At 50.6% G+C, this 138,838-nt stretch overlaps 7 protein-coding genes across 18 annotated transcripts; 4 read left to right on the forward strand and 3 right to left on the reverse strand.

The window, feature by feature from the left end:
• Window positions 1–9,111: 9,111 nt before the first annotated feature.
• DCAKD (dephospho-CoA kinase domain containing) lies at window positions 9,112–27,507 on the reverse strand. The gene is made up of 5 exons (XM_070392971.1): window positions 27,438–27,507; window positions 18,406–18,631; window positions 17,823–18,026; window positions 13,800–13,887; window positions 9,112–10,544 (listed from the first exon to the last, which is right to left on the reverse strand). The coding sequence occupies exons 2-5, from the start codon at window positions 18,515–18,517 to the stop codon at window positions 10,253–10,255; spliced, it is 696 nt and encodes a 231-aa protein (XP_070249072.1). The 5' UTR covers window positions 18,518–18,631; window positions 27,438–27,507; the 3' UTR covers window positions 9,112–10,252.
• An 8,296-nt stretch (window positions 27,508–35,803) lies between these two features.
• On the reverse strand, window positions 35,804–38,929 carry LOC138993716 (large ribosomal subunit protein uL16). Its single transcript, XM_070393039.1, has 2 exons — window positions 38,832–38,929; window positions 35,804–36,751 (listed from the first exon to the last, which is right to left on the reverse strand). The coding sequence occupies exon 2, from the start codon at window positions 36,722–36,724 to the stop codon at window positions 36,080–36,082; it is 645 nt and encodes a 214-aa protein (XP_070249140.1). The 5' UTR covers window positions 36,725–36,751; window positions 38,832–38,929; the 3' UTR covers window positions 35,804–36,079.
• Window positions 38,930–39,204: 275 nt separating this feature from the next.
• On the forward strand, window positions 39,205–74,830 carry NMT1 (N-myristoyltransferase 1). The gene is made up of 12 exons (XM_070393038.1): window positions 39,205–39,367; window positions 52,665–52,773; window positions 56,574–56,718; window positions 62,546–62,664; window positions 63,466–63,557; window positions 64,440–64,556; window positions 65,324–65,494; window positions 66,673–66,781; window positions 68,953–69,123; window positions 69,740–69,907; window positions 70,984–71,121; window positions 71,706–74,830. The coding sequence occupies exons 1-12, from the start codon at window positions 39,237–39,239 to the stop codon at window positions 71,724–71,726; spliced, it is 1,491 nt and encodes a 496-aa protein (XP_070249139.1). The 5' UTR covers window positions 39,205–39,236; the 3' UTR covers window positions 71,727–74,830.
• Window positions 74,831–76,089: 1,259 nt separating this feature from the next.
• PLCD3 (phospholipase C delta 3) lies at window positions 76,090–94,720 on the reverse strand. 4 transcript variants are annotated; one of them, XM_070393035.1, is made up of 15 exons: window positions 94,446–94,720; window positions 85,821–85,982; window positions 85,488–85,716; window positions 85,006–85,135; window positions 83,627–83,855; window positions 83,103–83,304; window positions 82,806–82,950; window positions 81,971–82,123; window positions 80,039–80,182; window positions 79,575–79,725; window positions 78,661–78,777; window positions 77,396–77,562; window positions 77,099–77,234; window positions 76,845–76,994; window positions 76,090–76,673 (listed from the first exon to the last, which is right to left on the reverse strand). In XM_070393035.1, exons 1-15 carry the CDS (start codon window positions 94,588–94,590, stop codon window positions 76,573–76,575), a joined length of 2,361 nt encoding a protein of 786 aa, XP_070249136.1. In that variant the 5' UTR covers window positions 94,591–94,720; the 3' UTR covers window positions 76,090–76,572. The 4 variants fall into 4 exon arrangements, with proteins under 4 accessions (XP_070249136.1, XP_070249137.1, XP_070249135.1 ...); XM_070393036.1 differs by lacking the exon at window positions 94,446–94,720 and adding an exon at window positions 90,614–90,656 and having other exon boundaries at window positions 80,039–80,179; XM_070393034.1 differs by lacking the exon at window positions 94,446–94,720 and adding an exon at window positions 90,614–90,656.
• A 2,437-nt stretch (window positions 94,721–97,157) lies between these two features.
• Window positions 97,158–105,267, forward strand: ACBD4 (acyl-CoA binding domain containing 4). 5 transcript variants are annotated; one of them, XM_070394798.1, is made up of 11 exons: window positions 97,158–97,243; window positions 97,613–97,745; window positions 97,995–98,115; window positions 98,186–98,270; window positions 98,545–98,665; window positions 98,905–98,991; window positions 99,286–99,356; window positions 99,445–99,523; window positions 100,195–100,334; window positions 103,319–103,437; window positions 105,022–105,267. In XM_070394798.1, exons 2-11 carry the CDS (start codon window positions 97,655–97,657, stop codon window positions 105,035–105,037), a joined length of 930 nt encoding a protein of 309 aa, XP_070250899.1. In that variant the 5' UTR covers window positions 97,158–97,243; window positions 97,613–97,654; the 3' UTR covers window positions 105,038–105,267. The 5 variants fall into 5 exon arrangements, with proteins under 5 accessions (XP_070250899.1, XP_070250897.1, XP_070250898.1 ...); XM_070394796.1 differs by having other exon boundaries at window positions 103,316–103,437; window positions 105,022–105,266; XM_070394797.1 differs by having other exon boundaries at window positions 99,448–99,523; window positions 103,316–103,437; window positions 105,022–105,266.
• A 2,646-nt stretch (window positions 105,268–107,913) lies between these two features.
• HEXIM1 (HEXIM P-TEFb complex subunit 1) lies at window positions 107,914–109,991 on the forward strand. The gene has a single exon (XM_070394795.1). It carries the CDS (start codon window positions 108,541–108,543, stop codon window positions 109,618–109,620), a length of 1,080 nt encoding a protein of 359 aa, XP_070250896.1. The 5' UTR covers window positions 107,914–108,540; the 3' UTR covers window positions 109,621–109,991.
• An 8,583-nt stretch (window positions 109,992–118,574) lies between these two features.
• HEXIM2 (HEXIM P-TEFb complex subunit 2) lies at window positions 118,575–125,394 on the forward strand. Of its 5 annotated transcripts, none has more exons than XM_070393897.1 (3): window positions 118,575–118,749; window positions 120,267–120,376; window positions 124,194–125,394. In XM_070393897.1, the coding sequence occupies exons 2-3, from the start codon at window positions 120,362–120,364 to the stop codon at window positions 124,992–124,994; spliced, it is 816 nt and encodes a 271-aa protein (XP_070249998.1). In that variant the 5' UTR covers window positions 118,575–118,749; window positions 120,267–120,361; the 3' UTR covers window positions 124,995–125,394. The 5 variants fall into 5 exon arrangements, with proteins under 5 accessions (XP_070249998.1, XP_070249997.1, XP_070249996.1 ...); XM_070393896.1 differs by lacking the exon at window positions 118,575–118,749 and adding an exon at window positions 119,173–119,231; XM_070393895.1 differs by lacking the exon at window positions 118,575–118,749 and adding an exon at window positions 119,422–119,548 and having other exon boundaries at window positions 120,264–120,376.
• Window positions 125,395–138,838: the final 13,444 nt, after the last annotated feature.

Here is a 138,838-nt window from a genome sequence, read left to right on the forward strand (position 1 = left end):
CACCCCCACCCCCACCCCACAGACCCTGCCCTCCAAGGGCTTACAGCTTCCACAGGGTGACAAGCTCAGTGCAGTCTCGGATGGCCCAGAGTCTAAGGCTGTGAGAGATAAGGGTCCAGGGCCTAAACGTGCAAAGGACTATGGGAGATGGATTCAAGGAGGACAGGCACTCCGACGAGGCTGTGAAAGGCCTCACAGAAGGGGTGGCATGTGAGCCAGGCCTTGCGGATGGTGGGACTGAGGAAGTAGAAGTGGACAGGAGGGGAAGGGTGCTGCGGAGAAAACTACCCGGGCAAAGGCAGGGGGGTGGACTGCACCCAGCATGGTTGGTCCCGCAGGCTGGGCTGTTCCTGTTTGTGTGTCAGGAAGAGAGGGCTCTATGGCGCATCTTTGAGTACTGAGCCGGGAGTCTGAAAGAATCTGGTAGTCACAGGGAGTCACCGCACGTCTCTAACTGGGAAGAACGGGCTTAGAGCAGTTTAGAGAGAGATGTCTGTAAAGGCAGTGTTGTTGTTGTTTTTTTTAATATATTTTATTCATTTTTTACAGAGAGGAAGGGAAAGGGATAGAGAGTCAGAAACATCGATGAGAGAAAAACATCGATCAGCTGCCTCCTGCACACCTCCCACTGGGGATGTGCCCGCAACCGAGGTACATGCCCTTGACCGGAATCGAACCTGGGACCCTTGAGTCTGCAGGCCGACGCTCTATCCACTGAGCCAAACCGGTCAGGGCATGTAAGGGCAGTTTTGTGTAGGATGGAACCGAGATGAAAGAAACCTGAAATAGGAAAATAGGACAAGAGAGAGAAAGAGAGACAGACTATACGTGTATTTATGTGAGTATGTGTATATGTACTAGTGTGTGAGTGTATGAGTGTGTATATGTGTGCATATTTGTGAGTGTGTTTGTGTCTGGAGCAGTGGTTCTTACCCTTTAAGAAGTCACAGATGCTTTTAAGTTTTGACAAAAGCTCAGACCCTTAGCTTAGAAAAACGCACATACTCAAGGGGGATGATGCCTTCAACCACAGAGGACAGGAGGTGTGTTAACAGAGCTCCTGAGGCCCATTTGCTGGACCTCCTAGGGCTTAGATCTCCTAAAATCCCAGCTCTCCCCCTTAGCGGAACATGCCCCGCAGTAGCCACCAAGAAAGGGGTGGCGTTGGAAGAGGCTTCCCTCCCTCCCTCCCTCCCACCTTCTTTCTCTTGTTCACACATGCTCACAGCCTCCGAAGCGTACACCATCTGTGTGAGAAGCCCTTCCCCTGTGGGCTTCTCAGTCTAGATCTCTGCTGGTCCAATATGATAGCCACTTACCGCGCACGGCAACTGAGCACTTAGAATGTGACTAGTGCCACATGTTAAATAACATTTGTAACATACTGATTGAATGAAAAATATAATTTAATTTCCCTTGGGTTTTTTTTCTTGTACTTTTACTTTTTTGATATGTGTTTATTAAATTGATTGGGGTGACATTCGTCAACATGAACAAATGGGTGGGTTTCCCTGTTACAAGATCTGCATATTGCACCGTGTATTAGGTGGCTACCAGAACACTTAAAAACACATATGTGGCTTGCATTGTATTTCTACTGGACAGTGCAGCTCTCGATAGCAACAGCCCCTCACCCCAGTACAGTGTTTTGTATAATTTTAGGAAAAAACCTGTGAGATGATTTGAATGTCAAGTACAATTGAAAAATAAATAAAAGTTTTTAACTCTGTGAGCTGAGAGGACTGGGGGTTACAAGCCTTCATGTTACAGGTAAGGAAGGTGGGACTCTAGGAGGTCAAATGACTGGTCAAGGTCATACAGCTAGGAAGGGTGGAGGCCAAGTTTTCCTGATTTTGGAACTGAGACCACTTTCTTTCTTTTTTAAATGTATTTTTTATTGATTTTAGAGAGGAAGGGAGAGGGAGAGAGAGATAGAAACATCAATGATGAGGGAGAATCATTGATCGGCTGCCTCCTGCATGCCCCCTACTGGGATAGAGCCGGCAACCCCGGGCACATGGAATTGAATTGTGACCTCCTGGTTCATAGGTCGACCCTCAACCACTGAGCCACGCCAGCCGGGCCTGAGACCACTTTCCAAGACAATTCAGAAATGCCCCTTTCCCCACATTGGCACTGAGCCACTTACTTCCCCCAGTCCCTGCTGAAGCCCTTTCCCCCTTCCCAAACTCTGGGAACCTCCTGCTAAAACCATCCCCCTGCCAACCCCATTAAGACATGCCCATTGGCCCTCCACTAAAGCCAGAGTCTAATCAAAGCTGGTGCCATTGCCCTGTCTTTAAAAGCATGCTCCTTTGTGTCGGCCTGGGAACTGGAGGGTCCCGGGTTCGATTCAGGTAACGGGTACATGCCTGGGGTGACGGGCTTGATCCCCAGCAGGGGGCGTACAGGAGGCAGCCGATCAATGATTCTCTCCCTCTCCCTTCCTCTCTGAAATCAATAACAATATATTTATAAAAATAAAATCATGCTCCTTTGTACCTGCTGTCATCCTCATAAGTGCCCCAGGGCAAAGGAAGCAGTGGCCACAACTCCCTGGGACATACCCTCTTTCCCTGCACTCCGGTCCTCGGCTGGCCCCCTCCACCTGGTTCCCCCCCTTCTGCCTCCTGCTTAGAGGGGGGCATATTCAATGAGGCTAAGGAACTGTTTCTTTAACTCCCCCCACCCCCCTGTCCATAGTCCCTGGAACATGATAAAAATACCCAGCATTGATCTTTTTTCCTTCCCCTTCTGCCGGGGTAATGTTTACCCAGGTGTCAATCAGGAGAAGAATTTGGCTTCCTAATTTCTCTTCTCCTCCCTGGGGGCTGCGTGTCTCCCCGCCTCACACGGACACTGCGCTGGAATCAAGGTTACTAATAATCCCCCAGCACACACAGACACTGAGAGCACATATATTAAAGTCACATATTGATTTATATTTTCGGGTCCCTCTGCCTCTCTGCCCAGCCCCAGCCTTTCTCTCTGCCAAGGAGAAAAAAGAATTACACAGCTCTATTTATCACCAGGATGTTTAGTGTAAAGAGCATTGTGTCCGAGGTGATTCCCACCCCCGCTGCCCTCTTTGGGGATATTTGTTAAAAATAGTGTGGCATCGCCTATTCATAAGCATTTATCTTTTGTTGTCCATTCTTTACATTTCCCCTGAAGGAAGGGGTGAGAGATTTAAGGTAGACCATTGGAAGGATTTCCTGATTTGACACACGGTGCCTGCCATCCCCAAGGAGGCTGGTGGGGTTCTTGCTAACAGATATAATTCTGTAGTTGTTGGGGGTAAGGGTGGGTAGGAGCCTGTGAGGAAGGTGGGGCAATGGACTCAGTCACTTCTAGGGGTCACCCACCACTCCAGATAGCATCTCATAATTACTGGCTCACCACCCATGGCCCCATTCCACAGCTGGGGAAATCACAAGGCTGAGAAGTGTGTTTACTCCCTATGGGGGCTCTGAGTTTCATGTCAGCCTTGGCCTCCCATCTAGACTCTAAGCTGGACGGGCCTGGGTGGCTCCTGCTCTGAGGAGTGGAGCTGGGGCATAGGTGTCCGGCTGGAGAGAGGTGGTGGAGGAAGCCAGGAGGAGCACAATGCGGAGATCCTTATTCTTTAAGGTGCGATGGGGGAAGGAAGGGCTCCTGGAGCTCTAACCGCAGACGCCCATCACTCTGTCCGGTGGAGCAGCCATTTACAAACGCCAAACTATTTGACTTTTAGCTCCTTCAAGAGGCGCTTGGAATGGAAGCGAGGTTGAGCATGGGACTCACACGCCGACTCTCACCATCTTCTTAATGCCTGGAGGTGTTTCCTTCTTGTTATATACATCACCTCCTTTGGGAGCGCGTGTCAGTCCCATTTTACACATGGGAAAACTGAGGCTCACTCACTTGCCCAGCACCCTACAGCTGGGACAAGGTAAGCTTCAACTACCACCTGGTTTCCTAATTCTCTGCAGGGCTCCCCCCTCAGGTGTAGCCTATGGTGGCCTTCAGATCCCTCCAGCCTCCTTCCCTGGCCCAGACTTGGGTCGTGGCTCTCAGCCCAGCTCCAGGCCCAGTTAACTCCCCACCCTTGGTCCCGAAGTTCCTCTTCTGATTGTGCCCAGATACACCTGGGCTGGGGGGTCAAAACTTGCTCTGGTGGATCCTGACCCCATCCCACTGTCTGCCCAGCCTCTGCCAGGGACTGGGGGGGGGGGGGGGCGGGGGCGGGGGGAGAGGAGAGTAAGGGGGGGCTGACTGCCCCCCTGCTTTCCCTTTGGCATTGTCCAGCAGCTTGATTGAGTTGCTTCCAACCAGTGCCCCTCACTTCATTCTGGGACCTATGTGTGCCCGCCCCTGCAGGGCCCTGTTCCCGAGTGGATGACCCACAACAACCCCGCAAGGTGAAGGCAGAGCCCCGTGTTACAGATGAGGAAACCGAGGCGGGGACACAAGCATCTTCCCGGTCACCGGGGCGGTAAGAGGTGTTGCTGGGATTGGGTCAAGTCCGTGTGATGCTAAGTCCCGGCTTTGGAGTTCACTCTCCAGCTCACTCCTGCCGGTGGGCGAGCCCAGCAGACGGTGCTGGTGGCGGCGGCGGGGCCAGACAGCGCGGGGCGCGGCAGGAATCCGCAACGAGGACCCTCCAGGATCACTTTTCCATTGAAAGTCTGTTCCCCTCGCGGCCACGGGTGATGTATGGCTGAAGCTGATGAGAAACGTGGGGAGGAATGGAGGCCGGCAGCGCGGGCGGCATGGCATTGAGATTCCGCGGGGCGCGGGGCGCGGGGGGCGGGCGGAGGCGCGGGCCGATGCGGGGCCGGGTAATTGATCTGGAGGTGCCAATTTGCAGCAACTAAATATTTGGTTTCTGCCTCTGCCCGCTCCTCACTCTGCTCAAACAAACTTCAATTAAAAGTGAAAAGCGAGAGGCAGGGTGGGGGCGTCGCGCCCGGGTCCCGGAGGCCCAATCAATGGTGCGAAGCCTGCAGGCGGGAGGAATCGTGGACCAGGCTGGGGCGGGGGCTTGCGGGGCGGGCACCCTGTTCTGGATGCTGGCCCCAGCGAGGCAGCGCTTGGAGCTTGGAGCAGCGGCTTAACCTCAACCGGCAGAGCAGAGGGTGCCCACTGTGTATGGAGCCTGACAGCCCCAACCCCCATGTGCAGGCCTGTGTACTTGGACAGGAAGCCGGGAAGAAGCCGCAGGGCGCTGAACCCTCCCAGTGCACCCACCACAGGAACTTTGATGATGGCCTTGTGCTGAGGTCCATCCCCTCTGGCTTGTCTGCCCATCTGTCTACACCCGGGTTGGGAGAAGTGATGAGGGTGAATCCAACCCAGGCTCCACCCCTAGTGGGGTCTGACAGGGCATGCCATGGGGAAGGCAGCAGTGAGATGCTGGGAACTGGGAAGAGGGCCTGGGGAGGTAGCCACAGCCAGGAGCAGGGGAAGGGATCACTGGGTCACAGTTGCCTCTTTTTGGGGTACAGGACAAACATAGCGACAATAGTCATTCACTGGGTAGCGTTAATCCATAGGGAAGTTTCTGTCCCTCGAGGATCTTCCAGGACTTTGTGGGAGTGGCCCCAGGACTGGGAGGGGGAGCTAGTCATTGGTGCTGGGAAGGGGGGGCACCCCAGGGTCTGCTGGATGGTCTACCTGGGGGGTAGTTAAGACAGTTCTGGGGAAGATCTGATGAAGGGTGGGGGTGCAGTTGGCAAAGAGGTACCCAGGTCCAGAGGCGTGGGCAGATGTAGACAGACGGAAGGTGGAGGGGATTTGGGTCCTTTCATGTGAGTGAGCGTTTCTTGAGGGCCCAAGTTGTGAAATAGGGCTGAGGTGCTGGGAAAATAAATGAGGAGGCCACTGTCCCCTCCCACATTTCTGCGCCCACCTTCTGGAGCGAAGGGATTGCTTCCACACTTACCCCTTCACCGAGTGACACTGCTGCTGTCCAATCAGCTGCAGACGGAAGCCCCTTTCCTTCCCTCTCCTCCCCCCTCACCCCCCAAGGATAGTCTTGGTCCATGGGTGGGTGTGGAAGCACAGGTCCTGCCCATGTGGGCCCCAGCTTCTAGGTAATCAGATGGCCCTGTAGGACTCTGGACCAGGGAGGCCTGAGTGCCATCCCCATTCCCAAACACAGGGCTCTGGAGGAGATTGGTCTCACAATCCCCCCTCAGTCCCCCTTCTACTCCAAGCAGTTGCCTTACCCCCTCCCCCAACCCTGCTCATCAGCCCTCAGCCGCCAGTTCTCACAGGGGAGCTGAGTCCATAAGCCTCCCCATACACCACTACTTTCCCTCCCAGCTCCTGCCAGGGGCTGCCGCATTCCCTGCCTCAAGCCCCTTCCCAGCCTGTGAGCTGGGTGCCTACTCCCTCACATCCTCTCCCTCCACCCGCCTTCTCCCTGGGTGCTGAGCTGTGGAGCAGAATGATTTCCTGTAATTGGCCAGCAATCCGGCTGCCCGACTTGTTCTATCGACATGCTGGTTAGCTGGAAATTGTATTGGAATCTGAGCGACAGAGAGGGGAGGGGAGGGGAGAGAGGAGAGGGGAGGGTGGGGAGCGAAGAGAGGAGGCTCTTTGGGCGCCAGCTCAGTGCAGCCTCAGCTCTGTGGGTGGGATAGAGGAGCCACCAGCCACATCTCCCCTTTATGGGAGGGAGCAGGAATGCAACCCACAGGGCTTCACCACCTCCTTCATTTTGCTCCTTCTCTCTGGGTGTCTCTGGGGGTCTCCCCTGCCCACCCCTATGTGCCCCTATGGCCTCAGTTCATCATTGCCACCCCATTCCCTCTCCTGCTCCTAGCACAGTTCCTCCTGGCCTAAAGGTCTTAGCAAGAACTAGGGGTGCCCAGCAGACGTAGTATCCCTCTCATCCAATTTCTAGCCATGGAGGCTCATCATGGAGTGTCCGAACCTTCCCCCCCTCTCCCCAAGCAGAGTGAGGCTAAACTTCAGAAGAATTGACAATAACTCCCAGATAAGGAGCCAAGGTATAGTTAATGGGGGCAGTGCAGGTAGTGAGAGGAGCACTGTTTTGGGAGCCCAGAAACTTGGCCTTTATGCCTGCTGGTTTTTGTACTGCATGGCTCAGCCTCTGAGCCTCTGGGAAATTCTAGCCTGGGCTCTTTCACAGAATCGGGAGTTTTCAGGAGATAACCAGGTGAGCGTGCTTTGTAAACTGTAAAGGTTTGCGAACTAACCGAGGGCCAGCCCGGCTGGTGGGACGGGCCTGTCTGTCCCCTTCGTTCCCCAAGAGGCAGGTGCGTTTGCTGCCCTCGCTGGTGTCTTCATCGCTCCGTGTCAGGGTGGTAAGGCCCCGAGCGGGGAACGGAGTGCAGTGCCCAAGCCCAGCGGAAGGGTGGGAGCCCGGGGGCTCTTGCCCTCGGAAGGGTGGGTAGGGCAAGATGGGGACACAACACAGCTTCTTTTTATTTTTAATATCTATTTTTATTGATTTCAGAGAGGAAAGGACAGGGAGAGTTAGAAACATCAATGGTGAGAAAGAATCATTGATGGGCTGCCTCCTGCAGGCCCCACACGGGGGATCGAACCTGCAACCTGGCCGGGTATTGAACCCTGATCTTCTGGTTCATAGGTCGACGCTCAACCACTGAACCACCCCAGCCGGGCCCAACACAGCTTCTTAATTAGCGTCCAGGACCCAGCGGCTGTGCCTCTGCCCCTTCCCCGACTTGTCTCCTCCCTACAGCCCCTGCAGCAGCTTGGTGCTTGGTGGAGGCAGCCCTGCAGGGAGGGAAGGCAAGAATGCCACTGGGAGAAAGTAACTTCCTCACCAGTGCCCACTGCAGAGGTTGGACCCCAACCCGGGCAGGTGCTGCCACCTGCTGGCCAGAGGGGATGCTGCCCACTGGGGTGTAGGGCTGGGGCTCCAGGTGGCCTGGCTCTGGCTGTTCCCAGGCTGTTCCCAATCTGTCCCAGGGCCTTTGGAGCCCCATACGTGGCCTAACCATGTCGTCACGCCCCTAGGAAAGCAGGCCTTTTTCTAAGGCTACCTTGGGCGTGAGGAGGTGGTGAGGAGGGAGCTGTGAGGACAGGAAGTGGGGGTTGTGGCGGGACCCGGGCACTGGGGAGGACCCTCCAGGTTAGCCATCCTCTGACATTCTTGCATCAAACTCAACAGACCGGGTCACAGAAGAAAGTAATTCTTTGGAATTTTCCAGTCTGCAAAGGGTTTTCATGGTCATTCATTAGGTCCTTTGACCTAAGCATCATGCCTACCTGATAGAAGACACAAGGGCCAGGAGGCCACATAAATAGGAGACAAGACCAGATCTGCTCCTCCTGGAGGAGGCTCAGGGGTACAGTGGGCAGAATCCTGAAGCTTGGCCGCAACCCAAATCAGATCCCTCCACTTCTCTGGGCCTGGAATCGGAATAATCAATGTTATGTCACCTCTAGAGTGTGGCACGTCTAGCAAAGTCCAACACATTCCAGGCATTCATGAAGAGTCATTTTCCCAATGGCTGGGGTAATAGGACACTTTGTTACCTCAATGAGGGGTCCATACCTTTACCCCTCCTGCCAGGTCCCACTAAACCCAGGAAGCAGCTGCTTTCTGCCTTTCTCATCCTGCCCCGGCCCCATCCCAAAGCTCAGCATCTCCTGGCCCAGGCTTTGCCCCTGAGGGTTTGTGGTGAGTTAATAAGCTGGTCTCCGAGGTATGAGCAGCTCTGGGAAATGGGGCGCTAAATATGGCCACCAGAGCATTCACATTTGTCACACTCATTTCTGGCCTTAATAGGCTGCTGGCCAGGGAAAGCTGATGTCTACACTGGTCTAATTGGCTTGGGGGAGGAAGATGGAGTAAGGGGGTGTGATTCTGCCCCAGCACCCCCACCTACTCTCCCAGGGGCATACACGGTCCTCGCTGGAATCCTCCTGGGGCCCCAGGAGAAGTCAGGGCGCTACTGTACCTTCTGGGGCCCAGGCTTCCGTGTGGGAGGAGGCCAAGTGGTATCAGCCAAGCCTGGGCACCTTCATTGGTCCATGATGCTAGGGCAGCCATGGGCAAACTACGGCCCGCGGGCCGGATCCGGCCCGTTTGAAATGAATAAAACTAAAAAAAAAAAAAAAAAGACCGTACCCTTTTATGTAATGATGTTTACTTTGAATTTATATTAGTTCACACAAACATTCCATCCATGCTTTTGTTCCGGCCCTCCGGTCCAGTTTAAGAACCCATTGTGGCCCTCGAGTCAAAAAGTTTGCCCACCCCTGTGCTAGGGGAACAATGGCAGTGCAGGGTATTTCAGATCAACACACTTTATTAAGCACCAACAGCAAGGCAGGCTCTGCACCAGGAAGAGATGAACAAGACAGTCCCTGCCCTCAAAGGGCTTACAATCTAGTAGAGAGGCCAACCAGCTTTGGGCCGATTACTATATTATGGATCCAGATAAAATATGATGGTGGTATCACAGAGCACCTAACCCAGCCTGGGGCTCAGACAGCCTGAGCTGGGAGCCAGTTATGGGGGAAAAACCACACACACAAAAACAATTCCAGGTGGGGGAATAGCACAGCGAAGGCACAGAGGTCAGAAACAGCCTGGTGCACATGGACTCCCAAGAGTTCAGGGCTAGGAGGACAGGGAATGGAAGGTACAGAGTGCGGGGAGGTGGTGAGCAGGGTAAGGGGAGTGCTGGACAAATGCCCAAGGGGGAGAATGGGTCATCCCAGAAGGGGCCTGGCCTCTGCCAACTACCGCGTTGCCCACAGGGAATCCTCACAGCATCCTGTCCAAGGCATCAACCTAAGGGAGGGTCCTGCTTGAAGGTGGTAGCCCTTGGTCCAAAATGATCTGCATGGTCCATGACGGAGGTTTGGGCCACAGTGGAGCATGTGCATGTCCCACCCCAGGGAACCTCCCAGCTTCAAACACTGCGGGGCCACAGGGATAGTGTTCCTCACCCCCACCCACAAGAAACTGATAATAGTCTCCCACGGCTGCTTTCATGTCCCATTGTGGATCCTGTAAGTGGTTCTAGAGGGAGGAGCCCCAGGGAAGGTGGGAAGGAATATCTACGGACAGGGATGTTTCTCTGCCTCAGACAGAATGTACCCCAAAGAAGGGGCAGGGCTCCAGCATATATATATATATATATAGAGAGAGAGAGAGAGAGAGAGAGCGAGCTAGCTGAAGAGGCCGAGAGGAAACAGGATACATTCGTTACCTAGCTTCCGGGGAGATCCAGGAGGCCTGGGGCTTCCTGCCTGGAGTGCCCAGCTAGGGGGAAGGCAGGAGGTAGCGGGTGAGCAAGTAGAGGAGGCTAACAATGCCGGCCAGGCCCGTGAGGACCCCGAGCCTCAGGGGCAGGTACTCTAGGGAGCGCTCCAGCTCGGCGTGCAGAAGGATGACCTGGCGTTTGGTGATGCTCCACTCGCCCGAGTTGTCTAGAACGTGGCGGGCCATGCGGGCTTTGTCCTTCAGGGGCAGCTGAGCACTGATCCGAGCCTCTGCGTCCTCCAGGTTCAGGTTGTTCCGTCGCATCAGGCGTACCAGCTGCGTTTCCCGTTCGCTAAGGACCGGGCAAAAGGGCTGATCAGGCTTTGTAGGCCCCAGCCTCTCTCCCCGCCAGCAAGTGAAAGGGGTGGGCAGCCCCTTCTCGCAAATCAATTTAGGGTCCCATAGACAGGGAAGAGGGCCTGGAAGCTCACAGGCTCCCCCCACCTCACCCTATGCTGTGAGGACTCCGGTAGCATGATGGGCTTAACATACACAGGGGGAAAGGCTGCAAAAGCTGCTTCCTGCCACCTGGGGCCAATCCGCTTTACCACCAGACCTGAGATTTCCTAGTTATAAGATGGGAGGGTCTGATCACCTACATCGGTGACCTTTACTGGAAGTCCTGTGCCTGCAAGCTCAACGCTTTCTGCACTTCCCCAGGGGCGGGGCCTGCCGCATCAAAAATAGCTTCCTGGGCCACCAGAGGCCCCTCTCCCTGCCGCCCACTCCCACTCCCACTCCCCATATTTAGAGCAAAAGGACCCTGCGGGAATGGTGGCTGCTGTGCTTGATGCCACCTGGGAAGAGGGACGGGCAAGCCCAAGAGGCTTCTAGTGGAGCAAGGACTTGCAAACTGGACGCCCCAGTCCTTGGGACAGGACGCAGCACCGCACATTAAGCTGAACAACCCCAGTCTCCCCACTCCAAAGGTAATTCAAAGATACTTCTTAGGCCCACTACGGTGTTACCCGGGTCCCTCCTCAGGAAACTCCCTGTCCTGCCTATGACTGCACGGGAACTGCCCGCTGTACTCTAACACCCCTCTAGCTCCGTGACCACCCAAGCCCCTCAACGGGTACAAAGGAAAAGGGCCGCAGCAGCTGCTTTCTGCCATTGGGGCCTTTGCTTTGCCACCAGGCCTGAGATTTCCCAGTTATACGATGGGATGATAGATCCCTATAACTTGGTCCTCTCTTAGGTCTGGCCTACACCAGAGGGCCTCCTGGGATGTAAAGACAGACCTCAGGACAGATACGACCTGAACACTAGCCAGTTCCGTTCCGATTCTTCTCAAAATGCAGAACAAAATGCTGCAGAAAGTCATTTCTGGCTGGCTGATCAGGGAGACCTTTCAGAAGAGACGGCATTAGTAATGGCCTTGAAAAGTAAGTAGGACTCTGATTGCCTTTGTTATGGGGACAGCGTGCTGTCAAGGTCATGGGGCCAATCCCTGCCTGGCTGAGAACAAGAACTATATCCAACCTTAGAACTATACCGAACAAGAATCTCTCCGGTCTAGGGCTGGGAAAATGGAGATGGCTTAGGGACCCCTGAGTGCACATCCTTTGGAAGGTGTGGCCTAGACCAGAGGGCTTCTTAGAATGTGACCCAGAAATAATCCCATGTGGATAGTTTAAGGATTAATGTTATTTGTAGTAATGAGATTTTTACCAAACACTTACTGGTATTCCACATCATGCTTTGGCAAATGCCCCATACTATTTCAAACGCACCAGGATTAGTGTGACAGGTAAAGGAATCTATGAGGGGAACCTCATTTGTAAATTTACATTGTAAAGTGTAGATCCCTTTTATGAAAAGCAAATAATTACACTCATTTACTTATATCTCTGGCATCTCTTCTGGGCCAGACACCCACATGTGCCAACACTGGGGCATGAATAGCACCCAGGACTTTGGCGAAGGTTCCTTGGCTGGTAAGTGGGGCTGGGGGGTCTCCAGGAGAATGGGAAGAATCTGCCAAGCCCCATTTATCTGCCAGGAGCCATAGCTACCTCTGCCCTTAGCAAACAGACCAACCTCGAAGGAAAGTACAGGAAGACGCCCTAACCGGTTTGGCTCAGTGGATAGAGCATCAGCCTGCTGACTGAAGGGTCCCAGGTTCGATTCCGGTCAAGGGCATGTACCTTGGTTTCGGGCACATCCCCAGTAGGGAGTGTGCAGGAGGCAGTTGATCGATGTTTCTCTCTCATCGATGTTTCTGGCTCTCTATCCCTCTCCCTTCCTCTCTGTAAGAAATCAATAAAATATATTTTTTTAAAAAAAGAAAGTGCAGGAAGAGGAAGGCGGCAAGGGTAGGTGATTGCAGATGCCATCTCTTTTCTCACCTGCACGCAAGATCCTTTTTACTTGGATCCCTTGGTACAAAGTTCCAATTGTATTAAGACGCCAAGGCAAGAGAATTCCAAGTCTTCCTGGAGTTTGCTTGGCCTCAGTTGATAGTCTTTCAGAAACGGGACAAAGAACCCAGAGAGGTTGCAGGTTTACAGGGGGAGACATGGGCCCAAGTGGGAGCTATAAGGAAGCCTGTGTCTCCGCACCAGGCTCAGCGGACTCAGCCGAGGTTTTAAATGACAGTCTGTGGTGGGGAGCTGGGGGGTGGTAGGGAGCTGGGGGGCAGGGTGGTGCTCAGGGCACTGAGCACTCGAGGCCCCATCTCTAGTTTTCCAGAAACCTCCCAAGCATTGGTCTCGTGAGAGCCACTCAGTGCCCAAGCGCCCACAGAGCCAAGTGCCCACCCTGTGTCTGCTTTCCTTGTGGGCGGCATCCGGGAAGTTTCTGGGAGACAGACACTCATCTCTGCTCTCACCCCCCTGGGACTATGACTCATTTTTTTCCGACAGTTTGATCCTCCTCTGATTGTCAAACCTGGATCCGGGTTTGCTTCATATCCTGGGGGATTCTGAGAACAAAGCTCCTTTCTTAGCTGGGCTCTGACAGTTCCCTCTCTGCAACTTTCCATCCAGAGGTGTTGCCAGTGGGGGACCTTGGACAAATTCTGTTACCTCTCCCCATGTACACCACCCTTCCCTCCCCCGCACCCCCCGCCACACACACACACACACACACACACACACACAGTTTTCTCTTCTATAGCGCAGAAGTATCAACCTGAATACTTCACGTTGAAAAGTAAATTGGGTGAAGTAGTAAGGGTGGGAGCCGTTTGGAAAATTGAGAAGTGCTGGAGGAGGGAGAAGGGATCCAGTGAATAACAACATGGTAGCCCAAGGCAAGGCTTGGAATCTGGGCTGAAGTGCCTCCAACAGCCAGCAGGGGGAGCCCTTCCCAAGCACTAGAGAAGCCTGGGGGCCCATCCCTTCCTACACCTTCCCCGGGGCATATCTGGGTCAGACACAGAGGTTGGTTTCCGTAGGCTCTGGGCGCTGCCGCCCCTACCCCCTGTGCTTCCTGGCCGCCCTGTGGGGAAAGGGCACAGTGATGAGGGCCATTTCTCAGGGACATGCCTTACTCCAGGGATCCCCCATCCTGGCCTCAGTTAGGCCAGGCAATGCCACACACTCACCAGTACACCACCACTGTGTGCTTCATGTACTTGAGCAGTTTCTTGGTCTCAAACAACAGAGGGATATCCAGAATCACGTAGCGGTATCCTGGAGAAAAGGTGGGAAAGCCACAAGGTCAGGTCTGCAAGCACACACTGAGGACTTACTATGTGTTAGGTGTGGGAACTGAGTTCGCCACTGGCTCCTACCATTGAAAGCTCCCCAGAGAGGGGGAGGCCTTCCAAGGATAGGCATAACCTGACAGCCAGCCGGTTCCATTCAGAGCAGAATGCTGCACAAAGTTGTTTTTGACTGGATGAGCAGGAAAGACCTTGTAGAAGGAATGGCATTTGTACTGGCCTTGCAAGGCATGTAGGACTTCCGATACCTGAAAATGAATGGGTGAAAGTCAGGGTTCCAGGAATGGGGAACCGCAGATCACACGGAAAGCAAGGTCCTATTGCTCCGGCTGAAGGGGAGGCCTGGAGCAGTGGGAGGCAAAACTGACGAGGTGATCAGGCGGGCACAAAGCACTGAGTTCACCTTGAACTTAAATCCAGAGTTATTTCTGAGGAGGGAAATGACACAGCCAAAACTGTAGGAGACTGGGGAGAGTTTCCAGGAGTGACTGGGCCCTTTCTGCCCTGCTTCACCCACCTTTGTTTAAAAAAAAAAAAAAAAAAAGTTCTTCCCCAACAGCCAGGTCCAAGCCGGGCTCCCTGCTGCAGAGTCCCGTATGGCTCTCTACCAGTTCTCCACGAGAGACTCACATGGGGGTGGCAGCAGCAGCCCCGACAGGAAAGACGCTGCTTCTTAGGGTCAGAGGCAGACCTCCAGCCTGGGAATGCAGGGGTGGGTCTGGAGGTGCGACGGTGGTTATGGCTAAGACTAACCTAACTCCAGGGGGACAAAAGCACTGGCTGGCCCTCCTGCTACAAGCCAGGGCCAGTCAATCGTGGCACCCTCACCCCTGTGAGTGGGCACATCCCTGGCTGCCCACCCAGCAATACTGTGGGCTCCACACTCTTAGTTCTCTTTATGCCAGTGAGCCCGGTGTAGGTGTCATAAAGCTGGCGGGGGTCCAGGAGCCGTAAGAGGAAGGAACAGGCACTGCTCTGCCTAGAGACCCCGGCCTGGCTTGGATGGTGTCCCACTGCAAACACTTCCGCCTACAGAACCAGACACACATCACACACCGGTTCCAAGGTTGCCAGGGGTGATGCAGGGAACAGTGACAACACAAGCTACTGGGTTTCCTGCTCCCTGGGATCTATTGCTCAGGAAACCTCCTACTCAACGAGGGTTAAAAGAATGGGCCCTGATAACACGCCTGGGTTTGAAGCGCCCCACTTTCTTACCATGTCACTTTGGGCCCCTTAATAAACCTCATCTGTGTAAATGAGTGAAAAGACTACCTACTTCAAAGAAGATGGGAAGGATTAAATGAAGGAAGTCATGTAGACCACACCGCACCCCCTCACCCAGACCCTCATTAAGTGCTCCATAAATGATGGTTATTATGACTACTGTTCTCTGAAAGGGGAGGCCTGCAGTACTGGCTCCCCCGCTGCCCCTCCGCCCCCAAACTCGGAACAGGAGCCAGGGCCAGATCCTCTCTGGGCCTCTTATCTCTCTTTCCTGCTCTGCTCCCATCCCTTCCTCTCCCCTCACTGCCCTTTCTCCTCTGCCCCTCTCGGGAGCTCGCGGCCAGTTCTTTGGTTCACCGGCAAAAGGGCTTTTCAGCTGTCACATCCCTCCTGCTTGATAAGCTCTGCAAACTATCCTGACTCTATTAAGACATCCGCCTGCCTACACAGAGACCTCCCCAACAGCTGGTGATCTTATCTGACGTTTGATTATACCAACTCTGACAGTTGTATTTGTTACAGTCATCGGGGAAAAGCTGGGACTGTGGAAGCCACAGCTGTCGTCCCCATTTTTCACCTTATCGAGCTGAAAAGAGCTTTCCGGCTTTTATTTAAGTGGTGGTGGCTGGCGAGAGGGGAGGCTGGGTGGATGACACCGCGGGAGGACTTTGGAGCAGGTGACATTATCCGGCTTAATTTCATAAGGGGAAAGCCACTGTTCGCTCAAAGCCCTGCAGATGTCCTTGCAACTGGCCTGGGAGTGAACGCGAAAGGGCACAAATGAAAGGCAGAAGGTTTCGCGCCTGGTGGGGGCAAGAGGGGATCCTGGCACAGACGCAAGAGGCAGAACAAAAAAGGAATCTAGAGACTCTCCTTGAGGAAGGAGGAAGGGAGGAAGGGAAGGGAGGAAGGGCAGGGAGGGAGGGAGGAAGGGAAGGGAAGGGAGGAAGGAAGGAAGGGAGGGAGGGAGGGAGGAAGGGAGGAAGGAAGGAAGGGAGGGAGGGAGGAAGGGAGGAAGGAAGGAAGGGAGGAAGGGAGGAAGGGAGGAAGGAAGGAAGGAAGGGAGGGAGGAAGGGAGGAAGGAAGGAAGGGAGGGAGGGAGGAAGGGAGGAAGGAAGGAAGGGAGGGAGGGAGGGAGGGAGGAAGGGAGGAAGGAAGGAAGGGAGGAAGGGAAGGGAAGGGAGGAAGGAAGGAAGGGAGGGAGGGAGGGAGGGAGGAAGGGAGGAAGGGAGGGAGGGAGGGAGGGAGGAAGGGAGGAAGGAAGGAAGGGAGGAAGGGAGGAAGGGAGGAAGGAAGGAAGGGAGGGAGGGAGGAAGGGAGGAAGGAAGGGAGGGAGGGAGGGAGGAAGGGAGGGAGGGAGGGAGGGAGGAAGGGAGGAAGGGAGGAAGGAAGGAAGGGAGGAAGGGAGGAAGGAAGGAAGGGAGGGAGGGAGGAAGGGAGGGAGGGAGGGAAGCAGGCCTGTGGCAAGGTACTGAGATGCAGAGCAAAAGCTGGTCCAGCAGGGAGGATGCACCATGGATGTCTGTGAAGTCATCCCTTTCCTCTGGAGAAAGGTTCTGGCCAGACGGGGGTGGGGTTCCCCGCTCTGTACATGAGAACTTGATGCCTGAGGAAGTAAGGGATTTGGCCATGATCACAGAGCAAAAGCTAGAAGGAAACCTAGAAGCCTCGCTCATACCCCCCAGGAAGGAAAGTCTCAGCATCATGACTGACAGTGGGGGGACAAGCAGCCAGGCCTTCAACACTGAGACGCCGACCGGAGGCCACAAACGCCAGAGGCTGCAGGGGCCCTAGGCTAGCCTCTCGCCTGATCCCAAGCCACTGCTCTCTGCTCACCCACTTCTCCTGGTCACCGACTCCATCGTGGACAGTAAGTATTAGGTCCCCCTGCCCAACACCGTCCTGAAGAACAGGACCCGAACTGTGGCCTCTGGTTGGGGAGAGGTTAGCAACAGCTGTGGAAGGTTCCTGCCAACCGACCACAGACCCTGCTTTTCAAACCTCTCCTCTTCTTTCAGTCCAGCAGGCACCTGGCTGCGTGTGCACATGCCAGGCAAACTCCACTGAGCCCTGCCCCTGACCCTCAGAACCCTCCACCACCCGCCCTGGCCATCCTGGGTCCTCTCCAATCTCCTCTCTGCTAACTCACTTTCCCAGGAGGCTTGACCGGCACCAAATCCGACTCTGACTGTGGTTTCTATTTGTGGGGTGATGGACAGTCACTGACGTGGGCTCTTAGTCACCCTAACAGCTCTGCAAGGTTGGCATTATTAGTCTCACAATGCAGATGAGGAAACAGGCAGAGGGGTTGGCTCGTGGACAAAGCCAAACAGCTAGAAACGCTGAGGGCCAGGCCTTAAACTCAGGTCTTACGACCCCATTATTCATCAGCTGTTATTACTCCCATCCCTGCTAGAAAAATCAACTCCCTTCCTGGGGATCATGCCTCAAAAGGGTCTCTTCTCATTAAACTGTCAACCTCCTTAAGAGTTGAGGGGCATGTGCTCCTTTCCTCTGGGACTGGTACGGGGCTCTGCATAGGGGGGGGAGGGGGGGGGCGGGGTGCCAATACTGTGAACTCTACAGCCTTTCTGCAGAGGAGAAGGGCCCTGGCCCTGGCCCTGGCCCTGGCCAGAGAGGGCTTTGCCCACACCTGTCCCAGGCCCTGGGTCTTACCCCGAAGGAAGTACTTGAAGGTCTCCTTCATCATTTCCTTGCGGATCTCAGGGTGAGTGATGGTGTTGAGCAGATGCCGCCGGTCGGGCTGGTTAAATATCAGGTCCCCCAGGACCTTGCGATTGATGTCTCCATTCTCCAACAAGACCTCAGTGCCAAAAGCCTCCACGATGCGCCGGTGGGCGGGGCATCCTGGCTGCACAACTGTGGCAAGAGAGGAAGGCTGGATCACTCTTCGGAGCCTCTGGGCCAGCCAGAGGACCCTAAACAACTAGAGGCAAAATGATGGGGGAGAACAGGGTGCTCCTTTCAATAGAAGCAACAAGAAATGAGGGGAAGGAAGAGAGCAAAGTGCACAGAGTCCCTCAAGTTGGTCATGGGGTGAAGTGAAGGCGGGGAGACATCTAACGAGGAGATAGAGGAATAAAGAGGAAAGCGAGAGGACAAGCATGAGGCAGGGAGCAGGACATCAGACAGGGTCAAAGGAAAGTCTTCCCAGACTCTGAGGCCTTGGAAGGCCTTATAAAAAGGAAGCACAAGGGAGCTGCCATGTGTAACCCCACAACGTGACCCCTCCACTCACCATGTCGGGCGATGACGTCGACATCAATCACTGCGCAGCCCAGCTGCTGGAACACCTGGAGCACTGAGCTCTTGCCTGAGGCAATGCCCCCTGTCAGGCCCACCAGGAACATCTTCCCAGGGACAGGCGGTCAGTGAGCCCAGAGTCCCAGAAGTTGGACAATCGCTGGAGTAGGCAAGCTCAGCCAATCAGGATGAGCCACCACAGGAATGCCAGAAGGACCTGCCTGTGGGACAAGAGCAGGCCTGATCAGTGCTGGGAGAGGAAGGCCAAGGCAGGGGAGGGAGACACAGCCTGGCTGGGCAGTCAAGCCCAGAGCTTGGGGAGCTCCGGGTCCATCCTGAAACCGAAAACCCTTTCAGGAAAGGCCTCCAGTATTATTTAAAAACGCTCATACAGACGGCAAACGAACACAGTCTACATTTAGCAAAGAGCTGAGGAGGCAGAACAAGGTCAGGTGCTGTTAAGCAGTGTGCTTTCTGGAGGTGGCAGTCACTGGGGCAGGCGCACTTCCAGTAGGAAGGGGACACCTGTGACCCAAGGCACTCTCCCAGGCCCACAGAGCAACCCTCCCTCCCCAGCCTCCGCTTTGTTTTAAACTGATTTGAGGGAGAAGAAGAGGGAGAGAGAGGGGGAGAAGGAGGGAGGGAGAGAGAGAGAGAGGGAGGGAGGTAGGCAGAGAGAGAGAGAGAGAGAGAGAGAGAGAGAGATGAAGGAGAAACACTGATCGGCTGCTACCTGCACGTACCCTGAGGGGGGATTGAGCCCACAACCTGGGCATGTGCCCTGACCGGGAATGGAACCAGTAACCTCTTGGTGCACAGGAAAGACACTCAATCAACTGAGCCACCCCAGCCAGGGCCCCAGCCTCCACTTTCTATTCTGGCACACTTAGGCTCTCAGAAAGAAATGGCCGGCCTGCGCCACCCTAACACCAGCAGTAGGACTATCTGGGTGGCTAATCTAGACCGAGATGAGTAATCCCTCCTCCTCAGCCAAGAAGTGGACCAGATGAAAACCTCAATGGCAAGCAGTGGTTCAGTGGCCACTACGTCTGAGGTTTAGAGAAGTATGGGTCTTGCCAAAGAGGAGTGTGAGGAAGGGATGACAGGCTTGGGGTGGGGATAACTTTGAGCTTGGTGTGACTTGCAGCTCTCAGACTGAGCAGCAGCCTACAGCACAAAGGTTAGGAGCACGGACCTCTTCAAATCCAGTTCCTGGCTTACATGCTGTGCAACCCCAGGCCAGTCACTTGCCTCTCTGAATCTCAGTTTTCTCACCCATAAAACGGGGATGATAGAATCTGTCTCAGAGGCTGTTGTGCAGACTGAATGAGAAAATGTTTATGAAACTCTTGGTACACTGCCTGATACCGTAAAGGAAGTGAGGATGGTGATGTGGGGTGGGAAGTGGGGGTGAGTCAGATTGCAAGGGGAAAAAAAACTTCCATAAAATTATGTCCACATCCCTGCAACCTCAAGACTATCTAACAATAGATTAGACATCGTCCTGATACCCCTAAGTTGCAGGTTCGATCTCTAGTCAAGGCACATACAAGAATCAACCAATGAATACATGAATAAGGTAAACACAAGTTGACGTTTCTCTCTCTCTCTCTCAAAAAAAAAAAAAAAGTCATGTTGCATTATCTGAAGTCACAGGGTTACCATGTCTTGAACTTTGTTCCCAGCCTGAAATAAATTAAGTTGAAGGTCAGGTCTTCCCACCCTTCCTTCAGCGTCAAATCACATCTCCAGAACCTTGAAATCTGTCGTGACTTTCTGTTGTTGTTGTTAAACAGCAGATTTACTGTCCTAATTACATTTTGCTTGAGCTTATACTGAAAGGAGTTTGCTCCCCTGAGGACACACCAAATGAGGGGGAGGCAGCTGCTCAGATGAGGGCTGAGTGGGTGGGTGGCTTGGAGCAGCACAGGGACCAACCTAAAAGCTTAAATCTACCCGAGCTCCTTCTCCCGCAGGGAAGCCAGGGCGGAGAGAGGGAATATCCACAGCTTCATCATCCAGACGGAGAGCTCTAAGTTATTAAGCCATTTACAAGGCATTTCTTCTCCATCTGAGACTGGAGTCATCTGCAGGCGTCTCCCTCCAGCCCACAAAAAGGAGTGAAGGATAGGTTCCGTTGTCAAAAAAAAAAATGTGTTCATCTACTCGGCTGAAGTTGGACAGCCTTTTTAATCCCAACTTTGTCCTGTTGTCTCTGAATCAGCCTGCCACTCTTCTGGCTGAAGACCCATCTGGAACAACGGGAATGGGACTTGAGAATAGGTCGTGGCGGAGTGAAAAGGCAAAGGCTAGTTCTCCACAGTCCTGACATCTCAGAAAACATGGAAAGCAAGCCTCGGTCTCAGGGCTTTGCCAGAGTGGGTTGAAAGGGCCTGGAAGGCCATGCGGCTGAGACTACCTCCTGCTGGTCCACAGAACCAGGACCCTGTCGAAACCGATGGAGTCCCAATGCTGGGGACGACGGTGCCCCGGCAGTTCCGCTGTGTAACAGGCTTGGGATAGACTCTAACTCTGCACTTACAGCAGCAGAGATGGAGGACCAGAGAGGGGAAGGGACTGGCCCAGAGCCACAGCTGTTCGTGGAGGCTGGATAGAATTCAAGGCCCCTAACACTGAGTCTAGAACCCTGCTTTTCTGTACTCAGGGAACGAAAATTAATTAACCTTTAGTCTAGGACAGTGGTTCTCAACCTTTTGGCCCTTTAAATACAGTTCCTCATGTTGTGACCCAACCATAAAATTATTTTTTAAAAATATATTTTATTGATTTTTTACAGAGAGAAAGGGAGTGGGAGAGTTAGAAACATCGATGAGAGAGAAACATCGATCAACTGCCTCCTGCATACCCACCACTGGGGATGTGCCCGCAACCAAGATACATGCCCTTGACCAGAATCGAACCGGGGACCCTTGAGTCTGCAGGCTGACGCTCTATCCACTGAGCCAAATCGGTCAGAGCCATAAAATTATTTTCATTGCTACTTCATAACTGTAATGTTGCTACTGTTATGAATCGTAATGTAAATATCTGATATGCAGGATGGTCTTAGGCAACCCCTGTGAAAGGGTCGTTTGACCGCCAAAGGGGTCACGTCCCACAGGTTGAGAACCACTGGTTTAGGACATACTAAGGATGGTGAATCTGCAGGCAAATCAATGCAGAGCCAAAGAAAAATGATTTCTCGATCATATTGGCGTTTTCCCTCGGCAGAATAAGGGTGGGGTCTTATGGACAGCAAACAGGGCACAGATGTACATTCCAGGCTCAGCTCAGCCCAGGCTCCTGGGGTAACTAATGAATATCTGCCCTTCTCCGTGCCTTGGACCATCTGCGGAAACAGACCAACAGCTGCTTGGCCTCCGTCAGGAAGGCCAAGGGGACGTGGAGCACAGGCCCTGGCCCCCTGGCTTAAAGGGGCTAGAGGTAGACACATAACAGCTGTTCCTGTCCAGCAAACCCCTCCGTACCCATCCTTCACTAACCACTGGCTGAGCTCCTCAGGGGGCTTTGCATCGTGATGCCAGGGACCCCTCAGGCAACCAAAGGAAAACACAGGTCTCGCCCCTCAGGAAACCTGGAGAGACAGACAGTAACAAAGGCCACCTGCTGACGGGCAAGGGAGAGCAGTCATGTGGTACTCACCCTGCGCCTGGATGTGTGTGTGTGTGTGTGTGTGTACCCACTCACAGGTTTGCTCACAAGTCTGCCCAGGAGGGAGCTGCAGCCAAGAGCCCACTGTCCCTCAAGGCTTACTAAGAAGGAAATGAAAGCTTAGGTTCCAAGCTGCCTCTAAGTCCCACCCAAACCTGTCCCCGAGGCTCCTCGAGGCACCATGGAGAAGTGATCGCCTCTGGTAACCTTTGATGATCCTCTTCCTGCTCCGGCTCAAGTCCATGCTCCAGAACCTGCTCATTTCTCCTTATTCCATGGCCATCTACACAGAGGAACTCCTAAAGCTGGCTCTGATCCGAATCCCCTCGGAAACGTTAGAAAAGGTACAGAAACCCAGGCTCCACCCCAGCCCCCTGAATCTGAGTCTAGGGTGGGACTTAGCATCCCAGCCAGCCAGGCACCAAGCCGCTGCTAAAATGCCAAGTCGTGGGCTGGAAGTGGAGAGGCCTGGGTCCCAGTCTCTGAACTCTGCCATGAAACTACCTGTACGACTGCAGGTAGTTTGGGGTAAGCTGAGCCCCAAACATCTGCCCTTCTCTGAACCCTGGTTTCCACACCTGTAAATGAGAGAAACGGGACTTCCATTGCTTATACCAGCACCAGCTCCTGGGGGAGGCTGTGAGTCACACTCTCTGAAAGCGCTCTCCCGACCAACCAAAGGCTGGCACGACCTTGGGGCCTGGGAATCAACACCCAGAGCTGTTCACAGAAGTACTTTGTACTTTTATTTGTGTCACTGTTTCCAGCACATCAGATAAAATAAGCTCCGTGAGGCCACAGGCTATGTCCATTTGGCACCCTTTTTCTCCAGCATCTAGCATAGTGTCTAATGCAGTGGTTCTCAACCTTCCTAATGCCACGACCCTTTAATACAGTTCCTCATGTTGTGGTGACCAATTTCATTGTTACAAATTGAACATAATTAAAGCATAGTGATTAATCACAAAAACAATATGTAATTATATATGTGTTTTCCGATGGTCTTAGGCGACTCCTGTGAAAGGGTCGTTCGACCCCCAAAGGGGTCGCGACCCACAGGTTGAGAACCGCTGGTCTAATGCCTGTCTGTCACTTACCAGGTGAGTGACATTGGTCAGGTTACTTAACCTTTCTTCGATTCATCTGCAAAATGGAGCTAATGGCACCTACTTTCAGTTGCTGTGAAGAAGAAATGAGTTAACACACGTAAAGGGTCTAGAATAGCACCTGGCAACACATTAAGCACGCAACCAATGTTCTTGATTAGTTATGAGAGAGTGTTTGATAACTATTTATAGAATGAATGACTGAATGACCAGGAAAGGGGAGGGGAAATGCTTGGGGTCACATTCTCCTGTCAGTGCCAAAGGGGAGGCTGAACCCAAACTCCCAGCTACTCCATTTCCCATCACAATGTGCTGCTTGCTGCTAGTCAATCCCTTCTGGAAAAAAAAAAAATGGAAACAAACAAAACACCCAATGGGTTAAACAGCATAAGGAATTGATACCTGAATGAATACTCTTCCTTTCCTCCCTTGGGAGAACTGAGGGCTTCCGTTGGAAGTGAGTTCTATGCTTTGCATCTCCCAATCTACAACCCAAACCTGCTTGTGCTGGGGCAGGACCTGGCTCCCTCATTAGCTGGCAACTTCGTTTCTTCCTCCCTTTGTGGCCCCTCAGGATCTCATACTGGGCATGACTGACCAGCCATGAATTGCTCTTCAAAGGGTATGTATCCATTTTGCTCCAATGATCAATATAATCATTCATGAATATGAGTCACTACCTGTCTAGGGACCCAATTATTTTCTCGTGGAAGCAGTGGTTGCAAAGATATGTTGTTTTCCAGCTAACTAGTAAGTGCTATTTTTATCTGTGGTTTCCCCATTGCTAATCTTGTCTGATTGGTGAGATGTTGCTGTTTAAACCTGAGTCCAAGTTCCCTCTCCTGCTTGGTCTGTTTCGTTACCACCTTCTCCAGGCTGCCAATTATTTGAAGGGGCCCCAAGTCAAGGGGTTGGCAGTCAGTATTCCTCTTCCTTCTTCCCTTGCCAACACCCAGGGAAGGGCGGGAACAGGTCTCTCCTCTTGAGCACTCTCTAAGCACAAACCATCACTCCAGAGAGCTTTTATGGGCGAGCGGGGAGGCTGTTCGGACTGGACTACAATGCTGGCATTTATGCAGAAAAAGGATCAAAGGGACTGTCACCTCTTAGGAACTTCAAAGTCACAGGGACCTTCGCTGACATCTCAACTCGGTCCCCTAAACCAGCCCTGTGGCCTTGGGCAATACGCCAGCATTGTGGAATTCTGCTAACTTGCGTATAAAACAGGATTAATAATGACTACTCACAGGGGTTTTGTCAGGATTCGATGAGGGAACATATATCATGGTCACCTCATCTTCCGCAACTCATGTCACTGAAGTCTACTCTATGTCCCTAAAGGGCACCTTCATCCTTTCAATTGCTTTGGCCAAAAACCCGAGTGTCCTCCTGGCTCCTGGCTCACAATCTCTATCCAGCCCATCAGTGCCCCCTGCCAACTCTGCCGCCCACCTCCACAACCAGGCCAGACACCCCCTTTCCATCTACCACCATCATCTTGCTCCCAGGTTACTGCAGTGGCCTTTGAGTGATTTCCTTGCTACCACCTTTGTTCCCCAACAGTCTCTTCATAATATATCAGCTAAGCCAGTGTGTCCCTTTAAAAATGCAAGTCTCTCGCCCTAACCGGTTTGGCTCAGTGGGTAGAGTGTCGGCCTGCGGTCTGAAAGGTCCTAGGTTCAATTCTGGCCAAGGGCATGTGCCTTGGTTGCGGGCACATCCCCAGTAGGAGGTGTGCAGGAGGCAGCTGATCGATGTTTCTCGATGATCAATGTTTCTAACTCTCTATCCCTCTCCCTTCCTCTCTGTAAAAAATCAATAAAATATATAAAAATGCAAATCTGATGACGTGACTGCTATGCTCAAAATCCTCCAATGGCTCTCATCTCACTTAGAGTGCAAGTCAAACCCTGATTCAGGTAGATGCTCAACACTGAGCCACACAGGCCGGATATGAACCAACTTCTTTCTTTCTTTTTTTAATATATTTTTATTGATTTCAGAGGGGAAGGGAAAGGGAGAGACAGAGAAACATCAATGATGAGAATCATTGATCAGTTGCCTCCTGCACGCCCCCTACTGGGAATTGAGCCCACAACCCAGGCATGTGCCTTTGACCAGAATCAAACCCAGGACCCTTCAGTCCTCAGGCCGACACTCTATCCACTGAGCCAAACCAGTGAGGACTGAAACAACTTTTTCAATGCATACAGACACGGAATAAAAAAGCTGTGCTCATTTATAGAATGAAAGCATGAACTAAAACAAGTACTTCCACTCAGCTTGTGAAAAGAAGCATTTCAAAGAAAACTTTTTATGTTTAACAATTATCAAAACTAGTAATATATTTTTGATCAATGGTGTATTTTAAATTGTAAAAATTCAATCTCAAGGAAAATGTTTAATATTATGACAACACAATTTTCAAAAATGTTTTAATTTTTGTTGCAGAGAAGTAGGATGACAAACCAAAGGCTTCCAAGCATAAAATCTATTATACTAGAAAAAAAAATTATGTGGAGGAAATAAAACAAATAGTTCAAGAATGAAAAAGGAACGATGCAAAATTTCAACTGTTAAATAAAAACTGGTTCGTGTATTTTTTCCCCCCCAAAGGATGAGGGAAATCAAATCACTATGGTATTTAGATTCCACTGAAGATTTAAGTTCCTGGTGTTTTATTTTTTTAATGTCAATGCTTACAATTAACTATAAATTATATCCTTTGCAACTACTAAAACTTTCAGAGAAAAATTCCAGCTACCTAAAAATGTGCAAGTGGGTAGTTTTCAGAACCAACCTACGCTTGCTGTTTGCCTGCCTTCAGCTATCAGCCCTCATCTTTTCTCCTTAAAGCACAGGGAAGGAAGACCCTCTAAGTTTTATCCAGGGCAGTTCTGACTGCTCAAGATAGAAGCGGATTTGGTGGGAATTTAGGGCCCTGCGAGGAAAAAACCACCCAACCGACTGGTCCGCTTTCTATTCATCAGCCAGCTCTCTCTCTAGCATTTCACTGTTTTCCAGGCCTTTGTTTGTACCCCGCTGAATCAATCTGATTTATTCAGGTAAAAATCACCAGCCCATATTCAAAAGCTTCCATTTCCTCAACTTTAGGACTTAGTCAAAGTTAATTTGGGTGAAAATTTCCCCAGAAGTAGGGGAGAGAGAAAACTCTTTGAAAACTTCGTAAGCAAACTCAATGTCAAAGGTGCCAACGCCTCTATTCGGGAAGCTGGGAAAGGAAGATAAGGCAGGCGGTCCAGCCGCCCTCTATGCGCCAAGGGGGTTTTCACTAAAACTTTACAACATGTCTAGCCTCCTGGGGAAGAGAGAAGCGAGGGGTGCCCGTCTGAAAAGCGAAGATGATCACTCAGAAAAACGTCCATCCACCCTGACATAGGTATCATTCTCATTTTTTCAGATGAGCAAACTGAGAGTCGGAATAGTACCCAAAGCCACAAAATTGGACACGGCAGAGGCTGGATTCAAAAATGAACTTTAGGTCTGACCACAAAGCTCTAGAGCAGTGGTTCTCAACCTTCCTAATGCCGAGACCCTTTAATACAGTTCCTCATGTTGTGGTGACCCCCAACCATAAAATTATTTTCGTTGCTACTTCATAACTGTAATGTTGCTACTGTTATGAGTCGTAATGTAAATATCTGATATGCAGGATGTTATTTTCATTGTTACAAATCGAACATAATTAAAGCACAGTGATTAATCACAAAAACAATATGTACTTATATATGTGTTTTCCGATGGTCTTAGGCGACCCCTGTGAAAGGGTCGTTCGACCCCAAAGGGGTCGCGACCCACAGGTTGAGAACCGCTGCTCTAGAGTGAAGTGGCTTTGGCCTGAACCTGGGTTTGAATCCACACTTTCCATCTCTTTCTGCTTGTAAACCTTTCTCCACAGCTGTCAAGCGGGGAAAATTAACACCTTGCTCAGTAGGGCTGCTGTCCAGGCAGTGAGCCATAGGTGTCAGTCAAAGCGTTGGATCCGGTGGCTGCCACATAGTAGGTGCTCAATGAACTGCAGCCAAGGCTTGAAAAAAAGGCGCGTACTCCACACCACGCAGCACGCCTGGGGCCCCTCCGGCGGTGGTTCTGTGCGCCCAGAGCCCGGCCCAGCTCAGGACACGGGCCGGGTGTCCCGGAAACGGGAGAAAACAAGGCCAGCCCGCCCGATCCCCGGGGGCCCAGCCACCAGCCCCCCCAACCCCCGCCCACGCGGCGTGCTACTTACCCGGGGCCTCTGATCCGGCCGCTGCCGCCGCCGCTCGCCCAATCTCAGAGGCGCTTACTGGGTGGTAGGCGGGGCTTCGTCAGCGCGCGCTCGCGAGCCGGAAGTCCGATTAGCGGAAGGGGCGGGACCGAGAGCGGGCGTGCTGGGGGGAGTGGGCGGGGAAAGAGAGGCCCTAGATCCCCGGCGAGGGTTCGACAGAAGTGTAATTCCTCCTGGGGAGCCGCATCCCACGCGGGAGGGTGCGGGGGAGACTCCAAAGCAGGCCTGGCCTTCGTTGGCTGTGCAGCCTCTGGCAAAGGTAATGGTCGCTGTGGTTAACTGAGCACCCTTCACCTCATGGAATCTTCAGTCCTTGAGGCGGATGCTGTCACCGTCCTCTTTTCACACGAGAGGAAGCTGATATTGAGAGATCGGCTCCCCCCTCTTAAAACAGCCGTTTGGTGCAGAGTTCAAATGCTGTTCATAGAAGCCTAGCAAGTCATTTAGCCTCTCATTCTGGCTCCTCTACTGAAGTGCAAGTCACCGCTTGTTGAAAGAATTGGAAATCCCCCTTTATCCGCGGTTTTATGTCCATGGTTTCAGTTACTCGTGGTCTACCTCAGTCTGAAAATATTAAAGGGGAGAGTCCAGAATTAAACAATTCCTAAGTTTTAAAGTGCCTGCATTTGAGTAGTGTGATGAACCCTCCCGTGTCCTGCTCCATCCCACCGGGTTGTGAACTATCCCTGTACCCTACCCACCTGTAAGTGACTTAACAGCCATCACAGTTATCAGGTCAACTGTCCCAGTATCAGTCCTTGTGTTTAAGTAACGCTTATTTTTTTCTTTTCTTTTTTTTGCAGCGGAGAAATATTGGCTATTTTATTATAAACAGCACCACCCAGGAGAACTGGAAGCTAATGCACAAAAACCTGAACTCCCCAATAGTGTATAGGTTACAGATTATAGAAGGTAAAATCAGAAGACACTGGGTGGGAGGATTGAGGATCATGCTGGGAGCTGATTGGTCAGAGGTGAGGGAAGGGTAGTAAGTCATTTCTTCAGGTACTGGGGACAGTTCTGAGGTCTGTTCCGGTGTCCCTCCTGGTTTCATGATAGAGTAGCCAGGAGTCATTCCACCTTAGGGCTCAGGAGCTGAAATATAACTTAGGTCAAGATGTTGCCCCAGCTGGTTTGGCTCAGTGGATAGAGCGTCAGCCTGGAGACTGCAGGGTCCTGGGTTCGATTCCCAGTCAAGGGCACATGCCCGGGTTGCAGGCTCAATCCCCAGTAGGGGGTGTACAGGAGGCAGCCAATCAATAATTCTCTCTCATCATTGATGTTTCTATCTCTCTCTCCCTCTCCCTTCCTCTCTGAAATCAATAAAAATATATTAAAAATAAAAATAAAAAGATGTTACTGTTAGCCTGTCATAGTGTGGACCTTGTGACCATTAGTCAGATTCAGGCTAATGTTCTTGCTGATAATCTGGGGGAAGGCTAGGTTTCTGAGTGTATATATATAAAGAGATATGATTTCTAGAGCTAAGATTTAAAGCTAAATTTAATCAACATCATAAGGACCTTCGGTTTCAGGTTTGCCTAGAGCAGCCGTGGGCAAACTACGGCCCGCGGGCCGGATCCGGCCCGTTTGAAATGAATAAAACTAAAAAAAAAAAAAGACCGTACCCTTTTAAGTAATGATGTTTACTTTGAATGTATATTAGTTCACACAAACACTCCATCCATGCTTTTGTTCCGGCCCTCTGGTCCAGTTTAAGAACCCATTGTGGCCCTCGAGTCAAAAAGTTTGCCCACCCCTGGTCTAGAGCCTATTTAATGCTTGAAATATTAAAAGATACCACAAGGGTCAGAGCATGAGGAAGCTTAGGTGAAGCCATCAGCCAGGATAGAGGAGGTGGTCTATGCTGGAATGCCTCAGGACCTCAGCTCTCACTCCATAGCACCCTTACCACTTAGGTTTCTACTATGCAGTGTGCTAGTTTAAATTATATTCTCTGACTCCCACGTCCAACCTGTGCACCAATCATTGAGCTAATTCCACATGTCCTCTTTGCTCCCAATTTAAGTTGTATTTCTACCTTGTCAGAGAATGCTCTTCAATTCGTATCTCCATATTTTAGTCTTAGATTTATAATTAAACCTATTCAATTTTCATTATCTGTTCTTTTGCCAAACTTTTCCAATCATCTCTTAATTAGCTGAAACTTGACCCCTTGTAGAATTGTCAGCAGGAGTTCTTGAATGTAAGATTTCTTGAGTTCTGAAAGTTTAAAACTAAAACCCTTGGCTCATACTTTTTACTTGAATTTTAAAAAAATGTTTCTTCACTCTTACTTTCTGTAATCCTGTCATGTAGTGTTCGTTTCCTTTTTTTAAATAATGTTTTATTTTTCAATTACAGTTGATGTACAATATATTAGTTTTAGGTGTACAAACCATGTAAATGATTAGACATTTACATAACTTATGAAATGGTCACCCTGATAAATCTAGTACCCATATAACACCATAATATTTTTTTTAATATTTTTTATTGATTTCAGAGAGGAAGGGAGAAGGAGAGAGATAGAAACATCAATGATGAGAGGGAATCATTGATTGGCTGCCTCCTGCACGCCCTACACTGGGGATGGAGTCGAAACCCAGGCATGTGCCCTGACCGGGAATCAAACCGTGATCTTCTGGTTAATAGGTCAATGCCACTTCGGGCTGACACCATAATATTTAATAATTATTTAATAATGGCCCCACAGCCTAAGAGCAGTGAAGCTGGCAATTTGGTACACCGAAGAGAAGCTATAAAGTATTTATTTTAAGTGAAAAGGTATGTATGTATGTATAGGAAAAAACATAATATTCATGGGGTTTGGTACTATCCACGGTTTCAGTCATCCACTGGGGGTATTAGAAAGTATCCCCATGGATATGGGGGACTACTGTACATAAAAGCATCTAATGGTGCCTTACACACAGTAGGTGGCCCTTAACTCCTGCTCTAACTCCTTTCCCTCTCCCTAAACTGTACGTCTGTGCTCTGCTTCCTTTAAGGTAGCCATTGTCTCTCTCTTCACCCTAATATCCCAAGTGCTTAGAATAATGCCCAGCAGAGCATGGATCCAATACATGGAGGAATGAAGTACTTCAATATCATTCTCTGATCACGTCAGTCACTGAAACCTTTCTTCTTAACATCAATAGCACTGACAACCACCACCCAATAAATAGGATTGCATCTCATGATCAAAAGAGCCATTTGGTCCAAACATCCTTCCAGAGTTCGAATCTCCTCCACATCATCTCTCCTGTCTATATGTGGATATGTCCAGTGTCAGGGAACTCACTGACTTTTTTTTTTTAATATATTTTATTGATTTTTTTACAGAGAGGAAGGGAGAGGGATAGAGAGTTAGGAACATCGATGAGAGAAACATCAATCAGCTGCCTCCTTCACACCTCCCACTGGGGATGTGCCTACAACCAAGGTACATGCCCCTGACCGGAATCGAACCTGGGACCCTTCAGTCTGCAGGCCAATGCTCTATCCACTGAGCCAAGCCAGCTAGGGCACTCACTGACTTTTGGAGACAGCTTCATGCTGTCTTTGAAGTCTAGTCCCTGCAGTTAGAAAGTTCTTCCTTAGATCTTTCCTACTTCTAAACCATGGGTTCATGCAGAACAATTCTAATACCTATTTCATAGAACCAGATCTAATGGCCCAGTCCCCTTCCTGGGATCAAACAACTTACAAATAACCTAGGTTTGTGGTTTTGTTTTGTTTTTGTTTGTTTATTTTTTTAAAAGATTCCTACTTGCCTGAAGACTCCGATGATGGCATTTTTTTAAGAATATATTTTATTGATTTTTTACAGAGAGGAAGGAAGAGAGATAGAGAGTTAGAAACATCGATGAGAGAGAAACATGGATCAGCTGCCTCCTGCACATCCCCCACTGGGGAAGTGCCTGCAACCCAGGTACATGCCCTTGACCGGAATCGAACCTGGGACCCTTCAGTCCGCAGGCCGACGCTCTATCCACTGAGCCAAACCGGTTAGGCATAGGTTTGTGATTTTCAATCCTTTCCCTATTCCAGACATATCAGAGGGATACCCTGACCCATGGCTGGCCATGGCAGTGATAGGGATAGGAACATGCCTGCCCTCCCCCCAAATCATCAGGCTCTTCCTGGGGCCTTTTGTGAGGAAACCCCTGCAGATGGTTCTGCTTTTCCCAAATACTGCCTCACAGTAACGTGAGCTATTGGTGTACAAATGGGGGCTTTGTCTTCTAAGTCCGCATCCTTGTGGTCTGATTTGTCAACAGCCCCTGCATCTCACCCTGGGGCGGCCCCAGAGGAAAGGCTGAAGGGCTGCTGCAGGGGCTTCATCCCAGGCACCTCCTAGGAACTGAAGTTCTGCCTTTGCCTTTTGAGGAGATGCCTCAGGGCTTTTTCAGCTTAAACACACATCTTCCATTATTCCGGATGGCAATAATGATCTTTGAGCTGGCTCTAGCTGCTCACATGATCTCTCTCCATCCTGACAATGACCTGCATCTCCGTCACCTCTGTGTCCTTAGCATCTAGCATGATGCCTGGACTATAGCGCTGCTCCAAGTTGTGTATGAGGAACAATCCTCTGAGTCTGGTAGAGGTGACTCCTTTGACTCCTGGCTCTTTGACTCTTGGTCTTAAAATTAAACTTACTTTCTGTGTGTTTATTTTAAATATTAATGTGCAATTAAACTTATACCATACCTCACAAATACCATTAATATTTATTCTTTATTAAATAGCTTTTAAAAATCCTCCCAAAGGTTGTCACCAGCTAAAAGATAAAGTCTGAACTCCTTAGCCTGAAACTTAAGGCCTTCAGTGACTTGGCCCCTGATCACCCCTCCAGACATGTCTCACCAGATGTTCCCCTTTGGGCAAGGCCAAGGCGGATGGTAGTTTAGTTATTGTACCAGACTGTGTGTTAAAACACCAGGTTCAAGTCTGAACTCATACTAAGAAGCCGTGAAACTTGGGGCAAATCACTGACCTTATCGTTTTCTCATTGTAAAACCTGCCCTGCTCATTGCACAGGGTCAAACAAGGCAGTTGAAGGTAGTGATCAAAAGAGATCATGTATCAGTGCATTTTGTGGGCAATAAAGCACTGTACAAACATAAGGGGTAACAATACTGTGTTCCTGCCTCTGCCCTTTGCTTGTATCATTTCCACACCCTGAAAGCTTTATCCCTTCTTCCTTACCATTCACTCATTTACTCACACATACACCCAACAGATACTGATGGATGTCGCAGGAGCCTGAACGTACTGTTTTCTCATTGTAAAACAGGAATAACACTGTGTGCTGGCCCCAATACACAGGCGAGGAAAATCCAATCTGTTCTCTGCCCTCACAGAACATAGGGTCTTGTGGGGGGAAATGGTTACACACTGAATAATCATTCAAACAAAAGTAAAATTGCAGCTGTGACTTAAGCTCAGGAGTGGGTCCATAGCGCCTGCCCTCTGAAATTATAACAGGGGACCCAGGATTTAAGCTGTCTCCAAGGCCAAGTTCAAAGTCTGCTTTCTCCAGGAAACCTTTTCTAACAGTGCCCCAGAGAGCTGCACCCTCGCCCTGCCCCCAATTTCAGTTAACTTATCTACCTAGCTCATGTCATCATACCCAGTCAGGCCTTGTTATTTTGTTTTCTAGTGAGCCTGGTTTTCTGGATTTCACTGTAAGTGCCTTCTGGGCAGGGAATGCCTGGCACACTCTCTTATATACCACAACACCAAGCAGAAGGCAAAGTCAGTGTCACATGAGCTCTAAGCTCGTGTGTCAGGGATGTCATTTAATAATGGCCCCAAAGCCCAAGAGGGTCCCCTACCTGAAAGTGAGCGCCAGAGGAGACAGGAAGCTGCCTAAGACCACCTCCCCATCCCTATCTCATGATTGTGCCCACGGGCCCTGTTCTTCTTCAGAGGAGGAAAAACTCTTCCCTAGAACATCCAGTCTGCTTCCTAGAGTGCCATCTTGCTCCAACAAAAATTTGATCATCTCTCTCCCCAGCTAACAATCTTCAGTGGCTCCGGAGTCTTCAGGACAAAGCCCAAACTGCTCAGCATGGCACCCACATCCCTTCATGGTCTGACTCCAGACTAGCTCTCCAGCCTCAACTTCCAAAATGCTCCTCACACTCTAAGTTCCAGTCATATCATTCTTTTTCTTTAAAATATTTTTAAAAAATATTTTTATTTGGAGGGAAGGTGGGGGAGGGTGGGTGATTGGGAGGTAATCAACCAAAGACCTTGCATGCATGTATGCATAACCCATGGACGCAGACAGTGGGGGGGATGAGGGCATGGGGCTGTGGGGGAGGGAGGGGGCAGCACGGGGCGGGGGGCTGGAGAAGGTTAATGGGGGGAAAAAGGGGACATGTATAATCTTTTCAACAATATTTAAAAAAAGAAAAAAATCAAACCTATTTGAAATGCCTAAATAAATAAATAAATTATATATATATATATATATATATATATATATATATTTTTTTTTTATTGATTTCAGAGAGGAAGGGAGAAGGGAGAGAGATAGAAACATCAATGATGAGACAGAATCATTGATCGGCATGCCCCACACCGGATCAAGCCCATGACCAGGGCATGTGCCTTGACCAGGAATTGAACTGTGACCTAGTTCATAGGTCAATGCTCAACCACTGAGCCATGCCGGCTGGGCCAGTCACATCAGTCTTGTTGTAGTACCTCAAAAGCACCTTACTCTTAGACAGCTGGGCTTTCATACCTTCAGCCTAGAATATCCACCCATTTGTCTGCTTCCCCTATAAAAACTCAGCTTAGCTATCTTTTCCTCCAGGACCCCTTTTCCCAGGTTAAGAGTCCCTTCTAGGCTCCTGCTACATCCCCTGTTCCCCACTCTCTTATACACTATTCTGTAACTGTTCGTCTGTGCACTGACCAACTCATGGAATGAACCCAGGGCACAGACTTTGTTTTATCCCTGATCCCCTAGTTCCTCCCATAGAGCCTATCATGTCGTGAGTGCTCCAAGGTATTGAGTATATGCAAGCTGGCTCGTGTCTTCCTAGGCCCATTGGAAGAAAGGGTACCTGAGATGTTGGGAGCACAGCAAGGGCTTTGATCTGTGTTTTTCTTTGATTATCACAGTAGTAATGCAGGCTTCTTGGGAAGGGAAATACCTTATTAGGTATTGACTGTCCCAGACACTTTACTAAGTGTTTTATGTGCATTGTCTCATTTTATGGATGAGGATATTCAGGTTCAGAGACTTGCCTAAGTCTCTGACTTGCCTACAGTCACTCACTAGGCAAAGGCAGAGCCAGAACCCAGGGAGGCCCTGGCCAGGGGGCACAGTCGGTCAGCATGTCATCCCAATACGCCAAGGTTGTAGGCTCGATCCCTGGTCAGGGTACATACAAGAAACAAACTCAGTGTTTTTCTCTCTAAGATGGATTTTTTAAAAAAATTAGAACCAGGGAGCCAGACTCTGAAGCCTGTTCTCTTAACCACTATATTCTGTCCCCAGTATCAACCATGAAGGGATAATGGAGGTATCTATATGAAGAGCAATTTCCAGAATGTGCAGAGCTTCACAGGCACATCCTTCAGTCACCCTCTGGGCCCTGCTGTACCCCATTTCCTTCTTATAATGCTCCTGTCAGAACGGGTGAGTAGGAAGAGCCAGCAGAGCTAAATGGGAGAGTCCTGCTATTGTAGTGTGATGAGGTGCTCAGAAAGCCAGGAATGTTTACTTTGAAAAAAATAAGAATTTTAGGGAACTAGCGATTAATTGTAGAATATGTAACAACTACCTAGGACACAGGATTATATGTTTCTACATAGCCCATAAGGCAGAACTTAGCCAATTTTCCACTAATGAGAGCTGTCCGAAAGAGAAAGGCTGTCTGTTATTATTTTTTAATCCTCACTTGAGGATAAGTTTTTATTGATTTGAGAGAGAGAGGAAGGGAGAGGGAGAGAGAAGAGAAACATCAATTTGTTGCCTCCCGTACATGCCCCAATCGGGGATAAAACCCACAACCTGGGTATGTGCCCTGATCAGGAATCGAACCCTTGACCCTTTGATGTACAGGACAACACTCCAATCAACTGAGCTACACTGGCCAGGGCCAGGAAGGCTGACTCTGATGAGGAAGTGGGAAGGAACAAATATGAAAACTCTTAGAGCCTTAAGAAAGCATTTATATAGAGTCCCAATTTAGGAAACTTTACATTGCCCTGTGACTGTAAACTCAAAAGGCACCAAAATCACATGTGGTCATAGTCAGTTATCAAGTGGTCATTTTTTTTTTAAAGTTACATATACTCAATTTCTTTCTTTTTAAAAAAATGTTTTTATTGATTTTTTAGAACGAGAGGGAGAGAGATGGAGAGAGAGAGAAACATCAATGAGAGAGAAACATCATAGATCGGCTGCCTCCTGCTTGTTCCCCACTGGGGATAGAGCCCACAGCCCAGGCATGTGCCCTGACCGGAAATGGAGCCTGTGACCTTCCTGGGTTGATGTTCAACCACTGAGTCTTTTTTTTTCATGGATGGAAAGTTGACTTATTGGTGGGTGTAAGGTGGAAGCAGCACCGAGACTCTCATGAGTGCAGGGCTCGCCATTTGTCCAGGGGACCACGATTAGGGATGTATTTGACCCCACAGCCATCTGGGATGAGGCGCTTCTTGACCACCAGGTCTTCAAACTCATCCGCATCAAACTTAGTAAAGCCCCACTTCTTGGAGATGTGGATCTTCTGGCGGCCAGGGAACTTGAACTTGGCTCTGCGTAGGGCCTCAATCACGTGCTCCTTGTTCTGCAGTTTGGTGCGGATGGACATGATGACTTGGCCAATGTGGACTCTGGCCACTGTGCCTTGGGGCTTTCCAAAGGCACCCCGCATGCCTGTCTGGAGCCTGTCAGCCCCAGCACAGGACAACATCTTGTTGATGCGGATGACATGGAAGGGGTGGAGCCGCACTCGGATGTGAAAGCCATCTTTGCCACAACTTTTCACCATGTACTTGTTGGCACAAATACGGGCAGCCTCCAGGGCTTCGGAGGAGAGCTGCTCGTATTCGTCTGACACCATGTGGCCACAGAGTGGGAACTCATCCACTTTTGCCTTCTTCCGCCCCAGGTCAAAGATGCGGATCTTGGCATCAGGGACACCTCGGCAGAAGCGAGACTTTGGGTACGGCTTGTTCTTACAATACCGGTAACACCGGGCAGGGCGGCGACCCATGGCAACACCAGGATCTTCAGTGGCACGCTGAAGGGAAAGAGATCAATTTCTTTTTAAAAACATAAGGTTAAATTTTATTATTCAGAAATCATGGATTCTACAAAATCTAAGTGAGGATTCTAACTTGAAAAATCCTAAGAGAGAGGGAGTAAGAGCCTCTCTCAGGTCCCTTCTAATTCTGAAATTCTCAGAGGTGCTGGATTCCAGAATTTTGGATTTGGATTTGCATTCTGAGCTTGGTCATGTTCACACTGCCTGCCTACTTCCCAGAAAAGGCTCTCTGCTGAGCAAGAACAGCTCTGTTTGCAGTAAAATACAAGGCAGCATCTTACTTAAGCTTTGCACTGCAAGAATGGCAGTGTCCAGAGAGGCCAACCAGCACCTTCTTTCCCTATAATCCCTCTTCCTCGGTCATGTTTCATTAGCCTTCGGTTAACCTCTGGGCATCTGTGAGAAAAGAAAATGCAAGGTTGGGAATTGGAATACCTGATGTGGGTTCTGGTTCTGCAATTAGGTATCATTGTGAATTTTTTTTCCAAGTCCCCTTCCCTATGTACTTCCCAAGGTCACACAGCTACAACAGGTAAAACTAACACATGTAAAGTATACTATTATTATCTCTGACCTCCTCCACTCACCTGCAGCTGCAGGTAAGGTGGTATGTCTTGGCCCTGCAGAGATGGGTGTAGGTGACAGCTCTCAGCCTGAACAGGTGTCTTTGCCCTCCAAAGCCAAATATAAATGATTTAAGATGATCTGATTTGGAAAATACTTCTGCTCTTGCTATTAATATAAAAATCAAAAGTTAAGCCCTGACCGGTTTGGCTCTGTAGATAGAGCGTCGGCCTGTGGACTCAGGGGTCCCAGGTTCGATTCTGGTCAAGGGCATGTATCTTGGTTGCGGGCACATCCCCAGTGGGGAGTGTGCAGGAGGCAGCTGATCGATGTTTCTCTCTCATTGATGTTTCTGGCTCTCTGTCCCTCTCCCTTCCTCTCTGTAAAAAAAAAACACAATAAAATATATAAAAAAACAAAACAAAAAAAACAACCAAAAGTTGACAATATTTAGCTTCTTTTGTTTCCTTGAGTCAGATGGGAACTGTTTCTTCCCAATGTTGAGAGTTTCCCAAAGGCATAGATCACTTCCCTTTTTGGCCAAGGAACTCTTTGGTGTTAAGTTGTCTTTTCCACCCTAGCCGGTTTGGCTCAATGGATAGAGCGTTGACCTGCGGACTAAAGGGTCCAGGGTTCGATTCCGGTCAAGAGCACATCCCTGGGTTGAGGGCTTGATCCCCAGTAGGGGGTGTGCAGGAAGCAGCCCATCAAAGATTCTCTCTCATATTGATGTTTCTCTATCTCTCCCTCTCCCTTTCTCTCTGAAATCACTAAAATATATATTTTTTAAAAAGATGTTGCAGTTACTTTCTAATAACTGATGTCCTTGGGTAGATGTACCCACAATGGGGCTATTGTAGTGACAAAGAAGCAAGAGGGCCTACGGGCAGACAAATGAAGATTTATATACTGATTTTGCCACTTACTAGCGATGTGACTGTAGTTGACCAACCAATATGGGCCACATTTGTTCCTCTACGAAAAAAAGGGAATAGAGCCCACATTCTAGGCTTGTTAAAAAGAATTAAATGAGAAGTTTGAAAATCTTTACCACAGAGCCTGGTATATAAGTGCTCAATAAAGAGTAATTGTGGAGGATTGCAGCAGAGAAAGAAAGGGACACTGTAGCGTGGAGGGGGAAGAGGCCACAGAGGGGATACATGGTGATGGAAACAATAAAAGAAAACAAAAGAGAAGAAAGGGACACTGTGTGCGCAAGAGCTTGGTGGCGACCGGCACCTGGGGGTCCTGAAGCAGCAAGTTCTAACCCGGCAGTCAAGTCTCCCGGCTCAGAATCGGTGCTCCGCACATCACAATCCACCGCCCCTCCTGAGACCTTGATCTACCAACCACCACAGGCCGCCCACAGTCCCGCGTAAGGATGGCGGTCCGGAGCCAACCTGGCTTCTAGCAGGAAAGCCCCTCTAAGACAGCTTGATGCATTCAGGCCCCCGGTGGGTCACACACGCGGGCCTCAGACCCTCTTACTTACTCCGGAATGGTAACGGTCCTTAACGGCAGTCAATAACGGCTCTCCAATCGCCCAGACACTAGCAAGGGCAGGCTGAGGTCAAACCTTGGCTTTTGGAGCCTCCACGCCCGAAACCCTAAACTTACGCCGAACTACAATTCCCAGCATGCCACACGGCGCCGGCCATCAGAGCGAGGCCCAACGCCCAGTGTTTCCGAGTAGTGGGGGCCCTGGCCTAGACGGCTTCCCCTCATAATTTCTGGGTATTGTAGTCTACCTTGTTCCGGTTTCCGGGGAATGAGCCGCGCCCACTTACGCCTCCCTTCGCCACAAAAACTACAAAACCCAGAATATAGCGCCAGTTCCCCTCGTCCAATAGGAACCCCCCATGTAGCGAGGCGCGGAGGCCGGCTCTTGGAACTCAAGATGGCGGACGAGAGTGAGACAGCAGTGAAGTCGCCGGCCCCTCCGCGGCCGCAGATGATGGAAGGGAACGGAAACGGCCATGAGCACTGCAGCGACTGCGAGAACGAGGAGGACAACAGCTGCAACCGGGGGTAACGAGATCCTCGGAGTCCAATTCCTGTCCAGTCTCCCACCACCTGGGTTTCTGGGGTGCGGGGAAGTCACCGGGAGCTTTAGTGTAACCCCACCCCCATGTTCTTATTGGCTGAGGCATTGAGATTCTGCCTGGTGGTTGGTTGCTTTCTTTGTCATTTACCAGGGTTTGGTGCTCAGTATATTAAGGGCCGGAGACATTCAATACTTTTATTATATAAAAGTTCTTCTGTGTGTGCTTCAGGCGCATCCCGGAAAAAGAGCCTGTAGGATGATGGTTTTCGATGGCACAACACAGGTCCACATAACCGTACAGTTCAAAGGGAACGTTACTTATAGAGGTGGTGTCTGAACAACGTGATTAGCAATAACTAATAAAACAGTTCGCTGCGCTTGGTCTTCAAGGAGGAAGTTAACCAGGCTATACAAACCATAATTATGTTGTAAAATGTCCCTACCAGAGAATCTGAAAATATAAACTCACCTTATAAACCCTACACAACTACTGTGTAAGAATGTTTTGATGTATAGGGTGTCTGTTGCTCCAGACAATTCACAAGTTGCCTGAACAATATATAATTAGGTCTCCCAGCATATTGGTTCTGTTAACTTGGCGAAGTCGCCTCAAGCTTCAAGAAATTGAGTAGTGATGCTTCTTGGACGGTGCTTGGCAGTGGGTTTAATCCTGCAGCTCCTGGACGTTAGGGTCTTGCCTACAGGTAACTGTATGTCCCCCGGGCAGGAGAAATGTACCAGGGGTTTGAATGTTGAGTGCTGTTTCCAAATCAGTTTTCACTCTGTAAGCCACACCCCGTCATTCATTCCTCTTCACGTGGTAGCAGTGGCTGGTGCTGATGCTCACTCCCTGGCTATATCTATATTTATATTTGTGTAATGTTAATGGAAAGTCATGAAAGACTGTTTTGGATGTAAAACTTCGGCCGAATCTGTGGTCTGATTTTCATAGCCGTCTTGTCATTTGCAGTATTGATGGTATTGCTGGAGGTATAAAGGTAGAAGGTTGATGTCTTTGGATAAACTTTTAAAAAAAATTCTGAGAGAACATGGGATTATTAAAGTGGCTTATAATCTACCTGTGATGAACCCTTAGGTTAAAAGATGTATTTCTCAGCCAGCATTAAAAATGGGAAGAAGATAGAGGAAAAGGAAGCTTGTCAATTTTGGTTTCATAAGACTATGTTCTTTCGCTATAACTCACAACAGATCTAATGTAATGGAAACCTTGTTTTGAAGTTTGGGATTCCTAAGAACGGAAGAGCTGAGAAAGAGGAAATAGGAACAGAAAGAAGGGAAAGTGCAGCCCTTCTGAATGGAGATCCCACTCGTAGATGAGAGTTGTTGAATTAGAAAGTCATTTCAGAAGTGAAAATACAGTTTCTTTGCTCTCTGTGTAGTTGCTTTTATTTTATTTTTTTTCCTGCTACACTGTTGCTCTGACCAGTGTCTGTAGCTCATTAATGGGTTTTGTTCCCTGTAATCTATGAATCATTTTGCAAAACTGCCCTGGTTTATTAAAGTATAACAAAGTGGTAACCTTAAAAAACTTTGTACGGGTTTCTTTTGTTGGTGGTGGTTTCGTTTGCAGTTATAGTCAGGGTGAACAAATTAAGTTTATTAGCATCTTGAACCTAGAGGTTTTTATAATAAATGAGTTTGGAGGTGGCAGATGAGAACCAAAGGACCCAGCCTGGAGGACAGGATCTAGTTTTGGCATTTAGAGTCCGAGGTAGACTCAACATTTTCCTATTAATTGTCAAAGTAAACGGTTTTGGGAAGAAGCCGTGTGGCACGGTAGGAAAAGCATACACACTGGAGCCATTCAAACCTGGGGTCAGCCCTGGCCAGTGTGGCTCATTTGGTTGAGCCTGGTCCTGTGCACGGAAGGGTCTTGGGTTTGATTCCGGGTTAGGGCACATGCCCCCGTTATGGATTCTGTTCCTGGTCAGAGTGCGTATGGGAGGCAACCAATTGATGTTTCTCTCTCTCTCTCCCCTCCCTTCCTCTCTCTCTCTAAAATCAATAAAAACATTTTAAAACAACAACAAAAACCCTGAGTAAAAACCTGGTTCTGACACTTAATAATCTATGACCTTGGGATAGTTACTTAACTTTTAGTTTTAGGGATTAAATAAGATAGCATTTCGAATGAAGTCTTCCCCCTCCCTCATAGTCTTCAGATCTTCCTTCTCCCAGCTTGCCTGCCTGCCTGCCCTTATCACGTACTGTATTTTTTGTAGCTTTTATCATAACATTAGTTAAGTAACATAGGTGTCCAGTCCGTGCCTCACCTGACTCTAAGGTGCCTGAGAACAGGGTTCATGTCTTTGAGATGCCTGGCTCTTAGTGTGCCTTCATGAATATTTGCTGGATGAATGAATGGCAAGTGTTAAAGTTCTTACCCAATGTTAGTGGAGTTTCATTTCTCCTCACCGAGGGCGAGGATGTCAGGTTTTTCTTACATACACACTTTCTGTCCTCAAATAAGTCCCATTGTAAGCCTTACTACAGATTTTGTGAAATACCTATGGCAGGGGTCCTCAAACTACGGCCCTCGGGCCACATGCAAATACAAATACTGTATTTGTTCCCGTTTTGTTTTTTTTACTTCAAAATAAGATATGTGCAGTGTGCATAGGAATTTGTTCATAGTTTTTTTTAAACTATAGTCCGGCCCTCCAACGGTCTGAGGGACAGTGAACTGGCCCCCTGTTTAAAAAGTTTGAGGACCCCTGACCTATGGAAATCAATGATCCTCCAATTTATCGTGGAAGTTTTCCACTGCTTTTTGGCTTCTTGAAAATTTTATTGTCTTTACTTGTATTATTTAAAATGTTTTCAAAAGTGATATAAAAGTTGAAGGGGAATATCTCCCTTTGATGCTAATAATTTTAAAGTATAATATGCAATTAGTTCAAACTAACCCTTATTCTCTTAGGCCTTTCTTTCAGGATGGGATCACAGTGCTTTATAGTAATGAAATGAGCTACATTCATGTGCTGGAATAACAGGAAATTCAGTTGTGCTATTTCCTTATGTTCCTTTGTGTATAAGTTCTTGACTTTCCTTGTCATGTGTTTCTTCCCTAATTAACATTTGATGAGTCTAAATTTCATATGTACATATGAGTGTGTAAGTGCACATGCGTACATATACATTGTGTGTGTGTATGTATCTGTCTGCAGTTTTTCTGTCAGCTATTTTTTTTTTTTTTAATTCACTCAACAGAGAAAAGGAGGGCAGTGTTTTTACCCTGGTAACTTGCCTGACTTAAGTTATTCCCCTCAGCAGTTGAGAGAGGGTCAGACTAAGATCATCTTTATGCCACTTCCCCCGGCAGTTCATGATTCATCTACATATATGGTTTATTTGCTTGTTTGTTTTTCATGAAAGGCTTTCCAAGAAGTATCACTAAAGAATAAACCTAACCAGCTGGCAGATTTTGGAGTACCAAATAGGTAATATTTATCTGGGTGTTTTGGAACAGGAAGGAACTTTTAAACTCTTTGGTTCCTAGGAGTCTTTGGGATTTGTTTTGCAATGTCATCTGTACCATTGAGCTGCTGTTAAGCCATGGGTCACGAACCCTTTAATAAGGGCCTCTTCTCCGTCCTGTTCTCTTACTCCATGGGGACTGGTTAAGTGGGTTCTGAAAAGCTTTCCTCCTTCCTAATTATGCATTATTATCCCATATGAAAAAACCTAACAGAGAAAAATGGTCTTTTTTAAAGGAATTCCATAAGCTATCCTTGCTTTTTTTGATTTATTCAGATTCGCCAAAGAGTTATTCTTTCCATATTTATTTGATGGCTTATAACTGCATCTAGCTCTTGGAAAGAAGACATCTTTTAGTTTCTTTCTTAATCGCCCCCTTCAGCTTTTGGTTTTTCAAAACTAGATCAAAGCAGAAATGAAAAGAGAAGCCTCATCACTGATATCAAATAAGTGTTCTAATTTTATTTCCCAATTAAGTGGCAATTAAAAAGAAACTAATCAAGAGCTGCTTCAAAGAGAAGAGGCTGGAAAGCAGAAGAAACGAAACATAAATTAGAGCCTATTTCAGGGAGGCTGCTCGTGGCAAACAAGTTTTGCTGATTTTTCACATTGTTAATGTGCTCACTCCAAAATGACCCAGCTTTACTAAGTCTGCAGTTAACGTTTTTCCCTGTGAAGTTCGTAGATTTTAGGACCATAGATTTAGTAACTTGAGGAGGATGCTTCTTTAGCTTTTCCTCTTTAACTGTTTATTTTAAATCTCTACCCTGCTAGCCTCTCTTACAATTTTTCAAGGAGGGTGCTTTTGTAATTGTTGCATTTGGGGCACACAAAACAGTGTTTTCTATTGAGGGCACACACACACAACAAAGAAACTAAAATTCTTCAGTGGGGTTAGTCCTTCAAAAATTTTTCTACTGCTGCTGACTTTGAGAGGCAACTGAGGAGGGTTCACTGTTGTTAAGTGTTCAGTAAATGTTATACTTTGTTGTTATTACTATGTGCTGGGCACTTGGACATTGCTAAGCCCTTTGCATGGATTATCGCAGCTCCACTGCAGTTATAACTGGTTTAGCTTATGTAATGAGGCTTGGGATTTGCATGTTCACCTCTCCATTTCACACCCTGAAGGACCCATTATGAACTTACAGATTTCTTTTCCCTACTGCATTGACTTCTACATCCTGACTCTGTGAGACTGTGAGTCCTGTCTTCGGATCCATTCGATAACCCAGGGAGGGACTTACCCTAACGAGGAAGCCAGTTGGTGATGGAGGTGGCTTAAAGGTGGCCCCTTTAAACTCTCCTTTCTGGACCAGAATCTTTTTCAGAGGTCATTCCAGTGTGTGAAATTGCTGCCATTATTGAGTCATTGCTCAGAAAATTACTGAAAATGGTCTCTGAATAGCATTTGACTTGACCTCGGCGTTGCCAGGTTACAGTCTAGCTCACCACACCAACCCAGAGGTTATGGAATTTACATTTCTGTCTCACTCCCATTTTAAGCTATTGAGTATGTTAGAGCTTAACGAAACAAACAAAAACAAAACACAGTTTTCCTTTATGACAGGAATTGGCTTGTTCATCCTTAAAATTCTGGCTAACTATCCCAGGGAGGGCAGAGGGGGCAGTAAAAGCAATCTTTCGTAATCCCTTCCCACAACCTGCTGTTTCCACAGGCCTCCTAGGGTACTTTGGTGGCGTACTGAGTGTTTTTCTCTGTCATACAGGATTTACATCCGTTTCTTATATAAATAACCGATTGGTGGAAATTTGAGGAGTTTGCATTATGTGATCCTGCAGTCACAGCGGTAGAGAGGATAGGCAGCAGGTACTGATTCATACCAGGTGGTTTCTACTTGGGCACTTTTGTAAATGCCACTTTGTTCACCTCTCCTTGAGCCTGCTGAGTACTAATAGGATTGCTGCACATATCATATTCATGAGTAAATTGATCTGCAGAAGGATTTCCTGATATCTAAAAGTGGAATCAAAAGACTATTAGAAGCTAGGATGTATCTAGTAAGTTTCTCTGGAAATTTTGAATTTTAGCCCAAAGAATTAATTTCCAGTTTTTGGCGGGGGGTGGGGGGGGCAGACGTGACTGAAAATTGTGAATTTTATTTTCTGGACTCTTTTTTTCTGTTGATCTCATAATTAAAGCTAAACCTGTGGTCTGTGTTTAAGACATTGGAACCATTTGAATTAAAGCTAAACCTGTGGTCTGTGTTTAAGACATTGGAACCATTTGATGTAGTTATAGTGGAGAGTTTTTGTTTTAACTCTTACAGGAATAGGATAGGTCCTAAGGAGAGAGAAGCAACAAATAAGAAAGTTGATCATTTAAAATCTTAACCAGTAGCTCTAATGAACACAGCATGTCCACTACTTTCATAGAATATTAATATAGCTGTCCTATGGAAACATTACTAAATAAGATGTTTTCTGACCCTCTTTTAAGCTCTAGCTTTTCAGAGTTGTATTTTAGTCTGTTATGCCTGGAAAGCATCAGTCAAGCATATATTTGTTGAATTTTTAGCTGTGTGCTCAGCACAACTAGAACAGCTGTATAAGATGCGGTCACAACACTTAGGACATTTTTAATTTCATTGGGAAGCCAGGAAGCAGCACATTGTTATATATAAAGTATTAAATTGTTTGGGAGATTGTACTCTTAAATCAGGCATCAAGGGGACATAGAGTAGGCAGAGGAGGGAGGCTTTCCATATAAAAACAGTGTGATGAAACAGTGTTCTTTTGGCTTTGGAGATTCTCGGGTAAATTCTCACAGGGAATGACTGTAGTGTTGGGGGAAGAATGGGCCAGGTCTTTAGAGATTGGTGGCCTTTCTCGGTACTAATTGGTTAGTTGATGACCAATTTGCCTCACATCTTGGGTCTTGGTTTCCTCTCTGTAAACAACAAGTCAAGTTAGACAGCCCTGATATTCCTTCCAGCTCTGGTGGGTTAGCTCCCACAGGAACAGCTTTCTGTTCCTCAGCCACGCACCCCGAGCGGATTTTGTCCTTCAGTGGGATGGAGAGGAGGTCCAGGTTAAGATGAGTACTACTTATCGTGTCTGGAAGTTTGCTGCTCCTGTAGTTTATCTGTCAGCTTGCCCTTCCCTCCCACCCACTCACAAACCTGGCACTGCATTCTGTGTCTAGAAATAAGTACTGAGGTTCATTTTCCATCTCCTCCCCCAGCCCTAACTTTCTACCACAGCATCCATAGGGTTTCTTATATGTTTGAATTTAGAATATTTTGGCCTCTGGGTCTGTCATTTTGCTGATTCGTCCCCTGTTCACTAGGTTGTTCGTTAATGACTGGGTTGTTCGTTAATGACTGGGTTGATCAACTTTACTTTAGAATGTAAATTTCAAAATGTTTATGTGAACTCCCACATCTCTTTCCATTGCAGGCACACATCACTCCTCTACCTCCTCCCCCTCCCCCCAAAAAGGGCAAAGTTCACGAATTCTCTGCTCATTATTTTGGAACCAAATGAACCAAAGTTAGATTTTGATTTTTTTGTATTCCAAGTCTGGTCAGTCTCTTTGGAGTATGTTAAGGTGACCAGCAGGCTTAGAGAACTCTGAGAGATTTCTGTGTCAATTTGTAGAATCCCAGCATGCCCTGGGACACCTACCTAGTCCATATGAACCTCAAGTCCCTTTAAACATGATGCCCAGTTCTTAGAGAAGGGCCAGCCTGGCCTCTGTGGGGTTCTCTGGTTTGGTTATCCCCAAATCCAAATTGAGGTCATTCTTCTGTGAAATGATACTGGCTTCCTAATGTTTCTTGAAGACCTACTTTCAAGGTCTCTGAGCTTGGTTTCTTGTGAATAATTACAATCACCTTAAAAGCTAACCCTAGTGGGCTCCTTGGAAGTCTCTTCTCTGAGTCTATTTGGGATGTTGGCTGTAAGACCATGGTGAGCTCATAACGTGTTTCATGGATATGGCTCAATACCTGGTAGCTCAGTAAAAATGACTTTTTAAGAAAACTTCGCTTTGTTCTTCAGCTGTCTCTGTAGGCTTGATGTACAAGTTGAAACAGGATTGTTGCTCAGTAGCTGCTTATGCAAAGTCAAGCCAATACAAGAGGAAATGATTTTAGTTTGGGTCTTGGAGTTTGCCAGCAATAGTATCAATAATGCATAAAACAGAACAAGAGTTCAGCCCAAGGTCCTTCCACAAAAATGGAGTTGTGAGGAGATGGGTTCATAGAAGTGTCTCCACTGGAGAGCAAGAACAAAGGCAGGAAGGTAGATTTTTAGTGATTTGCACACTGGTAAAGGTGTCTGAAGTTGGAGGAAGTAACTTCTCTTTTCCTTACCTGAAGTTGTATTTAGTAATATCCAATTGGTTACTATAGAACAGTTATTCACCTTGACCTCTTGATTCTTCTTTCCATAGAATTATATTTAAAAAATTACTCTTAAGGTAATTCATATACAGAGACCAGAGAATTCACTCCATACGCTAAAATGAATAAGGATTTGTAAATTGTATCAACAATGGGATGATGGTTTGTCTCCCAGTTTGTTTTTTCTTTGCTTTTTTTAAAATTTCTTTATTGATTAAGGTATTACATATGTGTCCTTATCCTCCCATTACCCCCCTCAACCAGTTTTTAAACCTTCTAATGCTGCGTATAATTCTGAGATTGAAGTGAGACTGTCTCTGGAATAAGAAAAACAGAGTTGTCATAAGCTACAAATGGGCCTCTGTGTGGTAACAAAATTGAGTTATTAAAAGAAAAAAATTATCTTCAGAGCATAAATGACTATGCTTCCTGTTCATTGATATGGCCTTGGGGGTTTTGCTGAGCATCTGGTTTTAAGGAGTTCATCTTATTCCTCCTCTGAATGTTATCAGTCTTTGTTCCATGATATGCCTTCTTTATCTCATTAATATAATAGGTAGGAGGGTGCACTTGCTTGTAACTTCATGACCTTACATTTGGAATAAAGTAACCTCCAGCCTTCACTGGGTCTTCCTGATTTCCCAGTCTTTGCATTAGGAACCTGATGAGAGAACATGGCCAGACAGGGGGAAGCACAGTTATTACAGAGCAGGAGGAGGTAAGGGTTGATGAACAGATTGGCTCAGAGTGTCAATGGCCTAGGCCCTAGTTCCTAGGGAAAAGTTGGGCTTGATACCTCCCAGCATAAGAAGCTGCTGTCACTGTAGGCTTTCAGGCATGGGAGGAACACATGGAAAGCCATTTTCACGGCGGTGAGTCCACAGCTGTAAGATTTTAGGATGCAGGAAGGTGAAATCAAGGAGATTCAGTAAAGGCTGGAGGTAACTTTAGTTGTGTGTAAGGGTGTGAAGTCTGGATTCGAGTGCTCCTACCGCTATTGGGAAGAAGACATTCTACAACAGGAAATGGCAGCATGTGGTTACAGATTGCCTTCTCCCTACACAGTATGAAGTTATAATTAATATTCATAGTGATCCCAAGGCATTTAAGACCATGAAGGCTTTCTGAATGATAAAATAAAGTTTAAATGGTATTTACCATAATGTATGGAAAATGTATTTTAAACTGTCTTAATTCTTTGAAAGTTGGTTTTCTAGAATATACGGCTAAAACAATATCTGAGCTTAGCTGATTCTACAGATTAAGGTGTTGGGGTCCAGCCCCAGCAGGTCCAGGGGTTCCCAAAGGTGTGGACGGGAGTTGGCGAAGAAGGAATGACACGGAGGCAGCATTCAGTTGATCAGCATAGCGAGGTTCTCTTTTTATTGTCCTGTTACATCTGTATTTATACCATTTGATCCTATAAAACATGCCTCTATAATCACATCATGGTATGTTTTGGGTAACCTTCTACAGTTCCTTGTTTCATTTCTATAGTTTCTTATCTGACCTTTACCAAAAATCCTATCTCTATCTAGTTCTGTTGATTTTAATCTTTTCTTGGTTAATCTCTGTGTTCCATTATAAGGGCTATTCCAAGATCACTATTCTACTGCTCTACTGATAAGTTACAAGGAAGTGACTGAAGGAGATTATGTTACCCAGTAAAGGTTATGTCCTCCCAGCCTCGCTGCTTGCCTTCCCTGGGACTGCCCTGTGTCGGTGGGTCTCCAGGGGTATAGGCCTTGGTGCTTTCCCTGGTAGGCAGACCCCTGGGGATGTGGGCCCAACAAGTCCCAAATTTATTGCCAACAGTCTTAGTCCAAGTTCTTCATAAGTAGTACATGGTATTTCTGTAACACTAGGGGGTTTCACTGATTTATTCTCTTCCTTAGTCCTGTTAATCCCTAACTCCAGGGAAAAAATCCCCACCTGGGGAAACAACCTTTCTCGGAGAGGTGACCTTGGTTAAAACACATAGAGCTAAGAAGGGGAGCAAACATATTAAGAACAGTATGCCATATATGCCAGGTCCCTTGAAACATAGGCTGTGCAGATGTTTCTTCCCTGCAGCGACTGTGTCAAGCAGCAAGGATGGACTGGCTTCTGGCATTAAGGTTTAGTGTACTCTCATATTGAACTCCTAATTTTGACTTTTTTGTTTTGTTTTGTTTTGTTTTCAAATTGTTTTATTACCCACAGAATTGTAAATATTAGTTCAAGAATCTTGATTATCCCCAGTAGGAGATGTGCAGGAGGCAGCTGGTCGATGTTTCTCTCTCATCGATGTTTCTAACTCTCTATCCCTCTCCCTTCTTCTCTGTAAAAAATCAATAAAAAATATTTTAAAAAAAAGAATCTTGATTAGATAATTAATTATGAGACGTTATAAAATATACAGGAGATAATTATGGTTCATAGATTTTATTTGTCAATTAACAGGGTACATCTGAACTTTAAGAAAGAGCTAAAGTTCCTTGCATATAAAGCTTAGCCTTACTTTGAAGTATTTAGGGGTGAAGTGTAAGGTCTGTAACTTACTATGAAATAGAGTAAATAAGATGGATAAATGAATGGATAGAGGGATAGATGGACTGACATAATAAAATAAAAATAACAAAGAATCTAGGTTAATTGGAGAATCTAAGTGATGGACATGAATGTTTAATGAAAGAGAATCATTGATCGGCTGCCTCCTGCACGCCCCCAACTGGGGATTGAGCCTGCAACCTGGGCATATGCCCTTGACTGGGATCGAACCTGGGACCCTTCAGTCCGCAGTCCAACGCTCTATCCACTGAGCCAAACTAGCTAGGGCAAGCTTAATGCTTTTGCACACTGTGTGCAGAATGAGCATGAGGCAGGAGAGACCCCCACCTGAAGCGTTTTTCCTATGACCCCCTCTAGGTCTTTAAGACCAAAGAGTGCCAACAATGGCTTGGTTCCACATGTGATTCCTTGCCAGATGTTTCACTTGCACTGACTAAAAGGCAGAATCCTTGGATGAGCTTCCCTCCGGTGGGGACAGGCCCAGTGTGCTCTCTATTGCAGGGGATCCCCAGAGTGGGTGCCAGCTCCTTTAATAGATTTCCATGTCTAAGGGACCCCATCTCTAAGGACGAGGAGAGAGACCTACCAGAATGCTCAAAGGGAGAGAACAATCCAGAGAGAAAAGCCAGGTGAAATGTTTGCTGTGAAGAAATCCCAAGTAGGACTTGGAAGTGGGAGCAGGAACCTCAGAAAATGAGTTCAGATTCCAGCCTCCTTCCAAAGGACCATCTCTGCCCCCCTCACCTCTCCTCATTTCCTAACACAGAGCTTGGTTTTCCTTAAATGCCCATTTCCTTTCCTTACCCCCCAGACACATAAACCTTGCCTCTTGTTTTCCAGAGGAAGTACTATACTGTAAATGAACCAGGGGATCCTGGCCTCCCAAATCAGGGATGGGCTCTGAAAGCCCGCTGCAGGATGCTGCCACCTTGGGGTCTTGCCAGAGTGATGGACCCACTGATGGGCTTCCAGGGCAGACTTGCGCTTGACGCCTTTTCCACACTCAGGCCACCTGTTAGCGTGGACGTGCTGGTGACTGAAGGGGAAAGTAGATGATGTGCAAGCCACAGTCAGGGCCTGGGATAGCCAGGAGGGAGGATTACCTGAAGTTGCAGCCACAGTCTAGGCAAGAGTAGGGTGGTCTGCGGTGGGAGTGTCTGAGCCAAGGCTCAGTGAGAGCTTCACCTAGAGTTCCAGTAGAGCTCTGGGCAGGCAGCTTTGTGATCGGGACAGGTGCAGCCACTCCTTGAGAGAGCTCCCGTGTTCCATCGCTTTTTCTTTTGGACTCCTCTTCAGCCCTTCTTTCTCCTCACTTCCATCCCTGGATCCTGCAACCTTTCCCTCGCCTCTGCTGCAAATTGCTGGGCTCTCACCCTCTAGACCAGCAGTTCTCAACCTGTGGGTCGCGAGCCCTTTGGGGGTCGAACGACCCTTTCACAGGGGTTGCCTAAGACCATCGGAAAACACATATATAATTACATATTGTTTTTGTGATGAATCACTATGCTTTAATTATGTTCAATTTGTAACAATGAAATTGGGGGTCACCAACATGAAGAACTGTATTAAAGGGTTGCAGCATTAGGAAGATTGAGAACCACTGCTCTAGACCCTGGGCCTCCCAGCTCCACGCTTCCACCTCCCCTTCCATCCAAGAAATAAAAATAGGTTTGGCGCCTGAAAATCCAAGGGGAGAGGTTTGATCCCACAGCATAAGAAACCAGGAGATGATGATTAATTTTGACTTTTTAATGGAAGAATTCCAAGGAGGATGGCAGAGTGATACCAGGCATTACTCCCAGGCTAGCAATGCCAACATCAATTTAGACATGGCAGAAACCACACAGTAATTGCAAATGCAAGCTGCAAGGTGAACCTTAAAATCATCAATAAAATGAAGAAAACACAGAATCAAAACTATTTCCTAAGATCAACAAGAATTGGGAGAAACATTTCAGAGCAAATGAATTGAAAATGTCAAAGAAACAGTATAGTATGTGATTTGTGTCTCACTGACGATACTGAGAGAGATTTTGAAAGTCATAAGAGATGGTGGAAAACCTAAATGTGGCTAAGAAACTGTTTTTGCTGCATTCACCGGGTGTGTCACAGAAGGAAAACGCCATGAGTAAGTCCCCATTACCACCCTCATACTCACACTCAGGCTTCCCGTAACCTCTTTGTGAGGAATGCCTGGTGCTTCACTTCTCCCAAGATCCCTACTGCTGGGGTTTGCCTGTGGTGATTTCACCCCGTCTTAACCAGCTGACAGTTGTCCTCAATCCTGCAGGCCCAATTTAGGCATTTTTCATGATTGTGTGACTATTTTGGACACAGCAATGTTAAATTACCTTTTTCCTTGTTGCCTCCTTCATTTCCAATACTGTCTTGTGCTTTAGATCCAGCCAGGGAAACTCATTAAAGCTAATGCATTGGGAGGGTAGGAGTGGGGGTGAGGAAGGGTTTCCACAGAGACTATTATTGGCTGTCATCCTTTTAAATTTAGGGCTCTTGGTGGTATGAATGCCCTGTCAACAGTTATCATTTGCCTTTGGTGCCAGTAACCTGACAATCTAAAGAAAATAATCATAGAAAATAAAAACAAGAATAGAAACAGTCCTTTCAAACAAATAGGACATTCCTTGCACGGCATGCCCTCCCTGGGAGCTGGTGGGAGTAGGAGGAGAGCTGTGTTTTCTGGTGTCCTCCCAATGCCTCTTCTGGGAACCTGGATGATTCTCTAGTCTGTTCTGAAGCCAAAGGCTTGATGAAGGAAGGTCTGGCTCCACAGAAAGCCCTTTGTCAGTGTAGCCCAAAACAGATGATTTTTTTAAAAACCCTGCATTGGTATTTACTTGTTTTACAGTGGTTTGAGTCCAGCCAATGACACTGGAGCCAAAAAGAAGAAAAAGAAACAAAAAAAGAAGAAAGAGAAAGGCAGCGAGACAGATTCAGCCCAGGATCAGCCTGTGAAGGTAACAAGGAGGCTCTGTTTTCTTGCTACTGAGAGTTGATTTTTCAGATGAGAAAGGTTTGGGGTAAATGTGTAGAAACGGTTTAGATTGACAGTGTCCACTGGTATTACTTCAAGATGGAGGACTTGGACCCCTCTGCCCCCTCTGCCACCCTAGACCTAGGTGATGAATCTGCTCTCATACCTTAAGACACAGCAGGTTAGACACTGACTCCCAAGCATGGTGTCCTCTGAGGTGCACAGGTACACACTGCATGTGGTGCTGTGCAAGGTGCCGGGTGGAGCGTACTTACACTGCGCCAGCCCCTGTACCTAGAGCAGTGGTTCTCAGCCTTTTCCATCTAAGTCCCCACCCCTGTGGGAATATGAGGCCTATTCTTTTTAAGGCAGACCTTTATGTATTGCAAGCATTCTCCTAATCAGTTAACTGCCACGATATTTTGAATTTAATTTAAAAAGGTCCTCTGCTTATGGCATACAAATGGTTAATGCATAGTCATTGTAATGAAAAGCATGAGTCGCACAGTCAGTTTCCCAGTTCCACTAGCTAAGAACCACTGGCCTAGAGTTTTCAACCTAAGACTGGACCCGGAGGTATTAGCAAGGATTGTTTTGTTTTTTAAATAAAACAACATTTAACAAAAAGAAAACCTATTATTTCATGTCAGTACTATCCTCTTTAAATACATTTTTAAAATTTATTTTTAGAGAAAGAGGAAGAGAGGGAGAGAGAGAAACATCGATGTGAGAGCTTAACTGGTTGGTTGCCTCCCGTACACACCCCAACCAGGGATGGAACCCGGGAGCATGCCCTGACCAGGAATTGAACCAGTGACCTTTTGGTGTGCAGGATGACGCTCAACCAACTGAGCCACACTGGCCAGGGCTAGTCCTATCCTCTTTAGAATAGGTTCTGGGGGAAGTTCATAACATACCCATAATTCCTCTTTAGAATAGCCTCTCAAACAGTTTTAAGTCTCATGATAAATTTGGTCTCATTCCAGTCTACCTAAACTTTGTTTCATGCCTCAAATGTTATACTCCAACTTCAGTCTTCTATCTTATTGAGATATGACTTCAAGTAATTTTTTTACTATTTTCAGTATCAAACCCCCTATGAAAAAAAATACCATCATATTGACCACAGTGTTGGCTAGGTTCTTGCCTGGCACTTGAACATCCCTACAAGGGGGCGGTCTTCCCGTTCTGAAGATGAGAGAGGTGGCTTACCTAGGTTTTTCAGTCAGGAATCCTAGCCCAAGCCTATGCTTTGGCTTTAGGATTTTTATTTTTATTTTTGTTTGTCTGGAGGTGGGTATTTGGGTGACTCCGGGGGCTGGTGGGGGGGGCGGGGGGGGGGGGGGGAGAGATTTGACCTTAAGCCTATATCAAAATGGTTCTCTTTGAAATTAGAAAATATTAATAAAACACCATTTACATAGTTCGTTGTAGAGAATTTAGGGGGGAAATCATAGCAAGAGGAAGAAAACTAAAATCACTTAAAATCCTGTGGATGAAAAAGGGGCCACATACTAAACCTGACAAGCTCAGGGCAGGCCTGCATGGCGGACCTTACAAGCTCAGAGACCTAAAGTAACCACATAGGATGGTTTGAAATTAAAACTTTCTAACTGGCCCTAGCCGGTTTGGCTCTATGGTTTGGCTCAGTGGATAGAGTGTCAGCCTGCGGACCAAAGGGTCCATGCCTGGGTTTCGGGCTCAGGCCCCAGTAGGGGGCGTGCAGGAGGCAAACAATCAGTGATTCTCTCTCATCATTAATGTTTCTATATCTCCCTCTCCCTTCCTCTCTGAAATCAATAAAAATATATTAAAAAACAAACAAAACAAAACAACTTTCTAACTGAAAATGAGTCATGGAGGGTAGTCATGTCCTAGGCCAGTATCTTCCCCGATAAATCTTTACCTTAACTGAGCTTGTCTTATGGTCTTTTTGCATCTGCATCTATGATAACACACCTTTTGTAATTTCTTTCCTTCCTCCCTCCTCCCCCACTGCACCAGAGCAGAGACCACAAAATCTCTCATTGTTATTGTTATTATGTTCATTGTTAACTATCCAATACCCGCAAATGTAAAAGTATGTGTTTATTAGGTTTACTTTTATCCAGGCCCAGAGATTCCCCCACTTTCTCCCGCCTCCCTAATCTATCACCAGTGGATTTTATGTCACCCCTTACACTTCCTCCTTTGATTGTAATTTATAAAATAAGGTACAAAACTGCCATTCTCTGGAACATTTTCTCAATCAGTTGAGATTTTGCTTCCTGGCCTTTGTCGTTAGTTTAGCTCAAGTAAATTCATAAAAATTCTCTACAGGCTTAAACGTTTTCTTACGTTGACAATCCTAACTCCCAAGGCAATGTAAGCATGTTGATTTATAGTCTTCCTTTCCTTCACAATCTAAGTGGAAAAAAAAAAGTAGTGTTAGAAAAAATTATGCACATTTTTATAATTATAAGCCTGACATAACCAGAAGCCATAAAAAAATGACAAATTACAACGTATTTATAAAAGTCAGAAGACAATTTTTTAAAAAAGATAAACAATAAACTGGGAAAATATAATATATGAATCAGTCAATTTAAAATAATGAAATGATAGGCAGTTCACAAAGAAAAAATGAAAATGTTTAGTTAATATATGAAAAGAAAATTATACTCACAACGAAAGAAATGAAAATTAAAGCAGTATTTTTTTTTACTCCTAGATTGGTAGAGATTAAGATTTGGTAAATTTTATTATGAGAGTCTGGAGAAACATGTTCTCATAACACTATTTATTGGTTTATTAACCTATTTTTAGGGGAAAGTTGACAATATATATTATAATTTCAAATGTACATACCTGTTAATCCAGCAAACCTCCTTCCTTAGAATTTATCCTGCAGGAATACATATCCGAATGAGCAAAAATAGACGTACAAGAAAGTTCATTGCAGCATGCTTGTAAGACTGAAGAACAAAACCACCAAAATGCCTATTGGTAGGGGGTTGGCTAAATACACTGTGGCCCATGCACAGTAGTTAGAATGGAGAAGACTGTGTGGCCACATGGGTAGGTCTCTTAGACATAGTGTATAAAGAGAAGTTTGTAAAATAATGCTATATGATCCAATTTTAGGTTTTGAAATTGTGTGTGTGTGTGTGTGTGTGTTTGGAGCTTGCATGTAAAAAAGTCTGAAATTATATTTGCCTCTTCTCACTCTACCTCCCAAATGAAGACTGTTGATGACAAGGATTATATTTGAGGGAGGGGATTGTTGGGTTTTTACTTTCTATATGGATTACACATTCCTGCATTGTTTGGAATTTTATACTGAACATGTATTCTGCCATCAAAAATCACAAGAAGGGGAGAAACCCTGCAGGAAACACCCCCCCCATCATATTGCTCATCAACAACTTTCTCCAGTTGTACAATATGTGACCTCTGGGATTGGGATAGAAGAATCATATCCCTTCTTTGAGTTGTATCCCTTCAATATATTGTGTTTTTTTAATTGATGATTTCTGGGAGAGGGAGCGAGAGAGAAACATCAATGATGAGAAAGAATCACTAATCAGTTGCCTCCTGCATACCCCCCACCGGGGATCAAGCCACAACTGGGGCATATGCCCTGACTGGAATCGAACCATGACCTCCGGGTTCATGGGCTGAAGCTCAACCACTGAGCCACACCAGCCCCACAAGCTGTACTCCTTTAACTGTTGAACCTATAATTAATCAAAAGTGCTTATTAACATAATGGACCTTTTCTCTCCCCGACTTTGTCTTGTCTAGATGAACTCTTTGCCAGCAGAGAGGATCCAGGAAATACAGAAGGCCATTGAACTGTTTTCTGTGGGCCAGGGACCTGCCAAAACATTGGAGGAGGCCAGCAAAAGAAGCTACCAGTTCTGGGACACGCAGCCTGTCCCCAAACTGGGTATGTGTGTGCTTTCTTCCAGTAGAGGGTGGGAGGCAAGGGGTGTGCCTTAGCTGTGCTAAGGGTTCCATACTTAATTTGTGAGGACTATATTGTCCTGGAGTACCTTGGGGGTTATTTTTAGAGGGTAGTCTTGAAAGTGCGGTATAGAAAAGGCTATTGTTCAGGGACCTTATCGTTGCACAGTAGCACACTGAAAACAAATAATGGTTCTTTTAGTCCATCATCATCCAGTACGAAGCTACAAAGAAAAACAGTGCATTGGCACATGATGAATGGGGATGTCTGCCATAAGTCTGTCTTCCCACATAGATTTTATAGAGAGACTGTCTTGTTTATCTGGGCAAATCTTTAATCAGGGGATGGTGAAATCCTCTGCCTCTTCCCCTTATCGCTTGCAAATGCATGCTTGCTAAATACAAAGAAATTTGACATTTTACTTAACGGTGATGGTTCAACAACTGGAATACCATATGCAGGTTTGGTTGGCATCCCTTAAGAAAGTTACAGTGAACTCTTAAAAGGGCAGGATAGCTAGAAAATCTAAAAGGGTTCCAGAAGAGACTGAACATAGCAGAGTTAGAGGTACCTGCTGAGACCAAGCTACAGCTAACCTTGATGGCTAACTTCAGAGGGTTGCTGTTGACAAAAAGTTTCCGGAGTGGTTGCGTCAGGATTCTGGGCCCATTGATAGCCCAACTCCTATTTTCTATGTGACTGGGAAAGTAAGTCTGTTGGAAAAAAACGTGTTTTCCAACACCAAAAGTGAATGACCTTCAGGTGGTTCATGTTACTGCTCCCTCCAGAAACAGTGTGATTTGACAGTGTGTTTGGTGGGGAGGAGGAGGGCAGGGGCAGGGCCAAGGACTGGTGAGGGACAGCTGTGCCCGAGGAGATTCGTCTACTCCAGTGGTGGGGAGTACACAGTTCAGAGCCTTGCTGCTTGAACTGGTTCTCAGACCGGCAGGATGGGCATTGCTTAAGGGTGTGTAGAGATGCAGAATCTCAGGCCCTGCTCCAGATCTTTAGAATCAGAACTTACAGGGGGGGTTGTGTCCACTTTGAAAGTGTCAGAAGCTCTGCTCTAAAGCAGATGCAGTTCTTGGGCAATCCAGAAGTAAGCTGAGGTCGCCCCTGCAGGCAAAACACTGCCTGGATGGTCATGAGCCGTGAATCGGCAAGGAGGCACTATTCCAGAACCTGCCCCAACCCATCCACCTTGTCTGTCGGGCTGCCGCAGTCACCCAGGTCCCAGGCCCACAGCCTTAGCCCTCGAGCAGGGCTTTGGGTCACAGTAATGATGTTCCTTGGGCGTTACTGGTAACCAGTTCCGGTGACCTCTTCCCCGGAGGAAGAATGCAGAGAGCTACATGCTCTGCCTCTAAGCGAAGTGCATGGAGAGACGTTGTGTGGTGACTGCCAGATATCTTGGCTCGTTATCAGATGGGGTTTTGGGTTTGGGGTTGATTTTATTTTTCACTGGGAATTTGCAAATGGATAACTTAATTCCCTTTTTTATAGACAGTGGAACCTGGGGATGAAGCGAATTAAGTAATAGGCTTCTCTTCCTCTTCAGTCCAGTTATTCTAGTTTCTCCACCTGTAATTATAGAAAGTGCTACATTTTTGTTGTTGTTTGTTTGTTTGTTTTCAGAAAGTTCGTGAGAAAGCCACACAGTTGCTCACAGGCGCCCTGATACACTCAGGAAGGTGCAGCAATGCTCAGTGCTATTTCTTTCGAACATGCCTTCTGTGCAGTGTGTGGTGTGGGGCTTTGTGGAAGAGCAGTCGCTCTGAGCATCTGATCAGTCTGCCTTTTAGGTCCATAGCCAGTTAAGTCCAAGTGAAGTCCTTTGTTTCCGTGAAACAGCTCATAGAGCACCAACCACGTTACTGTGTCAGCTGCTCTGCGTGACAGGTGCTGCCCTCATTCTCCTTGCGAGTGCCCTAGTGTTGTGCGATGTCTAGCTAGTTGCCTTTATATTTTCCACTGAAATGAGCTACTGATTGTAAAATTCAAATATATTAAGTGAGCCACGTTTTTACCACTCCCTACCTTGTTGGGACTGATATAAATTGTTTTCCACTAAAGAGACCTAGAATTCTTTAGAAGTTTAAAATCACCCTAAATTTAGAAGTTTAAAATCACCCATTTAAAGGCCTTCTAAACAGCAAGTGTTTTAGGCTATGTAACAATTCTGTGTGCTCCCAAATAAAATTTTTAATCTCTTTTTTTCAGATATTTCATTTTTATTTAAAAATTTTTTTTTTAATTTATTGATTTTAGAGAGGGACGGAGGGAGGGGGAAAGAGAGAGAAACAAACATCAATTTGTTGTTTACTTATTCATGCATTCATTGGTTGGTTTTTGTGTGACCAGGGATCAAATCCGCAACCTTGGCCAAATCAGGACGATGCTCTAACCAACTGAGCTACATAGCCAGGCTCATTTTACTTTTTTTTTTTTTTAATATATTTTTATTGATTTCAGAGAGGAAGGGAGAAGAGAGAGAAACATCAATGATAAGAGAGAATCATTGATCTGCTGCCTCCTGCAATGCCCCACACTGGGGATGGAGCCTGCAACCTGGGCATGTGCCCTGACCGGGAATCGAACGGTGACCTCCTGGTTCACAGGTCAATGCTCAACCCCTGAGCCACGCCAGCTAAGCACTTTTTTATATATATATATCTTTTATTGATTTCAGAGAGAAAGGGAGAAGGAGAGAGAGAGAAACATCAATGATGAGAGAGAATCATTGATTGGCTGTCTCCTGCACACCCTCCACTGGGGATCGAGCCTGCAACCCAGGCATATGCCTTTGACCAGAATCGAACCCAGGACCCTTCAGTCCACAGGCCAACGCTCTATCCACTGAGCCAGACCGGCTAGGACTCATTTTACTTTTTAAAGTCAACCTATGTCAATTTCATTTACCAGCTCTTGCCACAGAACTGGTGCATTCTAAGATTTCATGAACAAGTGGTGAAGGAGTAAATGGAAATGCTTGTTGCACGCAGGACCTAGTAACCAGCCTAAATTAAAAGAGTTGGCCTTGAGATTATTATAATACAGTCATGTGCTGCACAATAATGTTTCAATCAAGAATGAACCACATAGCCTGGCTGTATGGTTCAGTGGATTGAGCATCGCCAAGAATGGACCACAGCCCTAACCGGTTTGGCTCTGTGGATAGAGCATCGGCCTGGGGACTCAAGGGTCCCAAGTTCGATTCCGGTCAAGGGCATGTACCTTGGAGAGTGTGCAGGAGGCAGCTGATCGATGTTTCTCTCTCATCGATGTTTCTAACTCTCTATTCCTCTCCCTTCCTCTCTGTAAAAAATCAATAAAATATATTAAAAAAAAAAAAAAAGAATGGACCACATATGCAGTGGTGGTCCCATAAGACTATAATGGAACTGAAAAATTCTTATCCCCTAGTAATATTGTAGCACAATGCATTGCTCATGTATTTGTGGTGATGCTGGTGTAAATACACCTGCACCGCCAGTTGTATAAAACACAAGTAATTGTGTGTAGTACATAATACTTGATAATAATAAATGACAATGTTACTGATTTATGTATTTACTAAACTATGCTGTTTATCGTTATTTTAGAGTATACTCTTTCTACTTATAAAAAAAGTCGTGCCGAAACCGGTTTGGCTCAGTGGATAGAGCGTCGGCCTGCGGACTGAGAGGTCCCGGGTTCGATTCCGGTCAAGGGCATGTACCTGGGTTGCGGGCACATCCCCAGTAGGAGATGTGCGGGAGGCAGCTGATCGATGTTTCTCTCTCATCAATGTTTCTAACTCTCTATCTCTCTCCCTTCCTCTCTGTAAAAAATCAATAAAATATATTTTTTTTAAAAAAAGTCGTTTGCTGAAAACAGTATGCGGTATTATGCTGACAGTAGCCTTCTATGTCGTGTGTTTACCACATCTCTTGATTCCATCATTTTCTCTTGTGCTTGATTTAATGCCGTGTTGTTCTGTGTGGCATTGTGCTATACAGGCTGGTAGCCTAGGAGCAATAGGCTACACAATAGAGCCGAGGTGTGTGGTAGGCTATCCCATCCAGGTTTGTCTCATTGCACTCTGTGATGCTCGCACTAGGAGAAATCCCCAAGTGATGCATTTCTCTGCTACAACATGTCCCTGCTGGTCAGGGGTGCATAGCTGACTGTACAGTGGGGAAGACCACGGGTATCTTGCCCATGAAATCATTTAGGAAAATAATAATAGCAAAAAGAGTCTGAAGTTAAATGTATTTTGGAAAAGATATAAGTTCAATATATGGGAAAATAGACTTGCAGTAGATAAGATGAGAGTAAAAATCCTTAGTACTTTCCGAGAACCTGGCCGTTGGCTTTGCACACTCAGGTTTTATGGGCAGTAAATGGGAGTGGATTGACTTATATTAAACTACTTCACATGGGCCACTTTATGAATAAACCAAAAGGCCGGTTTCTAAACTAAGGGAGAAAAATAACGGCTCTCTCCTAAACAAACCTGCTGGGGAGCCAGGTTGTAAATAGGTAGCCGGCTGCCTCTCTACTATGTCACCCCCCAGTGTTGCCTGTAGTTTCCAGTTTGTGACCCTTAGCATGTTGGTAGTGTTTCATTTCTTGAATATTTTCCCAGAAGGTGGTACATCTTGTGGAGACGGGGACCTTGTCTTTTCCCGGCTGTATCCTAGTGCGTGATGTCTGGTGCACATTGGTGTTCAGTAATTGTGTTGCGTGAACGAGTTGGATGGTTAGTGCTGAAGGTGTTGTCCTCAACTCATAGCCACAGCTTGCCGTTTCTACTTCACCTGCCCCACAGATATGCTACTGGGCGGGGTGGGAGCTGCCTGTTACACATTAGAATGATCTGTTCGGGCCAGGAGTTTGAAAGTCAGTAAAAGCATGAATGGAGTGTCTAGTGTATGCAGTGTCCTAGGCTAGAAGCAAACAGTGTACTGAGCGGGTTCCTTTTGAAGATTCGGTTTTCAAAATGTACCGAACATGGCATTCTTCTAGGTGTGAACATAAGCTCTGAATTGTAGAAGCTAAATAGCTCCAGTAGACAGAATTGAGTGTTTGATGTCCAACGTTTATCAAATGACTGACTCGGCTGTGGGTGGGATTCTGAGCTGTATCTCCTCAGCACCCCAAACACTCCCTACACATTCCACAGAGGAGCGGTGGCGGGGGGCGGCGGGGGGGGCGGGGGGGGGGTGTTGTGTCAGAGCCTAACTTCCCGGCAGCATTGTGCGGACTCGGTGATCCAGCCTAAAGGACTCTGTAAACACTGAGGACCCGAGTTGGCAGCAGCCGTTAACTGGCCACATTGCTAAAAGCTAAGGCTGGCAGGGCCAGGATCCAGCCTGGCGCCTAGATGCCATCATCTGCTTCAGGAATGGGCCCAGTACATTGTTGTTGGTGTTGTCACAAAAGCAGCTTTGTTACTACTTCTTCCAAATTCATCGAGGGTGATGGGCCAGGCCCATGACAGCACTCTTTGCACCAACCAGGAGGCAGGAAGCCAAATTCGTCAAGATTAATGTTTGTCACTCAGTAACCAGAGGGAGATATAAAAGGATTTCCAAAAAACCAACCACCTTGAATCCCAGTGATTGTTCTGAAGTTTTGCCATGAATTGGCCCTTAGTTAGGGGCCAAGGGAAGCTGGAGAAATGGTCTGCAGTTGCCAAGCACGGAATGTTCTTCAGATAGGGGACTCCTGGGGACAGGAGGAATTTGTTCTGGTTGATTTTTGAACTGAGCTCCTTCCTGCCCCCAGGAGGCAGAGGGTAAGACTCATGGCTGTGCTCTTCTTCTAGGAGAAGTAGTAAACACCCATGGTCCCGTGGAGCCTGACAAAGACAACATCCGCCAGGAGCCCTACACCCTGCCCCAGGGCTTCACCTGGGATGCCTTGGACCTGGGGGACCGTGGCGTGGTGAGTAGTCCCAGGCAGGCCGCAGGTGTGGATTGGGCACTGTCACAGAGAGCCCAGCAGTCATGTGGAGACAGCTTCTACCCAAGTCTTCTTCAGGGACTCTCTTACTAGCTGAGCCAAACAGGTCTGAGCAGACCCCCCACATCTACTGCCTCTGGGGCCCGCCCAAGACCACAGAAATAGCACTTGGCTTCTCTGGCAGGTTGAGAGTTTACCTCTATAGCTCTTCAAGGTGGATATCCTTTTTTCAATATTTCTTTTTTTTTTTTTAATTGATTTTAGAGAGAGAGAGGAATGGGGAGAGAGAGATGGGGGCGGGGAGGAAGGGAAACTGAGAGAAACATCTGTCGGTTGCCTCCTGGATTCAGGGCACATGCCAAACCCAGATCCTAGGCATGTGCCCTGACTGGGAATCGAACCGGCGACCCTTTAGTGCATGGGATAGTGCCCACCCAACTGAGCCACACTGGGCAGGGCCGCATTTTGCTTGTTCGTCCATTGATTTGTTCATGCATTCACTCCCTTGTCTTAACGAGAGGTGTTGGTTAGTTGGATGACATTCTTGGTTGTCTGTCACTTTATGTACTTGAGTGTGCCACTCTACCCCTGTGGCTCAGTTTTCTATTACAACTGCGGTGCTCATTTCAAGAGTCCCTGCCTTGAGTGGGATGGAAAGGATTTGTGAGATTAAATAGTTTTTGGTAGTTTGCCTTGTCCTTCTGAAAAGCTTGGAGCCCCAGGGTATCAGAGTTGGCCCCCATCTGGCAGAATATCCCTAAGGCAGCACCTGTTTCTCTACAGCTGAAAGAATTATACACCCTCCTGAATGAGAATTACGTGGAAGATGATGACAACATGTTCCGATTTGATTATTCCCCGGAATTTCTCTTATGGTGAGTTTAAGGGCTTTCTTATGGTTCTGGGCCAAGGCAGAGAGCAGAACCACACAGAGCCTCAGATTTTTCGTCCCCACTGAGCCAGCCTTTGAATGGCAAGTTAGTGTGTAATTTCTGAGTTCCTGCGTCTGAAGGAGACTTGCTTCCAGTGGAGCTTAGCATCGAAACCTTATTTAAGACAGAATGACTGGGTGAGGGAGACTTTGTGAAATTGTTACCCAGAAGAAAAGATCATCTACTGTATGGGAACTTTATGTTAGAAGGGAAAGAGCAATGAAAGCTACTGAGATTTAAAAAATTAAGAAGGGATCATTTTCTATCCAGTTCCTGAGTCCGCTCCGTTGTATGAGAATGGCCTTGTGTGGCTGAACCATCCGTCATCCTGGGCCACATTTAATATCCAGGAAGGTAGAGGAAGGAGGCTGAAGTGGAGAGGCTGGAATGTAGAGGGGATGGAGGAGGGAAAGGAAGACGAGCAAGCAGAGAGGGGAGTGATGGGGCCTGAGGGCAGATGCAGACCAGTGCTTCAGGGGCTCCATGAGTGGCTCCCAACCACGGGACCCACTGGACTCAGAGCCACGGAGGCCCGTTCTCTGGCTTAAGCTGTCAGAGTGAGTGAATACAAAGAAGTTGGATCGGATATAAAACCTCAGTATGACAGCCTTGGATTGGGTGGGTAAGTAGGCCAAGTGGGCTGAGCAGCAAGAAGGGACTATGACTCAATTCCATTTGTGTCCAGGAGGGCTTGGCCCTAACGGGAATTTAGGTGCTAACCCCCAGGGAGATGGTAGCAGAAGGTTAGACCCAAACTCAGCTGTGGATCCCAAACAGCCCGCCCTGCCTGCTGGCGAGCAGCACCACAGCCCCTGTCTCTTCTAGGGCTCTCCGGCCGCCTGGCTGGCTCCCCCAATGGCACTGTGGGGTTCGAGTGGTCTCAAGTCGAAAACTGGTTGGGTTCATCAGCGCCATCCCAGCAAACATCCACATCTATGACACGTAAGCACCAGTGCCATCCCCCAACTCCCACATCCCTACCATCCTGCTCGGGCAGGGAGGGAGAGGAAGGAAAACAGGTACACATACCTTCCACAAAAGAGAGGGAAGGTCCCACGAAGGGAGGGAGCTCAGGCCCTGGAATAGAGATTCATAGTAAGAACTGTCTGTTTTCCTCTCAGTTGTTGCTGATTCTCTTGTCGGGGACCTGGGCTGGAAGAGGCCTCCCTGAGCAGGAGCGCAGTGTGTGCACTTGCAGCAGCACAGGTTGATGCACTTGAGCGGCTTCAGCAATGGGCCGGAGCCAGGGGCTCTCACTCAGATAGTCCCAGGGCCTTCGAGCTCTGCTCTTCATTCTCCTGGAAATGCCAGAACCATCTGCCATAGTCATCTAGGCTTATGGGTTATGGATTCTTGATGTCAAAACCCTTGCAATCCTAGAATACCCTTGACCGACTCCGTGAGTTTCCCTATCTGCTGAAGGTGGGGCTCCCCCAGCCTGCCGCTGCAGACTCATCAGGGAGATGCTGGCAGTGCCTTCAAATAAAGCAGTTTGCTTGAGTCCCACTTAACCTTCGGAAGTAGAGTCTGGGTTGTGGTGAGAGCGGCTCCTTGCCTGGTGCAGCAGAGCAGTGGGAAAGAGCCCAAGTGCCTGGTGGTGGCAGAGCACGTGCCTGTACTGCAGGCCTGGTCCCTGCAGGGGTGGCTGCAGGTGCTTGTAGGGATTGCCTTACCTGTTCAAAGCCTTGTCACGTATTTTCTCCCTTTAGAGAGAAGAAGATGGTGGAGATCAACTTCCTGTGTGTCCACAAGAAGCTGCGTTCCAAGAGGGTGGCTCCTGTCCTGATCCGGGAGATAACCCGGCGGGTTCACCTGGAGGGCATTTTCCAAGCTGTTTACACTGCTGGGGTGGTATTACCAAAGCCTGTCGGCACCTGCAGGTACAGCCTCTCCCTGCAGGCCCTGGGGTACTGGCATGTCCGCTGTGGTGGAGGAGCTGTGTCACTGGCGGTCACATCTCTGCCTCAGCCCAGTACCCGAGAACATCTCGCTTCTCTGGTATCTGATAAGAGGGGTTGTGGGTACCCACAGGAGCATGGAGGAGTGCAGTTAGGAAGGGCAGACTGGAAAGTACATCGTGTCCTTCCCAAAGGGATCAGCCATTCTCCGCGCCTGTTCATTCCTGCCGTTTGGAAATAAGAGGTCACTCTGCTATGGTTTTGTTTTGGTTTTTAAGGAAGCCCAAATCTGGATTTTTATGGTAAATGTCCGAAAGTTTTAAATGGTTGGCTCAGTTTTGTTTTGAATATTGTGTGGGCCAAAGAGAGCATGTCTGATCCTCGTGTGACCCAAGGAGAACCTCTGAGTCAGAAAGTTGTTTGAAACAATCAGAGTCTGTACTGTGCCTTGAGAACTTCAAAAGTAAAACCACCAGGCAAGTGCAGCAGAGGAGTGGGGAGGAGGCTAAACATTTGCAGAGAACTGTAAGGCCTTTATGTCGTTCCCATTGACTTGGTTCCAGGAGTGGGGGTGCTCTTCCCAGACAACTACTGTAACAGGAGTTGATTTTGAAATTGAGAAAGAAAAAGGGAGAAAGAATCCAGGAAGAGCTCTGGGAGCTAGCTCCACATTCATTGCAGGGTGGAGGGTGTTGGAGAGCAGGACAGTGCCACTGGCTCAAGAGATGTGTATCTCTTGTGCCACCTGCTGGCCATCTGGGGATCTCCATGCCCTTGCCTTTTTTTTTTTTTTTTTTTTTTTTTTTTTTTTGGTGCATTGCTTTGCCGTTTTATTTTGTAAATTTATCTTTTTTAAAAAATATATTTTATTGATTTTTTACAGAGAGGAAGGGAGAGGGATAGAGAGTTAGAAACATCAGTGAGTGAGAAACATCGATCAGCTGCCTCCTGCACACCCCCTCCTGGGGATGTGCCCGCAACCAAGGTACATGCCCTTGACTGGAATCGAACCTGGGACCTTTCAGTCCGCAGGCCGACGCTCTATCCACTGAGCCAAACTGGTTAGAGCTGTAAGTTTATCTTTATTGTTGAAAATAGTCATTGTTCTCTGATGGGACTTGCCAGAATCCTCTGAGAACAGGACATTTGTGTCCCCGCAGGTACTGGCATCGGTCCCTAAACCCACGGAAGCTGATTGAAGTGAAGTTCTCCCACCTGAGCAGAAACATGACCATGCAGCGAACCATGAAGCTCTACCGACTGCCAGAGGCCAGTGGTGCTCCAGGGCACTGGGCAGGGGGCAAGAAAGAATCGAGGAGCAAGGCTTTGGGTCGGGGAGGGGTCAGAAAATGGACTCAACCCAGTTTCCAGATTCCTGACTTTCCATTTCCATTGTTTTGTTTTCTATCGCCTATAGCAAGGGCTTTCTTTTAGTGTGACTTCCTCAGTTTGCCTGCACCTGGGCTAGCTTCTCTGTTAATGGGCTCAGAAAACATCTATTTTCTGCAATTTTAGCCTAAATGTGCCTAAATAGAAAGACGAGTCCTCTCCCTGAACTGCACTACCTCCCAGAGCCCAGTGTAACTAAGCCATAGAGTGTCTGCTGCCCCCTCTGCCAAGTCAGGTAGAGGACGGAGGACCGGGCTGTGAGGGAAGCCCAGATTTCTAACTCCAGTGTCCCCATCCAGACTTTGCCATCAAAGGATGGGCAACCCGGAGTGAGCTGGTTTTCTGTTCTGGGCCTCAATTTGCCTAGTTTCCCAGCAAAGCAAGTGTTCCGTGCTCTCCAGGTGCACCTGGCTTCAAGGTCCTAATGGGTCTTCCGATCGCTTCTGTTCCCTTAGGCCTCTTCCAGGCAGCGTCACAGTTATTGGGTATTTGCTTCTGAGAGGGCTGCCTGCCTGGACCTGATTAAGCCACTCAACTGGATTAATCACCCTGGGATCAAGCTAACCCCCCACTGGATTGAGGTCATTCGTGTCCGATTTTGAGGGACTGTGGCAGCGGTTAGACACTGTCCAAAAGAAGCAGATTCGGGGGGCCGAGTTTTGGTTATTATGACAGAGTTGTCCTGATTTCTAGGTCGTCGGAGAGCATTCTTAAGGTGTGTAGCAACCAAAGAATGCCTCCGGGTCTCCCCGCCTTGGCTGAGGAGCCTCCGCATGACTGCTTTAGGGTCACTGTGGGCGCTGCCTTGTAGAAACAAGTCACACTGTTCTCTAGCAGCATCAGGATTAGCAAGGAATTTTAGCAGCAACAAGTCCTGAAACTGCTATTTTAAAAGCAATCCCTACACTGGGAAGCAGTTACATCAGGCAGTGCCTGAGGTATATAAATTATAACTCCACCCTGTTGTCAGATTTGGCTGACCCCACCTTTACAGATTGAGTCTTTGGGAATATTCTCTCAGTCCCGGTATAACTTCAGAGAATCACATGGCCTCATTCCACTGAAGCCTTTTTTTCTGTTTGAGGTTAAATTCCAGGAAATCAGTGCTTTTCTGAATTTAACTTGCGTGAGTGTTCTGTTAGGGGACTACTAGTGCAGTGGCATCCAAGTGGACCAAACAAGCACCCAGTACAGATCTGGGCCCGGGGGTTCCACAGTGCCTGTAGCCGAGAGCCAGTCTGTGAGGTGCTCTAAGTCTATAGGAGAGAGACCAGTATAGGACGAGATACAGTTCAATGGGAGGAGGTGGTGAGGGCTCAGAGGAAAGGAGCCAGGAAAGTCTTCGTGGAAGCCCAGGAGCAGCACTGGACTGGGCCTACCCCAGCACACCCATCGGTGGGCAGGGTTTCCTTCCATCTTGGCACCGTTCACGTTTTGTGCTGGGTAATTCTTTGTCATGGGGGCTGTCCTGGCTTTAGCAGCATCCCTGGCTTCTACCCATCAGATGCCAGCAGTACTTCTCCTGCTAGTTTGTAACAACCAGAAATGTCTCCCGGTGGTGTCAAATGTCCAGGGGCAGGGGGGCAGGGGGGCAGGGGGGCAGGGAGCCAGGGAGGCAGACTTGCTCTGTTGAGAACCACTGAACTAGAGGGACAGAAGGCAGTCAAAACAGCCACCCGGTTCAGGGATAGATTGGGATTGATCATGTGCTCTGTGTTGGAGTTTGGAACAAGGGAGGGCTGTGGCGGGTTGTGTTTCTTAGGAAGATGGCCTGGGGCATATGGATAAGAGGTTGAAGCCACAGCCTTAACTAGGAGGGAAGGGGCCAGAAGACCCTGGAGAAGCAAGACTTGTGCCTGAGTGGATATGGACAGTGGGGGAGAGGGCGTTGCCAAGGGTGACCGAGCGTTCTGTGTTGAGGGCCTGGGTGCATAGATCTGAAGTCAGGTAACAAGGGAGACATTGACGTTTCTGGTGCCTATAGGACCTGAGAGGAGTCAGGATGCTCACAGTCAGCACATCTGATGCTGTTTTGTCTCTCTTCCTTCCAGTCTCCCAAAACAGCTGGACTGCGACCAATGGAAAAAAAGGACATTCCAGTAGTTCACCAGCTTCTCACCAGGTACCTGAAGCAGTTCCACCTCACGCCAGTCATGAGCCAGGAGGAGGTGGAACACTGGTTCTACCCCCAGGAGAATATCATTGACACTTTTGTGGTGGAGGTGAGTGGGGAGGGCTGTTCCGGGCCTCTGACCATTCACAAAGCGGCATCCTCCTCAAGTGGCTAGGTTTCACGACCTCGGTGACTGAAGAACCAATTGACGGGCATGTTGGCACCCTAGACTTCCTGACCATCCATGCTCGCTCCTCCCTAAAGACAGGGAGTTGTAGGTTGCATTTGCTAAAATGATCCCTCTGGCCTTGCTGTGAGCCTTCTCCCTCCCGCCCCCCCTCCAGTCCCCATTGATGACAGAGGCTGGGCCCCTTAGGTAAGCCTGCAATCCTTGCCTGTCCTGGCTTGAGGTAGTGCTGGTCAGGCACTGGGGACACACGTCGGGGGAATGTGAGCCACAAGAAGACTCTGGGGAAGCGCAGGCCAGGAAAGAGCTGACAGGCTCAGCCCACGTTCTAGCCTGGATTTTCCTTCTGGCTCTGTCCTCAAGGGCCCGGCCAGTGTACTTCCTCCTCCCTGCATATTCTGTTTCAACTTCCACCCAATAGTTTAGCGGGGCAGAGCTGCCTATGGGTGACATGAGAGCAAGAGAAAACCATGTGTTCCCAGCCTACAGGATTCCCGTGCATGTGTGACATTGCCTCCTTTCGCTGTCTTCCCTTCAGAATGCAAATGGTGAGGTGACAGATTTCCTGAGCTTTTATACGCTTCCCTCCACCATCATGAACCATCCAACCCACAAGAGTCTAAAGGCTGCTTATTCTTTCTACAACGTTCACACCCAGACCCCTCTTCTAGACCTCATGAGTGACGCCCTTGTTCTCGCCAAAACGGTGAGGAGCAGACTGGAGGGAGGGGCAGCTCTGTGGGGCAGTGGCAGTGGAATGGTGGTGAGCACAGCTAGGGATGTAGCTGTCCATGGGCCAGGGGCTTTGAGCCGACCTTGTCCTTTGGCTCTGCTTAGGGAAGAGCCCAGCAGTTGTCAGCCAGCAGCTAGAAACTGGGAGGGAGCAAGGAGCATCCACATGAAGTGAAGGCATTGAACTCCTCCTGATTTATTTCAGTGAGTTTCGTTCTCACGGGAGGCGCTGCCAAGGAGCCTGAATAGCCAGGCCTGCTCGGGGAGGAAAGGGGTCCTCCTCACGACCTCCCCAGCGTGGGAATGGGGAGATTGGTCTCTGTCGTGGTGAGTCATGGAGCGCTGACTGTAGAGCTGGGGGCGGGGCCCAGGTGTCTCAACCCAAGAAGTTGTCCTCAGTCAGTCCTTCACTATGGGTTCTGCCTGCAGGGAGCCCAGCCCACTGTGGGCCAGCTAGACCAGCGGTCGTAACCTTTCGGACCTCACGGACCGCTAGTGGTCCGCGGACCACAGGTTGGCGACCGCTGAGCTAGACGATGGGCAGTCCAGTCCCTGCCCTGGGAGAGCTTCTGACCAAGGTGGTGAGGTGTAGGAAGTATCTTCATCACAGTCTCAAAGCAGCGCATCGGGTGTTGTGAAGTCACAGGGCGTACACTGAAGGCCTACGAGTTGAGGTGTCCAGGGAGTGAGGGAGCAGTGCCAGTGCTGACAGGAGCTAGCTTCCCCAAGGAAGGGGTTCCGGGCTGGGTCTCCAGCGAGGACTGTGGCGGTTACTCGAGTATTTCAGGGACGTGCGACAGGAACAGTGAGGACACAGTGTGCTTGGAGGCTCACCGAGGAGAGGCAGGTAGGATGGCCTCGGTGTCTGAGAACCGCCACTAGCGAGCGGGCGCTCTCTGGAGTTGGAATTCGACAGGAAGCAGCCAGAGCTTCGAAGGGAGATTGCCTGTGGCCGCCTGTGGGATGGCTCTGACAGGACAGAAAAGGGCAGGAAGGTGAGGCAGCTTTTACCCCTCCTCACCTGCTCTCTTGCTCCTTGTTGCTGTACAGAAAGGGTTTGACGTGTTCAATGCACTGGATCTCATGGAGAACAAAACCTTCTTGGAGAAGCTGAAGTTTGGCATAGGGGACGGCAACCTGCAGTATTATCTTTACAATTGGAAGTGCCCCAGCATGGGGGCAGAGAAGGTATGTAAGCTACTGGGCCTGAGAAGTCCCCTCCCTCTAATGGCCAGACTAGTGTGAGGGTGGCAGAGGGGCTGGGCTCCAGAGCCACAGAAGCAAGGTTGTCTCCAGCTTCTCTTCCCGCCAGGTGAGTCACTTCCGCTGGCTGGGGCAGGGCATTTGGGACTCTCTCAGGGAACCCTGCAAGTGAATTGCCCACTGTGAGCCACGAAGGTTAGAGTCAAGGGTTGAGGGCATTTTCCTCTGCTGGCTGCTGCCCTCATCCCAGCCCTTCTTCCACCCACCTCGGCCCTTCTTCCTCCACCAGCTCCAAAGGGCAGCCCAGGACCATGGTGTGGTCAGCAGTTAACAAAATAACTGCTGGACGGAGAGGCCTGCTGACCAGTGCTCGAGACGCTGGCAGCTGCTGTCCTTAAAGGACATGATAAATGTAAAGGTTGAGCGTGAGCCTCGGCTCGCTGTGCGTCTGCTCCCACAGCCGAGCAGCACTGTGGGCGCAGCCATTTGGCACGTCAGGTCCGTGGGGAAGTGGGAGAGGTTTCAAACAACTGTCAACTCAACTCTGCCTCTCCGATTGGCTCTCCTAGGTTGGGCTGGTGTTACAGTAACCAGTTGCCAGTGAGATTCTGGATAAAGCCACTGAGAATTCAAACCAGGAAATGGAATCCCACCACTTGTTGGTCCAATTTTCACAAACGTGAGAATCCCTGGCAAAGGGAACAGAAGTGAACCGGCTTAACCAAACCGCCACTGAACTTGACAATTGTTTTGCGATGGCGTAGGCTGCGTGATGTCACCTCTGGCCGTGTCTCTGGTCTCCCTGTTTTCCAGTTAATCACATCCTTTTGCAGCCACGATCAAGGGAATGTAACTGCTGAAAACTAGCTCGTGATTGGCATATTATGGAGTTAACGGGTGAATAATAAAAGTATATATTATATATATATAAATATTTTAAATATCTTTCATGTTCCAAATGTACAAGGATGTTCGGTCTCTAATGAAAAGCTGAATTCAGATCATTCCTGAAAATTAGAATCAAGGACAGTGCCAGACGTACACATTGCGACAGTGAATTGTTCTTTTCTGAAAGCAGGTATTGGCTTTTCTTGGGGGAGCAGGAGAAAGAGGATGTGGGCAGTTCTGTCCAGTTCCCCTTCTGAATTGGCTGGAATGATTGGCTTTGAGAAGGCAGACTAAGGTGGAGGGACTGTGCCAAGCTGTGGGGAGGGCCCAGATCTCACAGACTGCAGGTGGAGTCCTTGTTGGAGCCAGTCCTACTCAGAGGCTTTCCCGCAGGCCCGGGCCTTTTCTGCATTCAGAAACAGGGCCGTGGTGGTGATCTGTGGAAGCAGATTTCATTAAATGAGTCCCTTCTCCCATCTGCTTGGCCTGCTCCCTGTTGGAAGTCATCCTGCCAACTCTTTAGCCAGCTGTTGCCAATCTTATAGGCGTGAGTGCCCCATGAGATTGTTTTTCCATTTCCAGGGGTGACTGGCAGTTTGAAGGGGACCTTTGACCTCCTTGTAGCATTTGGGACTTTGTGGAGACCATGTCAGTGCAAGGCCTGGTTAGCTCATCTTAGAGCAAAGAGCCAGCACCCTCACGCCTCCAGGGTGGCTGGGCAAGGACGGTGTGGGTTCCCGGGCCCCTGGCCTGTGCCTTCCAACCCATTGGCCATCTCTTGTGCTCCTTTCCAAGACAGCCTGCGAGGAATGGCAAGGAGTGGTGGTTAGACGCCAATCTGAACTTAACAGACATGATTTCATGTTGCCATTGTCTGCGTGTGGTTTTCACTGATGATGTTCGGTGGATTTTTGTGGTGGTGGTGGTGGTGATGGTTGTGATGCTGCCCGTTTCCCCACAGTAGTGGGACCTCCGGTCACGTGGCGGCTGTGCAGGCATTCCTATTCCTCACGTGTGCTCAGCCAACTGACTTAGGGAGGATTTGGCTGGAATTGTCAGCAACCCACATCCAGGTTTGTATGTGACTTTTGCTCTAGGAGAAAGGAAATGGGTGGATAACGTGGTGTGACTGCTTCCTGGCTGCTTTCACCTCTCAGCTACTTGTAGGGGGAAGGAAGTCTTAGCCAGGAGACCAGACTCAGTCTGGTCTTACCAGCTACAGCCATGCCCTGCAGGCTAGCAGTGCTGTTGGAGGCTGTGGGTTTGGGTGAGGTTGGCCAGAGGTTCATTCTGCTGTCCCCGAAGCTGGAAGAAATCGTGTGCTTGGGATTGGGGCTGTGCCACCTGCTGGAATGTTGCCTGCTCTTGGTAGACTGGATTGGGTTTGCATCAGGCCTCTAGGGGCCTCCTTCTCCTGTTGTCCCTGCTCTGCAACCTGCAGGCACCAGGGACCATGGCTGACCTTTGACTCCTTGACTCCGCAAGATACCCAGACCAAAGAAGCTGCTGTTCTTAGCAAGGTGTTCCCTGCATTCCACAGACAAGGGGTCAGAGAGGTGGAGGCTTGCCTTACAGCTTCTGAGACATCAGACACAAGGCTCTGAGCCCCAGAGCAGCTCGCCCAGTGCAGGCTCCTAAGGATATCAAAGAACACAGTGCCCAGCTCTTTCTTACCTGGGCAGGACTGAAACTTGGAGACGCTCTCTGTCTGGGCCAAGTCCCAGCCTGACTGCCTCTGGAATGTGGGGTGCACAACAGCCCCTGGAGTTTGCCTGGGTTGACCCAGGTCATGGAAGGGAAACAGGCCTGTGGCTGCTCTGGAAGAAACAGATCTCCTGGAAAGGCCTGTGTCTCCCTCCAAAACCACGTGGCCCCTCCGTGGACTCTAGTCGTTCATGTGGGGACCCCACCACCGCCGGGGCTTCGGGAGGTGGCTCAGTGGTTGCTGCTGGCTTCCTTTTTGTCCAGACGGTCCCTGGGTTCTTCACTCCACCCCTTCCAGGACTTCAGGTCAGAGAGGACCACTGTTTGGGATTCAAGGCCTCCTCACAAGGAGCTTTGCAGGATGGTGGAGCCATGGCTGGATAGAACCAAACAAGGGAAGGACCTGGGACCTGCCTCCGGGAGCTGCTACTGGAGAGCCTCTGGGCATGGCCCTCATACTCTGCCGCCTCCACTCCTTGCTGACACTGGGCTTTTGGACACTCGTGTTTCTATATGTTTATCTCCTGCCTTTGGATTGACTCTGCACTTGATCCCTGACTCCCTGGCAAATCCCTGTGGCCTCCCTGTCTGTGTAGGGAGAGAGCTGGATAGAAAAAGAAGCCTCGGTTCTGGATTGAGGTCTGTAAGGGCTTGTTACCCTGCATATGCCTGCATGCAAAGACGCTAATGTCTGGTTTGAAGGCCGGCCCACACCGAGCCACCTCAGCACCTAGGTTTATGGGAAATGTCGGGCCTTTTCTGCACCTCCTTCTGCCAGCCCCCCTACTTGCTGGCTCACTGAAGCCCGAGGGTGGGTGTCCCAGTTGTCTTTAATTCTTTGCTCCAAGATGACCAGCATTTCACCAACCCAAGGGGTGTCCCAAAGGCCTGGATAGCTTCAGGTAGCTGCAGTCTAGGAGAGGGTGAAGGGCGGTCAGACCGGGGGAAGGGCAGGTTTGTATCTGGTCAGTGCCAACCTGCCCCAGTCAGAGGCGGCCCAAGGCTTCAGTTTTGCCCTGCAAAGTGAAAGCAGGCCTGCACACACTGTCCCTGGGGAGGCTCTGTGGGACGGTTTCATTCAATTAAATAAAAAATATTGACTGACTGCAGGTGCTGCATCTTGGAACAGGGAAGGGGAGGCTTTACCTTTTCGTCTTGGCTTTTCTCTGGGCTATGGGAGAGCCCCCATTCCCAGGGCGGGGGAAGAAATACCAAATGCATTGTTCCGCTTGATACATCTCACTGGTTTCTAATAAAGGAAGCAGCTGAATAAAACCTTCCGCCCTCCTGGTTTTGCTGTGGACAGCAAGTAGCCGTGGAGCCGCTGGCAGCCCCGGCTTGGCTAGGGTGCCCTCTCCCTCTGAGCGGCAGTGCCCTGCGGGAAAGGCTGTTGTGATCACAGCCCTGGGCAACTTTTGAAGACTCATGGCAAGGCTGCCCCCTTTCAGGGCAAACTTGGCTCCTTTCCCCAGTCCTCAGGCGCCAGCGAGGAGCCAGTACTGACCCAGCTTCACTCCGTGTAAGAGGAGCGGCGGGGCTCTGTGCCAGCCAGTGCCGGGCACCTTGGCCGAGGAGCCAGTGCCGGGCTCCCACAGCTGGGAGCAGGTGGCCCCTTCGGTCTGGGTCAGCAGCGGCTCCTCTGACTCGGCCCAGTGCCACCTCTTTCCTTCTGGGCCAGGGGTCTGGAGCCACCGGGGTGCTTTTAACACTGCAGGTCACCAGGCCCCCCTGCCCACCTACTGAGCCAGCTTCTGCAGGGCCTTCCATCCCTGTTCTCTTCCTGTGGAGCTTGTCACCCGCTCCCCGGCCCCTCCTCCTTTCTGGCCCCCATGGCTGGTGCCTTGGCCCTTTCCAGGGAACCTGGACCCTGAGCTGCCTGAGGACATGAGCTGCCTCCAGGGACTGCTCTCGAGCTCTGCCCTTGCTCAGTGCTAGTGCTGATGCCTGAGTCCACATTTAACTCTCGAAGGCCACCTTTCTGACAGGTTTGCTCTGGACTCTGTCATCTGTTGTCTGCACACTCTCCCAGCATCTCTAGAGTAGCCCGGAGCAGCCGCTACCTCCGGCCTTCATCTCAAAGTCCGGTTGGCTGGTGGAAGGTGAGCCCCAAGTCTGGGATTTGTCTACTGAGTAGACAGAGGCCTTGAACCCTGCTGAGCCGGGAAAGTGGGGGGTCTGTGTGGGGCCCCTCAGAGTGTTGGTGGGGCAGCGTGTGATTGTCCTCAAAGTCCGCCTGCAGCACCCCCTGGCAGTCAGATCCAAGCCCTGCTGGGAAGAGGCCCGAGGGACTCTGCCCCATCCTCCTCAGGGCCCTGTGGCCTCACGGTGCTCACGGTGGCGGTGATAAAGGAAGCTTGCTGCTTTATTTTTTAAAACAGTCTTGTTCTACTGCCCTCTCAGGGCTCTTCTATGAAACGAGCTAAAAACCTACTTCTCGGTCCCCAGGGCTCCCAACCTCAGCTCTCCCTTCTTGCTTTAACAAGGGAAGGGAGCTCAGGTTCAAAAGCCAGAGAGAAGAACCCAGGAAAACCTGAGGAGGGAGTCTTAGGGGGTGGCCAATGCCTGGGTGGGGTGAGGCCGTGGCTGGACTCCTCTCGGGCAGAGGGGCTGAGGGTTCGTATGTCTTGCTCCCCAGGTCTCCTGGCAGTAGCAGGCCTGGCTCTTGAAAAATCACAATGAAAGGTGGCCCAGTTCCTTGATTCCTCTGCCATCTCAGTGCAGGGAAGAGATAACCCCTGTTCTTTCGGAGGCACTGAGGCAACCCAGCACCAGGCTGGCCGGGTACACCACTGCCCTCCACTCCAGAGGAGGCCTCACCGCCGCACGCAGCTGTGCCAGCAGGGGTCAGTCGGGCCTTCGGGAGTGCTGGACTCGGATATGGACGAAGATCGTGGCTGGTGACAGTGAGGCCCCGTCCTTGGAAAGCAGATGGATGTGGCGGTACCCTGTGGGGAGGGCAGCCAGGCATCGGATTTGCTGCCCATCACCCTGCCCACATCCCCTCCCTGGGGGCGGGGCCCCGCTGGGGCCTCACTCAGGAAAGGCGCTCACAAAGTCACAGCGCAGGCAGGTGAGCAGCGTCTGGGCCGGACCCCTCCCTTCCCATCCCCGCCTACCTTGCTTCAGGCTGTTGAGAGGCAGTGTAAACTGGCCCACAAAGTCATTGGGGGACGTGGTGTCATAATCTTCTACCACAAACCGGACCAGCACCAGCTCTGGAGCCCGCAGCTGGAACTGCAGGGTCTGCCCCCAGTGGGGGTTGAAGCCTAGGGCACAAACAGGCATGGTGGTCGGAGCCAGCCGGCCTCTGCCCCGCACCTCCCTGCACTCTGCTGTCTGCCCACCCACCTCCACCAGCAGGCCCACCCACCATTGTTAAGCACGTAGTCGGTCTCCTTTCGAGCACAGTCCATGGGCACCCCGTAGATCTCGACACGCACCAGGGGGTCCACAATGGAGCTCGGCTTCTCAGCATTCAGCTTGGGCAGCTGCTGTGCAGTCAGCACCTGCGGGGGATGAAGAGCTTCAGCCTGGCCCTGCCTGGGGCCCCTGCCCGCTCTGCCCACCATGCAGTCCCCAGGCCTCCGCCATCTTCCTCCACTTCGGGCTGGTGCCCTCGGACTAGCCGGCTCTGAGCCCAGGGTAGGGCATGGCCCAGGCTGCTAACCTGGATGGTGAGAGTAGTTCTGGGGGGTCCAGGGCTCTCGGGGTCAAAGTTTGTGTCAGGCTGCCGCAGGCAGGCAGGTTTCAGGACGTAGCCGCACTGCCCGTTGACGAGGAAGCGCCCCGCATTGAGGTCCATCTCGTAGCCGGGCGTCTGGAAGTTCAGGGCCACTGTGGACACAGCGGGGTCAGGACGGGCTCTCCGTGGCCCTCTCCTCACTGTTTCAGGGGCCTCACTGCCCTCTCCCCTACACAGCCCTATAGGTGCAGAACTAGCTCCTCTAAAAGGCCCAGATCTGGGCAGTGCTGCTCATACCCACCATGAGGTGGTGGGGAGGGAGTGGGTGTGTCATGGCAGCCATGCGATCTAGACTCTACTGTCACCTCGTATCTTTTTTCTTTTTTCTTGATTACAGAGAGGAAGGGAGAGGGTAAGAGAGAAACATCAATGATGAGAGAATAATTGATCGGCTGCCTCCTGCACACCCCACACTGGGGATTGAGCCCGAAACCCGGCATGTGCCCTGACCGGGAATCAAACCATGAGTGACCTCCTGGTTCACAGGTCGACGCTCAACCACTGAGCCCCTCCAGCCAGGCAACCTGGTATCTCTTGAGGCTGGAATGTGGGCCTGAGGGGGGCATGTTAGAGAAGCCTCCACCTGCAGGGCCAGGCCTGGGCCAGAGCTGAGGCCTGAGGTTTCTACACCTACCCCTCGGGGACCACATTCCCCTCCCTTGGGCTCAGCACGGGATTGCCAGGGGTATGTGTGCATGTATGTGTCAAGGGGGCGCCTGGGGGTGGAGATTTCTAACTTCTACCTTCATAAAAAATGTGAGACTTTTACATTGTCAGGAACAAATGAACCGGGCCAGTGTGGCTCAGCGGTTGAGTGTTGACCCAGGAGCCAAGAGGTCACAGTTTGATTCCCAGTCAGGGCACATGCCTGGGTTGCTGGCTCTATCCCCAGTGTGGGGTGTGCAGGAAGCAGCTGATCAATGATTCTTATCATTGATGTTTCTATCTCTCTCTCCCTCTTCCTTTCTCTCTGAAGTCAATAGAAATACATTAAAAAAAAAAAAAAAAAGAACAAGCCTGATTTGTGTTTCCTCACATACCCCGCTCACAAGTTTTTAATAAATGTTATTATCAACAAAACAGTTTTCTACCTGGTAAGCTATGTGGCCCCATCACTGCTGGTCCTGCTATGACGCCCCAGAGGCCACCCCACAAAGCACCGGCCCCCTCCCAGCTCTGCAGCCACTCACCCAGCTGACAGCCTGAGTTCCACATCTCCTGGGGGCTGTAGTTGGCCGAGTTCATCCGAAGCCCCGATGGGTAGACACGGGTCAGTTGCCGGGTATTGTGCCTGACAAAGCTGTTCCCTGGTGAGGAGTTTGGTGGTATTGTGACAAGCTCCTGGGGTACCCTCACCTGGTGTCGGGCTGTAACCCCAACTCCAGGGACAGGCTGGGAACAGAGGCTGAATTTCCATTCCCACTTCCCCTGCCCCAGCTCCTCTTCTCTCTGACACGGTGGGTGTGGGAACCTCATGAGGAGGTTGCTGAAGTCCGGGGAGGGGCAGGGACCGCTCCCACAGCCCTCACTGCATCCCAGCCCCAAATCCCCACATTCCTGACTCAGCACATGGAACACCTGGCCCCAGGCTGACATCCTGTGTGTCATCACTTGTCCCACACACCCTCCAGCCACACTGGCTTCCTGGAACACTGTGTATCATGCTTCCAGGCCTTGGTGCAACCTGCCCCTCCTGTCTGGACACCCCTTCCCCCTCGTCGCCTGGCGGCTTCCTCCTCACCCGTCCATCAGGTGTCTTGTCAGGCCTCACCTGCTCAGCTCTTGCCCTGATCTCACCGCCTTGTACTGGGCTCCTCCAGCCCCTCCCTATCCTGGCCCAGCTGATCACCCTGCATCATAGTTACCCAGCTCCGTCTGGCCCATCACTAGGCTGTGCGCCCTCTTCCCTGGGCCCTCTCCCTGCATGCCGGGCCTGGTACTGGGCACTCATTCTCTGAGCCCCTCTCTGGGGTCTTCCTGACCTCTTTACCGCCCCCCAAAGCCTCTCAATCTCCTTTCCAGACCAACTTCGGGATGCTCTCCCAGGATCCTACAGGCCTCCACTGGCCTCCTGCCCCCAGATGCCAGCTATCCTGGCTCCTACCTGCCTCTCGAATGAGCTTCTTGGCCTTGCGCTCGCTGAGGGAGCTGACCTGGTAGGGCTGGGGTGGGACGGGGGCAGGGCGCAGGGTCCGAAGGCGCGTGGCACAGCAGTACACGGCCAGGGCCGACAGCTCCGGGGAGATCTGCTTGGCCTAGGACAGTGGTCGGCAAACTCATTAGTCAACAGAGCCAAATATCAACAGTACTTCTTCAAAATAGACTCTCCCAGGCCGAAAGCCGACTTCTGCGCATGGGCCACGAAGTTTCAACCGCACTGTACATTCACGCCCGCGCGTGGTATTTTGTGGAAAAGCCACACTCAAGGGGCCAAAGAGCCACATGGGGCTCAAGAGCCACGGTTTGCCAACCACGGGCCTAGGAGATGAGCCTCAGAGGTTCCTCTAGCTCCAGCCCCCAGCTCCTCCCTTCCCTCCCTTCGCCACCTGCCCAGCCCACCCCACTCACCTGCCGCTTCTGCTCTGCGGCCTCCACCCTCTCTTCTTCCTCCTCCTCTTCCTCATCCTCCTCCCGGTCCGACAAGATTCGACCATCCTCGTTCCGAGCAGCTGGCAGCTTCTTGCCCTTCACCAGGACCCGGCCCTTCAGCTGCTGTAGAGACCGATATGGAAGGGTTAAGCCAGGGGTGGGCAAACTTTTTGACTCGAGGGCCACAATGGGTTCTTAAACTGGACCGGAGGGCCGGAACAAAAGCATGGGTGGAGTGTTTGTGTGAACTAATATAAATTCAAAGTAAACATCATTACATAAAAGGGTACGGTCTTTTTTTTTTTAGTTTTATTCATTTCAAACGGGCCGAATCCGGCCCGCGGGCCGTAGTTTGCCCACGGCCGGGTTAAGCCCTCTCACCCCTGTGTCAGCCGGTTGGTCAGTCATTCAACCACCGTGTGAGAGGCTGGCGGGGGGTGAGGAGCAGGATAAGACACACAAAGAAGAGTGGTTTCTAACAGAAAAACAAACAAAGAGGAAACGACCCAAGAGGTCAACAGGGGATTGGCTAATGAGGTCCCTCCAAACATCAGAATCCTACACAGCAGCCGTTAAAATGATGGAGGCAGCTCGGGATTGAAAGAGAAGCCGCTCTCCAACAAAGATCTCTCCTGAAAGAAGTAGTGTAGAACACGGAATCACATGACCCTTGTGGTGTAACATTTGAAAGAGAAGAGAGCCATGGGGAGGGGTATATATGTATGGGGAAATTCTGGAAGGACACACAAGAAATTGCTGAAGCCGAACCGGTTTAGCTCAGTGGATAGAGCGGCCTGCGGACTGAAGGGTCCCAGGTTCGATTCCGGTCAAGGGCATGTACCTTGGTTGCGGGCACATCCCCAGTGGGGGGCGTGCAAGAGACAGCTGATCAATCTCTCTCATCGATGTTTCTAACTATCCCTCTCCCTTCTTCTCTGTAAAAAATCAATAAAATATATTAAAAAAAAAAAAAAAGAAAGAAAGAAATTGCTGAGGATGGTTACTTTGTGTGAAATAGGACAGGGGTGAGCCCAAGCGGGGAAAAACCCCCACACATTTTCAATTGTATACACTGGTAAACTGTTCAGTTTTTGTTTGCCATATGTATGTTATTTTCATGCTAATAAAAGATCAAATTACACACACACCAGGGTGATCAACATTTTCTGCATATTTGGGATAGGGAGTAGGAGGAGAGTTTTCTCAAGGAGCCAGAAAAGAGTGCATATCCTGAAGGGGGCAGATAAAATGCTCTGGGGTTTGGAATGAAAGGAGGCAGGACCACCTCTGGCCAGAATCTGGGGGAGTTTCTAAGGCCACAGGAAGAGGAAGTTTAAGCTGCACCAGAATTATAAGCAGGTGGCACTGGGCAAGCCAGGTGGTTGGGAAGGGAGCCCCAGGTGGAGACGATGTCAACCAAGACCTTCGAGGTGGACTGGCTGAGCTCGCAGGGATTCTCTGGGCCGTGAGGCAGAGCACGGGGGTCAGGGCCAGGTCACGGAAGGCTAAATGCCAGGAGAGAGGGTGGGGTGGGTCTAGTCCAGTGGTTCTCAACCTTCTGGCCCTTTAAATACAGTTCCTCATGTTGTGACCCAACCAGAAAATTATTTTCGTTGCTACTTCATAACTGTAATGTTGCTACTGTTATGAATCGTCATGTAAATATCTGTGAAAGGGTCATTCGACCGCCAAAGGGGTCGAGACCCACAGGTTGAGAACCGCTCGTCAAAGATGGACAGCAGGAGACTGATCAGACCATTGGGTGGCAGATGTCAGACGAAGGCAGGAGCAGGGGAAGGTTAAGGCAGAGAGAGGTGAGGGGTCCTGAACAGGGAAGTGGCATGAGCAGGGGTGGATGCTGGAGCCCAGACGGGCCCTTCCCCACCTACGCTGAGGCTCTGGGAGCATCACCTCTGGGGATGGCAACTCCTCAGGGTTCTGGGAGTCCAGTGCCTGTGTCACCAGCATGTCCCCCAGGATGGTGCGGAGGTGGCGGGCCATGACAGCCTGCTGTTCCAACCCACAGTGGTTCTCGAGGGAGAGGATGACAGGGTATGGGGACAGCTGTAGGGGGAGAGGCAACAGCGCAGAGTCACTCACCCCTTCTTTCCTCCTCCCATCCCAACCAGAACCCCTACTACATGCAGCCCCAGTTCCTTCAGGGCAGGCCGGCCAAGCCAGGGCTCTGGAGAACCCACTGTGGGGAGGGGGAAGTGGGACACACCTGGGTAGGGCCAGCCTGTACACGGAGGGACAGAGGTCAGATACGGGGCCTCGGGAAGGGGTGGACTGTCTGGGAGGCTGAGGGCAGCTGCAGGAATGGTTTTCTTTTATAAATGCTCTTTATATGTTAATGACATTGACCATGTCATTAGTATGCAAACTCCCCCTCCCCCTTCGTCATTTGTCGGTGGTAAGATTTGTGTAGCCTGACTGAAATTGCAGTTTTATGTAGACACCATAGTATGCTAAGCTTCTCTCTCTCTCCCTCTCTCTCTCTCTCTCTCTAGCTTCTCTTTATGGCTTACTCTTTGGCAACAATTATTAAAATGTCCTTCCCTCCCGCAAGGTTTTCTCCTGGAAATTCTGAGATTTTAATACATTTACTAAATATGAGGGTGGGAGAAGGAAGCCCCTCACTCAGCTTTATTCTACCCCACTGGCCGCTGTCCCAGCCGCACCTGGGCAGGGAGTGATTCTCTGGGCAGGGGTTTCTTCCGGGAGGACTGAGGGGGGCTGGGCTCACCGTGAAGGCGTGGTCACGCACGGCCTGGACCACATCTCGGAAAAGGATCTTGGAGGTGAGTGTGTGGCCATGGTAGATGACGGGCTCCCCTCCTGGCCCCTCCCAGCAGTCCAGCTCCACACAGCGGCATCCCTGGGCGAAGGCTCTGTGGACAGACAGGCAAGGTGTCATGTGGGTGGCACAGATCAGCGAAACAGACCGGTGGGCCCCCGGAAGCCCACAGTGGGAGCTGAGCCCCACTTCCCCGCCAAACGGGGCTTCTAGAAGGGTTCACTGCCACCCTCCCTGCACGGGTACCTAACGTAGGCCTCAGTGCTGCTGAGCCCCCCAATCTGGGAGTCAGTCAGGTAGGTATTGTGGGAGGAGGAGATAAAGTAGTGGGCGAGGGGCTGATCCATGTCCTGGAACATGCACGTGTGGGCGGGGTTCAGGGCGTCCCCCTCTGGTGACAACAGGTACATCATGAAGCCATCCAGTGTCATCAGCTCGTGCTGCTTGGCTGCAGGGAGGGGCAGAAGACAGCATCAGGACACACAGGGGACCCCCCTTCCAGCCCCAAATGCTCCAAAGCTCACTCCACTTAGTACTGATGAGCACCTGTCTACCGACTGGACTCAACGAAGTTATGCCAAACCCTACGAGGAAGGTACGTTACTCTGTCACGTTACAGATGTGGCAGCTGAGTCCGGAATTGGCGAGATCACCTACTCGGGATGGCACCCACAGCCAGGAACAGCAGAGCCCCCTTATCTGGGAACCCAGATCTATCCGACACCACCACCTGAGCTGTGTCGGCCCGAACCCCTCGGTCAGACCCCCACCTGTCTCATTGAGCTCATAAGTCTGGATGAGCTGCTGGGCGTGGGCCAGCGTGGCGCCGTCCTCGCCCTGGTCCTCCAGGAACTCCAGCAGCTCGGGGGCGCTCAGCACGCGGTCCTCGCCCGAGTACCGATGGAAGATCTCCTCCAGCTCCGGGCGTTTCAGCAGTCGCCGCAGAAACTCCTCAATCTCAGTCCCTTCCAGCCGCTCGTTGTCGGAGTGGTCACACTCCTAGAACGCAGAGGGAGGAACTCAGGAGAGGGGACCCCTGGGGAAGCTGGCCTCACTGACACACCCAGCATCTACCATGGCCGGGAAAGCAAATGTTTCCCATTCACAGGGAGAGAAACAGCTAGTGAGGCTCCAGCCTCGCTCAAGGGCACAGCTGGTGACCTGCAGGGCTGAGATGCTCGGGAAGATCTCTCGGGTTCCAGGCCTGTCACTCTGGACCATGACCTGCCCTAAGAATCAAGATGTGGGAGGAGCCCTGTTGGTGTGGCTCAGAGGTGGAGGTTCCACCTATGAACCAGGAGGTCTAAGTTAGGGCACAAGCCCCGGTTGCGGACTCAATCCCCACTAGGGGGCGTGCAGGAGGCGGGCCATCAATGAATCTCATCATTGATGTTTCTATTTCTCTCCCTCTCCCTTCCTCTTTGAAAACAATAAAAATATATATTAAAAAAGATAAAATAAAAGATGTGGGAGGAAAACCAGTGTCCCTGGGGCAGGACTGGGCTTCTGTGCTACACTCCCCTCCTATTCATTACCATCCTCAGATTCCCACGTTCACACCCAGGGTCAATGGGCAGCACAGAACTGAGGATCCACATGGAGCTGTCGGGAGGGGCACAGGTGCCGTGGTCCTGTCTTTCATTGTCACAGGCTGGACACTCAGCAGCATCCACACAGGGGTCTGCCATGCGCTCTGACTGGGCCCTGGATGCAGAGCCCACCCCTGTGTGCCCCCGACTGTGCTCCCACAGGTGTGGAGGCGCCACACACGCCCCAGTGGAGGAGGGTGTGCACGTGGGCTGTGAGCCGACTCCTCCCTCTGCTCCTGATTGCAAACCATACAGGTCACCTGGGCAAAGGGTTTTAAAGAAACGAAAACTACAGCTTTGCTGCTCACTTGGGAGTGGTGGGAGGCCCAAAGTCCTCCCTACCCCTGGGGTCTGCCTGAGGGGGAGGAGAAGCTCTGGGCCAGCACGCCCATCCTGGCCCCATAGCCTGGGGGAGGGGATGAAGGGAAGTAGACCCAGGTGTGGCCTTTCTGCTGCAAGAGGCCCCTATCGCCACCGAAGCTGGATGGAAAGGAAAACAGAGGACTCTAATGGTCAGGGGAGGACAGAGAGCAGAGGTCAGAGACGTGGCAGGGGCCCACCTTGAAGAGGCGGTAGGCGTACATGTCATTCATGTCCACGTTGACCATTCTGAGCAGGCTCTTGATCTCCTTGAAGCTCATCTTACTGTCCTGGTTGGAGTCCGCCCGGTGCAGATAGGAGTGGATCCAGGTGTGGGTGCTCAGGAAATACCAGCAACAGGCTGGGCACCACCCCCCCGCTGGCAGGTGACTGACAGGTTTGACACCATCGCCTGGCTTGGGGGCTTCCCAGTGTCCCTAGTGGCCTGTGGGCTCCCTGAGCACAGCAGCGGGCTGTCCTCCATGGGACTGGGCTCCCCAGAGCCAGGGGGCCATGTCCCCACTCTCAGTTTTTAAGACAAGGGGCTCGGGGCTCAGGTTCAGACTGGGGACCCCGGAAGGACAGGGCCACCTGCCCCAGCCTGGGGTTCTCCAGGGACAGGGCCCGCCTCCCCCCACCGCCACCCCACCCCACCCCCGCATCAGCCCCTGGGGCAGGATATTGATCCAGGCGCTCGCGCTGGCTCATGGCCTCCAGGCGCGCGCGCAGCTTGGCCAAGCCGCGCACCCAGCGCTGCGCCTCCTCGGCGGTGGGTGCCGCCAGGTCCAGGTTCTTCCTGCGGCCCTTGAAGGCGATGGTGAGGCAGCGCGCCGGGGCGAAGGCGCCCCCGAAGCGCCGCAGGCCCTCGGACTGATGGCCCTCGCGGACGGCCTCGATGTGCTGCACGAAGACTGCGCGCGGGGGACGCCCAGCGCGGCCGGGTCAGCGGCGGGGAACTGCCCGGCCCCCGCCCGGCCCCGGCCCCGGCCCACCCGGTCCGCCCGCCCCGACTCACAGATGTGCTGCGACGGAGCGTGCGGGATGCGCCGCTGGAACCACACGGTCAGGCCGTCCTCCTGCAGCCGGTACAGCCGCTCCTTCTGCCACGTCCGCGAGCGGATCTTGCAGAGGCGGGAGCCGCGAAGCATGGCGCGCACGTCTTCATCCTCCGTCAGGCCTGCGGGGCGGGAGGCCGGGGTGCACTAGAGCCTCGCCCCACCGGGACCTCCTTCCTCCCTGCTCCCAGCGAGAGCTGTGGCCTCCCTCTCGGAGCCTCTCCAAACCCACACAGGCCTCTCCCTGCGGAGGGGAACATGCCCCGATACTGGGTTTGACTTGAGGCTTGGAGTGCCTGGCCCAGGTCCCCCTGGGTGGGGTGCCAGTAACAGGCCCTTCCTCCCCGCCAGGCAGTGGTCTCTGGAGGCCCTGGAGCAGAACAGTCCCGTCCCCCCCCCCCCCCCCCATAGGATAAGGGACTCAGGTCTCCCTGTCACCTCCCCCCCCCCCCCCCCAGCCACTCTCCTCCATCAAGCCCTCCAGCCTGCAAATCCAGAACCTGTCACCTGCAGCCTTTTCACTTATTGGAAACCCTTGCCATCGAGAAAGCCACCTCACTATCTAACCTAAATCTCTCTTGCTGCAACCCAAGCTCCTCACACTGCCTTCCCGACCAGGGAGGATGCAGAGGCCACTCTGGCTCTGGGGTCACAGACCAAGGCCTCCAGGGCCTGCTGGCTAAGCAGAGGCTGACCTCCTGGCATCTGTGTGCCCTGGTGGGGCCCCGCTGAAGGCATGGTCTCCTGTGATGTCTGGCATTTGCCCAGCCTCTATGACAACCCCATGTCACCCCTCGGCCCACAGGTCCTCTCCCGTTAGTGTCCACCTTCCCTGTAAGTGTTAGGGGCAAAAATAGAATATTGGGGACTAGCTATGGTTGTGGGAAATGCTAATCACGCCCTGTTAGCCGTGACTGCCTTGTTCTGGTTAAAGGACATTCTAACCTGGCTGGGAGCTGTACACACACACACACACACACACACACCCCGGGGAACCTGGGAGTCAACCTTGGAATGGGGTCCATTCTCATTCAAGAACTGCCTGTTATCGTGCCAAGATTAACCACCTTGTTACCCAAACAAACAATGGAGTCCTACCCCAGACTGCATAGCCGACTTCCCCAGGCCTGTAATCCCTACTTCCCCATGTAATCTCTGTCCTCCTACCCAATACAAACAGCTGGCTTACGGGAGGGGGGTGGGTTGCAGAACAGATGTTTGTGCGTGGCCTGCTGCTCTCCCATGTCGTTATTGGAATAAACGTTCATATGTGATTCAACCCTGTCTCTGCTGAACTGGCTCAAGTAGTGACAGGCAGCCTGGACACCTTGGTTGTCTGGTTTCATTAAAACAAAATGCGTACAAAGCACCTACTGCACACACTCCCGGCCCTGCTCATGTCCTAACACACAAGGAAACAAGCTTCAGTCACTGGCCAGAATTCTCCACCACTCCCCCCCCCCCGCCCCCCGCCCCTCACTGGCCGGAATTCTAAGGAAGTGGTGGAAATATGTGCCCTTGGCTATGAACTGAACCTTTCAACTCCTATCCTCCTCCTTCTTCCCCTGCCCCCACAAATACCTGGGCATGGGAGGTAGGAGAGAGCAGAATTTAATTAGTTGTTTATTTTATATTCATTTATTTTAATTAAAGAAAAGTTCACCCATTTCTCCTACCCCTGCTCTAAGCCACATGTTCTCCGTGCATAAAATGGAAATCTCAGTACAGTGGGGCCTTGACTTATGAGTTCAATTCGTTCAGAGACCGAGCTCGTTAAGGAGCTCGTTAACTCAAATTACTCTATCAACTCAATGCAAAAACTCAGCTGAGAGACAGCAGGTATCTCAAAAAAACTCGTTAGTCGGGACACTCCTAAGTCAAGGCCCCACTGTAGTACCTGCTAGCAATCCAAAATTCAGCCAATATGCTGCCCATCCTGGTGGTGCCACACCCTGCCTGCTTGGATCTGCCTCAGAAGGGGTCAAAACCAAAGGTTGAAGAGCCCAGGACAATGGAAGGGGTGGGAGCTGGACAAACAGTAGGGCCCCGCCCTCTGGAAAGGAGGGGGCCAGCCAGAGGTGGACGAGGGCCCAGTTTCCAGAGAACCGGAATCTGGATTTGTATGTGAATCCTCCAGATTTTCCAATGTTGGCAACTAAATCAAATTGAAGCAAACAAACAAAACCCCCCAAATACTACCATGTGGGCCAAAGGAAACAGGACTGTGGGCTTCTCTTCCTCCCTCCATTTCACTTAACAAGCCCCCAAAGCCGGGTTTGGCTTTGGGCTTTGTGGCCCCAGGCCCCTGCCTGCCCACCTGCAAACTCTGACCTAAGGAATCAAGTCGAAATCTCTGGGCTTCCTCTCACTCTCTCCTGGAGCCTTTGTACTGTCCTCCTTCCTCTTCCTCATTCCAGAATCCTTCAAGGTCCGGCTCAGACATGACCTCCTCTGGAAAGTCTTCCATAATTTGTCCTCACATGGGAGTTCTCCCTCCCTGACCACCAACTTTTTACTTTAATTAAAACAAACAGACGTCCACCTACATGGCAATCTCCGTGGACTTCCGTGAACCCAAGGGCAGGGATGAGCCCAGTCTCCTAACCCCAGTGGTTGTCCTAGAGCCAGATTAGCAGGCAGTTTTCTGAAAGGGGAGGCGGATGGACAGACAGCGCTACCTCCAGCTCGGCCACTCCCACCCCGCGTTCAGAGCAGAGGCCTGTGGGTCTGGGTTTCTCAATCCTGGCTGTGCATCAGTACCACCTGCGGGAGGTTGCAAAACCCGTGGCCCAGAGATTCTCATCAAGCAGGTGTAGGCTGGAGCTTAGGCATCTGTGTATTTAACAACCTACCCTGTGGCTTTGAGGGCAACTGTGGTTGAGAATCAGGGCATCAGAGGCAGGAGGAGGAGTCTGCCATCCTTAGGAGGCGAAGGCCCCCCTTGAGCCCACCCCTCCTCCACCTGCTCCGCTGTGGGGAAAAGGCCCTGCAGTCCCACGACTGGACTGCCAGACTCTGCAGCTGCGGCCACCTCCCCTGATCTGGCCAGCCCTCTGATGCCAAGTCCATAGTTGGGGGGGTGGGGTGGGGTGGGGTGGGGAGGGGGGTAGTGAATGACTAAGGCCGGAAATGGAGATGAGTCACGCAGGGCCTGCTTTGTCCAGTCTTCTGCAAACAGGACAGGGAGACAGGCAGCCTGGACTCTTGACCAGCCTCCCACTGGGACAGGTTCCCATGCTGAGGGGGCCCCTGCTCCTGGCCCTCATCCCCAGCTCCCCATGAACCTGTTGTGGGAAGGGGTGACATTCCAGTCTGTCCACCCAACTGGTACTGGTCCCTGGGTCACACTATCCCCCAACCACACACCCAGTGGAAAAGCCAAAAAGAATGAGGGAGCAGGGCCAGGCTGGGCCGGGGCTGAGTTCTTGGGTGGGTGCCTCTGTCTCCCCATTGCTGAACCCTGGGGTAGTGAGGGGTCTGGGGTGTCAGACAGGAGGAGCAGGACCAACAGAAGTAAAGGGGTGAGGTCAGGAGGAGTTCCCAGGCCCTGGGCAGAGATGCTGGGAGGAGCCTGGCTCTCTATGCAGCTACCCAGTAACATTTATGGGTCCGGCCAAGCCCAATCCTACAGGTGTTTCACCCACCACATTCCTACCTGCTCGGAGCAGGCGCACAGGCTGCCTGCCTTCTGCGATTTTGGTGGTTCTCTATCTATCCACTCTGCCTTCAAGCTGAGCTGGGCAGCACCTTGGCTACCTCGACTGAGCAGGTAGGAGAATAATCATGAAATAATAGCAGTAAAAACAAGAACAAACAATAGCCAAAAGGTGGGAAGGACCCAGGTGGCCACTGACAGCTTCATAGATAAGCTGTGTGGTCATGGGCCTGTAGACAGAAGGGGAAGACGCAGAGAGCAGGGTGTGTGTGACAGGAGTGCTAGGTCTCCAGTGAGGGTGTGTGTAGGTGATGTGTACATACAGGGTGTGTGCACTGGTGTGTGTGTGTGTGTGTAGGGGGGTGGTGTATGGGGTTGGTGGGAAGGAGGAAGGTGGATCAGCTTGGGGAAGAAAATAGGCAACCTGTGTGTGTGTGTGTGTGTGTGTGTGCTCGTGCCAGTGCACACTCAGGAGAGCACATGGGCTCCAGAGGAATGTGAGACATGCAGGGAACAGTGACAGCCGACAGCTCCATGCCAATGGGGGAGGGGGCAGAGGGCAGCTTTCCCTGGTGGCTGGGGTCATGAGGCTCTGGGAGGGGACACAACTGGCAAGGGTTCCCAAACACCTTCCCACCTGAATCCTCCAGCCAGCAGGCAGCCCCCCAGCACCCCAAAGACCAAACATGTTCCCCCTTGTCCCCACTGGCTGCCACACCCAGGGCTGGAGCCCAGCAGAGCTCCGAGCCAGAGTCCATAACATTCCTTGGAGAATCAACAAAGTCAGGAAAGGCAGGAGTGCTGCCCCTGCCCCTGGGTGGGACCCATGAGGTGAAGGTGGCAGCACCCTTCCTGGCAGAACAGCCATGAGGCCTGTGCAAGGGCAGAGGTTGTGGGAGGTCACTCCCAGAGCTGAAGAAAAAGAGGGGGCGGGGGGCACAAGGCACAGCAGCCAGCCCCCCCCCACCCCACCCCCGTCCTGCCTGGCCTGCTCCTGCTTAGCCAGGAGGCCTGCCCTCCCCTCCCCACCACCAGGCCAGGCACCTGCCAGCACTGGGCGTCGCTCTAAAGACCCCCACCCAGGGCAGCCCCACTCACCCCGCAGGGGACACCCTTGGCAGGCCATCGGCAGAGCCGTCTTGCCCTGTGGCACCTGGCGGTGTGTGCAGGCTGAGGAGGGCAGGGAGCAGGATTCTGCCCACTCAGTGCTCTGTTCACTGGGCGGATTAGGGACAGGGTGGAGCATTAAAGGCACAGAGTCAGACAGGGGCTCTGGGGAGACGGGGCTGTCAGATAAAATTCAGGGTGCCCAGTTAAATTTGAAATTCAAACAACAATTAATTCGGGCCAACTTATACTAAAATATCACTTGTTGTTTCTCTGAAATTCCCATTTAACCGGGCATCCTGCATTTTATGTGGCAAGCCTGTGAGGGCGCCCCGGGAAATTGGCAGGGCCCCTGAGAGGGGAAATCACTCATTCGTTGTGTTCTGAGTTCGGACTCAGCCAGGCTGCCTGTGTTCACATCCTCTCTCAGCTACTTCCTAGCTTTGAACCTCCTGAACCTCAGCTTCTTCATTTGCAAGATGAGGCTCAGTACCGTCCACCTCATATGACTGTGAGCATTCAATGAGCTATGTGAAACGCCTGGGCACAGTGTTAGAAAGGTGTTAGTTAGAATCCATTCATTCTGGCAAGAAAGATCCATCACTAAAAACCAGCCTTTGGCAGCAGGCGGGCAGAGGCTGTGTCGACTCCGGCCGGTGACCTCACCCCCGTCCCCTGGCGTTTCTCATCGGTAATAGAGGACAGCAGCACCTTCCCCTCCGCAGCTCCGGGATTAGGTAGGATCTGGGCTGATGCAGGCTCAGCCCTATGACTGCCCATCAGGTGCTCACTGGGCTCCTCTTCTCACCCTTCAACTATTCCCTGGCTTCCTGGAGGCAGGCCAAGCCAGCAGCCATCCTGGGGCAGGGACAGGAGAGGGACCCCAGGCTTCACAAATGACTCCCATTCGGCGTGGGTGGCTGCTCCTCTCTTCTCTCCCTCGTCCTGGTCCCCCTTCCCCACCTTGGTCCGAAAGGCCCTTTCTTTTCCTTGGGCCCCTCTGAGCCTTTGACTTCTGAGCCACTCCCTGCTCTGGTCTCTCTTGACCTGATCTAAAATAAAATCTGTTCTCTGTGAACATAAGGGGTGTGGCCATGGCCTAGGTGGCAGGCTCAGGATGACCCTGAGGGTGTGGACAGCCTGAGGGGCTGGACCCGTGACACCTGGGTTTCTTCTCCACCCTGTGGGCATTCCCCCCCACACACACACACACACACACACGGGCATTCCTCTCCACAGTTGCTCAGCAGGACAAGGCAGTGGGGAGGAGGAAGGGCAGCCAGATGACATTCTGACACCCACATGGTTCCTGAGTGTCACTGTGACGAGTGCCCGTGCAGCCTTACTCAGCCTGGGCTCAGCTGTAATTATGTGTCCACAAGTGTCTGCCACTAACCTGTGTGCTCCCTGAGGGTAAGGCACGGTGTTATTCACCTCCATAGCCCTAGCCCGGCACACAGATCGGTCTGAGCAAACGTGTGTGGAGTGAAGAGGCAGACAGGTGTGCAGGGCATCACCTCTGCTTCCCACCGCATCCAGAACCCCTGTGAGTGGCGGACTCCTTTGGCTGTCTCAGTGGCACCTCAACTCCCACAGCGCTCCCCCTCTCCCCAAACCACCCCTGCTCCTTAGCCCAGAGAATGAATAACACTGTCGCCCACCAGGGACACCTTTCCAATCTCACCGACTGCAGAGTCCAGCCCCGTCTACACCCTAGGACAGTGGTTCTCAACCTTCCTAATGCCGCGAGCCTTTAATACAGTTCCTCATGTTGTGGTGACCCCCAACCATAAAATTATTTTCATTGCTACTTCATAACTGTAATTTTGCTACTGTTATGAATCATAATGTAAATATCTGATCTGCAGGATGTATTTTCATTGTTACAAATTGAACATAATTAAAGCATAGTGATTAATCACAAAAACAATATGTAATTATATATGTGTTTTCCAATGGTCTTAGGCCAGGGGTTCTCAACCTTCCTAATGCTGCGACCCTTTAATACAGTTCCTCATGTTGTGGTGACCCCCAATTTCATTGTTACAAATTGAACATAATTAAAGCATAGTGATTAATCACAAAAACAATATGTAATTATATATGTGTTTTCCAATGGTCTTAGGCGACCCCTGTGAAAGGGTCCTTCGACCCCCCAAAGGGGTCGCGATTCACAGGTTGAGAACCGCTGCCCTAGGAGGTTCCGGAATCCATCTCTACTACCCCAGCCCAAGTCTGTCTGCCCAACTGACCCCTCAGCTTCCCTCCTATGAGTCTCCCTTCATCCAACCCAACCCTACTCGGCACAACTCCTGCCCTCCAGAGAAAGTCCCTAATCTGTAAGGAGGGGCCTTGAAGATCTGGCCCTACCTGCCTCTCCCCTTTGCCTCACTCCAGTCTCTGGCCCTCGCTGGTGGCCCAGCATCTCCTTTGTCCCTTCCCTTCCTCGACTTGCTGCTTTGCTTCACTGTCTGACCTCCTTCCTGATGCTCAGCTCTCTAAGGGCCAGGACGGTGTCTGTCCTATTCGTTGCTGAATTCCCAGGACACAGCACACTACAGGCACTCGATGAGTGTTTGGTGAATGCATGCGTGATTGATGGCAGGAGGGCAGAGATCATGTTTTACGTCCGCATGAGGAGGATGCCAGGCAAGTTGCTCAGAACATAGCGCTCAATACATTCAGGTCAAATGAGTGAGAGGAGGTAGAAGTAAGAACAAGGGGGGAGGGGTAGAGAACAGTGGCAAAGAGGAAGCAAGACTGGCAACTGGGACCCAGAATTCTGCTCCAAGATTCACACAGGTCTCCTGGGCAGCCCTGCCCGTCTGTCCCCTCAACCCCACACCCGATCTCTCCATCATGAACTGTTCTGCCCACAGCAGTTCCCACCATACACCAGTTTCGCAGCACTTGACACTTTACAAAATTCTCCCATACGAACAGCCCTGTCTTTCAAGCCACTCAACCACCTGGCCAGTGGTTCTCAACCTTCTGGCCCTTTAAATACAGGGTGAAAGGGTCGTTGGACAGTTTGGCAGTCCTGCTTTGCCTGACTCTGAGGGTACGGGCGGCGATGTGGTGAAGCACAGCCTGCAGGCCAGCCTGTGCCTTTACCACCTGTGTGGTCACCGACAAATTCGCCGACTTTCCAACCCCGTGGAACGGGGATGGTGCCACCTGCCTACCCGTCAGGAAGGTGGAGACGGAGTGACACCGCGCCTGTAACTCCCCAGGACTGCGGGTCTCCGAGATGCTTACGGGGTCACCCTTACAGTCCCTGCCCCCAGGGAATCCCCACATCTGGGTGGGGATCTGGCTTTCTGATACTGAAGACAGTTCTCCCAGGGAGACAGCCCTACAGAATCCCATTGCTGCTGCTGGAGGGCTGGCCTGCGGCCGGCGTCTTCCACACCCTCAGGCCCTGCTGGGGGCTGCCAGGAACCCGGGCTGCCCTGAAAGGCACGGGGTGCTGGCAAGGTGGGTGAAGGACGCCCCAAGTCTGTCTCCCACTCCACTCCCCGGACTCTTAGGGACCCCCCCATCCACACCCCTCGCCCAAACTCCCCTCCAGCACGCCCCGCGGGCGCCTCCTGGTGGGAAACAAAGGCGTCCTGGGCGCCAAGCTCTGGCCGGGGACCTCGGTGCCGCAGGTGCGACCCCAGCGGGAACGCGGCTGGCTCCACACCTCGCCGAGCTCCCCCGCAGCCGGGGAGCCCGCCAACGGCTCCCGGAACACCCGGCCTCCCGGGCTGCGCCACGGGGACGGCCCGTGCCCCCCGCACGCCCCCCACATGCCCCCCGCGCGGCCCCGCCGGTCACTGACCCATCTTCTTCAGCGCCCGCAGCCCGGGCCTCCGGGTGCCGCCGTCCTGGAGAGCGGGCGGGGGCGGGAGCGCGACCGACGCCGCGACCTGGGCCCGCACCGGGGGCTCCCGGCGCCGGCGGCTCCCCCAGCGGCCACACAGCATGTCTGGGGCGGGGGGCCGCCTCGGGGGGGGCCGGGGCCGGGCCCGGTCTGCGCGCGGGGACAGGGCCGCGGGGGCGCCGCTCTGGCCCGGCCCCGGCTCTGTGCCGTCCCAGCGAGAAACTTAGCGGCGCCGGGAGCGAGTCGGGAGGAGTAAGTGGAGGAGGAGGGAGGAAGGGACGAGGTTCGGGAAGGAGGGACTCGGGAAGGAGGGGCGCGGAGGGGGCGGGGCCAGAGGGAGTGGGGCCCGCCCCGAGGTAAGGGAAGCTCCCCCCCCCAGTCCTTGGGTCCCTATTCGCCAAAGGATCCCGGGATCCCCGCCCCGTCAGTAGCCTGAGCCTCCAGAGGGCACCGGAGGGGCGAGGGCTGCGCTCCAGCACCAGCACCTTTCCCCGGACCCCGAACTTAGCGCGGACCCCGGGCCCCTCCTCCCGCTCCCTCTCCAGCCCCGCGGGAGGCTCGGTTGAGAGCCAGGCCGGGGGCGGGTCTGCAGGGCGGCTCCTCCCGGCCGGGGGTACCGGGCCCCTTAAAGCCGATGGCGCCCGGGCGCTGAGCTGGTGGCAGGGCAGCCGAACCCGAGGAGTGGGGGAGCGGGTGGTGGTGGGGGGACCTCACAGAGTTACCCCGCCCCGCACCGGCCCGGGCAGACCCCTCAGGTGTAGAAGCTCGAAGCTGATGGTCTGGAGAGGAGGGGGTGCCTCCTAGACTGCGGCTGCCGGCAAGACTGGGTTCTGGGGTTCGAGGCTTGGCCGGGCTGGCCCCGCACCTGCTTGATCGCCCCGGAACGGCCCCTGCACGGTGCGTCGATGTCACTCGTGACCCCAGCCCGCGAGTGAGCGTGGAGTGCGGTTCCGGTGTCCTGCGTGACACTTACTATACAGACACCCACCTGCGTGTTTGTTCCGAAGAGTGGGAGGGACCGTGACTGCTGCGCGCACGCTGTCTGCTCCCGGTGCCGGGGCGGGGCGAGGAGCCGGTCGCACCCCGCCGCTGGCAGCGGCCAATGCGCGCCATCAGGCTCTCCCCCATTCTCAGTTTCCTCTACTCGGAGGTTGCCCCTTCTGGGTTGGGTCCTCACCCCTTTCTTGATATTCTTTCTGAATGTCACGTCTTCACTTCTGCACTCCCCCCCCCCCCCCAACTTCTGCACTTTTGATCCTGCAATTTCTTCCTCCAAAATGACCTTCCTCATTCTTCTCCTGGCTTACCACCTTTTTAAAAATTTGATTTGAGGGAGAGAGAGAAATTGTTGTTCCACTTATTTATGCAATCATTGGTTGATTTTTTAAAAATATATTTTATTGATTTTAGTTAGAAACATCAATGAGAGAGAAACATTGATTCAGCTGCCTCCTGCATACTCCCTCCTGGGAATGTGCCCGCAACTCGGAATCGAACCTGGAACCCTTCAGTCTGCAGGCTGACGCTCTATCCACTGAGCCAAACCGGTTAGGGCAGTTGATTTTTTTTTTAATCCTCACCGGAGAATATTTTTTCCATTGACTTTTTGAGCGTGTGGAAGGAGAAGGGAGAGAGAGAGAGGAAGAGAGAAGAGAAATATTGACCTGAGAAAGACATATTGACTGGTTGCCTCCCCAATGTACCCCGACTGGGCTGGGGACCAAACCTGCAACCGAGGTACCTGCCCTTTACTGAGAATCGAACCCGTGGCCCTCCTGTCCGCGGGCCGACGCTCTAACCACTGAGCAAACCAGCCAGGTCCATTGGTTAATTCTTAGATGTGCCCTGAAGGCATTGGCGTATGGAGAGGAAGCTCTAACCAACTGAGCAACCCGGCCAGGGCTCCTGGCTTAGTCCTAAACCTTCCATAGCTCAGTTCCGATGCCCCTCCTCCAGAACACCTTACCCCAGACATGACTCCCTATTTTATTATTTTTTTTAAATGTTTGTATTGATTTTAGAAAGAGGAGAATAGAGAGGGACAGAAACATCAACATTGATCGGTTGCCTCGCCTACGCACCCCGACTGGAACTGAACCCACAACCTGGCCAATTGAGCCACACTAGCCAGGGCATGACTCCCTATTTTTTAAAAATATATTTTTATTGATTTCAGAGAGGAAGGGGAGAGAGAGAGAGAAACATCAATGATGAGAGAGAATCATTGATTGGTTACCTCCTGCACGCCCCCTACCGGGGACCAAGCCCACAACCCTGGCATATTCCCTTGCCTGGAATCGAACCTGGGACCCTTCAGTCTGCAGGCCGACGCTCTATCCGCTGAGCCAAACCAGCCAGGGAATGGGTCCCTATTTTATCTACCGTGGCTGTCAGGTGGCTGAAGAGACTTGGGCTGAGCTAACAGACGCTGGTCTCCACCAGGGGGCGAGAGTGCTCCGTGTTATTTCACTATGTCCACCAGGAGGCGCTTCTGCCCGTCCCCGGCAGTCCTGGATAGGGAAGCCGACCCCGGATCCACCCCGCCCGCTTGGGAGAGGCACACTATTTGCATACTCTTGAAAGGGGTGCGCTGAGTGGCTAGAGTATAGAAGCCAAATTTGAAACGGGCTCTCTCATTGGCTCCAATTCCACTTCGCTCAGCGTCTCCATTCGGGCCCGACGGGGCCGGGAGGTCAGTAGGAAGCCCTCGGCTAGTGGCGAGAGGACCCAGGTGTCCGGGCAGGGGTCTCCGCGGGGTGAGTGTCAGGCTGCCGGGCCGGGGTGCGGGGGTCCGGGGGGGAGGGCTGCTCGCCTGCCTGACTCCTCTTGGCTTGCCCATCGCCTGCCTAGGAGTTGTAGATGCGCATTAAAGGGGTCCTGCGACCCTAACCACCTGCCTCTCCACCCACCCACCGCGGTCCTCTCCACCTACCCCAGCCGCCCCTACCCTGCTTGGGGTAGGAAAAGGGCTCTCTGCAGCCACAGCTTCTGACCTCCTCGGGCATCTCGCTCAGGTCTCTAAAGAGCTTAGTTTGCCCCTCTGGAAAGTGAATCAGAGTGGTTTGTCGAGGTGTGTGCCGCGGTGGTCCCCGGAGGCCTGCTCCCACGGAGGCTTGTTCTTGCAGAGTTGCGCAAAAGTAGGGTCCCAGGGCTCAGAGCAGCTGGAGATGGGTACCGAGAAAGAAATCCCGGAACCGGACTGCCAGAAACAGTTCCAGGCCGCAGTCAAAGTCATTCAGAACCTGCCTAAGAACAACAGTGAGTGAGGGCCGGAGACCTGCATTTGGGGGTCAACATGGCAGGGGTCAGCCTCCCAGGAGACTCTCTGATCCCTTTAGTTTCTGCAGAGAAGTCTCTGCCTGGGTCACCCGATGGGTCCCCTCTACCTCCTGCCCCTGGTAGACTCCTCACCATCTCTGCCTTCTCTTAGGGTAGTTCCCCCCAACCTCCATCCTCTTGGAGCTGGGGGGTGATGCTCTGCTCTCCAATCCCCAACTTCCTGCCCAGGTTATTACCGCCCCTCCTATGAAGAGATGCTTCGATTCTACAGCTACTACAAGCAGGCTACCAAGGGGCCTTGCCTGGTTCCCCGGCCTGGGTTCTGGGACCCCATTGGACGATATAAGTGGTGAGCTCCCCACTGGCTGGGCAAACAAGCCTCCATTACCAACTAGCCTCTCACAACTCTCTGCCCCCAGGGATGCCTGGAACAGCCTGGGCAAGATGAGTAGGGAGGAGGCCATGTTTGCCTACATCACTGAGATGAAGGTGGTGGCACAGAAGGTAGGGATAGGCTGTGGGCTCCTCTCTGTCCCCATGCTCCCGGCCAGATGGCCTGCCCCCACCCTTCCATTGTTGCTCCCATTATATTTCCTGCACGTTGACACCCCATGGGAATTACCACCTTCATGCTGTCCCCCAACCTTGTCTCTGGTCTGACTAGGCACAAGGTAGGGGGGTATGACAACAGGAGCAGAGGGGAGGGCCCAGCTCAAAAGGATAGGAGGGCAGAGATGGAAGGGGCCAGCGATTCCCCAGGAAACCTTATCCCCTACAGGTGATTGACACGGTGCCCCTGGGCGAGGTGGCAGACGACATGTTTGGTTACTTTGAGCCCCTGTACCAGGTGATCCCTGACATGCCGAGACCCCCGGAAACCTTCCTGCGAAAGGTCACAGGTCAGGACCCCCAGGACGGGAGCCCTGCAGGTGCTGGGTCAACTGTCAGGTTCAGGCTGAGGGGGCTGCTCGTTGGAGGGGGGCCCAGGGGTAGAGGGCTCCAGGTGATGTCCCTGTAAGGACCCCAAACTATTGCCCCAATGGGATGGGTCTCAGGCAGTGTCTGTGGCTAATGGGGAACAGAGGTCTGACCTCACTGGGAGGCGCCAGCCCCAACCCCAGGTGCTATGTCTCTGCAGGTTTTGAAGAGCAGGTACTGAATGGAGATACTGGGACTACCCCAGAGTCTCCCTGCCTTCCCAAGGAACCAGCACCCCCAAGCCCAGGTCAGTGGTTGGGCAGGAGGGGTAGAGGCCAAATACAGGCCAGGGTTGGGGAAGACCTCCTGGTGTGGTGAAGGGGAGAAGGCTGGATGCCTGGGACCCGTCATACCTCATGTCCACAGATAGAGACCTCCTATGCTCCAGGGGAAGCCAGGAGGAAGTTTCTGAGACTTTTGTTCTAGGGCCTCACTTCTAGGACCCATCTGTGCCTCTTGTGGCAGTATCTGCCCAGTTCTACACTCCTCCCCTCCCTCCATAGCCTTCCTCTGGTCACTAACCTACCTGCACCCTCCCCAGAGTCTCAGCCACCCAGGGACCCGGACCCCGAGGTTTTCTGTGATTCCCTGGAGCAGCTGGAGCCTGAGCTGGTGAGATAAGCCCTGGATCTTCCCTCTCCCACCCAACTCTGCCCTGGCTGCTCCCACTGCTCCCTTTGGACCTTGTGACTTATCCCAGCAGGTGTGGGCAGAGCAGAAGGGCGCCCCTGGAGGAGAGCCTGACAGCAGACACAGCCCTATGCCCCCAACAGGGAAAGGTGAATCACTGCTTGACCCTTAACCCCCTTCTGCCTGCCCCATGGTTCTAATGCCCAGGCCCTTCCTTGGCTGCCCTCTTGGAGCAGAGATGAAAGTCTAGTTCTGGGAACTGGAGAGAGCAGCCTATGCCCAGGAAGGGTTGCCAAACAGCCGGACACTGGATGGGCAAAGTCCTTGCCTGGCCTTCTCTCCCTGAAGGCCATCAGGAGCCATCAGGCACTGAGGAAGGGTAGCTGGGGCAGGAAGTGCTAGCCTCCCACATAGCTGCAGCTACACGGCTTTGGGAGTCAGACTCTCTCTCTCTCTCAGCCTCCCATTTGGGACTTTCAATATACAATAATGAGTTCTGCCCTATCCCCTTCTATAACGTCCAGTAAAGGGCACTTTCATAAATGTCATCTCCTTTATTCCTTTGAGCCAGAAGCCCTGTGAGGGAGATGATATCTTCTCCTAATTTTCAGATGATAAAACGAGGCTCAGAGAAGTTAGTGACTTGCCCAAAGTCACACAGCTACTCCTGGTAGCCTGTTACTCAGCCATGTGGATGGACTTTACAAAAGGAATTGTGCCCTACTCTTACTTTTTCCTGCACCTGCCCCAGCCTGCCCACACCCTGCCCCTGGCTGAGTTGCCTCCTGAGTCCTCTTCCCTATGTGTCTGTTTTCCACAGAGGGGTTGAGAGGCAGCCTGCTGGGGCCCCAGGAATTGGACTCATGGCTGGTGGGGACAGTTCGAGCACTGCAGGAGAGCATGCGGGATGTCCAGGGGAGACTGCAAAGCCTGGAGAGCATGCCTGCCCCCCGCGAGGAGGTGAGCCCCCAAGGCCTAGGGCAGGATCGGGGCAGAGCTCTGAAGGTCTGTCCTAGGCTCTTCATCCAGCCACGTCGTTGTCCCCACATCTCTACCTGCCCACACCTCTGCCTCCTCCAGAGACCGGCGTGATTCACACTGCAGGCAGGGAATCTGAAGCGCTTCCTCTTTTCCTGCCCTTACCTCCCTTTGCTTGAAGAGACACTGAGCATTAGGACTAATTCCAACAGTTGGAACGGCCAGGATGTGTCTGTTCTTTGCACTGGGGCTGGGGGTCCCTGTTGTTCCTCAGTTAGACTTCTGTTCCCAGATTTAGGGTTTACTTCCAAACAATTCAGCCCTTGCATTCCTCACTCCCCCCGCCCCCCCCCCCCCGCCCCACCCCTGGACTCCAAGATCTGCTTGCCCCTTACACCTCAGCTTCTGCCATTTCTGGAGCCCATCTATGTGCCAAATACCATTAGTTGCATTATCTCACTTAATCCACACAACAACCCTATGAAATAGGTTTCATTTCCCTGTTACAGATGAGGAAACTAAGGCTCTGAGAGGTTGAGTAACAGCCGGGAAGACTGTCACAGAGCTGCTGTGAGGATTAGATAATACTCAGTTACTTCCCCTGAGCTCAGCACACACAACGACCTCCTGGAATGGAGTTCATTGTGATTAGTATTATTATTAACATTACGGGATGGAACTGGGAGTGGCCCTAGCTCTGTCTGTCTCCAGAGCTGGCACCCACCGTTAACTCTGAGTGGGTCTGTTCTTGAGAAGCCTGGGTTGGTGGGGGCAGGCGAGGGCTGAGTTGCTGGATGTGGGCAGTCATTTGGGTGACCCCTAATCCCTTTGGCACAGTGAGTATCAACCAGGGTGGCAGGAATTTCCTCACATTCACAGTGGCTAACATTTCAACACCATCCCCACCACCCTCCAAGGCTTTTTATATTTTGTTTACCTCTTACTAATTGTATATGCTAAAGAGTTTAAAGAGTTCCACCCTGAAATACTTGGGTTTGCATCTCTAAAAACAAGAACATTCTATTACCTAATTTTATCACACACAATAATTCCTTCATATCGTCAAATGGCCAATACAAATTCAAATCTCTCCAGTTGTCCCAATATTGCCTTTTCCAGCTGCTCTGTCTGTCCAGCCCAGGAGTATATGCGGCATCTAGTTGCTCTGTCCTTTTGAGAATCTTTTAACCCAGACCAGTCCTTTTTTCTTGCTACTAACTTGCTAATGAGACAGCCAGTGGTCCTGTAGAACCGTCCCACGTTTTGGGTCTGTCTGCATCCTGGCAGGCGGTTTACATGACCAGATTTCATCAGAGGTGATGCCCTTTGCATCAGGGAACACCTTTCAATGTCCTGCCCTTAATGATCCCAACATGGACCACTAGCACGGGTAAAGGGGTGACAGTCTGGTCCCACTATTGCAAAGTCAGCTTTTTCTCTTGGAGCCAGTGAATGTCCAGTGCTCTGTCTACCCCATTTGTCACACAGGTTTTGACAATAATTGATAGGTAATCCTTGCCTGAATCAATAATTTATTTAGTAGTTGCAAAAAGGTTTACTTTTAAATTAGCTGTTACTTTTTTTTTTTTTAATATATTTTATTGATTTTTTTACAGAGAAGAAGGGAGAGGGATTGAGAGTTAGAAACATCCATGAGAGAGAAACATTGATCAGCTGCCTCCTGCACACCTCCTACTGGGGATGTGCCCGCAACCAAGGTACATGCCCTTGACCGGAGTCGAACCTGGGACCCTTCAGTCCACAGGCCGATGCTCTAGCCACTGAGCCAAACTGGCCAGGGCTGTAGTTTTCTTGATCATCTGGGATTTCCCTGAAACACAGTGCCTTATGAAAAGACAGCATATGAGCTTATTCTCTTTAATTATCTTTTTCTAAAAAAATTCTCACCCAAGGATATTTTTCCATTGATTTTTAGAGATAATTGGAGAGAGAAAAACAGAGAGAAATATCGATGTAAGAGAAACACATCAATTGGTTGCCTCCTGCATGTGCCCTGAACAGAGCCTGGGGAGGAGCCTGCAATCGAATTCCTTACCCTTGACTGGAATCGAACCCAGGACCCCTTGATCCGCAGGCCAATGCGCTATCCACTGAGCAAACTGACTAGGACTAATAATATTTTTAAAGGATTTTAACCAACTGCAATCATGCTTTTTAATGCTCAGATTGTCACAACTTTGGTCAGTGGAGACCCTTTCAAGTTGGGTCCTATCATGACCTCATTAATCCTTAAAAGCTTCCTTGCTTTCATTCACCTCTACCTTTCCTGCTCCAGACCTAGAATCGGCCACTTCTCCAAGGAGTCCTGGCTCCTTTTAGCAAAAAAAAAAAATATATATATATATATATATATTTTAAATATATTTTATTGATTTTTACAGAGAGGAAGGGAGAGAGATAGAGAGTCAGAAACATCAATCAGCTGCCTCCTGCACACCTCCTACTGGGGATGTGCCCGCAACCAAGGTACATGCTCTTGACCAGAATTGAACCTGGGACCTTTCAGTCTGCAGGCTGACGCTCTATCCACTGAGCCAAACTGGTTAGGGCAGCAAAAAATATTTAGAGATTAAAATCTGAGCACTCTGGGGTCCTCATTTGAAATATGTGGCACATCCTTTACAATATGAGGGTCTTAAGGCCACACCAACGGGGCCATTCCAGGAAACAGCCTGGAAGCCAGTCCCTCCACCTGGCAGCCCCTCCAGCCTGCAGCCCTCCTGGCACCTGGGATTGCCCTGGAGGAGGGTGTGGAAGTGAGTTGGAGCTCATCTGTCCGGGACACACTAGGACCCTAGGATCCCTTCCCTCTAGTGGTGCGGATGTGGGGTGGGACCTCTCTGCTCCAGGCCTCTCGATCTGAGTTCTGGGAGCAGGTTCCTGAGGAGGCCGGCTGTGCCGAGGCTGGGCTGGCCTCTGACTCCCTCCCTCCTTCTTGGCAGCAGAGGCCCCCATCCGGTGCTCGGCCTTCGCCCCCCAGGCTCTCAGGTCCCACGCTGCTCTTCTTCCTCCTGTGGCCCTTCATTGTCCAGTGGCTCATCAGGCAGTTTCGGACCCTGAAGAGGTGATTCTCAATGGAGGAGTCTGCAGCCAACGAAGGAGGCTATGTGCCCCCAGTCCTGCTGTGCCCGGAGCCTTCCAGGGTTTAAGAGAACAGCATTAACCCCACCCGCCACCACTACCAATCAGTGTTTGCCTTGGCACCCCTCCCCTAATGGGGAGCACGGCAAATCAGACCCCACCCTTCCCGCAGCTTCACAGGGTGCTTCCCCCCACCCCCACCCCACCCCCAATCCATCCCGGGTTTCCTGGGAAGGCTGCAGTGGCAGTGCCCGTCCTGGGGGCGGGGCTGCCCATCTCAGCGTCTGCCCTCCCCAACCCTGGGTCACCTGACTTCTCCCAGCCCAGCCTCTCCCAGCGGAGGCCCGGCTGTTGGGTAGGTTGGGTTGGGCCGGGTCCTGGGATTGGTTGCCTGGGAGGCTGGGAGGGAGGCCCGGCTGTTGGGCAGGTTGGGTTGGGCCGGGTCCTGGGATTGGTTGCCTGGGAGGCTGGGAGGGAGGCTCGGCTGTTGGGCAGGTTGGGTTGGGCCGGGTCCTGGGATTGGTTGCCTGGGAGGCTGGAGGGAGGCCCGGCCAAGCTGGGGGAAGGCAGAGAGCGGGCCCCGGGAGGGCGAGAGCTCCATGCGCTGGCCTTCCTCTCCCCGCGCTGGCCTTCCTCTCCCCGCGCACACTCAACTCAGGACGTCTTCTCTGAAGATTCACTTACAAATTAATGTTTCACTAAATAAAATAAACAATCTTCTGCCATCTACGAAGTGAGGCGGAAATCGAGTCCCGAGCGCCCGAGGCACAGTCCCTCCCCTGCTCCCCCACCCATGTCCCTTCGACAACCCGAGAGGCCACTGGGTGATATTTCTGGAAAAGGTTGTCCCTCCTCCGTGGAAAGTGAAGGGAGCACAGAGCCGGGGGGTGGGGGGTCCTGGGAGGGGAGCGGGCCGCACCGGCCGCGGGGTAGGGCCAAGGACTCCCCCTCCCTCCCCCGTCGGGGGCCCAGAGGGAGGTCTGGGCGAGTAGAGCTGGGGTCCAGGCACCAGGCCCGGAAGTGCCCCTTCCCGTGATCTCCCCCTGGGCTTTCCCAGGGAGCTTTCTGGAAGGCCAAGACCTAGTCCTAGTGGGAGCCTAGGCCGTGTTGGCGCTCAGGCCACTGGCCACGGTCCCCCCCGCCCCCGTGGAGGGCTGCAGCAGCCTGGAGACGCCTGTTGCTGCCACCTGGGCCCCAGGGCCTTCCTGCCCCTGGGTGAGGAGTAGTTCTGAATGCCCCTCCCTGGAGATCCTTACACTCCTGAGTTACCTGGGTCAGCTCTGGCCTTGCCCACTCTCCCAGGCTCGCCATCTCTCTTTTATCCTCAGTCCTTTTCTCAAGGCGGATCTCCCCCCCCCCCCCCCCCCAACAGACACATGGGCCCTGCTGCTCCACAGCTGGCCCAGGGTTACACGCGGAGAGGCCACAGCAGGGCAGGGGGAGAGGGACAGATTGGTGCTGGGGATGCAGGGTGGAGCAGAAGCCAGCTCTACCACTTGCACACACTAATTGTTGTGTCTTGGGCAAGACAAGATCTTTTAAAAATATGTATATTTTTTGATTTCAGAGAGGGAGAGGGATAGAAACAACAAATGATGAGAATCATCGATCTGCTGCCTCCTGCATGCCCCCGAGTGGAGATGGAGTCCAGGCATATGCCCCGATTGGAACTGAACCATGACCTCCTGGTTCATAGATTTACACTCAACCACTGAGGCACACCGGCCGGGCAAGACAAGATCTTGATTGCTCTGAGCCTGGGTTGTCTTGTTTGTGAAATAAAGATGGTGACCATAAGGCAGTCCTGGGGTTTAAATGACCAGGGTATATAAAATGCCTGGCAAAGGGTTAAAACTCAGCTAAGAGTAAGGGCCTGGCCTCCTGTTTGATAGCATTCTAGAATTCCACAACCTCTTAGTCTGGGAACTCCAATATGACAAATGAGTCCATACAGCTGAGCCCTGTCCAGAAAACTGAGGCTGGGCTCAGCTATACCTTCCAAATTCCCTGATTAAGAGTACCCAGGAGTCCCTTGGAGTCTAAAAATGTGGTAACAAACTGGGGGTCTCGGACTCCCTGATAGAAGATGAGGCCCCAAGGGACGGCCTTCCTGCCCCGGGGTTCCCAGGGAGCCCCTGGCGCCCCCCCAGTGCCCCCAGTGTGAGGAACCTCCTGCTTGACAGAGGAAGCAGCGCAGAAGGCAGGCTTTTCAGGTGGACTGAGTTCTCAGCAGCTCGGGGAAAACAGGCCGGGATGGTCAATTTCAAAACACCCGGCTGTGCCCCACAGGCACCCTTGCTTGCCTCTCCCTTTGGGCATGCCCTCGCCACTTTCTCCCAGAACCACTCCTGAACAGGATGCTTGCTCTTCACAGAATGCCCTTCTTTATGCCACTTGGCCTGGAAACCATTCATCCTTCAAAGACGGCTAATAAGTCACTTCCCCTTGAAACCTGTACACAATTGTCAACTCCTAGGCAGCTGGGCTCACCGGCTCCGAGCTGATTTTTGTCCCCTGCCATTTTGGCTCACTGTGTTTGATGGCCTCTTTACACAGTCTCTGAGCAGCAAGGATGGCATGTTAAATATCATGCCCTCCTAACAAACCTTTGCTAAATGAAGGAAAAAAGGGCCTGAATTATGCTGAAGTTGTTAGGAATGAAAAGGAACTAAATCTAGAGTTCTTGGGGAGGAAAAAAAGGAATTCTGTGTTTGTGACAAAAATGGCGGGGGGGGGGGGGTGTCACAAAGACCTTCACACTTCGTTATCATGTGACCTTGGACAAGTCACTTAATTTCTCTGAGTCTTAGAGACTTTCCATCTCTAAGATGGAGGCAATAATTTCTATCCTTACTCCCTGGCCCGTGGTGGGGTCAAATGGTTCTGCGGTAAAAGCACATTATCCGGTAAAAAGCTGTTGGGATGTCAGCCGCTACTGCTATTAAGGGAGAAATAATCAGGATGGGTCGCTGGGTGTGTGGGAGGAGGGAGAAGTGGGTTTAGGCCTAAGTAATTAGGACCAAAGGGCTGAGCTACTCCCAGGCCCTGTCCTCGGGGCAGGTGCTGGGAATCGGGAATCCGGAATCCGGAGAATGTTCTCGAGAACGAGCCTTCCTCCCGCTCCCGATGAATCTATCCCGTCCGGGGCCAAGCCCCAGCCCCGTTTTGGGATAAAGCCTCCTCCTTGGGGAGCCTCTGGCTGCTCCCCTCCCGGTGGTGCCCCGCACCCACTGCCGAGGAAGCGCCTCTGCAGGCGGTACCCCTCCTCTCAGGGAGCCAGGGTTGATTAAATCCACTATTAATTACTTAATCACCAACAAGGAGTTCACCAGCGGCCCCGACTGCCCTGTCCGTCTCAGGAAATGCACAGACCACGTCGGCCCCAAGAGGCCATTTTCTTCGCTAGAAGCTGAGGCCCCGGGGGCGAGGCCTTCCTACCCCGGGGTTTCCAGGGAGCCCCTGGCGCACACCCCGCGCTCCCCGGATACCGGGCCGGCAGAGGCTGTCTCAGGCCACCGTCTGGCAGCGGCGGCCTCCCCGGGGCAGCGGCGGCACCGAACGGCCACGCTGGGGCTGAGCCACTTCCCCCCTAGGTCTGGAGGCCAATCCGCGGGTGGACGTCGCTCGGGACTCGAACCTGCCTTCTCATCTCCGAGGCCTAGTCCGACGTTGCTGTGCTAACGCAGTCACACTGTCCCTTTAAGGCGGCACTTTTTATACTTCATTTGTTTACTTCTTCATGCGCTTTTCATTTTTTTGCAAAATGTGTCACAATATCCGTCCGCAATCGTCAGTACGAGGTTCTAGCAATACACTTTTAAAACATTTCCGTAATCTTAAGAATCGAAAGCTACCAGCCATGGGCCTATAGGTCTCTTTTTAAGATTTAATTTTTTTTACACTTTAGGGACTACTTTTTAGGAGTAAACCATTTTTTTGACCCCGTTAACAAATGATTACGACCTTCGGCACCTTCCCACTGAGTACAGAATACGATAGCATGCTTTAAGACGCACCTTTGTATTAAAATATTCTGTGTGGGCCCTCACAGACCTTCGAACCTTCTCGTATTCCTGAAGCAGAATGGTACGGTCCAGAGCCCGCCCCCTCTCTCTGCATTGGCTTTCCGCCTCCGCGCAACGTGTGACTGTTAGCCAATGGGCACTCACGTTTCCCCAGCGAGGGACAGGCGGCGGAGGGCGGCGGCCTGGGAGACGCTCCCTACGCGACCTGGCATTGGCTACGTCGCACGGCGCGTGTAGCGGCGGGCCGCAAAGATGGGGACTACGAGTCCCAGCGTCCTGCAATGGGGACCTCATCACGCATGCGCATGGGCGGCGGCCAAGCTTCTATATAAAAGCGGCGCCGAGCGCTGGGAGGCAGCAGTTGGAAGTTGGCAGGTGGGGAGGCAGGTTGGGAGGGGCAGCTGGGAGGGGCAGCTGGGGGAGGAGGCGGAAGAGCTGTCGGGAGCGGGAGGAGGGAGGGAGGGAGGAAGAGAGGAGGAGAACTGAGCTGAGCAGAGCATTGAGCCAAAGGGGAGATGAGTTTGTCTGTCCTCGGATGAGGCTCCGGCCCGGCCTAAGGAACTGGGAGCTCGGGTTGGAGCGACACCCGTGGAAGTGGGAGGAGGTGGCTCTGGGACCTTAACCCCTTGTGAGCTCTGCGGCAGGGGATTTAACCCTTTGTGGGTCCGGCCCCTCAGAGGCAGCGTCATCGGGTAGTTTTAACCCCTTCGGGGCTGGGTTTAACCCACTGGACTTAACCTCATCTAACCCACCAATTCCTCCATCGTGGGGGGCGCTCTGCGGGGAGGCTCGAGGCCGACCCCCTTCGTACATTACGTGCTGTTCCTGCTGCTGCACCCCTTTGGACCTGCTTAGCTGATCGCGCGGTGGCGCTTAACCCTTTAGTGACTTGAGCGCCCCCAAGTTGCAATTGGAGTTTGCTGACAGGACCGGCTGAAGGCATCACTGCAGGAATTACCGAAGTGGAATCTGTTGGACATTTTTTTCTTCAAGAAAAAAACACCTTTTTTCTTCAAGGACTTGCAGCCAAAATTCTCCAAACTTTGAGGACTCTTGTTGCCATGGCCGAGCCACTCGTGTCGGAATTTCAGCACCAGCCTCAAACTGGCAACTGTGCAGGTGCTGATGCTGTCCACGAAGAGCGGAACCCCGACCGCCCCCCGGGCGCAGAGGAGCCGGTGCCCCAGGACGACAGTAGGTGGCAAGCAAGAGCGCACCCCCAGCCGGATGGCCGTCCAGGGCCAGAGGGGGAAGGGAGCCTGGACCCCCAGCCGTCCCCTTTGCCAACACAGGTCTGTCCAGAACCTCGCTGCCTGGAAGCGGACGAAAAGGGCCAGAATGGGGATGACTCGTCCGCTGGCGGACCCGCCCCGCCGCCAGCGGGAGGGGAACAGAGGCCCGAGACCGAGCCGCTCACCCAACCGTGTCATGACTCCGAAGCCAACAAGTTGGGGGCTCCTGCCGCTGGAGGCGAGGAGTCGTGGAAACAGCAGCAGAGACAGCTGGGCAAGAAGAAACACAGGCGACGCCCTTCCAAGAAGAAGCGGCACTGGAAGCCGTACTACAAGCTGACTTGGGAGGAGAAGAGAAAGTTCGACGAGAAACAGAGTCTTCGAGCTTCGAGGGTTCGAGCCGAGATGTTCGCCAAGGGCCAGCCGGTGGCGCCCTATAACACCACGCAGTTCCTCATGGATGATCATGACCAGGAGGAGCCGGACCTCAAAACCGGCTTCTACCCCAAGCGGGCTGCGGCCAAGTCGGACACCAGCGACGAAGAGTTTATGGAAGAGGCGGGTGAGGAGGATGGGGGCAGCGACGGGATGGGCGGAGACGGCAGCGAGTTTCTGCAGCGGGACTTCTCGGAGACGTACGAGCGGTTCCACGCGGAGAGCCTGCAGAACATGAGCAAGCAGGAGCTCATCAGGGAGTACCTGGAGCTGGAGAAGTGCCTCTCTCGCATGGAGGACGAGAACAACCGGTTGCGGCTGGAAAGCAAGCGGCTGGGCGGCGGCGACGACGCGCGCGTCCGGGAGCTGGAGCTGGAGCTGGACCGGCTGCGCGCCGAGAACCTGCAGCTGCTGACGGAGAACGAACTGCACCGGCAGCAGGAGCGGGCGCCGCTGTCCAAGTTTGGGGACTAGACTGAAACTTTTTGGAGGGGAGGGACAAAGGGGACTTTTTACAGTGCTGGAATGTAACATTATATACATGTGTATATAAGACAGTGGACGTTTTTATGACACATAATCAGAAGAGAAAAATCCCCCCGGCTTTGGTTGGTTTGGTAAATTTAGCTATGCTGTAGCTTGCGTGCTTTCTGCTGTTCTTTAATTATGTGAAACTGAGGGATGCGTTACTTTTCTTTTTAGAAGGTTGTTTTTTTATGTGTAATTTGACCAAGTTACAATGCATTTTCTGTTAAAAATCCTCTCAAACTGATCTATAAGGTGGCCAAATCTGAGAACCATTAAATTCATTCTAGTTATAATAAATTTAATATTTGTAAATGTAACATAGTTTAAGTGTGATTTCTAGAACTAATTCAAAATAGTGCTGATTTATGCGATTGCATTTTGGGGAGGTAAAGAAGTTATTAAATTTGTTCGGAAGAAATCTCTTAATGGGAGAATTTTCAATGTGCTGATTTTCCTCTTGAATGAGTTCTTGTGTGCTACAATATATAGTTCAGGCAAAATATAAAGATTTAAATAGCTTATAACTTAGTGTGCTTGCTTCCTAGTGCCTTGGTTTTCCTTCCCGATGCTGGAGAAATAAACCAGTATTGGGTGTTTGGGGAGTAGAAAGTAGCTACAATTGGGAGCTTAAAATTTAATTCTGCTCACTAGCCATTCAAAAGTCTATTAACAAAAATATGCATCTGATTTGGCAGTTAGACAACTGACAGCCTCATTTCATTCCTACAGTAGGTTTTTAGTAATCTCTACCCCACCCGCCTCCTCTCCCCTCCCCTTTGAGACTGGAAGGAGCTCCTAGATACCTGAAAGAGGCTCTAGGGCGGTAAACCTATTGCTTAATGCAAACAATGGCTGGATAACCTTATGGGGCAGCTCTTTATGTTAAAATGTTTAGAGATGGGGATATTGGATTTATAAAAGAAAGAAAGCTGTTTGGAGCATTCCAAGGACTTACCCTACTTGTCGAATACTTAGGGTGCTCCCTATACCAAAAAAAAAAAAAAAAGGAATAGGAGCTGCCCACCTTTCTATGAGGGTAGAACTGTAATTATAAATGCCCCCCTCACTGCAAGTCAAATATAAAGCTTCTGGTTAAAGAGCTAAATTAACTCCTTGGGGGCTGAGTGGGAACCCTGCACGTATTTCCCGTACAGCTGCTAGTCTCAGTCTCCTAAACTGCGATGATAGCAATTCTTGAATAGTCCTCATCTTGAAAATGCAGGGAGACCCTAAGAATTTCTGCCCACAAATCAAAATAGTAAGAAATTAGGACTGTTCCCTCCTGCCCATCACCTTCAGCTGCCCTGTTTCCTTAGGGTAACTGCACCACTCAAATCACTACTAGCACAGGGGTTCCTTAACTTGGGGCCTTAGAAACCATAGGGAGCCTTGGGGTCCACAAACCCCCTAACATTATATGTAGACTTGTGTTATATGTACACTTTTCCAGGGAAAGGGTTCAAGAGAATGAGATTGTCAAACTTGAAGGTTTAAAAACTCCTTCCTGGAAAGGGAAAAGCGTCCCACTACGTAGATCCTTTTGCAGATAAATAGTGGAGGAGGTGGAACTTCAAGAGTGAAGCGCACCTTATGATGCATAGGGAGCATACACAAACCAATGAGTCAAAGGGAATTATGCTGGTCAAGACTGACTCAAGGCCCTCAAAGCTGGACTGAGCTGGCCTCTGGTCCTATTCTGGTAATGGCCCATGGGAGACAATGTATAATCAGTTTTTCCTTTGGCCTAAAATTTACATTAAATGTCTAATTTGAAATAGTTTTCTTCGTCTTTTTAATATTTCTTTTACTATGACATCATGCAGCAGTCCCAGAAACCGCGCTGCTTGATGGAAGGGCAGCAACACTGCCCTCTGGCTTTTTAGTGGGGAGCAGAAGCCTCGTTTTGGTTGCACAAGGATGCAATGCAGCAGTGATAACCTCTAATTTCAGAACCTCTTCTGAAGACAGATTGATGTAAAAGAATCCTGTTTCCCCTACTATTAGTCTTGGAGAGACTTTACAGGTACATTTATCAGAAAATACTGTATGTTTTACTCTTAGGAGACAAATGCAGTCCCGTTTTTAAAAATAAATTTAACTCATAAATTTGCTATCTTGAGCTATACAACTTTCTAAATTCTGCTTTCAAAGGCACTGGTATTTTACTATATTTATTGCATTTATATTCTTGGAATGATGAGTTTTGTGTGAAATAGGAGTTTCTATCAACACTTTCTACATTGAAAGAGTTGACTAGTCTATTGCTCTCAGGGCAGAAGGCTCTGAATTACCTATATTAACGGGGGGTTTGTGATGGCAAATATGCTCAGATCCACTCTACCCTTTCACTAAAGTATCTCCTGCCAAACATTTCAACTGAGCTACACAAAAGACCATGCTTACACATTGGCAATTTCAGTTTCTAATACTGGGCCTGGATATCTAGCCAGGACAAAGCACTGCCTAAACTTTGAGACAACTGGCTGGATAGCTTAATCCTCCTCTCAGTAAGAAAAACTTTTCTTGGGCTAGCCTAGAACATAAAAGAGGCTCTCAGGAGTCAGGTACCTTCAGATTTCAGTGTGAGGAGAAAAAGCCAGGGAGTTCGATTAGTTTATTTCTGAAAAATAGACTAGGTATCTCTAAAGAGAGGAAAATGGTAAAAATTAGACCAGACTCGAAGTCAAAGAACCCGGGTTCCAGTCATACCTTTGACATATACGTGCTAGCAATGCAATCCTAGACACACATCTCAAACTCTCTGAGCCTCATTCTTCATCAGCAAAAGGGGGCTATGGCTACTTTACAGAACTGTTAAAAGTATTAAACGAATAGTATGAAAATGTTTTACACATGCATACAGCAGTTGCCCATTTGATTTTTTTTTTATTATTATCCGACGATTTTTTTAAATTGACTTTAGGAGAGAGGAAGGGAGGGAGGGAGGGAGAGAAACATGGATCAGTTGCCTCCCGTACGTGTCCAACGAGGGATCAAACCCACAACCTGATCAGTATTTCTTCACTTCATCCAGGATTTTTAAAAATGTTTTATATAAATATAAAAATCCTTTGTTTGGGGAAATGTAAACCAACATACTATATCCTAATGACTTCAAAAATTAGAGAAACCAAAGAGTGAATCCAATAAATTAAAAAAAAAATCTACAATCCAACAGTTTACTTTCAGAAAATCAAGAACTGGCTATATTTAATCAAACATTAGGCAATACACTACAAACGTCCCCCTGGCCACTTACACCCAGAATTGCTGGCAATGAATATTCACAACAGTGTGATGGAAAAGTTGGCTAGAGTAAGGATGGTACTTGTACCTAACTAGATACACTTGCGTATGTTGTGGTTTTTTTAAATTATTTTTTCACATTTGACAAGATCATTGGAATAAAACTCCACTTCACTATTCTTTCCCACATGAAGTGTAAATCGTTGATGCCAGGATGAAAAGTAATTTTTAAGAGAAAATGTCAAATTTAGGACTTGAACACAGTGGAGTCTGCTGACCAAAGTGTAATAGTCACACTTTGCAAATGGGACCAAATCTATGGTCTAGGAGGTAAAGTTTCAATCTTTGGCCAAGTTTTGCCAGTTGTCTTTGAATATTGGAAAGCTTACAACTTCTTTCCATCTCTTGTTGAAAAAACAAAGGCTCGGTTTAGACAAATCAATGCTGTAGCTTTTACAAATCTTCCCAAATTAACTTTTTCTTGTTTGTTTTTCTTAGAGTTGGTTCAATTATCAAAATTCTTTCAAATGGTTGAGATGCTACAGGAAACTGTTGGTAAGTCTTGAAATAGTGTGATTTAAAAAAAATATTATTGATTTTTTACAGAGGGGAAAGGGTTAGAGAATTAGAGAAACATCGATCAGCTGCCTCCTGCACACCCGCCACTGGGGATGTGCCCGCAACCAAGGTACATGCCCTTGACCAGAATCGAACCTGGAACCCTTCAGTCCACAGGCCGATGCTCTATCAACTGAGCCAAACCAGTTCTGGCTGAAATAGTGTGATCTTTCAATACTGCACCAAGAACAGTTACATTGGGCCCTGACTGGTTTGGCTCAGTGGATAGAACGTTTGCCTGTGGACTGAAAGGTCCCAGGTTCGATTCTGGTCAAGGGCATGTACCTTGGTTGTGGGCACATCCCCAGTAAGGGGTGTGCAGGAGGCAGCCAATCGATGTTTCTCTCTCATCGATGTTTCTGACTCTCTATCCCTTTCCCTTCCTCTCTGTAAAAAAATCAATAAAATCCTATTTAATAATAGACAAACACGGTAATTGACCATACCTTTGCTACACCTCCCACTGGCTAATCAGCTGATATGCAAATTTACCAACAACAAAGATGGTGGCTAATTTGCATACTGCAGGCAGGGTGGGACAGCGGCCATCCCGCCTGCCCCACTGCCATCTCGGCCTGCTATCTGTGACCTGGGGCGGTGGGCGTCCTGTGTGCGATCTGACCCGAGGCAGCCAGGTGGTGCAGCAGCAATCCGCTGGCCCGCCTGGGCGCCCACCCCGTGTGTGTGCAACCCGGCCCAGGGTGGCCTGGTGGGACAGCGAAGGCTTGAAGCAGCTCCAGCTGGAGCAGCGAAGGCTTGAAGGCGGCTCTGGCCAGAGCGAAGGCTTGGGTCCCGGGTGCCGGAGGAAAACCAGTGCCGGCAGCCTGGGGAAGGGAAAGCCCATTGCACGAATCTTTTCGTGCAACAGGCCTCTAGTATATTAAAAAAAAAAAAGAACAGTTACATTGGCTTACAAATTTTTTTCCCCAAGAACAAACATTCAGAACGGAATTGCAAACACTCCTCTGAAGTCATATTCTATTTGACACATTCACTGACTTTGTGTGAAGTGTTAAAAAGCCCTAGGTCTGCAGTGAGCAAAAAGAATATTCCTGAAGGGAAATATTCCTGAAGCTTTAGAGTGCTCCACGCAAAATAATTTGAGAAAATGATAGCATCCCTGCTCTTATAAACTACTCAGCAGAACTTGTCCTAACCTCCACAGAGCCATAAAAAGGGGTTAATTTGAAATTCTGAAACCTGCTCTAAACATGTAATTCTGCATATCTGGGTAACTCCAGTATAATTTTCAGGCAAAGGCAGAAGACCAAACTGGAGGATGGAAGTGAATGTCTAAGAGGTTAGTTCTACCTTCCTTTCTAGTTATTACTAAAAATGTACTTAACAAAACAGCAAACATTTGAACAGCTTAGAAAGACAGAAAATAGAGGAGAATGGTGAGAGCTAACCACAAAGAATAGCCCAGCCAGGGTGGCTCAGGAGTTGGGCATTGATCTGTGAACCAGGAGGAAATGGTTGATTCCCAGTCAGGGCACATGCATGAGTAGCAGGCTCCATCCCCAGTGATGCTCTCTTATCATTAATGTTTCCATCTCTCCCTTCCTCTCTGAAATCAATAAAAATATATTTAAAAAATAAACACAAAGAATGAAAATGGATTAACTGTAGAAATCAAATAGTTCAGAAGCAAGTATCTTCATTCTGAAGAGGACTGCTGCAGAGAACCAATGAGCCCTAGCTGGTTTGGCTCAGTGGATAGAGCACTGGTCTGTGGACTGAGGGGTCCCAGGTTCCATCCAGTCAAGGGCACATTCCCAGGTTGTGGGCTCAAACCCCAGTAGGGGGTGTCCAGAAGGCAGCTGATCAATGATTCTCTCATCATTGATGTTTCTTTCTTTCCTTCCTTCCTTCCTTCCTTCCTTCCTTCCTTCCTTCCTTCCTTCCTCTCTCTCTCTCTCTCTCTCTCTCTCTCTCTCTCTCTCTCTTCCTCTCTGAAATCAATAAAAATATATTTAAAAGCTCTTGAGCAAAGTATGTTACTTAATGCTCACACATAGCCAACTAGTCCCCAAAAGTTGGACCATCAGGCAAATGTACAACATCCAGGACTTTGTGGCAACAACTGCTTGGTACCCTGAGAGATTGACCCTCGTTCAGCCTATTGGATGGGCAGGGCACCCTTTGTACTGGCATGGGCGCATTTCAGTAAGGCAGACCTCCCAACTACTCCAAATAAACTTCAAAGCAGAAGTGCTAATGTTCCCAAATAAGGAAGTTATAGCAAGTAAATGTTTAGACAGATGGCTACTGAAAAACAGTTACTTCTCAAATATTTATGAGGTAGCATTAATACCATTTTCAAATTAGGAAACTGAGGCATACCCAATAAATTCAATAAAAAATAAAAATTTTAAAAAGGAAACTGAGGTATATACAAAATAGTCTATTGTAGAATTTGTCATAAACTACAAAGCAACTCATCTGAAAGGAGAGAGCTGAGAAGGAAGTCGAAGGTTTGATTGAACATTAGATGAACAGACTCAGCAACAAAAGTTTGGCCTAATCTTTAGGATTTGGCTTCTAGCCAAACCAACCATGGCAGTGGTAGCACACAGAAATAGAACTTGGAGTTCCTAATTTCCAGTCCTGTGTTTTGTTCAGTAAATAACCAAACGAGTTTTATTTCCAACTTTTCTTATCAAGGAATGGAAAAGCTTATGGGTCAAACCTTAAAGAGGATAAGCTTTCATTTTTATAAATGAGTAACAAATTTCTGTATCAGGTATTCTCCACTTAGTAACATCCAAAGGTTTAACTATATTACTTCAAACTGGAGGATAAACCCTAGCCGGTTTGGCTTAGTGGATAGAGCGTCAGCCTGCGGACTGAAGGGTCCCAGGTTCAATTCCAGCCAAGGGCATGTACCTTGGTTGTGGGCACATCCCCAGTGGCGGGTGTGCAGGAGGCAGCTGACTGATGTTTCTCTCTCTCATCGATGTTTCTAACTCTCTATCCCTCTCCCTTCATCTCTGTAAAAAATCAATAAAATATATATTTTTAAAAATGGAGGATAAATCACAAGAGTCTGAGATCCTCCTCCATTAAATTGACAGAAGAAGCACAAAGGTAATCTTCAGAGCCCCTTTCAGCTTCTGTGACTATTTATTTTATTTTTTTAAAAATATATATTTTATTGATTTTTTTACAGAGAGGAAGGGAGAGAGATAGAGAGCTAGAAACATCGATCAGAGAGAAACATTGATCAGCTGCCTCCTGCACATCTCCCACTGGGGATGTGCCCGCAACCCAGGTACATGCCCTTGACCAGAATCGAACCCTGGACCCTTCAGTCCGCAGGCCGACGCTCTATCCACTGAGCCAAACCGGTTTCGGCTTCTGTGACTATTTAACTTAACTCCTACCAAGTTCGGGTCAGCTCTTCCGAACTAGAGTCTTGAGCTGAAGAACAGTGTAAAGTGAACATGACATAAGCAACTCAACCTACAGTATGAATCGAGTGTATTGAAGCTTCATTTAGGATTAAGTAGTTCAAATGTTCGATTAAGAACTGAAATCAATGTGATCATATCTTTGCAATCCAGTTCTAAGACTTTGAGAATAGCTGGGGGGTAGAGGTAATTGTTAAGGCTGTGGAACTGTCACTCTCACAACTTTTTAAAACATTTACTTTATAAAGAGGAGGAGCAGGGATTCAGTGTCTTGCTATTAAGGCCAAAGACTTAGAAATGATTTGACCATCTCTAACTGGCAATGAGATTCTTGAAAAGGTAACCTCAAAGAGGAAGTCACTGCCCAGTCACTCCCCTACTTCAGAATCTACCTAAACATAATTTTTATTTTATTTTATACTTTTTATTGATTTTTTTTTTTTACACAGAGGGAGAGGGATAGAGAGTCAGAAACATCGATGAGAAACATCGATCAGTGGCCTCCTGCACACTCCCCAACTGGGGATGTGCCCGCAACCAAGGTACATGCCCCTGACCGGAATCGAACCCGGGACCCTTCAGTCCGCAGGCCGACGCTCTATCCACCGAGCCAAACCCGCTAGGGCCTAGGCATAATTTTAAGTGGCATTTTAGTAAAAGAATGATTAAAATATCCCTGAGCTACAAACCTCCCTGCATTTAGATTTCCAGCAGTAGGAAACGAGTTTAATCCGCAATTCCAAAAAAGAATTCCACATTAAACTCCAACCTTTAAGAAGCTGCTACAGCTGTAATGTCAGGCTGAGTTGTTGTTTTTCAGAGTAGGTGTCCCCTCTCTACAAAACTCCATGAATGTGCAGCAGCTCCAAACTGCAAATTTTTAAATAGTAACATCGGATCTACAGAAGAGATGTTCAATGACTTGACATTTCAAAATAGAGGTTCCCCAGTAACAATGCACCGGCGGCAAAACACTCCCCCGTTTAGTTGGTGGGAGAAAAGTTCTTTAAACTGGAAAGAATTTGTCTTATAAAGATTACATGGGAAATAGTGCGTGTTTTTTTTGTTTTTTTTTTTCCTCTAGGAGGGACAGACATTTCTCCAAAAGTTTTGGTAGAAGTGATGGCTCAGATTTCAAAATGCAAACAGATGTTCCTGAAGCCTCCGAGAGGGGCCACTCCCCTTTTATTTCCATAGTCCTGGCGACTCCTAAGTTATTTTGTGTCCCAACACCCATGCCCCTTTGATGTAAACTTTCACGAAAAGTGGGAAAACACTTTTTTTTTGGAGTTTCCCAAAGTGGCTGGCGCCGTACGAGGTCAGGTGGTTCCGAGAATGGGCGCTGATCGGGACAAACCTCGAGGACAAGAGCGCCCAGACTTCCACGCACCGGGGTCTGCAGGCGTCTGCACGCGCCCACCCCGCCGGGCCCGGGGGCTCGGGTCGGACGTCACCGCGGGAGGCAGCCCGGCCCGGGGGCTCGGTGTCCGGGGCGGGGAACAGTGGGTGCGCCGGGCTCTCCGACCTCCGAGCCCCCAGCTCGCCGACTGCCACGCCAGAGGGACGCGCGGCCAGCGCCTCCACCGCCACCCTCCCCGGCGGCGCAGTCTTTGGAATCTGGCGTCTTGGCCACTTCGCCCGTCGAAGTGGGGGCGGGGGTGGCCGCCATACCCAGGCCGAATGGGGCCGGGAAAAGAACTTGACAGCGCTCGGCCGCACGACCTGCGCCCCCGTGGGAGGACAGCAGAAGAGAGTCGCTTCACCCGGTCTCTCCCCAACCTGGGGTCTCGGGAAACACGCGGTAATGACCCAAGAACCCCGCCCTCCGGGAGAGGCGAGGCGGCGAGGCTGCCGGGACGGTTTGAGGACCAGGCCCGGCTGGGAAGACTCCAACCTTCACCTCCCAGGTCCCCGATCCCACTTCCCGCCGTCTCCCGGCGTCGCCACTTCAGGCAGCCCACTGGGCCCGGTCTCGCCCCACGCCCGGACCGCCCCCCAGGGGGTGCTCTCACTGTGCAGCGAGTCCCTCCGCTGCCTCCTCCCAGCCCAAAATGGCGGCGGCGGCCACCGCTCCTTCTCGTCGCCTTCCTCTAGGGCCCGGGATCCCTCCGCGCCCACAGCCCCTCCCCCCTCGGCCGGATCTATTTTCTGCCTAGTAAAGATTAACGCCATCAATGAACTCTTTAATTGAGCTTGGGAGGCGAATCCGGTTGTGCTTCCGCACGGCAAACGTCGACATAAGCGGAAACATTGACAGACGAACCGGCCAATAAAAAGACAGAGGTGAGCGCGGGATGACTCCCGCGCAAGGCTAGATGGGTTTTGGAGTTCGCGGGGTAGCTGTTGACGTGACAGCATCTTGGGTCGCCTTCCAAGGCCAGAAGAACTACAATCCCCAGCAGGCACCGCGCTGTAAAGGCTGTTCCCTCCCCCCTTCCTCCCCGCCCCGCAACCTTAGCGCCTGAGACGCTTGACCGGGGAGAGCTGCTGCAACTGCAGCAAGAGGTAGGGCTGAGGCGCTGGAGTTGCAGACGGGCGATTGCACAGAAAGACAACAGATGTAGTCGGTGTGCATAGCCCTTGCCCTTGACAACAAATAGGTCAGTTCCGCCTTTGCAAAACCTCTCTCCCCGACCATTTCCTCTCTTCTAAAGAATCCATCCTTACCCCGTTTGGGTTTCCTTCCCAGCTCCCTATAATGTGAAGCCCCTTTCCTCTGTTTCCCACCCTGAGAGGAAGTAGGGAGGCAGGCCATGCCCTGGCGATGAAAAGGCCTCAGTCCCAGGCTCAGCTCAGGCCCCAGGCGTGTTTCTTGAGGCATTGACTTCTGGAGCCCAGCCTGGGTAGGGGTTGGGGGGCCGCAGTTAAGATTGAGGCCTCTGGAGAGGACCCCCTCTTGTTGGAGCCACCGGCCCAGTCCACTGAGTCTCTCCAAGGCGTTGCTGTGTGCACAGTGGCCGCCCCAGGCAGCCTGCTTTCCCACTTTGGTTGTTGCGGGAACAAAGCCTAGTCCTGCCTTCCTAGCTGCCAGCCTGGTCCTCAGTGACTTCCAGGTGAGCAGCATAGGATGTCGGCCTCGCCCCGAGGCCTGAGAAACCGGGCGGGGAAGGTGGTTTCTTTATCCCCATTTGGCCCCTTGCTGGCTGCAGGTGTGAAAAACAGGGTGGAGGCAGCCTTCCGGGCCTTCAATTGAAAATGAGGTTGTGCAGGTCTGGTGCTACAAAATGGCTGCTGTTGCCTTGGTAAAAAACTCCCGGGCAGCCCGTCTTCCTGAGAATTCTCCTTCAGGACTTAAGTTTCTGTTGTTGTTTAAAGCAGGTGTCACTAGTTAAAGGCATCTGCTGAGAGATTTGGAACAGAAGAAGGTGGCCCCTCCGAACCAGACCAACTGTAATACAGAGCGATCAGCAGCCATGGAGGAGGCCAAGGTAAGGCTCGCCCTCCCAGTCCCCGGAATGCCCTGAACATGGATCGTGCCATCTGGGAGGCTGGTTTCTTGTCTCAGATGTGTTGGCAGATTTGGAAAAATCAATATGTTTAAATGAGTTCCTACTATGCGCTGAGTAATATGCCAGATGCCAAATCTGTGCTATCTCATGACATCCTAGAAGCCCTTCAGGATAGGACTTATTATTTCCATTTCACAGAAGCTAAAGTTCTTTTTTAAAAATATATATATTTTTTGCCTTAACCAGTTTGGCTCAGTGGATAGAGCGTTGGCCTGCGGACTGTAGGGTCCCAGGTTCAATTCAGGTCAAGGGCACATGCCGGGTTTGTGAGCTCAATCCCCAGTGGGGGGCACGCAAGAGGCAGCCAGTCAATGATTCTCTCTCATCATTGATGTTTCTATCTCTCTCTCCCTCTCTGAAATCAATAAAAATATATACATATAAAAATATACATATTTTTAAAAATATATTTTATTGGTTTTTTACAGAGAGGAAGGGAGAGGGACAGAGAGCCAGAAACATCGATGAGAGAGAAACACCGATCAGCTGCCTCCTGCACATCCCCAGTGGCGGGTGTGCCCGCAACCAAAGAACATGCCCCCGACCGGAATCGAACCTGGGACCCTTCAGTCCACAGGCTGACGCTCCATCCACTGAGCCAAACCGGTTAGGGCAAAAATATACATATTTTTATTGATTTCAGAGAGGGAGAGAGAGATAGAAGCATCAGTGATGAGAGAGAATCATTGATTGGTTGCCTCCTGCACACCCCACTCTGGGGATGGAGCCCGCAATCCGGGCATGTTCCCTGACCGGGAATCATAGATTGACCGACACTCAACCACTGAGCCATGCCGGCTGGGCCACAGAAGTTAAGCTTCTCAGAGCTGAAATATCTTTTCTAGAATCATGCCGTCAGCAAGCAACAGATCCGGGGTTTAAACTTAGGGCCTTCTGACAACAGAACCCTGCCTTGTCCAGGCTGAGAACCAAGTCTAAAGCAGGGAAAAGAGTTTGAGCAATTGGTTCATAATTTGGGATGTGTTGGGGGATAAGATACCACCCAGGAGAGATAAAGAGACAGATTGTATGAATCTATTAGAATGTCACCTGCTGATCTGGCAACAGGGGCCCAAACCCTCCCAGACGGTGCTCTCGCTCACTGCCCCCACCTTGCCCATTCTTCTCCCCGAGTCCACAACTCCTTATAACTGAGAGGAGAACTCAGCTCCTCTGACTCACCCGACCTAGCCACTTCCAGTGTTTCCTGGATTTCTTTAATTTGGACTTCATGACATGCCAGGGCTAGAAGGTTCGGAGAGGGCAAATGACTCACCCAGGTCACACAGCTTCTGTGCAATGGTGGTAATGGTAGTAGAGGGACAAGCCTTTAGGAGGGAGGCAGCATGTGGGGCTGAGGGCAGGGCTGATTTGGGTGAGGGGAAAGATCATTAGGGAGCTTTGGCTGAGGGGCGGGGTGGGGGTGGGGGGGGTAGAGGGGGGTAGGTGAATTATTGTGCACACAAAAACAAGCCACCCTGCCTTAAGAGTTCCCAGCGGACTGCCTCTTCCAGGGTGGGGCAGAGCTCTGTCTCATTTGACCTAAAACACTGGTGAAGACAGGGCAGTCACTCTTCATTGACCTCCCTGCAGGTGAATTAACAAAACAACACAAACACGCATGCACACACACACTCCAACATACCTCATTTTCCCTGACGTTCTCTTCCGGGTCTCCCAAATGCAGGTAACACACCTTCAGCTCTTACAGGGCTGCATACATCCCCCGATACACACCCTAGGCTTATATGGACCCTTGCCCAGAGGTCTCTGAACTGTTGTACATTATAAAACAACATCCCACTGGTAGGAGTTATTATTAGAATTCCCCAAACCACAAACTTAGAGCAACTCGTTCCCCACTCCCCACTCCGTACTCCCACCCTCACCATGACAGAGATAACCCGCTGCCCTGAACACACACTCTCGAGACAGAATCCTTTGCGCATCTTAGATAAGTTCTAGAATTCTCTCAGCTGCAGACTAGAGTTTGACCTTTCCTCTTCCTAGTTAGGATCTCTTTCCTGCCCCTCATGTGGATGAATACCAACTTCTGCCTGGAGTAAATGCACTCCATCTTCTTTTTTAAAAAATATATTTTATTAATTTTTTACAGAGAGGAAAGGAGAGGGATAGAGAGTTAGAAACATCGATGAGAGAGAAACATTGATCAGCTGCCTCCTGCACACCCCCTACTGGGGATGTGCCCGCAACCAAGGTACAAGCCCTTGACTGGAATCGAACCTGGGACCCTTCAGTCCGCAGGCTGACACTCTATCCACTGAGCCAAACCGGTTAGGGCGCACTCCATCTTCTTTACCCTAGAATGACAGAAAAGAGAATCTTGTGTTCCAGTATCTTTTGGATCGCCCTCTTATGGGCTTTATGTCATTTAACATGTTTTTATTAAGTGCTTACCTTGGGCCATACACAGGGACACATCGGTGAACTGAACAGACAAGTCACATTCTTACAGGAGAAAGACAGATGGTAACGTGCTAAATGTGATGTATGATGTTAACTATGTCATGTGATAGGGAGTTAGTGGGAAGGGGAGATGAGAGGGCTACTTTATTTTTATTTTTTAAAATATATTTTTATTGATTTCAGAGAGGAAGGGAGAAGGAGAGAGAGTTAGAGACATCAATGATGAGAGAGAATCATTGATTGGTTGCTTCCTGCATGCCCCCCACTGGGGATCAAGCCCGCAACCCAGGCATGTGCCCTTGGCCGGAATTGAACCTGGGACCCTTCAGTCTGCAGGCTGATGCTCTATCCACTGAGCCAAGCCAACCAGGGCGAGAGGGCAACTTTAGATAGGCTGGTCAGGAACGGCCTCTCTGAAGAGGTGACGTTGGAACAAAGTCCTAAATAAAGGATGAAAAGAGTCAGCTATCTGCCCTGGCCAGTTTTGCGCAGTGGCTAGAACCTCGGCCTGCGGACTGAAGGGGCCTGGGTTCGATTTTGGTCAAGGGCATGCACCTCAGTTGCAGGCTCCTCCCTGACCTGGGCCCTGGTCGGGGCTTGTGCAGGAGGCAACCAATCGATATGATTTCTCTCACATCGGTATTTCTGTCTTTCCCTCTCTCTCCCACTCTCTGAAAAATCAATGGGAAAATATCCTTGAGTGAGGATTAAAACAAAACAAGTCAACAACAACAGAGTCAGCTATCCAAGTTACCTCGAAGCAGGATCAGCGCCATAATTTGTGCGGCTCAGTGCAAAGGGCTCTTTACTCAAAAATCAATAAGAAGGCCCTTGTAGGGTCCTCTCGAATACCAAAAGGTTGTGGGTTCAGTTCCCAGTCGGAGCATGTACCTAGCTTGTGGGTTCAATCCTGGGTTGGGGCAGGTACGGAAGGCAATGAATTGATGTTCTCACTCATGTCAATGTTCCCCCCTTCCCCTTCCTCTCTCTAAAATCGATAAGCATATCCTGTGTAAGGATTTTAAAAAATATTAAGAAGTTCAAGACAATGACAGCAGAGCATTAAGCAAAGCCTGGGGCTTTTTTGATGGGAGGCATTGAACTTGCAGTGAAATACGCAGGTGAAATACCTGCTCTTGCCTAGTTTGCTTAGGGCCCATTGGGGACAGACAGGAGACAGGTAAGCCATAAACAAACAAATGGTTGCAGAAGGCTGAGAGCTAGAGGTGGGGAGGGGGAGGGGGTGAAGAGGCAGGGAAGGATTCCAGGCACAGGCTGGCTGTGACCCATCCTCATGTTCTCTCCTTAGGCCTCTGACTCTTCTAGGAGCCCAGAAACACCCCCTGAGCCTCATGACCCTGTTGGTTCCCTGCCCCTGACACCCCGGATGGAGAGCCACTCAGAGGAGGAAGATCCTTTCGGGGCTGGCGGTGGTCTGGGCTGCAATAGTAGGGGTGCCCGGACCCAGAACCCCAGGGGCTGCTCAGTGGAGGCGGTGCTGGGCCGCAAGAAGCACCGCCGGCGGCCCTCCAAGCGCAAGCGGAACTGGCGGCCCTACCTGGAGCTGAGCTGGGACGAGAAGCAGCAGCGGGACGAGAAGCAGAGCCAGAGGGCCTCCCGGCTCCGAGAGGAGATGTTCGCCAAGGGCCAAGCCGTGGCGCCCTACAACACCACCCAGTTCCTGATGAATGACCGAAACCCCGAGGAGCCTGACCTGGATGTGCCCCAGGGGGCCTCGCACCCAGGCTCCAGTGAAGAGAGTGAGGCGGAGGACAGCGGCGGCCCGGTCCACGCTCCTGGCGAGTTCCAGCAGAGGGACTTCTCCGAGACCTATGAGCGCTTCCACACGGAGAGCCTGCAGGGCCGCAGCAAGCAGGAGCTGGTGCAGGACTACCTGGATCTGGAGCGCAGGCTGTCGCTGGCTGAGGAGGAGACCCGGAAGCTGCAGCAGCTGCAGGGGCGCACCAGCCGCCAGTCCTGTCGCCAGGTTGAGGAACTGGCTGCTGAGGTGGAGAGGCTCCGGACAGAGAACCAGCGGCTTCGGCAGGAGAATGAGATGTGGAATCAAGAGGGCAGCCAGGCACCTCGGGGTGCCCCCTCACCAGTTTAGCCCAAGGAGACAGTTCCATTTAATGCACATGTAGGCCAGCTGGGTCTCAAGGTGGCAGGTGGTGGATGAAAATCACTCCCATCACCCTTGTGCCCCCTGAGAACAGCTTGACTTCCACCTTGTCATTTCCACAGTTTGTTCTTTGATGGCATTATTATTATTATTATTATTATTAATTTCAGATAGGAAGGGAGATGGAGAGAGAGAAACATCAATGATGAGAATCATTGATCGGCTGCCTCCAGCATGCCCCCTACTGGGGATCGAGCTCACAACCCGGCATGTGCCCCTGACCAGAATGGAATCTGGGACCATTCTGACCACAGGCCAATGCTCTATCCACTGAGCCAACTCGGCTAGGGTAATGGCATCTTATTTTTCACAGAGAAAATAAATGGTTTTGGTGAAATCAAATGCAGTGGCTGGGACTGGTTTCACTAGGGCTCTGAGATTCAAAGCACATTCATCCCAGAAAGGATTGGGACTTGGGGTCCTAATGCCCCCTTGCCCCGAGCCTGGGAAGACAGTAGACCTCTGCATTGGGGTCCTGTCAAGATCTCCAGGATGCTTGAATTCTGCTCCGTGTGTTGGGGAGCAGTCAGACTGCTCTGAAGGTTTCATAGAGGGGGGTGTAGGGGAGGGAGGGGGCTCAGTCAGGAGCCCCTGGGTTCAGCCAGAACTTGACTTAAGGTGCCAGATCGCTGGGAGGAGCTGGGAGCTTCCCCAGAGGAGAGGAGGCTGGGATCTTGGAGAAGGCCCAAGCCCAGGAGTTCCTTCAGGGTGTGTTCCCGGGTTCCCTGTGTTCTCCCGGTCTTCCCCGCCGCTCAGAGGGCTGGGCTAGATGAGGTATGGACGCCTTGTGACTCCTTGTCCTTGATAGCCCCACCCCGACATCGGGCAGCCAGGGGCAGGGCACTTACAGGTAAGCATGCCAGGGAAGTTTTCTCCTCGTGGAAAATCGGCCCACGGGCAGCGGACGACAGTGAATTGATCCCAGCGGAGCGGTGGCCTGGCTTTCCTGGAGCCCCCTCAGCTGTGCTCCCTGCCCCTCGGAGCCTAATCGCCTGCATGGTTCCTTCCCTCTGAGGGGAGCCCCTCACCTATCTGCACAGAATAGACAGCTGCGCCAGCCTGGGTGATGCAGATACCTCCAACGTGCCAGCAGTATTGGGCTCTGAAGCGAGCTCATACACCCCTGCTGGATGGAAAGGCAGATGAACCCTGTAAGTTGCCAGGACAACTTTCATTTCTGCCCTGCCACACCCAGGCCTCACCAGCCCCTTCTACAATGAAGCAAGGCACGAGAACAGATTCTAGGAAGGGATGGGATTCAAGAGAATAAAATCTCCCACCCTGTGGTGTCTGCCCCTGGAACTCTGGCCAAGGCTGCTAGCCCCCTTCCGTATACCTGTCAGGAAGTTGCCAGAGGACCGACTGTCCCCACTTTGCAGACGGGAAACCCAAGCCTTAGAGAGAGTGACTTGTGGGACTCTAGGAATGCTGACCCAAGGCCTGCCTTCCCCTTTGGGTTGCCAGCCAGGACCCATAGCCCTGGGCAGGCTGGGCAGGCTGGGCAGCCTCTGCTGCTGCATTCCTCAGCGCGGAGCCTGAGGGAGAGGGGAGGGGCAAGGCCATGGGCCAGGGCCATGGGTGTGTACCTGGAGGGGGGTGTGTGTTAGTAACTAGGAGGGAAGAGGATTCCAGAGGGCTGCTGGAGGGGGTGGGGGATGGGTGTGTGGGGGTGTCTGGAGATGGCTTGGGTCAGCTGTCCCTGAGTAGGCAAGATCTTCTCACGGGGGAGGGGCAGGTGAGAAGTTCAGCCCTTCTTGGCCCAGAGCTGAGGAGCTTGGAGACAGGAAAGCTGCCAGCTGGCCCTCTCCACCCCCACCACACACAGACACACACAGGCATTCCCCGCACCCCCAAACACACACTTGGTCAGAACTGCACCTCGGTGGGTCAGTATTCCCAAGGTGGCCCTGGCCTGTGTGACTCGGGCATTATCCTGTGCACCGAAAGGCTGCTAGTTCAATTCCCGGCCAGGGCACATGCCCGGATCGCAGACTCCATCAATGTTTTTCTCTCTTTGTCTCTCTCAAAATCAATAAAAATATGTGTTGTTTTTTTTAAAAAAGGTGGCGGGGTGGGGGAGGCAGGATGGGGCAAGATGAAAATGAAGAAAAGGGTGTGAGCCGGGAAGTGTCAGCAGGAGCTGAAAGGGATCAGTGAAGAAGTCAATGTCACCCCCCATCTGGTTCCCTGACCTCTGCCCTCCCACCCAGTGGAGCTGGGGGTCTCCAGGCTCAGCTCTGGGGAGAGGCAGCTCAGCTACAGCTGGTGGCCAAGCACAGGTTCATTTTGCACCCCCACCCCCACCCCCGCCTTTCCCTCTCCACTGGTCCTGAGGCCTGAGCTGCTCCCTACCCACCACAATGATGTAAGCTCCGATTTACAGCCCCCTCCCATCTCCAACACCACCCCCCACCCCCTTCAGCTGGGAAGATGGGCTTGGACACACTCCCTTCTCTTCCTCCGGCCTTTCCAGAGCCTTACTTCTCTCAAGTCCATTTGCTTTCCAGGACCTTCGTGCTCACCTGGGCCAGGGGAGGAAGGCCCAGAAGGCACATGTGTCCCAAGAGTGATTGCAGAAGCTTCCCACCACTCCTCATACCCTGCCTGGGATCCTCATTTCTTCCCCACCCAAGACTCCCCACCTCAGGTGGAAGCTCCTGTGTTCAGCAGACAGCCCCTGCCTGCAATAGGGTCGGGGGATGAGGAGAGGTAGTGAGCGGACAAAGGAGCCGAGGGGGCAGAAGAAGCTGCCAGAAGTGGGGAAGGGGTCGAGGTGAAGCTATCAGTTCACGAGGAAGGAGGGTGGCCCGGTCCCATTGCCTCCATTGGGTGCAGGCAAGGACGGCACTGTCCCTTTAAGTGGGGGTGCCACTCAGTGCCCTCCCCCAGCCAGCCCAATTCCTGGGCACACTGAGCATGTGCAGGAGCTGTGCAAGTGGAGGGGAGGGAAGCAGAGGGAGAGATTCCTCACCCCTCCTTCCTGTAGCTGCCCCAGTCTCCTTCCTGGGTCTGACAAAGGGGCCATGGTGCTCCCCCATCCCCTTCCCCCATCCCGACCCCAGTGGGTGCTGCCTGCAAGGGTGTGACGGGCAGGCCCTCTCTGCCCTTGAATTCTCAGGCAGCTCCCCTGCAGCCCAGAGGTGGCACACGCTTAGCCCAGGGACATCCTCACTTCCCTGGTGTAGGCGGTGGGTAATCTTCCTATTGCTTAACGTGTTTGCTTTCATTCCACTGGTGCCAGAGGTTTTAAAAGATCCATATACCTGTGATGACGCTCTGCTCTGAAAATTAAAAACAGCTAAAAAGATGAGGTCCCTGCCACACCCCCGGAGCTTCCAGTCTAAAGTCTGAGAGGAAGCAAACAGCTCAGAGGCTGAGTGAAGACGGCCAAGTCCTCCTCCCACCCTCATACCTCAGCCCTCCTTCACCTTCCCTCCCCTACCTGGGACGTGCCCACTCTTCTTATTCCTTTCATCTCTTAGCTACAGGTACCTTCATTATAATTATTGTTTTTTAATGTATTGATTTGAGAAAGGGAGGGAAGGAAGGAGGAAGGGAGAGAGGGAGGGAGGGAGGGAGGGAGATAGGGAGGGAGGAACCTCGATTTGTTTTTCCACTTATTTATGCATTCATTGGTTGATTCTTGTATGTATCTTGACCAGGATGGAAACTTGCAACCTTGGTGTATCAGGATGATGCTCTAACCAACTGAGTTACCTGGCCAGGACCTGTACCCTTATTTTTAATTGAGGTGAAATTCACCTAACATGAAATTCACCATTTTTATTTTTATTTTTTAAATATTTTATTGATTTTTTACAGAGAAGAAGGGAGAGGGAATAGAGAGTTAGAAACATCGATGAGAGAGAAACATTGATCAGCTGCCTCCTGCACACCCCCTACTGGGGATGTGCCCGCAACCAAGGTACATGCCCTTGACTAGAATCGAATCTGGGACCCTTCAGTCTGCAGGCTGATGCTCTATCCACTGAGCCAAACCGGTTAGGGCTGAAATTCACCATTTTAAAGCAAATAATTCTGTGGCATTTAGCACATTGACAGAGTGTGCAACTGCCACCTCTATCTAGTTCCAACAATATCACCCCAAAAGGAAACATGTACCTATTAAGCAGTTACTCCCCATTTTCGCCTTTCTCCAGCCCAGGCAACCACCCATCTGCCTTTTGTCTCTATGGATTTACTTATTCTTCATATTCTGGTGATCCGGCCAAGAGGGAATGATTAGTCTCTTGGGGCCTGTGTCAGAAAAACACAGGTCCCCCAAAGGCCTATGAGGAAGTCACACTAGACCGACTGATAGACCAGTAGTCTGGAGACCTGAGATCTATCCCAGCTCTGCTGCTAATTCAGGGGCTTCCTCTCCTCCTTTGTTCAAAGGGTGGGGGCTTCAGGCCAGTCCAGGATCCTGAGCTCTTCTGTCTGGGATTGTGTTACCTGGCCTGAAAAATATAACTCCTCCTTGATCCTCTTGGCTCCTCCCTGCTAGGTCCAGGAAGTCCAGGTAGCCCCGGGGGACATACTGTGGTGTTTTGGGTCAGAGGCATAAGATGAAGAAACTTCTGCTTGGAGAGATTAAGAAACTTGCCCGAGGCCTTACAATGCCTGTAGCAACCGGTTCTGATTGTATTTCAGCTCTTTTTTTATTTTATTTTATTTTATTTTATTTTATTTTATTTTTTTTTCGCTAAAAGTATTACAAAGGGTATTACATAAGTGTCCTTTTTTCCCCCCCACCCTTGACAAGCCCCTGCCCTCCCTTACCCCCCAGTGTCTTATGTCCATTAGTTATGGTTATATGGATGCATACAAGTCCTTCGGTTGATCTCTTACTCCCCTCCCTCCTGTCCCCCAACCCTCCCTGGCCTTCCCACTGCAGTCCGACAATCGGTTTGAGGCAGCTCTGCCACTGTATTTATTATTGTTCAAAAGTTTGTAATGGTCTTAATTATCCATGAAAGAGTGAGATCATGTGGTATTTTTCCTTCATTGACTGGCTTGTTTCACTTAGCATAATGCTCTCCAGTTCCATCCATGCTGTTGCAAATGGTAAGAGTTCCTTCTTTTTAACAGCAGCATAGTATTCCATCGTGTAGATGTACCACAGTTTTCTAATCCATTCATCTACTGATGGGCACTTAGGCTGTTTCCAGATCTTAGCTATGGTGAATTGTGCTGCTATGAACATCTGGGTGCATATATCCTTTCTGATTGGTGTTTCTGGTTTCTTGGGATATATTCCTAGAAGTGGGATCACAGGGTCAAATGGGAGTTCCATTTCCAATTTTTTGAGGAACCTCCATACTGCCTTCCATAGTGGCTGCACCAGTCTGCATTCCCACCAGCAGTGCACAAGTGTTCCTTTTTCTCCACATCCTCTCCAGCACTTGTCGTTTGTTGATTTGTTGATGATGGCCATTCTGACAGGTGTGAGATGGTACCTCATTGTTGTTTTGATTTGCATCTCTCGGATGATTAGTGACTTTGAGCATGTTTTCATATGTATTTCAGCTCTTGCCCATTGTTCCTTGCTGTCTTCCAAGAGATAAGTAAGTTAAGGACTTAGCATCAGCTGTATAGGAGGTGGTCTCAAGTGGACACAACCATAAATTTTACTACTTTTAAAAATATATATATACTAGAGGCCCGGCGCACAAAAATTTGTGCACTGGGGGGGGGGGGTCCCTCAGCCCGGCCTGTGCCCTCTCGCAGTCTGGGACCCCTTGGGAGATAACAACTTGCTGGCTTAGGCCTGTTCCTGGGTGGCAGAGGGCAGGCCCAATCCCTAGGTGCAGCCCCTGGTCGGGCTCAGAGCAGGGCTGATTAGGGAGTTGGGGCGCCGCCCCCTGTCATGCACAGAGCAGGGCGGATCAGGAGGTTGCGATGCCACCCTCAATCACGCTCAGGGTAGGGCCAATTGGGGGGTTGGGGCACCGCCCCCGTCACACTCAAGGCAGGGTCGATGGGGAGGTTGCGGCGCCACCCCCAGTCATGCACAGAGCAGGGCCAATCAGGGGGTTGGGGCACTGCCCCCTGTCACTCACAGAGTAGGGCCGATAGGGGAGTTAGGGCACCGCCCCCTGTCACACACAGAGCAGGACGGATCAGGGGGTTGGGGCACTGCCCTCTATCACCTGCAGAGCAGGGCCGATCAGGGGATTGGGGCGCCACCACTGTCACACTCAGGGCAGGGCCCGTGGGGGGAGGGGGGGTTGGGGCACTGCCCTCTATCACCCACAGAGCAGGGCCGATCAGGGGGTTGGGGCGCCGCCACTGTCACACTCAGGGCAGGGCTGATGGGGAGGTTATGGCTCTACCCTGTCACACACAGAGCAGGGCCTGTCGGGGGCGGGGGTTGGGGCGCTGCACCCTGTCACAGAGCAGGGCCGATCAGGGGGTTGGGACGCCACACCCTGTCACACACAGAGCGGCAGGGCAATCAGGGGGTTTGGGCGCTGCCCCCTGTCACGCTGATCCGGTGCCAGGAGGCCCCGAGGCTCCGCTGATCCCGGTGCTGGGAGGCATATTACCCTTTTACTATATAGCATAGAGGCCTGGGGGCCGGCTGGTTTGCCCTGAAGGGTGTCCTGGATCAGGGTGGGGGTCCCCACTGGGGTGCATGGCCAGCCTGGGTGAGGGGATGATGGCTGTTTGCAGCTGGTCACACACCCTTCAGGGTGGGGGTCCCCACTGGGGTGCCTGGCCAGTCTGGGTGAGGGGCTGAGGGCTGCTTTCAGGCTGGTGGTTGTTGACTGAAGCTCCCAACCGCTCCTTTTTTTTTCTCTTTTTTTTATTTTATTCTGGGCCAGCTTTAGCTCTGGCTCTAGCTCTGAGGCTTCCGCTGGTTTGTTTGCGTTCTATAATCAAAACAATGTATAACTCCAGCTCTGAGATCCCGGGGTTTTGTTTAACTTCTATATTTGTTACAAAGTTTCTTAGAGTTGCAGCTCAGAGGCCGGCAGCGCAGGCGGGGAACGTTGGAGTCTTCCTTCACTGCAGCAAGCAAGCCTCATGTTCGCTTCCAGCTGCCTGGCTGCCGGCCGCCATCTTGGCTGACAGTTAATTTGCATATACTCACTGATTAGCCAATGAAAAGGGTAGCGGTCGTACACTAATTACCATGTTTCTCTTTTATTAGTGTAGATATGTTTTTATTTCAGAGAGGAAGGAAGAGGGAGAGAGAGAGAAACATCAATGATGAGAAAGAATCATTGACTGTCTGCCTCCTGCACGCTCCCCAATGGGCATGGAGCCCGCAACCCAGATCTGTGCCCTGACCAGGAATCGAACCACAACCTCCTGGTTCATAGCTGGACGCTCAACCACTGAGCAACACCGGCCGGGCTTTACTACTTTCTTTTTTTTTTTTTAAATATATTTTTATTAATTTCAGAGAGGAAGGGAGAGGGAGAGAGAGAGAAACATCAACGATGAGAGAGAATCATAGATTGTCTGCCTCCTGCATGCACCACACTGGATAGAGCCCACAACCCGGGCATATGCCCTGACTGGGAATTAAACCGTGACCTCCTGGTTTGTAGGTCGATGCTCAACCACCGAGCCACGCCTGCCGGGCGCTTTACTACTTTCTTAATCGTGAAGTGACTAGTTCCATTCCAAGGTGGTTTGTGGGAGTTCCTCTCACCCCACCTTCCCTTATCTTTTTTGTTTTGTTTTTTAATATATCTTTATTGATTTCAGAGAGGAAGGGAGAGGGAGAGATAGAAACATCAATGATGAGAGAGAATCACTGATCAGCTGCCTCCTGCACACCCCCCCACTGGGGATCAAGCCCCAATCCGGGCATCTGCCCATGACCAGAATCGAACCTGGGACCCTTTAGTCTGCAGGCCGACGGTCTATCCACTGAGCCAAACCAGCTAGGGCTCCCTTATCTTTTGAAAGGGTTTACACTTTGCCTTCTCTACTGGCCTTCGTAGAATGACAGCTTTTCTAGGGGCGAAGGGGGCTGCCTGGACCTGAACCATTAGGGCAGGTGAGTGTGGAAAGCGTGGCTGCTCCTCCCGCAAAGAAGGAGATGTTATGTGTTGCCTTCACCTGGGGCTCAGTTCTCCCACTTCTCCATGGCTGAACGTTCACTCCTGCCCCCAAACAGAGAGGCCTTTGTGGACCAGGGAATGGAGGGGACGGAACAGGCTTTGCCTGGCAGGGGCACAGGCTGAGCAGCTGCTCCCAGTTGGCCAGTGTGAACTGGCTGCCTGTGCCCATGGACATTCCAGAAACCACCTGTCCCAGAGATCCTCCCTGGACTCCATCCAAGATGGGCGGCCCAGATCAGCCCTCAGGGCATCTACCAAGTCCTGCCTCCGGACAACCAGGAGGGGTCCCCTCCTCTGCTCCGTCCTCGCCCCAGTGGCTCTGAGAAGAAGTTCCCAAGGAAACTAAGTTGTGTGGAGGACATTATGAGCCACATGGACATCTAGAGCCCACCTCTGGTACAGCCCATCATTCCACAAAGAAGGGAGGAAAAGGGGTCTCCTTGGCCCACAATCTCCGGTGGCTCTTATTCCTTCCAGCTCCCTCCACGTGGTTCTCCTCAGGCCCACACACCCCAGTCAACCATTCGGACTCCTTTATCACGGTGTGAGGACGCGGGAAGCTGCAAACTCCCTCACAACAGCACCCAGGACCAAGCCCTGTGGCTGTCCAGCTGGCGGCTCCCTCTCTGATCTCTGGGTTCTCAGGCCCCACTGTCCTTTCTACCTAGATCTTCTTTCCTGTTCTTCTCAGTTCCAGCCTCAGCCATTTCCCCTTGGGCTTTTGAAAAAGAGGATCTTTTTCCTCTGGGCGCCTGGTCCAACTGTCCTCACTTGTAATTCACATTTGTAGCCACAGGCATTGCCCCTCCGTGGTGGACTCACCCCACTTCCAGGATCCCCCCGGGACGATTTTGGCTTCCCTGGCCTCCCTGGGCAATGCTCTCCAGCTGCCTCTCCTCCCTGGCCTCCGATGCTTGAAGACTTTTTTTTTAAATCCCCCAAATGGCTACACAAATGTGGTCCTGACACTGTTGAAAAATTCTTTTTGCTATGATTTAAAATTCCATGTTTATGATAAACGACCTTCATATGTACATTTGTGAGTTTTTTTGTTGTTTTTTTAAAAATATATTTTATTGATTTTTTTACAGAGAGGAAGGGAGAGAGATAGAGAGTTAGAAACATCGATCAGCTGCCTCCTGCACATCTCCTACGAGGGATGTGCCTGCAACCCAGGTACATGCCTTGACCGGAATCAAACCTGGGACCTTTCAGTCCGCAGGCCGACGCTCTATCCACTGAGCCAAACCGGTTAGGGCTGTGAGTTTTCTATTCCGCCAGTTCTCTATCTCATTTATTGATAAACCAATCACATTTTAAAAATTACTGCCCTGGCTGGTTGCTCAATGGTTAGTATGTCGGTCTGTGGACCAAAGGGTCGCAGGTTTGATTCCTGGTCAAGGGTGCATACCTTGATTGCAGGTTCCCCAGCCCCTGCAGGGCACTTGCAAGAGGCAACCAATCGATGTGTCTCTCTCACGTCAATGTTTCTCTCTCTCTCTCTCTCTCTCTCTCCCTCCCTCCCCCCTCCCACTCTCTAGAAATCAATGGAAAACATATCCTCAGGTGAGGATTTAAAAAATTATTATAGCTGCATAACATGCTTTAATATCTGATAGCTCTATTCTTGCTCATGGAGTCCAGGTTCCTGCTCTTGGCAGAAATCCTTTGTCCAATAAATTATTCTTGCTCATAACCTTTTACTAAAGATTACTGGAATAAACTAAATTAGATTAAATTAAGTCTTAGATTAAAAACATTTTCTAGAGTCCATTTTCTAGATCCTCTCCCCAAAGCATACCTTTGTCTTTATGTGTGTGTTGCGTGCTGTTGAGTCAGCTATGACTCCTGGCGACTCTGAAATGAGCGAAGTCCACAGTGTCCTGAACTCAACAGCCCTGCTCAGCTCCTGTAGACTCACTCCTGCCTGTGGCTCTTTTTATGGAACAATCCATCTCATATTTGGTCTTCCTCTTTTCCTGCTGCCTTATCTCTCCCTCTCCCCCTCCTCCCCTTCCCGCATTATTGTCTTTTCTAAAGAACCCTGACTACTCACGTTGTGCCCAAACTAGGACAGCTTCAGTTTTGTCATTTTTGCCCCCAGCGATGTTTCAGGCCTAACTTGCTCTAGACCTGCGTGTTTGTCTTTCTGTTACCTAACTCAATATCCTACCTTCAGGTTGGATTAAATATCTTTCTACATCCGTGACTCTGTCTCATATTCTTTAACCATTTTTCAATTGTTATTTTTAAAATAAATTTTTATTGATTTCAGAGAGGAGGGGAAGGGGAGAGAGAAATATAGAAACATCAGTAAAGAGCGAGAATCATTGATCGGCTGCCTCCTGCACGCCCCACACTAGGGATTGAGCTAGCAACCCAGGCATGTGCCCTGACCAAGAATCCAACCATGACCTTCTGGTTCATAGGTCAAAGCTCAACCACTGAGCCACACCAGCCGGGCTCTTTAACCATTTTTAAGCGCACAGTTGAATGGCATTTAAGTACATTCACATTGTTGTACAACTATTACCACCATCCATGTTCAGAACCTTTTCTTTTCATCTTCCCAAACTGAGACTCTGGATCCATTAGACAATAATTCCCCCCTCCCCCTCCCCAAGGCCCTGGCAGCTACCATTCTTCTTTTCAAGAAGCCTTTTGATATGATTGCTTTCCTGCTGCTTTCCATCCGGCTGGAGTCCAGGTTCCCCCTTTTTGCAGAAATCCTTTCTCCAATACATTATTGTTTCTCAACTTGACTGCTTATTGGAATCACCTGGGACAGTGGTCGGCAAACCGCAGCTCGCGAGCCACATGTGGCTCTTTGGCCCCTTGAGTGTGGCTCTTCCACAAAACACCACGTGCGGGTGCTCACGTACAGTGCGAAGTTGACTTAAAACTTTAAGTAATGTTTATTAAGTTAATTTTAGGGAACGTTGTGGAGTGAAAGAAGATGTAGTGTCGAGGATTGAGAAAGGTATGTTGAGATGGTTTGGACATATAGAGAGGATGAATGAAAGGAGATAGACGAAACAAGTATACAAGTATACAAGACGAGTGTGGATGGGAGAGTTGGAAGGGGTCAACCTCAGCTAACGTACCTCAATCAGATTGAGGACGTTTTTAGCAAAGGCCAGCTTAGGAGTACCCTAATTAAGTTAATAACAATGTACCTACCTATATAATTCAAGTTTAAAAAATCTGGCTCTCAAAAGAAATTTCAATCGTTGTACCGTTGATATTTGGCTCTGTTGACTAATGAGTTTGCCAACCACTGACCTAGGAAATATTTTTAAAGTTCGGATATCTGGGTGCCATCCCCAGAAATTCTGATTTAATTCTTCTGGAGCGCAGCCTGGGCAATGGAATTTTTAAGGCTCCCCAAGGAATGCCCCTGTGTAGCTAGGGCTGAGAGGCAGAGTTCTAAAAGCTCCAAATGTTCTCTCTGCCCAGCATGTGTGGCCCGGAGTCCCACACGTGGGGTGCCTGTCCTCTGCCCACATCCCCAAGAGGACTCCCAGATGGCATGACCTCTAGTGTGCAGAAGCCAGGCAAGGAGTCAGGGTGTTCCATGAGCCTTATTGGCCAGGCCAGGGGAAGGAAGAATTGCCCTGCCAGCATGGCTCAGTGGTTGAACTTCAACCTACGAACCAGGCGGTCACGGTTCAATTCCCAGTCAGGGAACATGGACAGTAGGGGGCGTGCAGGAGGCAGCCAATCAATGATTCTCTCTCATCATTGATGTTTCTATCTCTCTCTGCCTCTCCCTTCTTCTCTGAAATCAATAAAATTATATATATATATATTTAAATAGACGGAGAATTTCTACCAATCAGCTAGGAGTCAAACTATCTCTGCAGACCCTGACCTGGTTGTACCAGGGCCTGTGAGGAAAGGCAGGAGGTGAGACCAGAAAAATGCTGAGGGCCTCTCCAGCAATCAGATTCTGAAATTCTGCCTGGCAAAGAGCTGTTGCTTCATTGCTACAGCGGCACCACCACCCACATGCGGTGTATGTGTGTGATGATGACTTCTACCCATCTGGGCAGGGGGTTTACCCAGGCCTCCTGCTACGGGCATCCATCTGTGTGCAAGCGCTGGGTGTGAGTCTGCGAGGAGTTTCAGAATCAAAGGCTATTTTTGCTTCCCTTTTTAGTGCCTTCTTTTTTTACAAAATATATTTTATTGATTTTTTTTTACAGAGAGGAAGGAAGAGGGATAGAGAGCTAGAAACATCGATGAGATAGAAACATCGACCAGCCACCTCCTGCACACCTCCCACTGGGGATGTGCCCACAACCCAGGTACATGCCCTTGACCGGAATCGAACCCGGGACCTCTCAGTCCGCAGGCCGACTCTCTAGCCACTGAGCCAAACCGGTTTGGCTTTAGTGCCTTCTTGATTGTCCTCTGCCCATTTCTTCTCACTCACCCAGAGTGGAGATCAGGGAGGGAGGGAACCACTTACAGGCCAGGGCAGGGAGGATGCGCCAGAGCCATCTGGGCTTCTCCGGTGTAGAGGCCGAGAGCACAGATTCTGGCATTGGACACCCAGGTTCACATCCGGCCTGCTTGTTTCTGCCCACTGCTGCTTCCACCTACCACGGAACAGGACAGCCCTTCCCCCTCACCTGCCCGGACACACATATCCCAGCAGTGCAAGCTTCACACACTTCATCTCATTTGACTCCCACAAGCATTTTCCAGGATGAGGAAATTGAAGTTGCCCAATGTCATGGGGCTAATAAAAGATTGCACTGAGACTTGAACCCAGATGACCCAATTCCAGCATCTATGCTCTTAGCCACCACCATATGGCTCACTACAGGTAGACACAGCCTTTTTTTTTTTTTTTTGCTGCTGAAAGAACAACCTGATTACTCAATGAGCCCTCCAGGCCCCGCAGAGAGCCACCTCTTTGTTCTACTTCGTCCAACTTCTCTAAAGCTCCTTCTCCCTTCCTTCTTCCTTCCTGTCTCTCTCACTCGGGACAGAGTTGCTTTTTTAAATGTTGGATTTATTCTATAATATTATAGACATAAAATAAGCACCCATGTACCCACCACCCAGTTTATGACACAGCAACACTATTATTATTGTTAAAGCCCCAGCATCATGCCCAGCTGGCATGGCTCAGTGGTTGAGCATCGACCTATGAACCAGAAGGTCCCTGGTTCAATTCCTGGTCAGGGCACATGCCTGGGTTGTGGGCTTGATCCCCAGTAGGGGGTGTGCAGGAGGCAGCCGATCAATGATTCTCATTGATGTTTTGATCTCTCTCCCTCTCCCTTCCTCTTTGAAATCAATAAAAAATATATATATATTTTTAGAAAAGCCCCAGCATCATATTCCCCAATTGCATTTCTCACCCTAGAGCAGTGGTTCTGACCCTTTAATACAGTTCCTCATGTTGTGGTGACCCCCAATTTCACTGTTACAAATTGAACATAATTAAAGCATAGTGATTCATCACAAAAACAATATGCAATTATATATGTGTTTTCCGATGGTCTTAGGCGACCCCTGTGAAAGGGTCGTTCGACCCCCAAAGGGGTCGCGACCCACAGGTTGAGAACCGCTGCCCTAGAGGGAACCAGGATACTCGATTGGTGACAATCATTTCCATGCATCGTTAGAAACACAGTAAGGAATTTTTGAGATTAATTTTTTAAAAATCCTCACCTGAGGATA

This window comes from Myotis yumanensis, unplaced genomic scaffold (assembly GCF_028538775.1).
Source record: "Myotis yumanensis isolate MYYU_CA2020_CCGP unplaced genomic scaffold, mMyoYum1.0.hap1 SCAF_16, whole genome shotgun sequence".
Classification (NCBI taxonomy): Eukaryota; Metazoa; Chordata; class Mammalia; order Chiroptera; family Vespertilionidae; genus Myotis; species Myotis yumanensis.

Excerpts from the sequence above, each read along its gene's own strand:
- PLCD3 (XM_070393035.1), bottom strand. The coding sequence starts at position 94,590 with ATGCTGTGTGGCCGCTGGGGGAGCCGCCGGCGCCGGGAGCCCCCGGTG. Across the intron at positions 82,124-82,805 it reads TGCGTGACCACGCCTTCACG|CTGTCCCCATACCCTGTCAT; the intron begins GTGAGCCCAGCC and ends CTCCCCCTACAG. Across the intron at positions 76,674-76,844 it reads TCTCAACAGCCTGAAGCAAG|GGTACCGCCACATCCATCTG; the intron begins GTAGGCGGGGAT and ends CCCTCCCCACAG.
- HEXIM1 (XM_070394795.1), top strand. The coding sequence starts at position 108,541 with ATGGCCGAGCCACTCGTGTCGGAATTTCAGCACCAGCCTCAAACTGGC.
- NMT1 (XM_070393038.1), top strand. The coding sequence starts at position 39,237 with ATGGCGGACGAGAGTGAGACAGCAGTGAAGTCGCCGGCCCCTCCGCGG. Across the intron at positions 39,368-52,664 it reads GACAACAGCTGCAACCGGGG|TGGTTTGAGTCCAGCCAATG; the intron begins GTAACGAGATCC and ends CTTGTTTTACAG. Across the intron at positions 69,124-69,739 it reads TTGACACTTTTGTGGTGGAG|AATGCAAATGGTGAGGTGAC; the intron begins GTGAGTGGGGAG and ends TCTTCCCTTCAG.
- LOC138993716 (XM_070393039.1), bottom strand. The coding sequence starts at position 36,724 with ATGGGTCGCCGCCCTGCCCGGTGTTACCGGTATTGTAAGAACAAGCCG.
- DCAKD (XM_070392971.1), bottom strand. The coding sequence starts at position 18,517 with ATGTTCCTGGTGGGCCTGACAGGGGGCATTGCCTCAGGCAAGAGCTCA. Across the intron at positions 18,027-18,405 it reads CGACGTCATCGCCCGACATG|TTGTGCAGCCAGGATGCCCC; the intron begins GTGAGTGGAGGG and ends CTCTTGCCACAG. Across the intron at positions 10,545-13,799 it reads CACACAGTGGTGGTGTACTG|CGAACGGGAAACGCAGCTGG; the intron begins GTGAGTGTGTGG and ends CCCGGTCCTTAG.
- ACBD4 (XM_070394796.1), top strand. The coding sequence starts at position 97,655 with ATGGGTACCGAGAAAGAAATCCCGGAACCGGACTGCCAGAAACAGTTC. Across the intron at positions 98,116-98,185 it reads CCCATTGGACGATATAAGTG|GGATGCCTGGAACAGCCTGG; the intron begins GTGAGCTCCCCA and ends CTCTGCCCCCAG. Across the intron at positions 98,992-99,285 it reads ACCAGCACCCCCAAGCCCAG|AGTCTCAGCCACCCAGGGAC; the intron begins GTCAGTGGTTGG and ends CACCCTCCCCAG.